Here is a 143,825-nt window from a genome sequence, read left to right as displayed (position 1 = left end):
TGGGGCTCCTGATTCTGCTTTAAATCCTGTTCAGTCCATTCTCAGCCCAGCACCCATAGTGATTCAGTTAAAACAAAAGATGATGTTATTCCTCTGTTCAAAATCCTCCAATGGCTCCCATCTACTCCAAGCTAATCAAAAGTTCTTCCAACAGCCTATGAGGCCCTGTCAGCCCTTCTCCTCACTATCTCTCTTTCTTTCCCACTATTTCCCTTATCTTGCTCCCTCTGTTTCATCATCTTTGCACCTGCTGTTCCTTCTGCCTGTAATGCTATTCTCCCAAATAACCCACACAACTCATTCCCTCATTCCCTGTAGGTCTTTACTAAATGATCATCTTCTACCTCGGCACAAGATTGTGATCGCTAAATACTGTTTTCCACTAAAATGAACCAAAGCTCTTTGCAAAAAAATTGCTGATTCCAAGTCTGAAGCAGGAAGTCTATGGGACTGGAATATTTTGTCATACCAGAAGGACAGACTATCTAAAACTACTGGGGTTGCATCTGCTGGACTCAGGAGCCGACTTCAAGTGGCTCCTACTAGCCAAAGTAGTAAAAATTTGAACAGCAATAAGGAATAATAATTGCAATGGATGTTGAGATGTGTGTGTTATTAAAGAAATCATTGTTCATCTCTGGAACCAATTCGTTATTTGGAAAGCAAATAAAAGGGGTAAATATCAACAGCATGCCTTTGCTACACAGATTGTACCACAGGACGACCAAATATTTGATGAGGGAAGGTTTCTTCATGAAGTATTCCAGATAATGAAGGCATAACATTGATAGCACTAGAGTATCACTGTTGTACAAACACCAAATAAAGTGCTGAGGGCTGAGGCTGAGTAATAATTCTCAATAGCTGCGGATGTCACAAAAGGAGCTACAAGCATTCCCTGAAGGCCTCTGATGGAAACACATGCACACGTGCACACACACACACACACACACACACACCCCTTCTCAGGTAGTCTTGCTAAAAAACGGAACCTTCTAAATCTAACTACCAATTTACAGAAAATACAGGACACAGAAAACCCTGTTGGAAGACACTTCAGGAATACAATCAGTAAAATTTAGTCTAGAGGAAATAACTACAAAACAATTCAAGTCCTTTAACAAATGTCAGGGAAGACAAAAGGATGGGGTACCTCTAGGAAAAGGAGCTTTAAATGTTATATTAACCAAAGGTACTATTTGGACCTTGAAATTCTGATTCAAACCAATTTAAAAGAAACTCCACGACCACTGAAGAAATTTGAACACAATTTGGATAGTATTTGATAATACTAAAGAACTATTCAATTTTTAAAAGTGTTTAACAGCATTAGGTTTGTAATTTTTCAGAAACCCATGTCTTTTGAAGATACTGAAATATGTTCAAAAGAAATCTGGCGGGGGGGGGGGGGGGGGCCTGGGGGGCTCAGTGGGGTTAAAGCCTCTGCCTTCAGCTCAGGTCATGATCCCAGGGTCCTGGGATCGAGCCCTGCGTCGGGCTTCCTGCTCAGTGGGGAGCCTGCTTCCTCCTCTCTCTCTGCCTGCCTACTTGTGATCTCTCTCTCTGTCAAATAAATAAATAAATAAAATCTTAAAAAAAAGAAAAGAAAAGAAAGAAAGAAATCTGGGATGAGCACCAAAAAGAAGAGAAGGCTGTAAGGCACAGCTAAAACCGGAGTGGGGATAAGGCGATCATTGCTAAAACTGGATGATGGGTACCTGGGGATTGGATTTACCATTTTCTCTACTTTGTATGGTTGAAATTTTCTGATAAAAAAGAGTCCCAAGCAAAGAATGGGAGATTATCTGGTAATATGCAATAGTTAGATGAGGAAATTGCTCCAAGGATTTCAAGAACCCAGATGAAGGTTCACTGAGTCAGTAAACCATATGTAAAACTGGCTTGGGGCTGAAAGATGACAAGGTTCAGTGACAAAAATTGCTACAATCTGGCAAGATGATGATCACAAAATAGGCTGAGCATTTCATTTAAGGGGCAAATAGAAGAAAGAAATCATCTGTAAGACAAGTAAAAGTAATTGAACAACGCACTGGTCAAAACTAAAAGCCATTACACCAGTACAAGCCAGAAAAATATATTCACTTCCTGGTTTGTAGTGCAATAATCAGGCACTCTCTCTAAAGTGCAGTATCCACGGTGTGTTTTGACAACTTGAGGGACTCTGTATATGCCCAACAATGACCAAGCAAGCAGGAATCACGTGACTTGGACAGAGCAGGGATCATAACATCTGCATCTCTGGTGGGTCGTGATCGGGAAAGTAGCTGGTAGGATGGGGTGGAGGATGGGCATTCTGGTCTCTACACTGTTTCTAATTCTTCATTAAAGCAGAACTCTGTTGATAAAACTCATGAAAGGAGGCACTATGGTTTTATGTATCTTAAATGCCATGGATAACTTTAAAAAGTGACATTTTTTCCAACTCCAAGAATGTCTGTATTTATCCATTTAGCCTTTATTATATTTGAATATACTAAAGTGTTCTTCATAATGTTTAACATGTCATTTTGAGGTAATGTCCTTTCGGAATTTTTTTTAACAGTCCTTGCTTGTGGTTGCTTTCAAAGCTAAAAGGAGACTGTGAAAGAATGGGCTTTTATAATTGATAGGGATGCCAGAGGCATGGTAAATCATAATACTTAAAGAATCATGGAGTAGGGGATCTGGGTGGCCCAGTGGGTTGGGCCTCTGTCTGCAGCTCGGGTCATGGTCTTGGAGTCCTGGGATTGTGCCCCGCATCAGGCTCTCTGCTTGGCAGGGAGCCTGCTTCTCCCTTTCTCTCTGCTTACTTGTGATCTCTCTCTCTGTCAAATAAATAAATGAAATCTTTAAAAAATAAAAAAAGAATCATGGAGTAAAATATTACATCTTATAGGGCAATTGACAGATCTAATCTCAGGAACTCATACATTTTTTTTTCCACCAGCAATAGACCCAAGCTCCATCTTCTTTCACTCCATATAAAGCAAGATATTAAGTCAGTACTATTTGGTGTTGGTGTATGAATATTCAGCAAACAAAATTTGCCAGCACATTTTGAAAATCACATGAAATTTTCTTGACACTATTTGACATCGTGCTGTGACAGTCTATCAGCACTATACATACATGGCTTATCAAAAGAGAAATACATGGGACTCCTCAGTGGCTCAGTCGGTTAAGCGTCTGCCTTCAGCTCAGGTCATGACCCCAGGGTTGTGGGATCGAGTCCCACATCAGGCTCCTTGCATGGTGAAGAGCCTGCTTCTCCCTCTGCCTGCCATGTAGGCCCCCTGCTTGCTCTCTCACAAATAGATAAAATCTTTTAAAACAAAAAAATAGAAGAGAAACACAGATTAATTTACTGGATTGAATTGCTACTTCTCTTCCATCAATAATAACCTCTGCCCAGACTCCATCTGCTTGCTTACAGTTATTCAGATCAGAAACCCTGTGAAGAGTAGGAAATGGAGAACAAGGCTGGATCTGAAAGTACTCTGAGAGTAGTAAAATGCACTTCGGTTCAGAAAACACCTCTTTCCTTCTTTTAGGAGAAAGTAGGAGAGATACCATCTGTCAAAGCAGAGCCAGGATTCTCAACCTTGGCTTACATGTTATAATCTCTTGGGGCACTTAAGAATTATTAATGCCCATCCTTACCCTACCCTCTGAAATTGGGATTTAATTTGGTTTGGGATAGGACTCAGGCAAGGTTTATTATTTGCTTGTCTTGTTTTTTAAGGTCCTAAATGATATTTTTTTTTTTAAGTAGGCTCCACACCCAATTTGGAGCTTAATCAAGTGAACCAGAACTCAATGGTCATATGCTCTACTGACTAAGACAACTAGGCCCCTCAAGGGCCTAGATGATTTTAATGGGCCACTAGTGCTTCAGAGTGAAGGAGATCTAGATTCAAATTCTTAATGTGTGATCTGAGACAAGTTAATGAGCCTCTCTGAACCTCAGTTTCTTTATCTGTCAAATAAAAATTTTATTTTTAATCTATGTCACAGAGTCACTGTAAGGGGGAAATGGGGGAAAATACATGAGGACTCCCAAAAGAGACTCTAGTACATGGCTGGTACTCAGCCAGTTCCTTTCTTATTCACTTATATGCTAGATCTGTGTTCGGTTTAAACAAAACTTTATCTTCTCTTCTGTGTCTCTTACCTTTTCCCCTCCAACATCTTCTATTTGTTTTTCAGAAGTATAAACCCAGAACCCCTGAGGAGAATGAGAGCAGAAGACCTTCCATCCTATAGCACAAAGGATCTCCCCATTCTCCCCTTCCCCAAATTTAAAGCAATCCTGTATATTCAACAGCAACTGTGGGTCTGGTGCCATGTCGAGAGAAGGGCATGGGTAGCGAAGTATGACCTGAGATCACCCAGGTCTTTCCAGGGTAAGCCTTATTAGTAATCAGGAAGGAACCCCCCCCCCAACCCTGAGTTAGAGAAAACCCTTGCATTATGCAGAATGTCCATCTCTTCCAAAAGGGAACTATATGCCCAAACAGTAGCACCAGAAGAAGGGAAGCCTCCAGCACACATCACAGCAACTGCAAGAAGAGTAGACGTGCAAGAAGGAGTTTGCAGAATTGAAAGGAAGATTCTAAACATCAGGTCAATGTGGAACCTGACCCCAGTGCTCCATGGAGACTAAGTGGTGAAGGGATTATCATAGTGTACATCAAGTATCTCACAACTGACTCATAAGCACTCTTATCTGAGCTACAAGAACTGCCCCTCTCTTCCCCTGCATGAATTAAAATTTCTTACATTTCCTGTTGAAATATCCTCTTTACCTCCTTCATCCTATTCCCCCAATCCCCAGTGCCCTGATTGCTCTAAACATCTCAGAGGTCTACGGAAACAATGAGTGAACTGTCACTTTATTACAATGATAAGATTTTATGGCTACTTTAAGAGGCAGCCCCCCAAATCAGGTATGATAACTAAATCAGGTATGATAACGTCTTTTAGGTCAAAGATGTTCATTCCAAAAAAGTACTCCTTATCTATGAAAGTCTAATAGTTTATAAAGGTTCCAACTTAAAATTCTTTTAATATAAATATTTTTTAAACATTACATCTAAATAGAGATGGTAAATAGACTAGTGGTTGCCAAAGATTCACTGGGGGTGGGGAGAGGGTTGAATACGTGAAGTGGGATTTTTAGGGTGGTGAAACTACTCGGGATGATATGTAGTGGTAGATACATGACAATATGCATTTGTCAGAACTGATAAAACTTTAGAGGACAAAGAATGAAGCTTCATGTATACAAATTAGGAAAACAAATCATTCAGAAAGTTAAGAATCCCAGAATGGAATGTAGATTGTGACAAAGTTTCTGTTCTAAAACCATTCTCCCCGTGCGCCTGGGTGGCTCAGTTGTCAAGGGTCTGCCTTCGGCTCAGATCATGATCCCAGTATCCTGGGTTCGAGTTGTGCATCGGGCTCCCTGCTCAGCGGGAAGCTTGCTTCTTCCTCTCCCACTCCTCCTGCTGTGTTCCCTCTCTTGCTATATCTCTCTCTGTCAAATAAATAAAATCTTTAAAAAGACAAAAAATAAAGTAAATCATTCTCCAGTAAAAGGAACCAGAACTCCCTGGAGAAATGGCTGATTCTAGGACTGGGACAGGACATATACAATACAAGCCTGGAGTATCTCCGAGTGCCAGAAGGTAAGAGAGTGATCAAAAGCCGACACAGTGATGGAGCTCAAACTGACGCAGGAGCCAATAGCCAAAACCGGAAGATTGTGAGCAGCAAAATAAAATGGCATTCAACTGGAACCCAAGGTATAAAATAAATACCCATGAGTTTATACTGATATAAATTATTGAATAAATAAATGAAGGAGAATAGACAGACCCCCCTGACAAGAAGAAATCCAAATAATTTATCTGCCTTCTAGGAGGTAGAGGCTAACACTCCGTAAGCAGAGGCTACACATAGTTACTACCTTCCAAAGTAAGGACTGTGGGAAGGGAAGAAAAAAGAGTGACTTCACAGTGGAGAAACCTGACAAACACTACCTCGGCCAGGTGACCAAGAGAACATCAACAGCAATAAGTCATGCTGATGATAATTTATGTCCTTGGTGTGATGTGTTCGAAATGGCACTTCGCCTCTGTGGTAAAACAGTATTAGGCCGGTATAATTACGAGAAAGGCATCAGGAAAATCCCTATTGAGGAACATTCTACAAAATATCTGACCACTATTTTCAATACTGTCAAGGTCATCAAAAACAAGGAAAGTCTGAGAAAATACCACAACAAAGAGGAGCCTAAGAAGACATGAGGATTGAATGATATATGAGATCCCAGAACAGAAAAGGACCTTGTATAAAAACTAAGGAAAGTATGAACTTTAGTAATAATGTATCAATACTGGTTCTTTGATTTTAACAAATGTACCACACTAATTGAAGATGTTAATAACATGGAACTGGGTATAAAGTATATGGCAACTTTCTATATTATCTTCACAACTTCACTGTAAATCAAAAAATACCCTAAAATAAAAAGTTCTTTTTTTAAAATGTTAAGTTAAACAGGGTAAGGGTGTTTAAAAACCCAGCTGTTGTACAAAAACGCTTTGCTGAGGCACATATGTATTAAAGTAACTCCTGAACAGACATGGTTTTGCAAAAGCATTTGTCACACGTGATCTCTTGTTCAAACAAAATTACTTGTATCTACATCCAGCAAAGCAAAGTTAACTCAGGCTGCGTGCCAAGACATGGAAATAGCCTTGTTATATAGACTCAGTGTGATAATTGTAGCACTCAAATCTTTCTATCCATGACACCCAATATTCCCATTGGCCTAAAAGTAAAAAAGCCTCTAAGTTGATTCTTCACTGGCTCAGAAAGTTTCCAAATAAGTGTCTCAAGGGAGAAGTCAGAAACTCTGGGACCAGGGGAGGGCAGGAAGGAGTAGCGACGGCGGAGTCCAGATTTGAAAAAAATAATAATAATAAAAGGAAGGAAAGTGCCTACGTTTCTCCAGAGGGCCACCCTTAAATGGGAACACTGCCAGAAAACTTAAAGTAGCTCTGAGAAGGAGAAAAGTTGGAGCTAAGAAAAATTTACCATACTTTCCAACTCTAAGTGCCCCTGATTGTACTTGCTAGGCAATCAAGATTCCAAAGGGTGTAAGTCTCTGTCTTTGAATTCTAAACGTTACTGGTCCTAGAGGGCAGGGGAAATTTTTAAAGAACGCAACGCCTCTAGAATTTAATGCTCAAGACCTTCACAGCATGGCTCACACACCCAGTTTTTGAAGACAATAATAGCCCACAATACCAGGCCAGTCCATAGCAGGAAGCTCACATGTTGCCTCCGCCTTTGCAGAGATCAGCCAGCGGTGACAAACATGGGAACAGGCCCAGCCCAAAGTCAGGCATCCTGCTCTCCTTTACTTTAGATCCCTCATCCACTGGGGGCCAGCAGAACCCGAATAAATAGGAGAGCAGGAAAAAATAATGGAGATTTTCAGACTGACTTAGCCTACTTAGCCTAGCTGGTTCTCCCAGCTCATCTTCACGGTCTAGTTCAAATCTTAAACCTTTAGTCTTCCAGCTGAGCCTCCCTCCTCCAAATTCTGAGAGCATAATTCCCTTCTCTCAAATGCCAAGTTACTTGGCATTTGCTTAATGCCTTGCATTGCTGGCTTCTTTTCTTGTGTAATACATCTTGTCTATATAGCCTAGAATTAACTTCAAATTCTTGAGTCTGATGGCAAATTCTTTTTCTTTCCTCCCCATCCATGTCCTTTCATATCCCGTAGCACCTAGTACAGTGTTTTGCATATATGTTTAATAAATAGCTGATTCTGAGTGGCTATTCTGATCTCTCTCAACTTGCCTTTGAAAACATTAAATAGAAATCAGACCCTTTTTACATCTTATTCTTTTGGCTAGCCATTCAAAATAGCCAAGAGGTTGTTTTGATTAAGTCCAGCCTATTTATGGTGAGAATCCGAGGTGAGAAGAAGTAAGTCTTCCTGCAGTCACCAGTATGTTATGCATTCCTAGCCCAAACCGGTCTTTCACAACTCCGGTCACACGATACTTCTTGGTTCCCAAACAACTGACTGACGCATCCGTTTTGGTGCAGGAAAATGACATTATCTTAGCCTCCAGGCAGTGACCCCTGGTCTGATCCAGCAAAATGAACCCAACCCTGGAAGCTCAGTCCCAGTACTCACCTGTGCCAGGACCCTGGGTTTGCCTACTCTCCCCTAGCTCATTCATAACAGATACCACCCCCATCTTGAGAAAGGTTGGGTTGTAGTCTCACCTGAGCCGCTGGCATTTGGAAACCCAGGCAGGCACAGAAATTTCCAGAAAAAATTCTAATCATGAGATCATCATGCTCACATACAGAATCCAGGGCCTGATGCAAAATAGCAGCTTTCTTTTCCCTGTGAGGCTGCTGATCAGTTCATGCACATTTTACTTCCAATGAGCATCACCTGTGTATTCATTTACTGACTCTTCTTTGCACATTTATATATTACATCCACTAAATATTAAGCATTTTCATAAAAGCTTTAGGGAAAAGGTTAGCTAGAACACGTTAGCAGATGTATCATTCCCAGTATAACTCAGCTCATGAACTGGGCACACAAATCTCTCCCAACTCTAAAAGTTTCCTGAACCAGTCCAAAGTATGTGACAATCCCCCTTTTCAAATTCATGGTTGGATATATAACGGGCAATCTTCCACATTTAAAAAAGAAAATGAGTTTAGGTTTGCTGAATTACCATCTTTAAAAGCCAACTGGGAATCTAGAATTAAAGGGAAATTCACCTGAAATTGATGGTGAAATTGGACAGCTACATGCAAAAGAATGATATTCAACCATTCTCTTCCAACATAGACAACACTTAACTCAAAATGGGTGAAAGACTTGAATGTAAGACCTGAAACCATAGGAATCCTAGAAGAAAACATAGGCAGTAAGTTCCGTGACATGGGCCTTGGTGATGATTTTTTTAATGTGCCACCAAAAACAAAGGCAACAAAACCAAAAAGAAACAAGTGGGACAACAGCAACAAAAAACCTTCTGCATAGCAAAGGAAACCATCAACAAAATGAAAAGGCAACCTATCAAATGAGAGAAAATATTTGCAAATCATATATCTGATAGGGGGCTGATATCCAAAATACACAAAGAACTCATACAACTCAACAGCAAAAAACAATGTGGTTTTAAAATGGTAAAAGATCTGAATAGACCTTTTCCCCCAAGAAGATATACAAATGGACAACAGGTACATGAAAAGAGCATCTTTTAATCACCAAGGAAATGCAAATCAAAAACCACAGTGAGACATCACCTCATGCCTGTTTGAATGGCTCTTATCAAACACGTTAAGAAATGGCAAGTTTTGGGATGCCTGGGTGGCTCAGTGAGTTAAAGCCTCTGCCTTTGGCTCAGGTCATGATCCCAGGATCCTGGGATCAAGTCCTGCATCGGGCTCTCTGCTCAGTGGGGAGCCTGCTTTCTCCTCTCTCTCTGCCTATCTGCCTCCTTGTGATTTCTGTCTGTCAAATAAATAAATAAATCTTAAAAAAAAAAAAAAAGAAAGAAATGGCAAGTTTTGGAAAAGGTATGGAGAAAAGGGAACCCTTGTTGGTGGGAATGTAAACTGATATCGCCACCATGGAAAACAGGGAGATTACTCAAAAAATAAAAAAATAGAACTACCATATGATCCAGCAATTTAGGCATTTATTTGAAGATATCCTCAAAAGGATATCTGCAACCCTATGTTCATTGCACCACTCTTTAAAATAGCCAAGATATGAAAGCAACTTAAGTATCCATCAATGGACAAATGAATAAAGAAGATAATGGAATATTATTCAGCTATAAAGAAAAGGAATGAGATATTGCCACTTGTAACAACATGGACAGAACTTGAGGGCATTATGCTAAATGAAATGTTAGAGAAAAACAAATACTGTATGATCTCTCTTGCAGTGGAATCTAAAATAAAACAAAAACCCAAACCCATAAATACAGAGAAGAGATTGGTGGTTGCCAGAGGCTAAGGGTGGGCGGAGGGAGATGAGTGAAAAGATAAAATGAAAAAAAAAAAAAGTGAATAACTGTGGTAAAGAGTAAAAATTATTTAATCAGGTAAAATAAAATGTAAAAACAAAATTCAGCTGCATTAAGTACCATTATCAATAACTCATCTGAGTTGGCAATCAGACGAAAAGATAGCTTCCACACAACACGAAGAAGCATGCTCGTGCACAACGACAAACACCTAACTCACAGTTTTGCCAGGAAACAGATTGCTTTTGACATTGATTGCAAGACACATTCTGAATTTCAAAACCTAAAAATCTGTTTTTATCAAGTGTTTTACAATCAAGGATATACAGACTATATATAGATATAGAAAATATCTCTAAGCCTACCCACTCGACTGTTCGCCATAATTTCTTGAGGAAAAACAGAAATTGCATAGAGGTCTCTGCTCTGAAGCCTCTGGAACGACAAAGAGAAAGCTGCCAGTTAAGAAAGGTGTCTGTGGGAGGAAGGGATGGGGAGCGAAAGCATCCGTACTCCGAGTGCCATAATGCCTCACGAACTAATTTCTTCTGCTTCTATAAACCAGAGGATGAATAACAGGGATTTTACAGAATAGGCTCAAAGGATACATATGATTAGGGGAAAGAAGAAGAACTTACCAGAAAATACTTCATTAATACTTGACTAATACATACATTTTTACCACACGTACCATTATTGATTATTGTGCTTTGTGTTATGAAACGGGAACAAGCTAGAACAGAAACAGGGAGGAAAATAATTAGTTCCCCCGCCTCTATTTAACTGCCCTAGCCTGGAAAGAAAAAAAAACTGAAAAAGAGACAGCCGTGCTCCCAAACAGCTAGTAATATGCCGTGATTTATTCTAGCTGTGTTACATTGCTTAGGCTCCTGCAGAAACCTTGTCATATTCTTCTTTTGTCTCATTTATGCATGAAAGAGATTCAATCTTGGGCCATGACCCTTAAGAAAAATATTTGGACACCTACCTTTATTTTCTTTGTATCAGTTTAAGGCCAATATTAGCTCCCTCTGAACTGGCAGGAAAGTCCATCACAATCATAATTGTGGTTTACACCAGAATTTGGGAGAAGCGCCTGTATCAGAAAATCGGGGCAGGACTTCTAATCTCCCACCTGCCTTAATCACTCATGATATTCTCACTGCCCAAACTGAAATGTGACAGGCTTTCTGTTCCAATGCTAAGCCTAAATGGGATAGGGCTAAAAGGGGGCTTTGCCTCCACTAGAATCTCTGGTACTAGAGGGGAGCCTCCCCAAGGCACCACACAACCACCCTTCTGAGGTCTCACCCACCAGGACACAGAACAAGCAGGGGTCCCTCCTATCCATGCCCCCCCACCCCTCCATCCCCTTCCCAGTGCTCCAGAATTTCTGCTCTTTTCTGGCCCTCAAAGATACCCCTTTATTTCTTCCTCATTACCCTATGCTTCAGAGCACCTTGGGGAATTTCTGCAAGCTAAGGCAAGATTGGGAACCTGCTATAATTAACATCTTTTTTGTGGGGGAGGGGGACCTGCTATAATTAACATCTTAACAAAGTATCCCGCCACTTACACTGATGAACATTGCTTCCTACCCCAAATTTCCCTTCAGTCTTCAGCCCACCTTCCATTACTATTAGAGTTCTGGAGGGAAGGGACTGTTTATTACTCATTTCATTCCTCTAAAATACCAAACATGGGGATTTTCACTCACTATGCTCAAGAAGTCAAGCCCTCACATTTTTCTGACATGTAAAGAAATTTATTTTTGCCACAGCTGAGTATAAATACTGTCACAGCAATGCCTGACATACAAAACTAAGCACATCGGACGGCTGGGGGTGGGAACAGCTTTGCTATAACTGGGAGTACTAGGTAAGCACATTATCAGGTCAGTAACACAGAGATATTGCAAGACTTTTGCCTCCAAGAGGAAGAGCACAGCCAAAGCAGAACCAGATCTTCTCAAACAGCAATCATCCTGAAGAGCAGACTATACGTAACCATGACGATTTATTGACATTATGGTGGCCATGGCATTGTAATCATTGCTGGCTTAATAAGTGTTGCTTTCCATCATTTCATTTTCTCACACAATAGGCCTCAAAAAGTGTTAGAATTTGAAGTGTGCCTCTGTGACAGGCCGCTGGATGTTCACTCCTCTTATTCTAATTTTCTTCTTCACCGAAAGAATACCTATTGTTTAGCTGCCTATCATAAAGACTATGGTGCCCAGCCTGGCTTGCAGCTGTGTGTACGAAGGATGGTGAATCACCTTGGGGCTAGTAACAATGGGTGTCCCTGACTAAGGCTGGCCTGAAGCGGCAAGGAGAGGAAGGAAGAGGTCCTTGAAACCCACAAAGTAAGCTGTGGTTGTAGGAGACAGCTGCCTGACAAGAACTGTGGCTTCTTTATTGGGTTGGGGTCACCCAGAAACCGGCCTTGAAGCTAAGATTCCACCACAAGGAGCTCATTTAGGAGGCAGTCCCAGAAGGAACTGGAAGGGGCTGGGTAAGTGAGACAGGACAGGGAAAGAGGCCAATACAGGTACACTGATCAGTAGATCATCACTGAGTACAGTTGGGGCTCAGTCTTGATAGGAACCCCTGGGAGGCAATAAAGAACACGGCTCAGAGTTGCCCCGACCTGGGGGAGAGGAAGCTGCAGGGTTTATCCACCAATTCCCGAACATCCTTGGTTAAGAGCTACTTCTTGGGGATCAACCATCTCACACCACTGACCTGCCTGCCCTGTGCATGGGCTGGACCTGCTCCCATGACACGAAAAGGCCTCAGGCAGAGAGTGGCACGTGTTTATATAGGAAAGAGCCACCATCATGTGTAAGGAGTGGTGAGGACTGAAGGTACACGGGTGGGGTGTCCACAGGGTCTGTTATACCCCGGGTTAAAGAGGATAGTTACTGCCAATCTGGCCCGGCAGGTAAAGAAGCCGAGGGATAAATACCCAGTCTTGCTCTCCCCACTCTCCCATCTCCCGCTGAACCTAACCAGAACCCAAGTGACACAGTCTGCTCTCAGGACACGGAGCAGGGAGGAGCAGAATGAGCAGATCTGCGGGGCCATACGTGTTCAGGACGTCTGCCTTCCATGGTTTCCAAATTTCTATACTTCAAAGCACTGTTTGACTATAAAAAAAAATTTACACTATTTGACTGTAAGAGCACTATAAAAATACAAAAATTAAAATACTGTGATACATTTGTATATTTGCTAAAACCAAAGAAAAGACAGCAGAAATGAGCTCCAGCACACCTAAATGAGAAAGAGATTTCAGTCTAAGAATTAGGAATGATGCCACTTTAAACAAGTCATTTAGTTCAGAGGGTTCCTTGTCAGATCATTGATCTAACGATCTAACGAAGCTATTATACAAATCTAAAGAATGTGAATGCTCTGTAATTACAAAGGTTATTGTGATTATGAATGTGAGGTGTTAGTATGCCCATACTACTGCTCCAGACCGATGACAAGTGCTGCCACTTCTAAACTCATTCAGGAAGGAAAGGCCACTATTTTCTCTCACTGTGTTTTTTCAGTTAGGAAGACATTTACACAACTATCTGCTACCACAATTTTTTTAGCATAAATAAGTAGTATGTATTTATAAATAAGTATTTTCTTACCACTAATCCCTCACCCAAAAAACTATATTCAATTAATTACATATCAGTTTCTAACAAAGAGTCATTTCTTTTCCTAGTTATTTCCTTTTACTTTTGACAGTGGGTTTTACTCTTTTAACCACTTCCTCTTTTATCCTTATATTGTTCAACATTTCTGATGATCCAGTAATTATGCCCAAGATCACGATACTTTGTCCTTTCTCTTTTCACTTCCCTTCTAATGTAGAGCATAAGCCCAATGACAGGATACCCCTAAGTTATAGTCAGGAACAGTTATAGTGAGGAACACTGGGCAGAACATCTTCTACATAAAATCACCAGATCCAAGGAATTAATAAAGTTATAGTTATTATTCCTAAATTGGGATTTCAGAGATTCTGCCTTGTTACAAATCAGGAATTAGGATATCCCTAACCCTGATTTAAGACAATATTTCCTTAAGGGTTATCACATTGTTACTGTCTTAAGATTCCAAAATATAGCAGTGTAGTCCCTCATTTGGCCAGCCTAAAGTTTTTAACAAAAGGAACTCTGGGGCAGAGGAGATGATTTGTTTTGAAATGTACACCACTGAGAAAATGCATTAGTCAATTCTTACCCAAGGGAGAAGGTAGAGGAAGATGGAGACAAGTGTTTCATTAAAGAAACAAAAGAAGATATTTTATAAGAATTAACATAGAGGTGTCATTCTTACTGTTGACTCTATTGTTTCAGGTCTTTGTGTGGGTGGGAGCCAGAAGATTTTAAAATATAGGGAAGGAAAAGGCTTTGCCCTTTTCCTTAAAGCAAAATCTACTCTTTTTAATGAACTTTCTCTTATCTCTTTGCTTCACACCAGGAACTTGGTAATACCCCATTATCACACCATCTTGAGGAAACAGATATTGCCCTACTGAACTCTGGTGAGAAGCCTAACAGCTCAAGGCTGACTGACTACTCACAGCAAAGTTTTGCATAGACTCTCCTCCCAGAGAAGCTAAAGGAAATGAATTCTTAAAACTCCCTCGGATATGACAAACCGTTTTCCACATAGGTAATTTTCATTGTCCGTATTTGTGTTTCTCTGAAATACAATTGGTAGAACTCCATTTAAAATATGTATTTAGAAAGAAAGAAAGGGGAGGGGGAGAGGAAGAGAGGAATACTGGAGAAGAACTGGGAATTCAAATAAAATTAAATATATTCAGTGATTAGATAGTCTTAGTAAACTACTATTTTTATATTCCTAAACCTGCCAAAGATTGCTCTGGTTTGTAATACCTAAACAACAATAAACTTACATTAGGATTAAAAAAAAGGGGGGAGGCGGGGGGTTGTGGAATGGATACTCAGACATTTAATTTACACATAATGTTTTTGTGAATTCGCTGATAAATTTACAACTGTCACCCCAATATGGAAATTTTAAATTTGTTTGGGTTGTGGCATCAGACTGCTAAGAGTAATCAAATAGATAGATAATGTTATTTTGGTGTTATTTTTAGGGTGCTGCTGTCAACACAAAATGAACAAACCTTTTAGAATGTCTAAAAGAAAAAAAGAGAATTTTATTCAAGTTAGGACAGATGCCCAGGGAACACATTCTTCATAGGAAAGAAAGTGCTCTGGAGAATGAATAGTTTTTGCAGACTTAGGTTTTTTATTACAACTTAGTTTTTGGTTTCGTTTTGTTTTTTGGGGTTTTTTTGAATTTGCAACTGGTTTTCTTTTCTTTTTTCTTTAATTAACATATAATGTATTATTTATTTCATGGGTACAGGTCTGTGATGCATCGGCCTAACCAACATACCCATCACTCATCACAACACATACCTGCCCCAATGTCCATCACCCAACTACCCCCTGCCCCCACCTCCCTCCCCTCCAGCAACCCTCAGTTTGTTTCCTATGATTAAGATCTCTTATGGTTTGTCTCCCTCTCTGGTTTCATTGTGTTTCATTTTTCCTCTCTTCCCCTATGATCCTCTGCCTTGTTTTCTTAAATTCCACCCATCAGTGAGATCATATGATAATTGTCTTTCTCTGATTGACTTATTTTGCTTAGCATAATAAATATCCTCTAGTTCCATCTATGTCATTGTAAATGACAAGATTTCAATTTCTGATGGCTAGATAATATTCCATTGTATAAAAATATACCACATTTTCTTTATCTTTATCTTTATGGACATCTAGGCTCTTTCCATAGTTTGGCTATTGTGGACATTGCTGCTATAAACATTCGGGTGCACATGCCCCCTCAGATCACTACATTTGTATATTTAGGCTAAATACTCAGTAGTGCAATTGCTGGGTCGTAGGGTAGCTCTATTTTCAACTTTTTGAGGAACCTCCATGCTGTTTTCCAGAGTGGCTGCACGAGCTTACATTCCCATCAACAGTGTAGGAGGGTTCCCCTTTCTCCGTATCCTCTCCAACATCTGTCATTTCCTGACTTGTTAATTTTAGCCATTCTGACTGGTGTGAGGTAGTGCCTCTTTGTGGTTTTGATTTGTATTTTCCTGATGCCAAGTGATGTTGAGCACTTTTTCATGTGTCTGTTGGCCATTTGGATGCCTTCTTTGGAGATATGTCTGTTTGCATCTTCTGCCCATTTCTTGATTGGGTTATTTGTTCTTTGGGTATTGAGTTTGATCATTTCTTTATAGATTTTGGATACTAGCCCTTTATCTGATATGTCATTGGCAAATATCTTCTCCCATTCTGTCGGTTGTCTTTTGGTTTGTTGACTGCTTCCTCTGTTGTGCAAAAGCTTTTTATCTTGACGAAGTCCCAATATTTTATTTTTGCCTTTGTTTCCCTTGTCTTTGGAGATGTGTCTAGCAAGAGGTTGCTGTGGCTGAAGTGAAAGAGGTTGCTGCCTGTGTTTTCCTCAAGGATTTTGATGGATTCCTGTCTCACATTTAGGTCTTTCATCCATTTTGAGTTTATTTTTGTGTGTAGTATAAGTAAATGGTCCAGTTTCATTCTCTGCTTGTGGCTGTCCAATATTCCCAAAACCATTTGTTGAAGACACTGTCTTCTTTCCATTGGATATTCTTTCTTGCTTTGTCAAATATTAGTTGACCATAGAGCTGAGGGTTCATTTCTGGGCTCTCTATTCTGTTCCATTGGTCTATGTGTCTGTTTTTTTCATCAGTACCATACTGTCTTAATGACCACAGCTTTGTAATTGAGCTTGAAGTCCAGAATTGTGCAGCCAGCTTTGGTTTTCTTTTTCAAGAAATAGCCTGTGGCTATTTGGGGTCCTTTCTGGTTCCATACAAATTTTAGGATGATTTGTCCCAGTTTTTGAAAAAGATGATGGTATTTTGATAGGGATTACATTGAATGTGTAGATTGCTCTAGGTAGCATTGACACTTTAACAATATTTTTTCTTGCAGTCCATGAGCACAGAACGTTCTTCCATTTCTTTGTGTCTTCCTTGATTTCTTTTCATGAGTACTTTGTAGTTTTCTGAGTATAGATTCTTTGCCTCTTTGGTTAGGTTTATTCCTAGGTATCTTATGGTTTTGGGTGCAATTGTAAATGGGATAGACTCCTTAATTTCTCTTCTGTGTTGTTTTTCATATATAGAAATGCAACTGATTTCTGTGCATTGATTTTATATCCTATCACTTTACTGAATTCTTGTATGAACAACTTGTAAAAGCTCAAAAGATTACAGGTTAACATACACGTAGAAATCATGAGTTTTAAAAAGGAATGCAGAGGGTAGGAGTGTTGATCAATATCTTAAGGACAAGACAGTTTTCCTTTAGGCTATTCATTTACAAAGCAGGTATACAATGTATGCTTGGTGGGCCATTAAGTCAGGCTTTTGATTTAAACAAAATTTATGTGCATTCATATTGACTTAGAAAGAAATCTAAAATGGTTTCCCAGATATATCAAGCCTTGGAGAGTTTTGCTGTCATCAGTGCTAGGAGAGATTCAATCAAAATAAAAATATGTCTACCAGGTGCCAGCTAATATCTTTTATTTCCTTAACTATGAGTGGGGGCAAGTTATTGTATTCCACAATTAGTTGTAAATAGCCATGAGAAAAGTAACAATAGATTCTAGATTTAAAATAGAAGGAAATCCCTGCATTTAAATGAATTATAAATATTGATATTGAGGGGCACCTGGGTGACTCAATCAGTCAAGTGTCTGACTCTTGATTTCAGCTCTGTGTTGTGAGATCAACCCCGCATCAGGCTCCATGCTGGAACGGACCTCCAACCTCTGCCCCTCCACCCCTCTAAAAAACAAACAAATAAATAAAGATTGATATTGAATATAAGTATCGATTAGACCAATATACAGTGAAAGAGGAGGTAAAGAGATTTCATTCTCCCCACAACACATTTTGAGTCCTTATGGCTGATTGACTAGTGAAAGTATCTTTCCACAAAGAAATGGGTATTAATTAAAATAATTATGATTATGAAGTACAAATTGCATACAGTGAATCAGAGGATATTTCTAAACAATTTCCAATAGGAGGTAGGTATCTTGAATCATCTCTAGACTGAATTCTGACTACAATTCTCAGATATGGAGAGGAAACTTCTAGAAAGTAAATGTAAATGGAGACCTCATCTTTTGGAGGTTGTCTAAGCTCATTGATACGAGGGTTCCTCTTGGTTAAACAAGCCTCCTTTCCCCCCTTAAATAACTAAGAAAATTCGATGAACCAAAACTATCACTCAAATCTAAAGGTCAGGAAACATTGTGAGTACAAGTATGATCACATTTCCAGATGCTGGAGCTCCTCCATGTTTTACCCAGACAAATCCCACCATTGGACTGCATTTGTTGGACTAAGCACTACAGGGAAAAAATTGACAGCCCCTCAACTTCTGAACCTGAACTGGGCCATAATTTACTGTGGAAAGGAATTGAAGGAATTTCATGTTCTTGGAAGCTTCCTGGATTATAAACTCTGAACTAGAGCTAACAGTGAAAGTGACCAAACAGACAAAATTTAAAAGGTCATGCTCCAGAGAGGTGGCCCCACCTTCTAACCCAGATAAGGGGTTATTATTCCTTATTCCTACATCTTACAGGGACCCATAAACCAGAAACCCAAAATGATGAATTTAGTGAAAATCACACAGACACTCTGTCCCTGATGAGACAAGTGCTCAGGGATGGCACTGGACAACTCACAATGTTCCCCATCTGCTGCTGTGATTCACACAGTTCAGGCCCCAGAAGAAAAGCTCTGCTGTATCTCTTACGCTGTGTCCCTGAAGAAGAGAAGACCGTGTCCAAATGAAGACTTGAAGACTGAGGCACTGCTGATATCAGAGATGGGTCTTGTTTCAGAATGGGGGAGAATTTGAGTTGGAGAAATAAGTAGGAAAAAAAATTAAATCATCATATCTTTCTTCTCAAATAAAATGACTGCAATAGAGGTTTCGAATGGTGAAGTATTTTCTAATAGAGCAAAGTGTTCATTTTCTTGAACTCCTTATATCCACTACTCAAAATTTCACACAGTTTTTACAACAGTTACACGTGGCAACTGAGGAACAATTTGTGATATTAAACAATTACATCCTAAGTTTGTACGCATGGCAGTCTGGATGTAACATATATGACACACAGCTCCTATTCTTCTCGTTGGCAGCTACAATTATAGAGTTTCATGTTTATAACAATATTTAACAAGACCTAACTGAGTTTTTTAAACTTGAGTTAAGATTTTCAACTTCATTTAAATAAATATAAATTTTGAGATTCAGTATTATTTATGCTTTGCCTTGCCTTTAAATTTGGCAGGTAATTTTTACTATATTAGAAAAAAATAATTTCTTGAAGACATTGAATTTCAAAGATTTTTACATTAACTTAAATTTTGTATAAAATATTTTTTGTGGCAGTGGTAAAAGTTAGCCTCAAATTTTTTTTATGTATTTCCCCTAGAGAGATAGGGGATCCATATACTCTCTGGGTGGACTTATAACTGCTTCAGCCAACAGAATACAGTGCACTGTATGGCTTTTTCTTTCTATTTTTTTTTTAAGAAAAAAAATTTTTTTTTGACAGCGAGATCACAAGTAGGCAGAGAGGCAGAGAGGAGGAAGCAGGCTCCCTGCTTAGCAGAGAGCCCAATGTGGGGCTCCATCCCAGGACCCCGGGGCCATGACCCCAGCTGAAGGCAGAGGTTTTAACCCACTGAGCCACCCAGGCACACCTTTTTCTTTTTCTTTTTTTTAAGATTTACTTATTTATTTTAGAAAGAGTGCAGTGGGGAGGGGCAGAGGGTAAGAGAGAATCCTGAAGCAGATTCCCTGCTGAGTGCAAAGCCTTGCACGGGGCCCAATCCCAGGACCCCAAGATCTCGACATGAGCCTAAATCAAGAGTCGGCCGCTTAACCAACTGAGCCACCCAGATGCCCCTTTTCCAACTATATTTAAAGTAATCATGTGGGGGAGCCTGGGTGGCTCAGATGGTTAAACCTCTGCCTTCAACTCAGGTCATGATCTCTGAGTCCTGGGATGGAACCCTGGGTCATGGGATGAACCCCACATGAGGCTTCCTGCGAAGTGGGGAGTCTGCCACTCCCCCTGCTTGTGCTCTATCTCTCTCTCTCTCTCCAATGAATAAATAAAATCTTTAAAATTAAATAAATAAATAAATAAATAAAGTAATCATGGTCTTTAAGAGTTCTAATTAGGGGGCACCTGGGTGGCTCAGTCGGTTAAGGCTCTGCCTTTGGCTCAGGTCATGATCTCAGGGTCTTGGGAAGGAGCCCAGCATAGGGCTCTCTGCTCAGCAGGGAGCCTGCTTTCCCCTCCCTTTCTCCCAGCCTCTCTGCCTACTTGTGATCTCTCTGTTTCAAATAAATAAATAAAACCTTTAGAAAAAAAGAGTTCTAATTAGTATGTAAGTTTAAGTAAATCACTAAAATATGTTGTGATTTTTTTTTAAGATTTTATTTATTTATTTGACAGACAGAGATCACAGGTAGGCAGAGAGGCAGGCAGAGAGAGGAGGGCGAAGCAGGCTCTCTGATGAGGAGAGAGCCCAATGCTGGGCTCCATCCCAGGACCCTGAGATCATGATCTGAGCCAAAGCCAGAGGTTTAACCCATTGAGCTACCCAGGCACCCCTAAAATATGTTGTGATTTAAATAGCTGGTGTCTTTTTTATTTTTATTTTCTTTGGAAGGCCGTGCTAATTTTATTAACCAATATAGTGCATAAAGTGTAAGTCTAGAATTTAAAAATCACAAACTTTTCTAGAAACCAGTAAGAAAATACAAATAACCTATATTAACCAGAACAGGAACACAATTCAATTATCTTAAACAATAAAGGGGCTTTATTGGATCCCAAAACTTCGGTGTCTAGAAGCAGGTTGGGCTTAAGGTACAGCTGGATCTAGAGCCCCCAAAACGACAGCAGAACTGAGTTCTCATTGCTTTCTGCCAGCCTCTGAGTTTCTCCTTAGACACAGCACATGGTACAAATTCAGGCTTACACAGTCCTTAGTTCGTGAGATCTCTGCAGAAGCTTCTCTCCAATAGTCCCCACAGAAGTTCTATTGAAAGCTCTGTTTAGCCTGCCTTGAATTACATGCCTGTTCTTTCACCACTGTGGCTAAGGAGCTGCAGGACTCAGGAAGGCCAGGCCTGGTCATACACTCATCACGAAGCCACGGGGAATGGATGCCTCACAATAAATAAGAATTCTCTTACCAGGGGCTAGGGAAAGAGATGCTGAACAAAAAACCAACATATATCCACACATAACCCAATAGAAAAGTTCTTGTAGGTAAAGGACACGAACAAGCAATCCTGATAAAACTATAGATGGCCAATAAACATAAAAATAGCTTCAACCTCACCATTAGTCAGGGAAATACAAAGTGATTCTTTTTTATTTTTCTTTTTTGGGGAAATGAGCACTTTCCATACACTTGGGGAAAGTAGAAAGTTATGCAGACCTTTGGGAAAGCTAAGATGGGTCTATCAGAAAGCACATCCTTTGACCCAACAACCTACCTTATACAACTCCGTCCAAAGAAATTCACACACATGCCCACAAATACATTAAAAAGATATTTGCTTCAGGAATGTAATAGCAAGAGAAAAGATAAGGGGATAGTTAAATATTGGGTTTTTCGTAGTACTGAATCCTATTTAAAAATAAAGCAAGTGGGGCGCCTGGGTGGCTCAGTGGGTTAAGCCGCTGCATGATCTCAGGGTCCTGGGATCGAGTTCCGCATCGGGCTCTCTGCCTGCTTCCCTCTGTCTCTCCCTGCCTGCCTCTCCATCTACTTGTGATTTCTCTCTGTCAAATAAATAAATAAATAAAATCTTTAAAAAAAAAAAATAAAGCAAGCTGTGGAACAGTACATATATATGATCCTATTTATATAAAAACAGCATTTGTATGTGTATGTATGGAAATGTATGAAAAAAGACTAGGTAGATGTACATAAAACTGTGGGCGGCGGAATGTGACTAGAAACATTGGAGAAAAGTGTCTCTCTTTGCTCTTACAGTTGTGTGTCATTTAAGTTTTGTACAATGAGATGGTAGTCCTTTATAATTTCATAATTTAAAAAAGAAAAATAGGCAAACACAATTCACAATGGGAAGTGCAAATGACCAATAAACATGAAATGGGGTTCCTCTTTACCAGCAATCAAAGAAAGATAAAATACGTCTATCTGAGTGACACAATTATTGAACGATGCAGGGTTGGTGGGAGGGTAACAGGCTCTTTACTGATGGGGCTGTAATTTAGTATCATCTGTCTGGTGGTATTTCTTAAAATGTTAAATGTGTCACTGAATAAATCTATTTCTAGCTATTTATACTATAGAAATACCCACATAGGCAGCAAAATATGTCTATAAGGATGTTAACTCTAGTTTATGTAGAACAAAAAATTGGGAAGAACTTAATTAGCCATCCATAAAGGGTTGGTTAAATAAGCTCCAGTATATTCATGCAATGGAAGGGTGCCGTGGCCATAACCAGCAATGTCTATTTGCATCCAAGTAGAATGGGGAGGGAAGGCAAGTTTCCGCGTGGTGAAAATAGCTGGTGTCTTTAATAAAAATTATTTCTCCTACATATGAAGGAAGTTCAGAGGTAGAAGTTCTAGGCAGGGTTGAAGTTGCCATGGCTGTCAGAAATCCAAGATTCTTCCATTTTGCTGCTTACCTCTGTTTAACATGTCTTCTCAGTGTTCTAAGAGGACATCTCAAGCTTCAGCCATCTCACTCAGAATTTAAGCAGCTGGATGGAGAAAGGAGGGAGAAAGAGGAATAGCCTTCATTTCTCAAAAGATTTTCCCCAAAGTCCCATCTGTTCTTTAATGTATATCTCATTGGTCAGAACTATAGGCATAGCCCCACCTAGCTACAAAGGAGGCTGAGAAACACCATCTGTTGGTTACATGATGCTCAGAAAAAAACGGACTCTCTGTGCCTAAGAGAGAAGGAAGAATGGATAGTGGTCAGCAAGTAGCAGCCTCTGCCTAGCGTAAAAGGCACAGAGTCAGACTGGAGAAAAGATGGGACGGTAGACAGTCTGCAGAGGATGAAATGAGGTCGAAAAGGAAAAAGAAAAGAGAAGAAAAGAAGTAGATACCCCTCTTATATTAAAAGCATCCTTTCAGGGCACCTGGGTGGCTCAGGGGGTTAAGCCTCTGCCTTCAGCTCAGGTTGTGATCCCAGGGTTCTGGAATCGAGCCCCGCATCCGGCTCTCTGCTCGGCGGGGAGCCTGCTTCCTCCTCTCTCTCTGCCTGCCTCTCTGCCTACTTGTGATCTCTGTCAAATAAATAAAATCTTTTAAAAAATCCTTTCTTCTGTCCAGTTTAATAAATATTTGCCTGCCCCGAGATCAAAAGAATATTCTCTCATGTTATCTTGTAGCAGCTTCATTGTTTTACCCACCTACAGTCCATGCGAAAGTAATGTTTGGGTATGTCTAGCTAGGAAGCAAGATACACTGTTGTCTGTATGAATATCCAGTTGGCCCAGCACAACTTCCTGACAGATCATCCTTCCCTCCCTGCATGGTAGTATCACATTTTTGTCATAGATCGAGTGACCACATATGTGTAGGTCTGTTTCTGGACTCCATTCTTTTCCACTGGTCTATCCTACAGTCAAAGCTGTTTCATTTTCTTCCAGTAATTATTTTATCTTAATAATAAGAGGTGATATATAGTAGGAACAGGCCCTCCAACTTTGTTCTTCTCCAAGATTCTCTTGGGTACTCCTGGTCTTTTGCAATTTCACATGACATTTGAAATCAGCTTGTCAATTTTTACCAAAAAATGCCAAGATTCTTATTAGGACTATAATGAATCTATACATCAGTTTGGAAAGAACTGACGTGTTGTCATTCATAAATCTACCTAGCCATTAATTGCATGTAGCTCTCCATTAATTTAGGCTTTACTTAATTCTTCTCAGAAATCATATACAGTTTGATATGCAGAGATCTTAGGTATGTAATATTTTGTTATTATAAACTTTACCATCTAAAATTTTAGATGATATTTATAATACAGTTGAGTTTATGTATTGACCTTGTGTTTATCTTTCTCATTGCTCATATTCTTACATTTCTTAGCTTCCATGTGGGATCATTTTTCCCTTAACCTGCATAACTCCCTTTAGCAATTCTTGGTGTGGATTTGATGATGGTGATCTTCTTTCTCAATGTTTGCTTTCTAAACACATTTTTATCTTATCCTCATATCTGAAGAATATTTTGCTAGGTATAGAATTACAATGTGGCTTTTTCTAAGTCATTGTTCAACTTTTTATGACTTTCCTCATTACTGTTAAAAAGTCAGGTTTCAATGGGGGGCCTGGGTGCCTCAGTTGGTTAAGTGACTGACTTCAGCTCAGGTCATGATCTTGAGGTAACTGGAATCAAGCCCGGCATCGAGCTACTGCTCAGTGGAGAGTCTTCTCCCTCTTGCTTCCTCCCTCTACCCCTCCCCCAGCTCATGCTCTCTCTCTCAAATAAATAAGTCTTTTATTTTAATATTTTAAGTAAAATCTTAAAAAGAAAAAAACAGCCTCGTTCAGGTCTTACTATTCTCTGTTGAAGGTAATAATGTCTTTACAACCTATATTTTTTGTAGATGTTCTCTTTTTCATTCTGCCTTGAGGGTGTTGAAGGAGGAATGCTGCATGTGCAGCTTCCCAAGGTGAGCTCGTATCAGTCTTCAAGATGTGAAGTCTCTCTCTTCCTCCCACACATAAAAGCCATTGCAGCTTTTCAGCAAAAGTACTGACATGGACTGCCCCTCCCCACTTTAGGAGCAAGTTCTTTTGCTACCCACTGCATGTGCAAGTGGGAGTAAGGTGGAGAGGCTGACTGTCTCTTCCTAGAACCGTTCTAATCAATAACTCACACATTGTCCAAGGGCCCTACTGATGCCAATAGTTGTTTTTTTTTTCCTGTGTACCTAGAGCATCCCCAAGAACCACCTTGCATTTCTGCAGTAAGCCTCTGTTATGCAACTTTTGTCTGTCTACCTTCAATCCTATCCCATCTGCTTCCTGTTTTTCAAGGATTCTCATAAAGCCTGGTCCATTGAGAACACCCCTTCATGTTTTTCAGTATTAACGTATGCACATGAGTTTGTGTACCCATGTAAGGTTTTTGTAGTTTTTAGATTTGGGAAAGAGAGGAGGAGTTGGGAGAGGCTAGTGGCTAGAACTCGCTCTCAGTTAGCCATCCTGATTCAATCTCAGTTGATCTCTAAGTACATACTGAACTCTTTAATACCAAACACAGCTGCTAGTATCATATGACCTAATTTAGAAATACCTGCTTCTGAAATGATGTCATATTAAGCTATTTCAATTTAAGACTTGTTTCTATGTTAAAACTAATATTTGCAGGACATGTGTGAATAAATTCCATTCTCCCTCAACAAAATTATCTTTTAGATTTTAATATTAGATCCCAAGATAATTGAGAGTTCTGTATCACAGATTCCTACAAACATACAACAGCAACAACAGAAAGAGTATTTTTGCTCAACTATAACAAAAATGAGGGGGAAAGGAACTGTTCTTAAAAATTCATTAAGTGCAAAATCTATAAAGAACTTAGCACTTAACAAATTTTTAAAAATAGTTACTTGCCCCCTCATTTTTGTTATAGTTGAGCAAAAATACTCTTTCTGTTGTTGCTGTTGTATGTTTGTAGGAATAATCCATCAAGAAATGGGCAGATATTTCTGCAAAGAAGACATCCAGATGGCCAACAGACACATGAAAAAGTGCTCAACATCACTCAGCATCAAGGAAATACAAATCAAAACCACAATGAGATACTACCTCACACCAGTCAGAATGGCTAAAATTAACAAGTCAGGAAATGACAGATGTTGGAGAGGATGCAGAGAAAGGGGAACCCTCCTATACTGTTGGTGGGGATGCAAGCTGGTGCAGCAACTGAAAAACAGCATGGAGGTTCCTCAAAAAGTTGAAAATAGAGCTACCCTACACCCCAGTATTGGCTAGGTTTTAGGTAAGTAAACCAGATCTCAATTTATATCTGTGAACAAGCAACTAAAATAATCCAGATGTCAGACCTGTGCAGACGGAGGAAAACACGGGGTCTAGCGGGAGCAAAATTTTGGTCATCCAGAGTTGTAGTACCCCATATGGTAGCTTGTAGTCACATGTAGTTATTTAACTTGGGAATCAACTAAAATTTTTAAATTCAGCTCGTTAGTCACATGAGCCACATTTCCAGGGCGCGAATAGCCCCCTATAGCCATGGCAGCCAAACTGAAAAGGGAAGACAGAGAACATTTCCAACACGGCAGAAGTTCTGTTGGACAGTGCTGCGCTAGAGAATCAGAAGAAAACGCCGCCTCTCCAGGGAAAGACCCAAACTTCCCGAAAAGAGTTACGGCAAGTGGCCATTTTAATGGCAAAAATATAAGTTGTCTTCTCTATCCCTTGACGATTTCCATTCCCGCGTCTTATTTTCCCTTCAGCTCCTACAAAACCTCTCCTTTCCTACTCTTTCTCTTCGTAGCTTCTCACATTTTCCCCCACTCCACTTCTCACCCCCTACTGTATTTTCTCTAATAACATCCATGAAGTCTACAGTTGACTGCAGCTTTTTTGAGATTTACATTTTTTTAATATTTCTCATCAAAATTTAAGAAGCCTAATCTTTCTGTTTCCCCCAAAAAATACAATATTTAGAGGGAACTTTTTTTTTATGTGTATATGAATTTTTGTGTCTTTTCCACCCAGAGATCATTATCCTTCCTTAGAGTTTCTCCTGTTTAGAATCTGTGGTGGGAAAGATTCTGGTTCCAGCCTCTGGGGTTTCCCTCTGTGGATGAAGAGCTCGGTCCTGCGGGCCTTGACGCCGGCGCTGCACCCCGCCGGACCTGTCATTCCGCTGACCTTCTACTGCCACCTAGCGGAAAGAAGAGGCAAGGGCTCCTCCGCGAGTTTGGCCGTTACCAAGCGACGGAGGCGGTGCGAGGCCTGGCCTAAGGAGGAGGGCGCGCACTAAAAGCCGCTGGAAAGAACTGTAACAACGCCGATTTCTATTGGTTGAGGAGCTCTCGGCCATCGCCTTGAGCCAATAAGCAGATGCATGCGGATGACGTCAGACGAGATGCGACTCCTCCCTCCCACCCTCTAGCGACGCGCCAGGCGACCGCTGAAGCCCACTTTGAACTCTTGGGAAGCGGGAGGGGTCTTAACTTCCCCGTGTGCGTCTCGCCCCATGTGCACGTCGCAGCTCGCACTACTGCAGGTGTTGTTCCTGCTGGTCCCCGAGGGCGTCTGGTCTCAGCCCTCATCCTCCCCGTCTGGGGCTGTGCCCACCCCTTCGGACGTGGGGCCGGGGTCGCCGGGCGGGACCCTTCAGACCTCCTCGGAGGGCTCTGAAACTCCCTGGCCTGTGCCTGGGATCTCTACGGTGGGCCCTACGGTAGTGACCCCCTCTGCACCTGGGAATGGGACCGTAGACCTCTTCCCAGGTGAGAGGAGGAGATGTGGGAATGGAAACCACTGACTTGGATCTGAAATTCTGGGAACAAAGTGAAATGCCGCAAAGTGGGGAGTGGGGCTATTGGAAGAGGGGAATTTGCGCTTGGAAGTTGGGGAGTCCTCATCCCGTTCGCTCCGCTTTATCTTCATAGTCTTACCGATCTGTGTCTGTGACCTGACTCCTGGTACCTGCGACATAAATTGCTGCTGCGACAAGGACTGCTATCTACTCCATCCCAGGACAGTTTTCTCCTTCTGCCTTCCAGGCAGCGTGAGGTGAGGTCAGCTGCCGTGTGCCGGGTGAATCCTGGGAAAACTGGGACCCTAAAATAGGTCGTATTTGGAAGTAGGAAGAGTTCTCTTTCCCGCCTTTAGCCCCCACTTGCATTTCTTTTCTTTTCTTTTTTTTTTAATTTTTAATTATTTTTTTTTTAATCCCACTTGCATTTCTGTAAGTGGAATCATATTGTTTTTTTACCCCAGGAGTGAAGTTCCTCCTCGAATTCTCCAGCGTAGGGCAGTCCATAGAATACGACCTTTGTGTTGTCCTGGGTTGCCCAAGGAGACCTCTCTTAGGCATTGGCTGGCATCCATGCAGCACCTTTTCGGACCTAACCCTCCGCTTCTAAATGTATCTGTTCTTCATCCTGTTTCCGCTCAGGTCTTCAAGTTGGGTGTGTGTGGACAACTCCCTAATCTTCAGGAGTAATTCCCCATTTCCTTCAAGAGTTTTCATCGATTCGAGTGGAATTAGGCAGTTTTGTGTCCATGTGAATGATTGTGAGTAGAACTGTGTTGACTATGCTTGTTACCTAGCATTTGTTGAGAATTGGCTTTGTGTCTGGACCTTTGTTTTTAAACTTTTCTTTTGTCTTTTGAATTTCTATCATCTGCCCTCTTCTGCCTCTCCACCTGCCCCTTCTCTCTTATTAGTGAACATTTGCAATTTCTTATGCCCTGTTGGCTGTGGATCAGAAAACCCATATAGAACTTTAATTCCAATCATCCCTGTTAGCCCTAAGGAGATGGCTGCAGGAACTTGAATAGATTTCTATATTGTTATAATATAAAGTATAGACTTATACCTCTTTGGAGTGTCTGAAATTCTAAATGTAGAAATTATGGAGTGAAAGGGGAGAATCAACAAATTCATATACTGGAGAGATGGAAGCATTCTTATTGAGACTGGTCAGTTGGAGTTTGAAGAAACAGGAGAGGACAAACTGAGTGTTATGTTCAACTTTGCCATGTTCTGACAGAAATAATACTATTTTGTTGTACTAGAGACTTATCTGGTATGGGGCAAATGTGAGCATTATTGAACCTCCTGTTTTCATCACAAATTGCTAATAACATTCCTGGTATCAGGGACTTGGAACTGCCTGGCATTTGTCAACCATATTCTTACCTTAGATCTTAATAATAAAGCAGTAGTTCTTTTAACAGAATATAAATGCAGTAGAAGTTGATAAGAATCAGAACTGTTATCTTTGAAAGTGGAATATTATTGATTGTGAGTCTTGTGGGGAAATTTCTATAACAATCTGGGTAGTAGGAATAGGAGTGTAGCAATTTGTAGAAATTCTTTTGTACACTTAAGAATAGTGCATTTACAGACTTTGCTATGTATTATGCTCCAATAAGAATACATTTTAGGGGCATCTGGGTGGCTCAGTGGGTTAAGCCTCTGCCTTCAGCTCAGGTCATGATCTCAGGGTCCCGGGATTGAGCACCACATTGGGCTCTCTGCTCTGCGGGGAGCCTGCTTCCCCCCAGCCCCCGCCCGACTCTGTCTACTTGTGATCTCTTTCTCTCTGTCAAAAAATAAATAAAATCTTTAAAAAAGAATACTTTTTAAAGGCAGTTACTTGGTGTGCCAGGTATTTCTAAATAAATATTTTTCTTTTATCTAAACCCCTTTTCTTTTAAAAAACATTTTAGCAAAATTAAACTATTTCCAGAAGCTTCAAAAGGTCAATGCAACCCGCTTTGAGGCCCTGGCTTCAGAGTTTGGAGGTGGATCCTTCACTTCAACATTCCAAACCCAGTCACCACCACCTCATTACAGGGTGAGCCTGGGGATAGGGACGGGATTGTTTGGTGTGGTTTTTCCCTCATGGCTGAGTAGACCAGGTATCCTTGAGGTACCCCCCTGCAACGGTGTCAACTCTTTTAGAAGACAGTATCATCCACTTTCATAAGCCCTTGAGTTAATTTTTATCTCTACTTTTTTTTTTCTGGTGGAGTTCAGTCCAATCTTACTGTGAATGAATTTCTACTGTACTTTGTTCAGGCTGGGGACCCCATTTTGACTTACTTCCCCACGTGGTCTGTAATCAGCTTGCTGAGGCAGCCTGCGGGAGTTGGAGCTTGGGGGCTCTGTGCTGAGAACAATCCTGCAGGTGAGTCCAAAACAGAAGTGCCAACCTTTTTATTCCACTTAAAATAGGCTTTCTCAGAAATTGCTTTAAAAAAAAAATTTTTTTTCTAAAAATTGCTTTTCATAAAAATAAAATAGGCTTTCTCTTTTATCACTCCCTTAATTCTTTGCATTCTAAGGTTTCCTGGAGAGTAAAAGTACAACCTGTGCTCGTTTCTTCAAGAATTTGACAAGTAGCTGCACCTTGGATCCAGCCCTCAATGCTGCCTCTTATTATAACTTCACAGTCTTAAAGGTGGTATTCCTTCCCTGTCACTCTTGTGGATAAAGTCAGCATGCTTCCTGCTGTTGGGTTGTGGATAAAGCACTGAACTGAAAGTCAGAATGCCTAAGAACTACATAAAAAAACAGAGGGCCCAGAAACCCTGCCCTCTGAGGAAAGATGAAAGAGTTGGGGAATATATGTCCAGAATAAGAGATTCTTCCCTTCTGGATAATTGGATTGGCTTGGGAGGGTGGCAGGGGATGACATTTCACTATTTTACCAAAACCTCTTGCTTTTCTGTTCACTAGAGCTCTGCTCAGAGTAGGTATGTTGTAGCCCAACCCCCCCCCCCCCAGCTTTACTCACAGAATTTTGGTATAAAGAGTCAGGTAGAAGAGAAGAACCATTCTAATGTGTTGATTTTTCCTCCCCGCACGTGAAACCACAAGCTCCTGGATATTTTCTGTGAGGTGTATACATACTCACAGTTCTTGCTACTCTCTTATTCTAGGTTCCAAAAGGTATGACTGATCCGCAGAATTTGAAGGTATGATGCTGTTTATCACTGGAAAGGAAGGAGACTGTTTGATCCCTTTGCATCTGAGTCCATTTCAGTCTAAAGTAATTGTGAAAGGAAATCTGTGTGTGATATATCAAACTCTAAAGTGTGAATCTAAAACGTTTTTTCCCATGTATGTTCTATATGATTAATAAGCATTACATGAAATACAAGCTCATAAAATGTTAGATAAGTTTGGGAAACATCGGATTAAGTAAAGTTAAATACTTTATTTAGAGTGGACTTCTTGGAGTCTTTAATGTGCTAAAGGACTTGGTACTCTCTAAGAGGGGAATACTGAATATAATATTTCTAAAATTTATTTGGGGGCACCTTGCTGGTTCAATAGAGTTTGCAACTCTTGATTTTGGGGTTGTGAGTTCAAGCCTACTTAAGGGAAATAAAAACTTTTTTAAAAACTCACAAAAATTTGTAAAATTTATTTGACTATGGAACCTTTATTTTATATCTAGTGGAATTAATGTTCTGAGAAATATGCTTTGAGAAGAGTTGACTTAAAATCATTTTTGATCTTAACTTGTAGGCTGGCAATGGAAGGAGAGGGGAAGGCGGTCAAAAATGAAAAATACTCATTTCAGCATGAGATATAGCCAAAAGAGAAAATACTGCTTTGATTTCGGTTGATTTGCTTCTTTCCCTTGCTAGTTCCAGGTTCCTGTAACCCTTGTCTCAGAAGCTGATCCTCCTTTCTTGTCTGGAAACACTTGTCAGAATGTGGTTTCCCAGGTGAGGACACTGACGTCAGATTCTGGATTGGTGTTTGTTGATCAGCATTACCAGAGGTGCCTCATCTTCCATTAAGTACCAGACCAACCCCACATGAATGTTTGTGCATGGAACTTAACATGTCAAGAATTGAGCCCATCACCTTCCCCTTCCCGCCATATTTCAGTTTCCATTGCTACCATCCTCCAGAATTTCATATACAAAAGATTATGATTACTTCTGACTCCTCTTTCTTTACCCATTTGCAGTTTATTATAGTTCTTACCACATTTTCTTCTGTTGACAAAATCAGTATCATCTGAAAATTCTGAAATAGAAGAGTCAACTTCTTTTCCTCCTGACTCCCTTTTGATCATCCTACAGAAGGAAGAATTATCTTAAGCGTCATTATAAAGACTACTCAGAAATCGAAGGTTGCCTTCAATTGCTTATGACTTCCATCTCTAGCTGTTATCTTCATTCATCCTCAGACATTGGGAGAGCCAAGTAAACTGGGTGTCCATTCCATGCTCCCTCTCTACTCATCTTCTCTGCACACAGTCAAAACTCATTCATTTTTTCCCCCTTTCAATCCTTACCATAAACTTCTCCCATGAACCCTTTCAAAGAGCTCTATCCAGTCTGTTTTTGCATGTGTAGATATATGAAGTCTTTCTCTTCATGGCATTTGTATTTGGTATTTTTAAGATTACTTATTTAGTCTCCCTCATTCAGTTATTTCTCTTATTGAGATATAATTGACATATCATTAGTTTTAGGTGTAAAACATGATGATTTCATATATATATATACATATACACACACATATATACACAGAGTGAAATGATTACCACGGTAAGTTTAGTTGATATTCATTACTACACAGTTTATACGTTTTTCCTTGCAATGAGAACTTTTAAGACCAACTCTCTTAATGACTTTCAAATATACAATAAACTATTATTAACTATAGTCACTATGTTGTACCCTCATGCAGGTATAATAAAACTCTTAGAGACAGAAAATCTTCTGTATAATTGGCACACTAAACAATTTATATTAATTGATTTCTACTTTTGTATTTCAGGTCATCTATGAGATAGAGACGAATGGGACTTTTGGAATCCAGAAAGTCTCTGTCAGTTTTGGACAAACCAACCTGACTGTCAAGCCAGGCACTTCCTTAGAGCAACACTTTATCATTCGTTTTAGGGTTAGAACCCTTCTTCTATAGGGAACTAAGGGGAGCAGAAATACTGAATTAGAAATTAGAAATTCAATATTTCTATGCTTCTGTGATGCATGCAGAATAGATTAAGAATATGAAGGCCTAGGGTTCCACACCCAGCATAAAAAAAAAAAAAAAAAGGGCCTACAATCTGTCAGTTGAGGCTTCAGCATTTAGTATTTCATAATTTAACTACAAACGATATTTAACATTTATTCAGTAACATTTTCTCAGATTATCTGGCTCCCCAATGAAGCAATACTTTAGTCTCAAATCCAGACAACATTTTTAGAAAAAAATAGTCACTTTGAATCATAAACTCAGCCAACCTCCCACAGAAATTCTTTAACTACCTTTTCTCATGTTTTTGCACGTTCAGCAGGTTTTTGTTTCACACTTTTACTCTTTATATTTCTGCATTATTTAAGTTTATATATTTACAACAAATTTTTGCTTGTGTATATTTATGAACATGACATAATGTGACAGCAGTCAGCATTTTATTCATTTCCCACTTAATCTAACTTTCCAATCCTGATCACTGTCTTTTTTTTTAATTTATTTTTTATTTATTTTCAGCATAACAGTATTCATTATTTTTGCACCACACCCAGTGCTCCATGCAATCCTTGCCCTCTATAATACCCACCACCTGGTACCCCGACCTCTTGACTGGTACCCCGTCTTTTGACTTTCTTCTGCTTCTTCTTTTTGAACCTAGCAGACTCTTGTTTCTTCTTCACTCTGCCCTCAAGTGATCAACCAAGTCCTATGTCTCTTAGTTTATCTCTGGAACACCTGTAGTTAATTAAAAGATACTTCTAAATTATGTTTAAATTCTTCTCATTTTAGCCAGGCTTAACATAGCCCTCAATTGACAGTAATTTTTGAGAAACAGGGTTGGTCGATCCTTGGTTGTAATCCTTGGAAGAATTTTAAGATCACTCAGGACCTATTTTAGTGAATAAAAAGTAAAACACGGAAGTTTTACAAGGAACTTCTGCAAAACGCTCCACTGTGGGAGGGAGTCAGATTGTTCAGTGCAGCAACTTTACTGCTTTGTGATAAAGAAGGGTATGAAGCTAGGCAGTGGAAGGTGTGAGAGCTTGCTTTCCTCTGTAAGTGACTTTCCCTCTTTCCCCAGGCTTTTCAACAGAACATAGCTACTTCTTTTACTCATCCTAGAAGTGGAAATCCTGGCTATCTTGTTGGGAAGCCACTTTTGGCCATAACTGGTGATTTAAGTCACCCTGTATCCTTTTTTGGAGCTGGGTAGCCTGTTGCAGCCTGATGAGAAAAACTGTGGCTGCTCATCTTCTGGGTATCCCAATTCTGAGGTCCCCTGACTTTTTAGGTATTCAGGACTTTCTTTACTGAACCAGTAATACATTATGTTCTCAAAGTTGTTGCTACCAAAGGCTTTAAAATGTGTTAAACTAGCTGAAGGTAAGGATCATGACTCACTTCCTGTTTGTTTTAATGAAATAGTTTTATATTGTTATGTGATTAGCCATTTTGGGGGAAATCGTTCTTGTCTCTGTGTGTTTTTCAGTTACTAGATTAAAAAACAAATTTGTGACTTGAACAATGTCCTGACATTGGTAAAATACAGTGTTAAGGACACAATAAGAGTGTGAATTTTCCAATCTGCCTTCTTTTTATTCTGTTATACTATCCTTGACCATCGCTTTCTGCCTCAGATGACCCTCTTACAGAGTCGGGGTGATGGAATTTGCTCTGTTAAGAGACATGAAGTACAATTTGGAGTGAATGCAGTATCTGGATGCAAGCTCAGGTAACTTTTTGCTTCTGCATCACTTTCCACAATTTTGTCTCTGTAGAGAATATGTTGATAGGACAACTTTTTTTTTTTTTTAAAGATTTTATTTATTTATTTGAGAGAGAGACAGTGAGAGAGAACATGAGCGAGGAGAAGGTCAAAGAGAGAAGCAGACTCCCCCAGAGCTGGGAGCCCGATGCGGGACTCGATCCGAGGACTCCGGGATCATGACCCGAGCCAAAGGCAGTCGTCCAACCAACTGAGCCACCCAGGCATCCCGATAGGACAACTTTTATATTTTGGATGACAATGCTGGTTAGGAGAGTTTATAATCTAAATAATGTTAATATTGCTAAAAGTTTTCTGACAGTCTTCTATATCTAATAATAAGGATTATTTACTCTCATTTACTTTATAGTATCATTTTTAATGTTTGGATTAATATGTTAACATTGAACTGCAGCCTCCCTGGTGTTTCATTTCAGGCTGAAAAAGGTGGCCTGCAGCCACTTACAGCAGGAGACTTATAAGGCTCTCCATGGAAAGACCAGCCCAGAACTAGTTGCCATCTTTGGTAATGCTGACCCGGCCCGGAAGAGTGAGTGGACGAGGATTCTCAGCAGCAACTGCAGTGTTCCGGTGAGGAGACAAATAACACGTTCTCACAAAAATTTATTTTCCTGTTTTGTGTGTAAATTATGGATATTAAAATTAAAACCAGTCCTGTTTCTGTAGATGATGGGACTTTTCTAGAAGGAAATGTCTTCCTTAACCTTTCACTGCTTCTGTGTCCAAATCCTTGGCTTCATTCAAGTGGTGTGCTCAAGGCCAGTGCCTCCGTCATGCCTGGCACATAGATGACTCTCAGCCACTATTATTCAGTTTTTAATCAATGAATGTCCCTCCATGACATCATATGCTGTTCTACTTGCACACCTTTTTATATGCCATCTCTGCCTGAATTTCCTTTACCATCACCACTACTTCCAGTCACATACTACTCATCCCTGTCCCATGAAGCCATCCTTAACCAGAAGTGGCAGTTTGTCTTGGCGTTCCACAGCACTGACTATGCACCACTCATAGAACACTTCTCATAACCAGTGTACATGAGCTCACCTTTTATTAATCTCTATGTTAGTCATTCCCATTTTAGAATGTTAATTTTTTAAGATCTAATAGTATGATCTGTTGTGAACTTTTGTGTTCTTTCTCTAAGACATATTACCTTCTCTGTTATATATAATGTTTTAAAAACAGTAGCTACTTAATGCATGGTAACTGACTATAGGCAGCTATTCAAGCAGATGCTTCTTTACCCTTCTACAGGCTATGCATTGTACTTCCTGCTGTGTCATACCAGTTTCCCTGGAGATCCAGGTATTGTGGGCATTTATAGGCCTCCAGTCCAACCCACAAGCTCATGTGTCAGGAGCCCGGTTCCTATACCGGTGCCAATCCATAAAGGTAAGTCATGGCTCATAAAGGACCACTAAGCCTTGCAATGCCTAGATTGTCCTACAAGCTATATGATAAGCCGATCACTTTTTTTTTTTAAGATTTTATTTATCCATTTGACAGAGAGAGATCACAAGTAGGCAGAGAGGCAGGCAGAGAGAGAGGAGGAAGCAGGCTCCCTGCCAAGCAGAGAGCCCAATGCAGGATTTGATCCCAGGACCCTGGGATCATGACCTGAGCTGAAGGCAGAGGCTTAACCCACTGAGCCACCTCGGCTCCCTAAGCAGATCACTTTTTGACAGTGAAAGCCGATTCATGCTGCCAGCCAACATTTGGTTTGAGTGAGCTGACACAACTTCTAAGTCAGTCCCTCTGGCCAGTTATTGAAAGTAGCATGTTGTCATGATAAAAACAATCTATATCCTTTTCCCCAGTTTCTTTTCTCTTTTAATTTCCTGAACCCAGACTATAATACAGGTTAATGTCTTTTCAATTATCATACCAGTGTTACTATACCAGTTGATTTAACTACAGAAAACATTCCCCATAACTGTGCATTCAATATGACAGTCACATGCTTATCAGAATCTCTGAGCCTGTTCATTGCTTAAAGCTTTTGCTGGGGCTAGTTGGTAGTCATCAGTGCTTGATTGGTTGCACTCCATTAAGACAGATAATTTTACTACATAGTAAACATATACCTGCTGTTTATGATGTGTGTTAAGACACCTTTAACACATCTGTCTTGATTTTAGTATCTAATCCTTAGCTTTAGAATTTCAAAAATGATTAAGTCCCAGTGAACTGATTCACATATAAATTGCATGCCAGTTTATTAACTTCTAATGAAAACTAAAACTAATTGAAATTATTACCTATATGTCATTGCATTTATATCCCAGAAAAGAAATAAACTAGAGACTACATGTAGGCCAAAAATAAAATATCTTTATCTCCTCCTTGTAACAGGGTTGAGTACTTCAGTGCTCTTTGCCTACAGATAGGGTTGAAACTCAAGTTACCCAAAATTATTAGTGAGAGCACTCCATTTTTTTCTCTGTATTGGTTTACTGAATAAAGTAGCAGTATTTCTATAAGACTCTTTGAGTCTGTTACAAATCCTACACTGAATAAATTGTTTTGTTTTTCTAAACTGTATCTTTATTTGCAAGTACCTGTGTAGTTTGGGAAGATACCCACAGGAATATTCTTCTTTCTCTGAATCTCTGGTTCTCTTAGGCATGGAAGCGACCCAGTGCCTCTCTCTTATGTAGATATTTTAGTCATTATTTTATTCTAGTACTTAGGAGAGGTTAGCTTTTTGGGTTAGTTTTCCCCCTCTACAAAATCACACTTTATAGTCGTTCACATCTAACTGGCCTAAGTGGTTGACAGTTGAGAATTTCAGCTGTGTTTCATTCATGCATAACTGAAGACAGAATCCATTCCAATCATGGACCAAAAATTACTGTGTTGAACGTACGGAGAAGTGGTGTGGGTGGTGTACAAAATCATATGCCTTTACTTATGGCAATTTAAAGGATGTGCAAAGGTCATGTTGACTCTACAAAAATTGTCACTTTAAGGGCTGACTTGAGAAACTCACCCTCATAAAAGTTGCCATGCCCCTATAAACATAAAAGGAGTTGTGAAACAATAGTGTCATATCAGAAAAGTTAAGTAAATACAAATATTTCTTTTTTTTATTTTTTTATTTTCAGCATAACAGTATTCATTGTTTTTCTGCCACACCCAGCATTCCATGCAATCCATGCCCTCTATAATACCCACCACCTGGTACCCCGACCTCCCACCCCCCGCCCCTTCAAAACCCTCAGATTGTTTTTCAGAGTCCATAGTCTCTCATGGTTCACCTCCCCTTCCAATTTCCCCCAACTCCCTTCTCCTCTCTAACTCCCCTTGTCCTCTATGCTATTTGTTATGCTCCTCAAATAAGTGAAACCGTATGATAATTGACTCTCTCTGCTTGATTTATTTCACTCAGCATAATCTCCTCCAGTCCTGTCCATGTTGCTACAAAAGTTGGGTATTCGTCCTTTCTGATGGAGGCATAATACTCCATAGTGTATGTGGACCACATCTTCCTTATCCCTTCATCCGTTGAAGGGCATCTTGGTTCTTTCCACAGTTTGGCGACCGTGGCCATTGCTGCTATAAACATTGGGGTACAGATGGCCCTTCTTTTCACTACATCTGTATCTTTGGGGTAAATACCCAGGAGTGCAATGGCAGGGTCATAGGGAAGTTCTATTTTTAATTTCTTGAGGAATCTCCACACTGTTCTCCAAAGTGGTTGCGCCAACTTGCATTCCCACCAACAGTGGAAGAGGGTTCCCCTTTCTCCGCATCTCCTCCAACACATGTTGTTTCCTGTCTTGCTAATTTTGGCCACTCTAACTGGTGTAAGGTGATATCTCAATGTGGTTTTAATTTGAATCTCTCTGAGGGCTAGTGATGATGAACATTTTTCATGTGTCTGATAGCCATTTTTATGTCTTCATTGGAGAAGTGTCTGTTCATATCTTTTGCCCATACAAATATTTATTTCTATAAAAAGAGATAATTTTATCATCTGTATTAAAAGACTTTCTTACTTCTTCAGTCATGAGTGGATATTTTCTCCTGAAGTCCTATAAACATACTCACTTTCTCTTAACGCGTTTATATTTTGATTATTTGTCCTCTACTTCAAATCCGTATCCACGCAGGCTTGTCTCTCAGGATTTCCCTATGAAATTTTTTTCGTAGAATAGCAAGAGACTATTCAGAGAAAGCTAGTGTACATGTTCCCAAAGCTTCTAAAGTAAAAAGAAGAGTTAAACTTTCAGAAGATCTATGTCCTGTGATTTTCTCCCTACCCACTGGCCATATGGTTGGTAGCAGTCTCATGTAGGCTGTGTCAGTCAGCTCCTGTATCTGAGTGAAGGCATGAAAGTAAAGCTGGGGGCACCTGGGTGGCTCAGTGGGTTAAGGCCTCTGCCTTTGGCTCAGGTCATGATCCCAGGGTCCTGGGATCGAGCCCCACATCAGGCTCTCTGCACAGCGGGGAGCCTGCTTCTTCCTCTCTCTCTGCCTGTCTCTTTGCCTACTTGTGATCTCTGTCTGTCAAATAAATAAATAAAATCTTTAAAAAAAAAAAAAGGTAAAGCTGGTGGCACGCTGTAGGCTGTGGGCTAGAGTTAGACTATATACTTGTTTCGTTTTACCCACAGTGTTTTGTTTTGTTTAAATTTGTGCCACGTTGAAAAATCAGGAAATTTCATGTTGACATCCAGATTTCTGACTTCTCTTGAAAATCTAGCAATAGCGATCCTACACTCCTGCCTGGCATAAAATCTGTTGTCACTGAATAGTTGTTTCCACTTTTAAATAGACGGCCCCTTGCACATAACCTATGCCTACCCACCTTAGCCATCCCACTCTCTCATTCAGGTTCTCTGCTTAGAACAGTAAGCATTTGTGTTTATGACCCTTGGAATGAAGCTGCTAGATGGTTAGTTAAGTTTTGAATCAAACTGTCTGAATGACTTCATTGTACAGATGTTGCTTTAGAAACACTTTAAATTCCTCTCACTATAAAAAGTGAAGTAGCAAAATTTTTGGAAGTCCCTGTGGAAAAAACAAACTACTAAGCAAGGAAGAATTTAAGCAAAACACTTCCCTGTCTTCTTGTATGATAATAATATCTAAACATTTATTGTCATTTACTTTGTGATAATTACTGGTACTGTTTTTTACAAATTTCTTTTAATAAATCTTGCATCCTCATAACAAATCCATGAATTAAATAGGGTTTACCTACTTGGTACTTTTCTGCTTATAATTTTGTACTAATTGAGCATTTAAAGGGACCTTTAAGTTTGGGAATTAATAAAATACAATATGTATGCTATCTGAATAGAAACTTTTTTAAATTTAAAAATAAAATTATCTCTAGAAAGAAACAATTACTTTTGCAGAATATTCTGGATCAGTCAAAACCAAAACAATAGAGGCGCCTTGTGGCTTATCTGTTAAGCATCTGCCTTCGACTCAGGTCATGATCCCAGGGTCCTGGGATTGAGCCCCGCATCAGGCTCCCTGCTTGGCAGGAAGCCTGCTTCTCTGTCTCCCGCTATCCCTGCTTGTGTTCTCTCTCTCACTGTGTCTCTCTCTGTCAAAAAAATAAATAAAATCTTTAAAACACACACACACACACACAAAAACAATAAGTGAGTGACAAGAACAATAGAGCATCACAGGATCAAGGCTCTGAACCTTTATAGAATTATAATATTCACTTCATCTTTTCTTTGTTAAGATTTTATTTATTTATTTGACAAAGAGAGAGAGATCACAAGTAGGCAGAGAGCCCGATGTGGGGCTGGATCCCAAGACTCTGAGATCATATCCTGAGCGGAAGGCAGAGGCTTAACCCACTGAGCCACCCAGGCGCCCCTATTCACTTCATCTTTATCTTTAAATGGATTATCAAGCTTTTTAGATTATCTTGGAGACCTATTTTTTACAGTTTAGGGAGCATGGGTGTTGAGTCAGTCAGACCTAGGTCTAAATCAAGTTATTTTATTTCTCTAAATCTAAGTTTTCTCATCTATAAAATGGAGATTAATAATAATACTTCATTGAATTGTAAATATTAATTGAGAGCATAAAAGTAAAATAGTACATTTCCTGGCACATAGTGAATACTCAATAAATATTGCTTATAATAACATTGTTATTATTTTTATCATCATAACTTTTTTGTTCCAAATTTCCATAGAAGTAGCATATTAAGAAGGTTTAAAGCAAAAAAACAAAGAGATAAGCAGGCATTAAAGCAGTATTTTTCAATTTTTGTTGGCTGTCACCCATGGTAAGAAATGTATTTTACAACATAGCCCACATTAGAGCACACACACATATATAAAACTCAAAAATTTTAGGAAACAATATTTTATGCAATACACTGTGTGATATTGTCTGTTCTGATGTTGATTCTGTTTTTTGTTTAATGCTAGACACTAATGGGTCACAATTTGCAATTTGAAAAACACTTTTAGAAAGTACATCTCTGACTACATTTTATTTTATTTTATTTTTTTAAAGATTTTATTTATTTATTTGACAGACAGAGAAGCAGGCAGAGAGGGGGGCGGGAAGCAGGCTCCCCGCTGAGCAGGGAGCCTGATGCGGGGCTTGATCCCAGGACCCTGAGATCACGACCTGAGCCTAAGGCAAAAGCTTTAACCCCCTGAGCCACCCAGGCGCCCCTCTGACTACATTGTAAAGCTAATGTGAATTCTCTAATTTTTGCTTATACATAACTTAAAATGCAATAGAAAAACTTGAGTCTTCAGAATTTATGAATAACACACTGAACTTAGAAACCTTGTTCTTCATGTGGTACTAAAACACAAATTCTAAAATGGGCCAGTAACATTCAGTATTATCCAGTGACCTGGCAAGGCATTCAAGTTCCTTTTAATTATGGACTGTCTGCTAGACTGTATTGGTTCCAAACCTCCACACAGTTATGGAGGTATTATTTTAATATATGGAAAAAAAAGGCATTTCATTTGAAATATTAATTTATAAATAAATATATGAAGGAAGGAAGCACAACCTTTAGGGATCCTAATTACAGTGTTGAGAGAATAAGGGGGTCAAACTGATCTGTAACTGCTGGCTATTAAATAGCTATGTTATGCTTTCTTCCTTGTGTTTTATTATCTCTTGCTACTTTGTATTGGTGCCCTATCTCCAAAAATACCTCTACTCCTTTGTCAAAAAAAAAAAAATTATTGAGTGCCTATTTTGTGCCAAGAGCTATGGTGGATGCTGTAGATATGATGCATAGAAAACAAGATAGACATCATCCCTGTCCTCATGGAAAGCAAAATGCTTTATTTCTGAAATTAATAATTACCTCATATTTCTTTAGTTTTTCTTGAGCTAAAAGCTAAGACATCTCACACTCCAACATCTCTAAAATCTCTCTCAATGCAGTTTTCTAAACAGTTGAACTTGGCATGAGATATTAACAGTTCTCCTTTTTCCTATGTATTTTCTTCATAGCAAGCTCCATTACCCAATGTAGTATAAATTACTTCCTGACCACCAGTTGTTACGGAACTTTCCCATCATCCTAGGAATTCCTCTTGTTTCTTGTGTTAGAGTCACTGTTTGCCAGACACTGCTTTCTCCTTCTTGGTTGGCTCTCTTGTTTTGATGGAGCTCAAAATCTAATAACCTCTTTGAAAAGAAAGCACACATAAAGTACATTTTTACTTTCATTCACCTAAGAATAACTTTATTCAAGCATCTATCATCTTTATTATCATTTAAATTATGATTGATCATAATTATCCGGGCATTCTAGATTAAATTCTAGATTGGAAATGTTTTCTGCTCACAATTTGAAGGCTTTCTTCCATTGTCTTCTAGTTCTCAGTGCTGTTCAGAAGCTATTTTAAGATCTTGTGCTCCTAGTAGTCTGAAGCTTCTACAATATTATGCCTTGGGTAGGTTTTTTGGTTTTTTGGGTTTTTTTTTCATTATGCCAAACAATTTTGGATATTTTTTATTCTGAAAACTGAGAATTTTCAGTTATCATTTGTTTAATAATCATATACACAATTTTCTCTGTTCTTTTTGTAACTCCTGTTAATCTGTTACAGGGTCACCAGATTGGTTCTCTAATTTTTTTTCTTTTCTTTTATATTGTCTATCTCTTTCTTTAGCTCTTTGTTCTTTCTAGAAAAGTTCCTCACCTGTCTTTAACCTTTTTATTGATTTTTTTTTCTTACTATCCATTTTTAAAATCTAAGAGCTCTTATTTTCTCTTTCATTTCATAATATCCTTTTCTATATATATTTAAATATCTGGGGTACCTGGCTGGCTCAGTCAGAAGAGCTCATGACTCTTGATCTCAGAGTCATGAGTTCAAGTCCCACCTTGAAGTGTAGAGATTACTTAAATAAATAAAACTTTAAAAATATATATAAAGATCTTAAGTTTTTATCTTTATCTTTCCTTGTCTATTCTGATATTTTTCTGTTTTATTTATTTATTCTGTTCACTTGATTCAGTTTTTCCTCTTTAATATGAGAGGCTTCCCTACACATCTGGCAGTCCCTAGCTGTCTGTCCAACCTAAGAGTAAGCAGTTAAAGCTAACTGAAAACTCTGTGCTCATGAAAGAGACTTGCTGACTGGTGGCCTTCACAGTAGGACAGTTAGGTACAGTTGCTTTTGGGGTTATGGTACTGTCAAATGTCAGTCTTTTTTTCTTGTTGCTGAAACTGATCATTTTCTCCAGAAAAGACCCTCCTGATTCCTGATTGACAGGTAGGGATATAAGACCATCTGTCAGCATTTTGGAGCTAAATGAGGGAAAGGATTTCATTATACAGAAAATTTTTCCTATTTTTAGTTGCATACGTCACTCTGTCTTCCTTTATGCCCAATGTCCCTAAATCCAGAATTTCTCTTATTTAAATTATCCAATCTCTTATTGAGGTGGGGAAGGGGTGGTTGCCGATCACACTGAGGAGGTATAATTCAGTAACCACTTTCTGTCCCTACCTCATGCCTGCCATCATTTTATATTCTTTCCCCCCATTTTCTTTCGTTAGTCTCAGCCAGTCTTCCCTTCCTGGCTGGAGTCAGGGTTGCCTTTTCAGCTTTAGCCTAAGCTGGCTGTCCTGGAGTGCATGTGGTTCTTTCAGTGCCCCAAAAGTTACATTACTTCTGTGCCAAGTCCCTCAGGAACTACACTGTTTTAAAAAAAGATTTCGAAGAGTTAATATGACATGTAAGATCATCACAGCACTGGCCCCATACCCATTTTTTTCAGTACCTAGAAGGGTTATTCCAGACAAAGCTGTGTTCCCAGAGCCTAGTTTTATTGTTGCCAAAGGCCACAGCAGATAGTATGTAGCATCAGGGTAGACAAAGATGAGTGGAAGAAATAATCATTTCTGGTTCAACAAGATAGTTATTTACTGTCACATTATAATCAGAAGTCTGATTGGTAAACACAGAGAACAAAAGGAATTCATTTTACATAAACTTGTTTCAGTCATCAGGCTACAACTGTATCCACCAAAAGCTATGTGTAGTATTAGATCAGATACTTGAGGGGTGCCTGGGTGGCTCAGTTGTTACTAGTCTGCCTTCGATTCAGGTCTTGATTCTGGGTCCTGGGATCAAGCCCCGCATTGGGCTCCCGGCTTGGCGGGAAGCCTGCTTCTCTCTCTCCCTCTCCTGCTCCCCCTGCTTGTGTTCCCTCCCTCGCTGTGTCTCTCTCTGCCAATAAATAAATAAAGTCTTGGAGGAAAGAAAAAAGATACTTGAGTCAGCTTGATGAGGTCCCTTCTTCCTGGAGCATCTGTTTCATTTGACTTGAATTGGGTGGTTGAGAGGATCCTTTCTAACCCTAAGGTTCTGTCAGTCTGATGGGCTTTTTATCGACATTATGAGTTCTTTGTTTTTCCCATGAAGTTTCACATTTTCTGCAATTGAAGTGGACTTGAAATGCCACTAGTATCTGCACATGTGTACTGCTTCAGAGCCTGGAGCCTTCTGGGACTTTAGATAAAGTAAAACTGCTAAGCACATAACAGCAGCAGTTTTCCCATCTGGCTTCTTTGATATCAGCCAGCTCCCCATTTGAGGGAAGCTGGAGTCAGTTTTTCAGTCTTTAGGTAGGTGTAACTGTTCACAGTTCTAGTTTTGTGGACTGCTGCTGCAAAATTCATTTCCTGTGTATCATAGAATGAGAAGTATGTAGGACCAATGTGAGAAAAAGGCATATCCTGCTTAGAGCAATTTGGTTTGGGTCTTTCTTCAGGGAAAGTAATAGTAACAATCAAGTTAGAGAGCTATATGAATGGGTTCCAAGCACTGACCTGTCATGGATTTTCTTCCTGCAGGATTACCAGCAAATAATAGATGTACCTTTGACAACTGTTGTGACCTTTGTGGACATTACCCAGAAGCCAGAGCCTCCAAGGGGCCAACCTAGAATAGACTGGAAACTGCCATTCGACTTCTTTTTTCCCTTCAAAGTGGCATTCAGCAGAGGAGTAGACTCTCAGAAAGGCTCAGCCTCTCCCATCCTTATCCTGTGTCTCTTAGTCCTTGGAGTTCTCAAGCTAGAAACCAGGTGAAACAAGAACCAGCTATTAATTTTCCCTATGGGAAGTTCAGAGACAGCCTACTTATCTTGGCTAAATAGGTCCATACCTGCTCGTGACCTGACCAGCGGAGAGTGTATGAGATAACAGAGGACCTAACTGAAGGAATGTTTGTATGTGAAAGAAGGGATTTTCGAAAAGCAATAAAAATACCTTATTTGTCATGGTTCTCTGCTTAGGACTGTGCAGACCACCAAGTACACATTAGGTTCTCTACTTCTCAAGCTAGAAAGAACACAAAGAGCCCTGCCTCCAGCCCTTCAGCTTGTGTTTGCCTCACTAAAGTTTTGCAAAATCTTCATGCATCTGCTCACAGGCACACTGAGGCCCAGCATTGAAAGGAACATGCTCCTGCTGTCCCCTGGATGAACTTGGGAATAGATGCCCTCTGGACTTAAGAGGAGCTGAAAACTGCTGGCTAAGGATTTCATCTCGCCTCTCCCCATTCCCTTGGGCCACACTCTGTCCGGGCATGAGTGAGGAGAGCAACTCCTAGTCAGTTTCCAAAATGACTGTGGAATCCCAGACCCCCATTTTTTACTAGCAAATGATCCTACTGCTCATTTCTGTATTTTTCTTCCATTGTGGTGAGGAGAAACAAAACTGAGAGCTTTGTTGTACTAATTCCAGCAGCACACAGAAGCTGACATGTGATCACCTCGTGATTATCTATGTGCAGGAGGTTTTAAAAAGTGGGGGAAAACTTTCATACATCACACAGTGGCATTCAAATGAAGTACTTGGGCTCTTTTCCTGGGGTTAGAGCTAAACATAGCATGATAAGTAAGATAGGTTGGGAGCTTGGAAGGGTGAAGGTGATGCCAGGAGCCAGAGGGTTGGGAGCCTAAAGTGACTGTAGTAGAAACACTGAATGGGCAAAAGATACACTAAGATATGGGGTAAGTAACATGAGAGCTCATTATATGGGGACTTGAAATCCAGGCAGAGAGAACTGGGAGATAGTCTTTTTTTCCCCCAAAACATATTAATCTGAATCTAGAATTGCCTTTTAATAAAACATATACTTAGTTATAATAAATCCTATTTCATGAGCAGAAAATGCTAATTGTAGAAGGCATCTCTGATGGGTTTATTATTTTGCCTACTCCAAAGTACCCCGGAAGTAACCCACCTCCCTGGAGGAAATTGGCAAGGTTCTCATAGCAGTTATTACCAAACCAGGAGGAAGTGCTTCTGTACAAGGGACATTCTGCACAGGGGAGGTCGGGACCTGGGAAGCTGACAGTATGGTTCCCAGTAGAGTCCGTTAGGAAGATGTTAATGTGAATTCAGCAGCCCTACCTCCAAAGAGGCCTGTACCAAAACAGACCACAAGCTACTGGAGTATTCAGGGTCTTCAGTTTGGGCTTCTTAAAGGGGAATAAGCTTATGTGACAACCCTATATTATGGGGTAGGAGACCTCAAATTTACTCCCAACAGCCTACAAGTCCTTCTTAGACTCTGATCCCTCTATTTCTTTATTCACATACTTATTCCCATGCCCAGGTGCTATGAAACCATCCTATCTCTCTACCAAAAATATTTTAATATAACTCACTTACTGTGTAAGTCACAAATACAAATCAGTGATTTTTAGTATATTCAGATTTATGTAACTGTCACCGCTAATTCCAGAATATTTTCATCACCCTAAAAACAAAGTCCACACTGATTAACAGTCATTTCTCATTTCCCCTTTCCCCTTGGTTCCTAGCAGTCATGAATCTGTTTTCTCTATATGTAGATTTGCCTGTTCTGGACATCTCATATAAATGGAATCATACAATATGTGACCTTTAGTGTCTGTGGCATATTTTCAGAGTACCTATGTTGTAGCATAGATTGTACCACATTTTATTTATTCATCAGTTGATGGACATTTGCGTTGTTCCTTCTTTTTGAAGTTATGATTAATGTGACTTTGAACATTCATGTACAAGTTTTTGTGTGGACTTAAGATTTTATTTATTTTGAGTATATACCTTGGAGTGGAATTTATGAGTAATATGGTAACTCTGTGTTTCCCTTTTTGAAAAACTGCCAAAGTATTTTCCAAAGTGGAAATCCCACCAGCAATGTGTAAGTATTCCAATTTCGCCACATCTTTGCCAACACTTGTTATTGTCTGTTTTATTTTAGCCATCCTTGGGGGTGTGTAGTGGCATTTCATGTGCTCTACCATGCTCTTTTAAACTGTAATACATAGAGATCTTACATCAGAAATCAGCACATCTGTTCTTCCAAGATAGGAATACCTCAAGTGTTCTCTTCCTCTCTGCTAATTTAATTAGCTTGTAAACATAGTTTCCAGTTACAAGACTACTTAATATACCTTAGATAAGATTTTATGGTTCTCTCTAGTCACTCTCCTTGTAGTAGACCTTCAAGACTTTTTTAAAACCATCTATAGCACAATGCAGTCTTCTTAGTTCCCTTCCTTTATCTCTACAAGTTATCAGCTATTTGACTTACTGCACAAAAGGTCTGTATTGTAACCACGTATTCAATTTAAGGAATAAGTTTTATTTTAAAGGGATATGTACAGTTTGGATAGAATGAAATTGAAATCCCAGGCAAACATTGCTGGGATGGAGAAACAAGTACTCTCAAAAACTTTCTGGGGAATTATAAACTGGTAGAAACTTGGAGAGAAGGGCAGATAACTATTTGATAATATGTATCAAAAGCCTTAAAGTTGTTGGTAAACTTTGACCCAACAATTCCACTTAATTGGACATTTTTTAAGGAGGGAAAAATAGGGTGCCTGGGTGGCTCAGTGGGTTGAGCCGCTGCCTTCAGCTCGGGTCGTGATCTCAGGGTCCTGGGATCGAGTCCCGCATCGGGCTCTCTGCTCAGCGGGGAGCCTGCTTCCTCCTCTCTCTCTCTCTGCCTGCCTCTCTGCCTACTTGTGATCTCTCTCTGTCAAATAAATAAAATCTTTAAAAAAAAAAAAAAAGGAGGGAAAAATATCCAACAGTGGAGAATTACATATAATAATATCCATAGATTGCAGTGTTGTACAACCACTGAAAATTGAGTAGACTTACCTTCATTATAATACAATCTATTTTTAAATGAACAAAACAGACTAAAAAATGGAGCATATACTCTGTTACTTCATTTTTTTAACAAAAATTTCATATTTTTAACAAAATACATGTGTATTTAGGCAAACAAGTCTGGAAAGCTAGTATGTCAAAATGGGGATTTTTAATAGTTTTTTAAAGATTTTTATTTATTTGAGGGAGAGAGAGCAGGAGTGCAAGCCCACAATCAGGGATAGCAGCAAGCAGAGGGAGAAGCAGGATCCTTACTGAGTAGGGAACATGATGTGGGACTCCATCCCAGAACCATGATCTGAACCAAAGGCAGATGCTTAACATATGAGCCACCCAGGCCCCCCAAAATGAGGATTTTTTAATAAGCATTTCTGATTTCTATAATCCTAAAATGAAACTATATTTTGAAGAAAACATATACTCTCCAAAAAAAAAAAAAAAACTTCCCCGTTTAGTATATATAAAAATGTTCTGTATTTATGAGTAACTTCCCTTTTCTATTGATGTATTTATTTGGCATTTGGGGCCTTTTTGGAATCAGGGGTTCTGAAATGCCACTCACATCATAATCTCCTGGGGTACTTTATGAAAATAATGATTCCTGGGCCCTATTCCTCAAGATTCTGATTCACTGGAGGGAAAAGGAGGTTCTAAGAATCTGTATGTTTAAAAGGCTTTCCCGGTACTTCTGATGTGCAACCTGGTTTGCAGAACTACATGTGTAGTGTGGCTGAAACGTATTTCATTTAAGTGTCTGTCCTGTCATTGCCAACTCATGTGATATGTCTGCCAGCCTAGCCTACTACCTTTTCTCTTAGAATTCCCATCACTCAGAGTTCTGCCAAGGGTGGGCCCAGCCTCCATGCTCATATTACCTGCATAATTCTGCCTCTCCACAGCTGACTAGTTCAAAGTGGAGTCCTGGACCAAGTTAGGCTAGTAAGATTTTCTCTCCTAAGACTTTGGAACTGGACTAAGATGGGAAGTCAGGAGCCGGCCCTAACTAAGGATATTTGAGGGCTGAGGAAGCTGTTTTCCACCAAGTGTTAACTGATGAAGAGCCTACCTTAAAAGGGAAAAGAGAAACAGGTGTGCAGAGAGAAGTGTAAATAAGAGATCCAGAGAGGAAGGGTAGTTTTAGTCCCCAGCTTCCAGTGCCTGTACCCACCCCTCATGAGATTCAGTTTTACCTCTTGTTCTTGGAGACTGTTACTCCTTCTACTAAACTGGATGTTTCTATTATCAACAATTAAAGACCCCAAGGCTAAGATAACTTAAACTAATGCTCCATAACATGTAAAGGAATAGTCCTCAATCCTGCATTCCTATAGTCCAGTTCTAAATAGTCCACTTCCTTTGTGACTTTCTAGTCATGGCCAGTTCTGTTTCCATTTGCTGAGACAAAGGATCCCTCCAATCTAAAGAAAAAAATATATATATCACGGCGCCGGGTGGCTCAGTGGGTTAAGCCTCTGCCTTCAGCTCAGCTCATGATCTCAGGGTCCTGGGATCAAGCCCTGCATTGGGCTCTCTGCTCAGTGGGGAGTCTGCTTCCCTTTATCTCTCTCTTCCTACTTGTGACCTCTGTCTGTCAAATAAATAAAATCTTTTAAAAAAGGTATTTTAAAAATCATATGCAGGAAGGATACCATGGCTAAGTTATTTCCTTTATTTCTGCAGAGGAGCAAACTAGCTTATATATCTAGATTTGGTCTCCCAATCCATAGTCACATATCCCATTCCTTTCTCCTCACTGGGTAGAATATTAATACTAAAATAGTCATAAAAATAACTAATAGAAATGCACAGTGTTAAAGGATTTCTGTATCTTCTCCTCTTAACAACCCTATGGAATAGACAATGACAGAATTATTAGTCCATTTCTTATTTGAGAAAACTAAACCCAAAGGAATTAAATTCATTTATTTATCAAGTATTTATTGAGTGTCTATTATGTGGCTTTATGCTCAAGATCTTATATTCTAGCAGGGAAGGCAGACAAGCAATTACCTAAGGCAACGTGCGACTTAAGAACTAGGAAAGGATTTCTCAAGTGGAGAAGGGCTGTCTCCAATGACCTTAGCTATCCCTATGGTTACCTAATTTGAAGTTCGTGGTAAGAATCTTAAAAGCTGAAGTACCAGATGAAACTTACTGGAAAGCACTTTTACTACTTTTGTGTCCTCCAGCCTACTTCAAAGCTAAAGAGCTGACAACTCATGTTCACTGTTATCTTTCACCTCTAAGAACTACCCCCCTGTTTCCTAACATACTATGATGCAACATCATCAGATTTGCAAGAATCCCTCCTCCTCTCTCACCACCACCCCCAACTTTAAAGTAGTAAGTGATGTCAGCTCTCCCCACTTTATGCTCCCATGCTCACTGCTGGAGCCTCCTTTCCGGTGACCATTTCTTATTTGGGTCTTTGCACTAGTGTAAGCAGCCTCCCAGCTTCTACCCTTACTGATTTCAGACACACAATGATTTCTTATCATTGTGCCAGTCCGGTACTTTGAAAGTCATGGTTCTCTATCTTTGAGGATGATAAAATTCAGGCTCTTTAGTGGAGCACAGAAATCCTCTTGCAAGATGCCCCCCCAAAACACATCTCTTTTTTCACATCCTCTGTGCAGCGTCTTCTCATAGGACATCTCATGCCTTTACTTAATGCATACCCTCTTCCTCATATGATCCCACTTCCCATTTCTAGGTGAACGACTTATTTTTTTTGTCCTTCAAAGCACAATTCAAATGTCTACTCTCTTTTAAAAGCCTTACCTGACTACCTGGGCACCCCCTCCTCTAGCATTAATCGCATTGTGTTGTAATCATCTGCTCTCTTATCTGTCTCTCGCATAAGGCTATGAATTCATCTAGGAAGGGACGATGTCTTCCTCCACACCTAGGGAACCCTGGCATTTCAAGTAGGCAATTGATGAATGAGGAAATGAATAAGTAGGTCCAGCAATGTTCTCAAGAAGAGGAAGACGCTTTTCCCTGTCACTGACCTCCAGTCAAGGGCTGTGCAGCTCCCCATACCCACACTTGGCCAGCCCTGCCGGTGCCCATACAAAACACGCCCTCTGAGGAAAACACGAGTAGGGAAGAAGGAGACTCCATTCTAATTTAAAGGGTGGATCTGCATTCACCTTTGCAATGGTTCCCGTTGTCAGGGATTAAATAGAACTTTTTTTTTTTTTTTAATAAAACTATTTTTAAATGTAATACTCTCACCAATGCAAGAGTTGGGCTGGAACCCTTGGGGAAACCTCCAGACACCTAGGCGGCAAATCATTTTATTGCAGTGACAAAATTTTCGAACTTCAACAGCAGAAGTTTGCCGAAAGTGTGGATTCTGTATATTCTCCACCGTATTTCTGAGGCGCGCCGGGGATGTAATGTTCAACACTGACAGACACACCTATGGGGATCAACCAACAGCTACGGGAGCCAGGCATATTTCCCGCCTCCCTGCGAAGCCCGGTGGGGCCCCCGTCCCCCAGCAGAACGTGGACTTGCACCCCGAGACGTCTCGAGCCCCGCCTCCGGAGGCGTCTGCCCGAGTCTGGGCAGGCGGGGCCCCGCCACGTGGAGCGCAGACCCGATTCTCCAAGGGTCTACGCTGTTGGCGCAGCGTAGCTCCGGCTCGGCCCTTCGCCCCACGTCAGCAGCGGAGGCTCCGCGGCCTGCGTTACTCCAACGCAGCTGACGTAACGTCATCTTGCGGGACGTGGACGGAAGAAAAAGGGGAGTTATTCGGCGCCAGAATCTGCCCGGCGTGGACTGCGCACCAGGCGGCGGGGCCTGCGGACCAGGCGGCGGGGCGGGACAGCTGGGTCGGGCGGCGGCGTGAAGCAGGTACGCGGCGGGGATGGCGGCAGGAATGGCGCGGCGCCAGCGCCTCCGCGGGGGCTGATGGGGCGCGCGGGCCGCCGCGGGGAAAGGGTGAACGCCGGCCCGCGGGCGACCCAGGGGGCTGTGGGGGCGCGGGCGGGCGGGGAGGCCGGGCCCGAGACTGGGTGTGGGCTCGCGGCCACTGACGGCGGCCGTCTGGGCGGCCCAGGGAGCGCCGGCCGCCTTGTGGTGGTCCCATATGGGCTCCGAGGGGCTTGGGGCACGGACCTCCGCGGCCGCGCTTGGTTCCTCCCACGTGGAGGAACCGCTCCGGGTGGAGGCCTGAGGGCTCAGCGGACCCCTCTCGGGGAGTCCGGGCTCCGCTTCCAGTGCACCTGCCCCGCGGCCGGTGATGGACCCTGGTTGGTAACCGGCCACGCGCCGACTCTCCGCGGCCTGTGTGTGGGTCCCCTGCCGCACCCCACGCCCGGGCTCTCGTGACCCTCTCTTTCAAAACCAGGCCCCCGGCAGCGGGGGCGTTCGCTCACGACTGCCCTTTGCAGTGTGGCACACGGTCTGTGAGGAGTACCTCCGTGGCACTCCAGGACGCACCCAGACTCCCCGCCCCCCATCATTATCCCCTGCTCTCTGAGGGACCTAGGTTTATCACACGGTCTTTGTCTTTGAGTGCTGAACCATATACCAAGTCTGTGTTTCTGCGTGAAGTTTGCTGGGACTAAAGTTACGTTCTTTGTCCAAATCAGTAAGATAAAGGCCTTCTGTTTAGAACGAGTGGGGGCGTTGGGGTGGCTCTGTCGGTTAATGATCCCAGCGTCCTGGGTTCGAGCCCCACATCTCCGCTCCACATCGAGCCTCCCTCTCCCTCTGCCTCCCGCTCCCCCTGCTTGTGCTTTCTCTCCCCCTCTTTCTCTCTGTTGAATAAATTTTTTAAAAATCTTAAAAAACAACAACAAAAATAAAAACACAAATGAAAGAGGTACTTCAGAAATGACCAGAGTCAAAACATGGGAACTTTTTTTAGCTGATAAGACATTGAGTCTAGACACACACATACCCTTTGCTCCCTGGAATCAGCTGTCTGCTTTAGAGAGCCTAATGAGCTCTGACAGGAGAACCATTCATTGCAGCCAGTCAGAGGTTGTGTGGTACAGGGGAGAGGCCAGGGAGACTTGGTTTCTAGGTCAATTTTGAACTTAACAAGTTAGTGACCTTGAACATTGAGAGCTTTCAGTTATTAGATAAGAGAGAGGTAAGCAGGGGCTCCTGGGTGGCTCAGTGGGTTAAAACCTCTGCCTTCAGCTCAGGTCATGATCCCAGGGTCCTGGGATGGAGCTCCGCATCTGGCTCTCTCTGCTCCGCAGGGAGCCTGCTTCCTCCTCTCTCTCTGTCAAATAAATAAATAAAATCTTTTTAAAAAGAGAGAGAGAGAGAGGTAAGCAGTAAGCTTAATTTGTGATTATGTCCATCAGAGAATATTCATTGAATTCTTATGCCTATGACACATCCTGCAGGAAATAAAGAGAAAGTTGTAGGACATCATTAGTGCTTAGAAGAGGGACCACAGCTGACATTTGTTGAGCATCTGTTGTACTCAAGATTCCCTGCATTGTCTCATTTAATTCTCACAATAATCCCAAGAAGTCCTTACTGTTATTGTCCCTGATTTACAATAGAGGAAACTGAGGCTTAGAAAGATTCAGTAACCTTCCAGAAAGCACATAACAAGTGCAGAGCTGAAACCCAAATCTGTCCATAATCCGTGTTCCTTGTCCAATTATCCCTGCTTTCGGTGGGAAGTTGATAATCCAGGTGGGAAAAGCAACAGTAACGATAAACCAGTTAAAAGATAACCTGTAGGGTTATATCCAATTTTGAATGCTACAGCTGCTGAGAAAGTTTTCAAGAGACAGAACTAGAATTTTAGTGTCACAATTTATTTATTTTACCCTCTTGAAGTTCCTTTTGGAGAATTCATATGTAAATAATTGCTTAGCAACTGTTACTGAAGGAGGGATGCCTGGGTGGCTCAGTCAGTTAAACATCTGCCTTCAGTTCAAGTCATGACCCCAGGGTCCTGGGATTAGTTGCCATAGCTGTCCTAGGGCTTCTTGCTCATCGCGGAGTCTGCTTCTCCCTCTGCCTGCCACTCACCCTGCTTGTGCTCTCTCTGTCTCTCTCTCTCTCTCTCTGACAAATAAATAAATAAATAAATAAAATCTTAAAAAAAAACAAAATTACTAAAGGAATTTATATAAGCAGCACACAAAGACCATGGGGCTTATGTCCTCCTTAATATTACGCAGATAATTTTCCCTTGGGATCTTCCAGACTCTCACAAACTGAAGTCAACAAGGACAGCACTTAACACATTCTGTTGCCTATTTACAGCAGCTGTGAGATATATCCTGCCAATCTCTTCTCTCCCCTTTCTGTTCCTTTGAGCTATATAAATTGAAGAGCAATACATACTACTTCTTGTTTCTCTTCACTGTGGGGTTAACTGCTAGTCTTTTGAGACACGTGTAAGAGGGTTGCAATATATTCACCAATCCATAGAGCAAAAGTTAAAAAGAAGCTTGCAAGCAAAGAGGGTGCAGTGTTTTTCTTATCTTGTGAAAACAGCAATGTCCCTGTCACACGAGAGGTGCAATAATGAATGGCTTATTCTCATGTGCATATATAGGAGGGAGCCCCCTACTTTTTTGTGAAATAAACTATTCTTTATCTGAAATCTTTGGTTTGACCCCGGGCAGGAAAATGCCCATAACCACCATATTCGCAGCTCAGGTTTCTAGCCAGGTACTCACCCTCTATGGGATATGCCCATAGTCATTTAAAATAACGACCATTTTTTTAAAAGATTTTATTTATTTGACACACAGAGAGAGCACAAGTAGGCAGAGAGACAGGCAGAGAGAGAGGAGGGAAGCAGGATCCCTGCTGAGCAGAGAGCCCGATGTGGGGCTCAATCCCAGGACCCTGAGACCATGACCCAAGCCAAAGGCAGAGGCTTAACCCACTGAGCCACCCAGGCACCCCTAAAATACCGACCATTTGCAGACATTGCACTCCGCCAGGCATGCAAGAGTGAGCTTTAGATTCCTGTGGGCAGGAGGAGGAAAGATGACAATAGCCTCTGGCCTTCCCATCCTCTTTTTGTGTCAGCAGGGATCAAGCAGACATTCAAATATGTGGTTTTCAGAGTTCTTTTGGGAGGTGATAGCAGGAAGGTGGAGATGGCTGCTTATTGGATGTTGGATCTGTTTTTTATTTGTTTGAGTCTCCCTAATGGTGTAGGAATTGTAGTGAAGATTTAGTATCAATACAGAAACCTTGTACTTTAACTTTTTTGTCACTCAGAATATTTATAAACCTGAATTGTGATTTGCTTCCATAAAAACTAAGGAGGTCCCAGGAAAGGAAGGATAGAGGTGGGACCTGGGAAGGAGCCATTTCTTGTCTCTTTCTTTTCTATATACAGAACAGGTAAGAGTGTGCCTAATACAGAGGAGTCTGGAGCAGAAGAGTCAAGTTTTTACTCTGAGAGTATGAGAAAGTGGAAGAAAATAAAGTTAATTGCCTATTATTTTCATTTTCATCTTTTAAAAATGTATTCTGCAGATACTTTGATCGGTGACCACGTCACAGCATGTTGAGACAAGTCTGTTGCTCTGGCTTCCAGCCCTTCCGCCAGCGTCTCCTTCCCTGGCTCCAATCCACAGCCCTCTCCAGATCCCGTACGTACCACAGGAAACTTAGAAGGATGTGGGAAGTTTGGAAGTGTGTTTCACACAAGGTTTTAAAGGAGAAAAAAGTATAATTTGGCAGAATTGGACAAAGGGTAAACCAGGAAACAATCTACTGGTGAAATGTTGCAAGTGTTTGTATTTATCAATAAAATGAAACTTCTGGAGGTGATAGCTTTATGGCATCATCTATGGTGTTGGTTTCACAGGTGTATACATATCTACAGAATCATCAAGTTGTACACATTAATTTTTTACAGCTTTTTGTATGCCTAATTAATTAATTTAAAATTTAAAAAAATTTTCAGGCGCCTGGGTGGCTCAGTGGGTTAAGCCTCTGCCTTCGGCTCAGGTCATGATCTCAGGGTCCTGGGATGGAGCCCCGCATCAGGTTCTGCTTAGCAGGGAGTCTGCTTCCCTCTCTCTCTCTCTCTTTGCCTGCCTCTCTGCCTACTTGTGATCTCTCTCTCTCTCTGTCAAATAAATAAATAAAATCTTTTAGAAAAATCCTTTTTTAAAAATTTTCAAATGAGGTGTTACCTCTATTTTCCCGAAGTTTTTTTACAGGCTATTTTTATTTCTTACCCTTTTTTGTAGCTATGCTTTAATTTTGAGACCCTGGAGATTAATGTGCTATCATAAGAGCTAATACAGAGAGATCCCTTATGCCCTTTTACATGTTCTTCCAGTATCTCAGTCCAGATACTGACATTGATCTAGTCAAGATAAGAACGTTTCCACCTTTACAAGATCCTTCACTTCTGTCTTTTATGTCTGTCCTCCTCCTCCCAATCCCTAACCCCTGGCAACCACTAATCTGTTCTCCATTTCTATAATTTTGTCATTTCAAAAAATGTTAAATAAATGAAGTCATACAGTATGTGATCTTTGGAGATGGGTTTTTTTTACCCTGCATAATTCCCTGGAGAAACATCCAAGTTGCTGTGTGTTATCAGTTGGTTCCTTTTTATTACTCAGTAGTATTTAATGTTATGGGTATACCACAGCTGGTGTAACCATTCACCCATTGAAGGGCATCTGGTTGTTTCTAATTTTTTATGCGTGTGACTGCTGTGAGCATTTGTGTGCAGGATTTCGTGTGGACAGAGTTTGCATTTCTCTAGGATAAATGCCTGAGAGTTCAGTTGCTGGATCATATAGCCGTTGTATGTTTAGTCGTGTAGAAACTACCGCACGGTTTTTGCAGAATGGCTGTACCATTTTCCGTTCCCCCCAGCAATGTATGAGCAGTCCGCCTTCTCTCCATCCTTATCAACATTTGATGCTGTCACCCTTTGATTTTAGCCATTGTGATAAGTGTGTAATCATAACTCTGTGTGGTTTTTTTTAAGATTTTATTTATTTACCTGACAGACAAAAATCACAAGTAGGCAGGAGGCAGGCAGAGAGAGGGGGAAGTCGGCTCCCTGCTGAGCAGAGAGCCCGATGTGGGACTCGATCCCAGGACCCCGGGATCATGACCTGAGCTGAAGGCAGGCTTAACCGACTGAGCCACCCAGGCGCCCCAGTGTTGAACATCTTTTCATGTGCTAGTTGGCCATCTTAAATCCTCTTTAGTGAAATGGTTCCTTCTCATCTTTAATTATATTGTTTTTTAGCTTTGAATTTTTCAAGTTCTTTCTCTTCTAGATACCAATCCTTTACAGATAAGTGGTTTGAAAGTATTTTGTCCTGATTTATAGCTTGTCATTTCATTCCTTTAGAGGATCTTTCACAGAGAAAAGTTTTTTTATTTTGATGATGTCCCATTTAACAATATTTTCTTTCATTGACTGTACATTTGGGTTCAAGTCTGTGGGCTTTGTATAGCCCTACATACTGAAGATTTCCTCCTCTGTTTTTGCTAAAAAGTTATAGCTTTCCATTTTGCATTTAAGTGTATGATCCATTTTGAGTTAGTTTTTGTAAGGTTTAGGTCAAGGCTTATGGTTTTGTCTGTGGACATCTAGTTATTCCAGCAGCACTTGTTGAGAGGCTGTTTATCATGTTTTGAGTGGCTGTCTCCTTGATATCAGTTAAATCTTGCCAGTAGTCTGTCTCCAGACTTTACTGTAAGAGAACTTGCTTATCAACTAATGAAGCTTATCATTATCTAGAAAAAAAAAATCTCTGTCTTCCCATTCACATAAGGAAGAAAACAAGGGAGAAAAGATCAAGGTTGAGCCAGGCGCCATGGGTTTTGAAACTAGCTGTGCTACTTACTAAGTATCTTCAGTGACTTAAAAGGACCATAGATTTAGATCACAATTCTGTGTTGGACCCAGCTTAATTGCATGGTAGTTCTTTGTGTCAGAGCTCTTTGGCTCAGGGCTGATTGTTGAGGGCTCAAGGACCTTGGCTGGGATGATGGATCCTCTTTGTTCTACATAGTCTCCTATCCTCCAGCAGACTAAACATGACTTCTTCATATGATGGTTTCAGGGTTCCCAAGAAGAGCATGCGTGGAAGCCACAAGGCCTCTTGAGGCCTAAGCTCAGAATTTATGCAGTGTTACTTTTGCTACATTTTATTAGTCAAAACAAGTCATAGAGCAGGTCCAGATGGGAGAACAGATTCTACCTGCTGATGGAAGAAGCTTCAAAGTATTGTGGCCATTTTTGCAATCTGATAATGTTAGCAAGTTACTCAGCTTCTCTGGGCCTCAGTTTCCTCTTCATAAAGCAAGTATAATAACACCAACTAACTCATGATAATACCTAACTCATGAGACTTAACTCATGAGAATTCAGTATGATGATAGCAATAGCAGACACTTTTTTTTTTATAATACTAGCTAATATTTATTGGGTTTTTTTGTGTCAGTTTTTGTTCATGCATCAATTCATTTTATCCCTTACAGCAACCTTATGAGATAGTTAAGGTAACAGCAAATAAGCAGAAGGATTTAGATTCCGATCCAGTCAATCTAGTTCCAGAATCTATACCAGTCCTTTTCTATGTCCTCTACCTCCATAAAAGCTCTTAGTATATAGCAAGTATTCAATATTTTTATTATTGTTACTATTGATTATTCTCTTTAGTCTAATTCATAGAAAGAAGTACTTTCTAATCTTTTCGCTAGGATTTTCAATTTTTGTATCCAGATTCCTCTGAATTCTGGAGCCCTATGTTCACTGACTATGATAAGCAGAAGAACAGAAAAGAAATAAGAAAGGCCAAGTGAGAAAGTGTATACATTTAAACACTAAAGGAAACAGAAGGCCGGGAAGGGAGATAGAAATCCTGTCAGGGTCCTCTCTTGTTCAGGTGTGGAACACAGGCTCATTGATTGCTGAGCATAAGGACTCTGATGCTGGAAAGGTAACAGACTTCTCCTCCCTTGGAGTATGGTGCATGGCATTTTTGAAAAATATGGACAACCCTCTTCTCACACCCACCCCCAACACAGTGCACACACCTACCTCTCAGTATCCCCTTGTACTAACGAGGAGGAGATGGCTTTTCTGTGAGACTTAGAGCCTAAAGGTTCACTAGAAGATGCGAAGAGATTGCCTTTCCAGAAGCCTTGGATTTCTCCTAACTAATCAAGGCCTTCTCAGTCCTCAATATAGACTCTAAAAAATACGCAGCACGGTGGAACATAAAAAATGCCCCCAAGAAAGGTAGGCTTAATCTGGGAGTAATGTAGGTCCTCAGCACTGTTGAACTGGAAGCCCAAAAAGCCCTGTACCCCTAGAACTCTCCCTGGTGCTAGAATCCTCTGGATGTAACTGAGCCTTTACTTGCTCGAAATCTTATTCATAGTTGTTTCTTCTTGAACCTTGTCCGCTCTATCTGCTGTGACCCAGTTGCCTATAGCCAGAATGACCCTTGACTGCCGGGCACCCAGGTGTGCTGGTATCTTTGCTGATAAAGACTAAGGATCAGGAGCCTCTTTCATGCTAACCCGGCCTGCTAGATTCTGATTGGTTTCTGCCGTTTGATCACCTGGACTGTCATGCTTGCCACTACTCATGTCCTTAAGTGCCCTCTTAACACTGCTCCACCCATGCTTAGCACTCTCCAGGACAGGACAAGGCCTGCAGGGACAGGAAAGAAAAATGGCTATCAGGCCTAGTCCTGACAGCTATCAAAGGGATACTGATACTTGGGTGTAGCTCTGAGCTTTGCAAATAGCCATTAAGGTCCCAGGTCCAAACCCCACTCCTCTCTCTGCCAGGTCAATGAAGACAGAATTACGTATACAACTTTTAAGCTTAGGCTTAGGTGTATTACTGCTTATGATAATAGCACTGAAGACTGAGCCACAGTACATGTATTGATGACGAACTTAATGAAAGGGAACTCTCCCCAGAACTTAGCCCCAACAACAGACAAGCCTGGTAGTCCCTGGGACTCCCCACAGCAGGAAGAGACAACCCATCTGTGGGTGAGCAAGGGTGCCAGGACCCAGTTCCATCCCAGGTGAAGGACTTACTGAGCAGCTTTGTGCCAGGAACTGGACTGCAAGCCTGCTGTGCAAAAAAGAACTTGTCAACTTCTTGTATCTCCACAAACCTAAAACATAAGCGCTTTTTAAGACAGAAGGAAGAAAGGACTCTTTACTGCTTCATTAAAAATACTCATTCTAAGATTTGCGTGTGAAGGAAGCAGGGAGGAGAGCACACACTGATCTTCTGGTCCATGAGAATAAGATTCTGCTCATTTTCTCTCGGTTGTTACAGCATAGAGAAAACAAGAGAAGCTACATTGTAGTTAGAAGAGTTAGTGGTTGGGGGTTAGAGGTAGAGGCTCTAGAGAAATCTGGGAAATCTATCTGTAAATATAAAGGGAGGTGATAATGGCTGATTGGAGTGATGGAAGTTACTCTGCAGTAGTACCATTGTAGAATAGTGGCTTGGAATGATTACTATAGTGATTCATGCAAATATTTATTAAGTGCCTGTAATGACACATAGAGACCTCTTACGGAGGAAGTACCTGAAGTTTAGTCCTGCTAAGGACCTGTAGTACTCATCTTGACTTGCTTCTCACAATCCAGGGAATCCCACCAAGAAAAAGTCTATTTGTGGTGAGTGAGACCATCCATCAGCAAGCCCTCGCCTGGTCCTCTGTCTGGACACTCATTCTTCTGTATCAATACAATTAGGTCAGGTGTGTATACTAGAGACTCCAAAATAATGGCTCAAACAAAATAGAAGTCTATTTCTCTCTCTTTTTTAAAAAAATGTTTTATTTATTCATTTGAGCGAGAGAGAGCATGAGAGAGAGCGTACAAATGGGGGAGGTACAGAGGCAGAGGAAGAGAAGCAAACTTCCCACCATCAGGAAGCCTGATGCGGGACTCGATCCTAGGACCCCAGGATTATGACCCTGAGCCAAAAGCAGATGTTTGACTGACTGAGCCACCCAGGCACCCTATTTCTCTCTCTCTCTTTTAAGATTTTAATTTTTTTTTAAGATTTTATTTATTTATTTATTTGACAGAGACACAGTGAGATAGTGAACATAAAGCAGGAGGAGTGAAAGAGGGAGAAGAAGCAGGCTTCCTGCTGAGCAGGGAGCTCAGTGCAGGGCTTGATCCCAGGACCTTGGGATCGTGACCTGAGCCGAAGGCAGTCACTTAACAACTGAGCCACCCAGGCGACCCTAAAGATGTTTATTTTTAAATAATCTCTACACCTAACTTGGGGCTCAAACCCATGACCCCGAGTTCAGGAGTTGCATGCTCTACCCATGCAGCTAGCCAGGCACCCCTCTCTCTTTTGAAAGGAACCTGGGGTTTTCTAAGAAGGGAGGCAGTCCAGGGCTTTCAGAATAGCTCTGTGAAATCATTGGGCATCCACATTCCTCCTTTCTTCTTACTCCAAAGTTAGAGTTCCTGCCTCATACTCATGTTCTAAGCAGTAGGATGGATGAAGGGAAGAAGGAGACACTTCTCTTTTGAACAAAATTCCTAGAAGTTCCACGTAACACTTTCACTGTATCTCACTAACCAGAATTTAAGTCACATGGCCATGTCTAGCTGCACAAAAAGTCTGGGAAATGTAGCCTTTGACTAGTGGCTGTGTGCCCTGCTCAAAGTAGAGAAGTCTCTTTATTTGTGAAAGGGCTAATGCGTAGTAAGCAGCCAGCAGGACGAGTTGGACCCGTAGGGTGGTGAAGGGATTCAGTGCCTGACATTGAGCTTCTACTGTTTTACTTTTGGCTTTATGTAGATAAATCTTCAGCTTTTTAATCAAGACAATATATACCTATATATGAGTGTGTGTGTGTGTGTGTGTGTGTGTGTGTGTATTTAATATTTGCTTCCTTAGAAATCCTGTATAGCATTGCAAGAAAAAAAAGTCACGAAAGGATTGCTTAAAGGCAGATGTCCAAAAGGATTGAAAGTATCCGACTCCAACATTCCTTGTCCTTCAGAAAGCTATCCAATTATTTTTAATCATTGTTACAGACATCTGGAATCATACTACCATGTCAGAAAATTTGTGGGTGGATCAGTTAATGCTTTTTACCACTCATACCAGTTACTTTGTCCTTTATTGTCTTTGCTAGTCAGGCTCACTCTCTATTTATAGTGGTATGGTTTCTTTAAAAGCACACTATTTTTTTTTTAAACAATGTATTTTTATTGCTTAAATTTGGGAGACATAGATAAGAATAAGGAAGAAAATTGAAATCACTTGTAATTCTATCAAAAATAAAAACATTAACATTGTGATTTATTTTCATCTTTTTTCTGTGCATTTAGACACAGGAAACTAACATCATGAGCATTTTCTTATGTTATTAAAAATTATGAAAAGGTTAATTAATTCTTCTTTTTTTGGATGTTTACTTTGCTTGTGATTTTTCCTATTAGAAATAACACTGGTGCAGCCTTCTGAGAAATCTTTTTGTTTCTATCTCTAATTAGTTTCTTAGAATAAATTTCTGAACATAGAATTACTGGATCAAAAGACATGAACATTTTTAAGACTTTTGGTGTATTTTGCCAACTTGTCTTCAGGGAAGATTATTTTGTTTAAACTCTTCACAGTGTTTGAGTGTATCTGGGACCTGTATACTGGGTGTGAACTCCAGGCAATACTAGAATAAGAATATGCTGGGTATACTGGCTTTTGATTTAGTTGGTTTGACTCAGTTAAGAATGATAAGGTTATTTTTTGACTAAACTGATTAATATTGCATGTGTATGTTTTTAATGAGAACTTTTTATTATATATTAATCTTTTTTCTTACATTTGACTTTGGGAGCTACAGATCGTGTCCAGTCTTCAGCCATCAGACATGTTCGTTCTTGGAGCAACATCCCCTTTATCACTGTACCCCTCAGTCGTACACATGGCAAGTCTTTTGCCCACCGCAGTGAGCTGAAGCACGCGAAGAGAATTGTGGTGAAGCTTGGAAGTGCTGTAGTAACCCGGGGGGATGAGTGCGGCCTTGCCTTGGGGCGCCTGGCATCTATTGTTGAGCAGGTAATTGCCAAGATGGAAGACTCTTGGTGAATAAAAATAATACAGAGGTTTTTAAAGCTGTCAGTTCGGCCCTAATTTTATCCCTAACCCATCCTAACCATCAGCTCAGGTTTATCACCTGAACCGAAGGCAGATGCTTAACCAGCTGAGCCACCCAGACATCCCTTTGTTGATGATTCTTAATCCTGGCTGCACATTAAAATTATCTAAGGGGCATAGAGATTCCTACGCTTCACACTCAGTCTCTGGAGTGGGGCTCAAGCACCTGGATTTTTAAAGTTCCCCAGGTGACTGATAAGTACTCAGGGTTGAGTACCCAGATGGATGTTTATGAATATTGAGCTTTTTTTTGTTCCTGTTTTGCTAAGCTTTTTCTTTTTAAATTAGTAAATAAGTATGAGCTATCATTACAAAGATTTTCTAAGTTTATATATTTGAAAGAATTTGGCAGAATCCACAGAGAATACCCATATAAGACTTTCATTTAAAGGCAAAGGATTTTTTAAAAAGCGGGGGCGGAATGCCTGGGTGGCTCAGTTGTTAGGCGACTGCCCTCGGTTCCGGTCATGGTCCCAGTGTCCTGGGATCAAGCCCCATATCGGGCTCCCTGCTTGGTGGGAGGCCTGCTTCTCCCTCTCCCACTCTCCCTGCTTGTGATCCCTCTTGCACTATGTCTATCAGATAATAAATCAAATCTTAAAAAAAATAATAAAAATAAAGGCAAAGGATATGAGGCAGCAAGAGAGGGTGCAGGCAGGCATTGGGGTCTGAGAGACATCTGTGCCCAAGTCCTCCAACATCTTTATTTGCACAGGGACCACAGTCTGTCTTCAGATTGAATTACTAAGAGATCCATGCAGGGAATCTTACCTTTGAAAGGGTGCAAAGCAGAAGTTTCCAGTAGGGATTTTATGCCCCACTGACTATGCAAGCAAGCCAGGCTAACTGTAGACTATCAGTAAAGAAGGGTTGACGTGGGAGTTTCAGACGTCATACTACATATCCTATTACCTATTTTTGCCAAAAGTACGTATCAATAAACTTTTTTTTACAAAAGACCAAATAGTAAATATTTTAGGCTTCGTATGCCAGATGATCTCTGTCTCAAATATTTGTCTCTACCATGTAGCACAAAATCAGCCATAGACAGTTCGTAAATGTTCTAGTAAATGTTCGTAAATGTTCATAGTTTTACTATATTCTAGTAAAACTTTATTTACAAAGCCAGGTGCAGGTGAAATTTGCTGATATTTATGAAAGGGCCATGTTGTGAGAAACTTCACTGACACGTAACTGCCTAATGGAATGACGGGCTTTATTTCCCATTCTCCCTGGTGAGACCACCACTCCTGCTTTCAAGCTTACTTCCTCCCTGGCCCACCGGCCTGTCATACTCGTTCCTGTCCTTGTCCCCCACCTGGAATCCACTCTTAGAGCCTCCTCTTCAGAAGGAACTTCTTGGTTATACAACTACAGGCGCACCATTCACACTGTGATCTTAGCAGCAGATGCAAATTCTTCCAGTCCTGGAGGCCCAGGCTGAGTCCCAGCTCTGTCCTAGGAGGCCTCAAGAAAAACTACACTCTGATTTGGCTTTCCCATCTTTGGACCTCTCAGTCACTGTCATTTGGCAAGCTGAAAAAATTGGAGCAGTGTTATAACTGATTGGATCTTTTATGTTAAGGAGTTACTGAAATGTCTTAGGTGACACTGGTTTTTAGATGTATGCATATATGTTCTGTCTTTTAGCAATTACTGCTGAAATGTTTATAGACAAAATGGTGTGTCCAGGGCCTAGGATTTGTATTAAAATAATTGTGGGGGTGGGGCGCCTAGGTGGCTCAGTGGGTTAAAGCCTCTGCTTTTGGCTTGGGTCATGGTCCCAGGGTCCTGGGATCGAGCCCTACATTGGGCTCTCTGCTCAGCAGGGAGCCTGCTTCCCTCTCTCTCTGCCTGCCTCTCTGCTGACTTGTGATCTCTGTCGGTCAAATGAATAAAATCTTTAAGAATAAAATAAAATAAAATAATAGTGGGGCTAGCTGTAAAGGCAATACCAGATACTGGGAAATTGGCATGAGAAATAGTTGTTGAAGCTGGGTGGTGGGTTCGTGGGGATTTATAAAACTGTTCGTACCGCTTGGTTAAGTATGAAATTTTCTTTTTTTTTTTTTTCCTTTTTTTTGTGTGTGGAGCATTTGTTCCATTTTTAAAGTTATTTATTTATTTCTTCATTTTAAGTAATCTTTGTACCTATTATGGGACTCAAACTCACAATCCCAAGATCAAGAGTCTCACATTGCTCTGACTGGGCCAGCCAGATGCCCCAAGTATGAAATTTTCTATGATAAAAATTTGTTTTTCAAAGTCGTGATTCATCACAGATGTTGGTGAGTTCCTGAGCTGCTAGTGCTTAAACATCAGGAGGAATGGACATATTAGGACTATGGACTGTACTTGTAGCTTGAGTCTTTGGTTCTTTCACATCTCTCCAAAGTAGGGAACAAAGTGACCACAGCTCACGCTGGGCAGACAGAGCAGAACAGGGTCAACATCTGTCCTTGGTCTAGCCTAAGGTGACCCATAGGGATCAACATACCTCAGAAAGCCTCAATCTTACACATCATGCCTTAGAACCTAAGATGCCATCTGCTAAGTTTACATTGTAGTTCTTAGCTCCAGACTTCTTTTTCTGGAACAACTAGGCCTTCTGCACTATAGATTCCCACAGGTACCATCAAGTGCTGTGCATGTCAGAGGTGCCTGCATACCAGAATCCCCTCATTCAAAATTTCTGATCTCTGTCTGCCATCCGCTTAGCAAATTTGAGATAGTATGTAGGAATCTGTATTTTTACCAAACAACTTGGGTGATTCTTCCAGAGCCAGCCCAGTGCTGGTCCATAAACCAGCATTTGGGATCCACTCAGTCATCTACCCTACCTGAGTCTCTTGTGAGAGAAGAGATGATACAGTAAAAACTCGTAACTTTTCCTCCCTCAATGTTAGGTGTCTGTGCTGCAGAATCAAGGCCGAGAGATGATGCTGGTGACCAGTGGAGCCGTAGCCTTTGGCAAGCAACGCTTGCGCCATGAGATCCTTCTGTCTCAGAGTGTCCGACAGGCTCTGCACTCGGGGCAGAACCAGCTGAAAGAGATGGTGAGTGCTACCTCCAGCCCCTGTAATGGGTTTATAGACCTCCTTGCCTTACTCCCAACCACACCGTATCTATTTGTGTGTTACAGGCAATTCCAGTCTTAGAAGCACGAGCCTGTGCGGCTGCCGGTCAGAGTGGACTGATGGCCTTGTATGAGGCCATGTTTACCCAGTACAGCATCTGTGCTGCTCAGGTGAGAGGCTCACCATTGCAGAGAGGCGTGGGGTCTTTGAGGGTGATTCCCGTAAAGCAAAGGGATGATGAGCAAGGCTCTAGAGCTAGACTGCTTTAACTTCACCCTTTCTAGTTGGGAAATGCAGAGAAACTGTTAGATGTAACCTTTTTGTGTCTTAGTCTCCTCATCTGAAAAAAAAAGATAACATCAGTGCCTACTTGAGAGAGTTTTTGAAAGAAGTCAATGAGAAAATATATGAAAGGCATTTAATGTAGCATCATTCCCAGTAATTATTAGCACTTGGTAATATGCTAGTAACTGTTAGAGCTACTACTTTATGTGTTTATATTTTTGATGACAATAAAATTAGGTATCTTTATTTCATTGGCTTCTTTGGCTTTGGGCAGCTTGCTTCTCTTTGTACTGGGTTATCTTTTTTTTTTTTTCCCCTAGAGATTTTATTTATTTATTTGACAGAGAGAGACACAGCGAGAGAGGGAACACAAGCAGGGGGAGTGGTAGAGGGAGAAGCAGGCTTCCTGCTGAATAGGGAGCCCAGATTGAGCAGGGCTCCATTCCAGGACCCTGGGATCACGACCTGAGCCTAAAGCAGACGCTTAATGATTGAGCCACCCAGGTACCCCTCTTTATACCTGGTTGCCTTGTATAATAAATTTCTATCAAGCATTGATAAGAAAGAAGAATGCATATGGTTGGTTTTCATTCATTAGCAAATATTTATTGAGCACTTATGGTATACCAAGAAGTGTGTTAGGCATTGGGGATACTGTGGTAAACAAATCAACCATGGTTCCCATCCTTATGAAACTTGTACATTTTTAGTGGTTGCCCTTGAAATGTTCTAGAACCTTCTTTCCACATTGTTTTTTAGCTAAATTTCCGGAATTATTTTTTCAGTTATATCTGTGATCATCAGTACCACTATACACTAGAAACATGTAAATATCACAAAACAAGTTAATAGTCATTTCACAAAAGAGTTGGAAAAAAATTGAACTCCCCAAGTTACTGTCTTCCAACTCCTTTGCTGTCCCTGATCCCACCATTTACATAGGTGTTATTTTACATATTTGATGTTGTTATGTATACATCCTTTCAGACTTTGGTCTTTCATTTCCTACTGCTGTTTCTGTTTCTTCATAATTCTCACAGTGTTATCCACAGTTACGTTGTTGTTCCAGAGTGTTCTTGAGTAAGTGAGCTAAAGCAGAAAGGCATGGACTTGTCCACCTGTTGTCTGTAGCTGGGCACCCCACTCTTTCAGATTTTTTTTTTCCTGTTAGCATAAATATAATAGAAATCTTAATTTCTGTCAGCTGCTATTATCAGCTCTCTTATTTTCCACAATCCAATCGCAATTTCATCTTTAATTTCTTTTAATTAATTTCTTTTCAGCATAACAGAATTCATTGTTTATGCACCACACACAGTGCTCCATGCCGTATGTGCTCTCCATAACACCCACCACCTGGCTCCCCCAACCTCCCACCCCCCGCCCCTTCAAAACCCTCAGATTGTTTTTCAGAGTCCGTAGTCTCTCATGGTTCATCTCCCCTTCCAATTTCCCTCAACTCCCTTCTCCGCTCCATCTCCCTATATCCTTCATGTTATTTGTTATGTTCCACAAATAAGTGAAACCATATGATAATTTACTTTCTCTGTTTGAGTTATTTCACTCAGCATAATCTCTCCCAGTCCCGTCCATGTTGATACAAAAGTTGGATATTCATCCTTTCTGATGGAGGCATAATACTCCATAGTGTATATGGACCACACCTTCCTTATCCATTCGTCTGTTGAAGGGCATCTTGGTTCTTTCCACAGTTTGGCGACCGTGGCCATTGCTGCTATAAACATTGGGGTGCAGGTGGCCCTTCTTTTCACTTTTATCCCTGTATCTTTGGGATAGTGCAATTGCAGGGTCACAGGGAAGCTCTATTTTTAATTTCTTAAGGAATCTCCATACTGTTCTCCAAAGTGGCTGCACCAACTTGCATTCCCACCAATAGTGTAAAAGGGTTCCCCTTTCTCCACATCCTCTCCAACACACGTTGTTTCCTGTTTTGCTAATTTTGGCCATTCTAACTGGTGTAAGGTGGTATCTCGATGTAATTTTAATTTGAATCTCCCTGATGGCTAGTGATGATGAACATTTTTTCATGTGTCTGATAGCCATTTGTATGTCTTCATTGGAGAAGTGTCTATTCATGTGTTCTGCCCATTTTTTGACATGATTATCTGTTTTGTGTGTGTTTAGTTTGAGTTCTTTATAGATCCTAGATATCAGCATTTTGTCTGTACTGTCATTTGCAAATATCTTCTCCCATTCCATGGGTTGCCTCTTTGTTTTTTTGACTGTTTACTTTGCTGTGCAGAAGCTTTTGATCTTGATGATGTCCCAAAAGTTCATTTTTGCTTTTGTTTCCTTTGCCTTTGGAGACATATCTTGAAAGAAGTTGCTGTGGCTGATATCGAAAAGGTTACTGCCTGTGTTCTCCTCTATGATTCTGATGGATTCCTGTCTCACATTGAGGTCTTTTATCCATTTTGATCCATTTCGACAAATTAAGCCAACTCCACACACAAGAAGGGAAATAATCCAGATTAGAGCAGAGATCAGTGAGATAGAAACTAGAGATACAGTAGAGCTTATCAATGAAACTAGAAGCTGGTTTTTGAAAGAATCAATAAGATCGATAAATCATTGGCCACACTAATCCAAAAGAAAAAAGAGAGAAGGCTCAAATTAATAAAATTATGAATGAGAAGGGAGAGTTCACAGCTAACACCAAGGAAATAGAAACAATCATCAGAAGTTATTATCAGCAGTTATATGCCAATAAGTTAAGCAACCTAGATGAAATGGATGCATTCCTGGAAAACTATAAACTCCCAAAATTGAACCAGGAAGAAATTGACAACCTGAATCAACCGATATCTAGTAATGAGTTTTTGAAGCAGTGATCAAAAACCTCCCAAAACACAAGAGCCCAGAACCTGACGGATTCCCTGGGGAATTCTACCAAACTTTCAAAGAAGAAATAATACCTACTCTCCTGAAGCTGTTTCAAAAAATTGAAACAGAAGGAAAACTTCCAGACTCTTTTTATGAAGCCAGCATTACCCTGATCCCCAAACCAGGCAAAGACCCCACCAAAAAGGAGAATTTCAGACCAATATCACTGATGAATATGAATACTAAGATTCTCAACAAGATTCTAGCAGATAGGATCCAATAGCACATTAAAAAGATTATCCACCATGACCAGGTGGGATTCATCCCTGGGTTACAAGGATGGTTCAACATTGGCAAATCAATCAATGTGATAGAACAAATCAATAAAAGAAGAGAGAAGAACCACATGGTCCTCTCAATTGATGCAGAAAAAGCATTTGACAAAATCCAGCATCCATTCCTGATTAAAATGCTTCAAAGTTTAGGGATAATGGGAACATTCCTGAACTTCATAAAATCTATCTATGAAAAACCCACAGCAAATATCATCCTCAATTGGAAAAAGCTCACAGCCTTCCTGTTGAGATCAGGAACACGACAAGGATGCCCTTTCTCACCACTCTTGTTCACCATAGTTTTAGAAGTCCTAGCAACAGCAATCAGACAACAAAGAGAAATAAAAGGTATCCAAATTGTCAATGAAGAAGTCAAACTCTCTTCGCAGATGACATGTTTCTTTATATGGAAAACCCAAAAGACTCCACCCCCAAACTACTAGAACTCATACAACAATTTAGTAACATGGCAGGATACAAAGTCAGTGTACAGAAATCAGTGGCTTTCTTATACACTAACGATGAAAATACAGAAAGGGAAATTAGAGAATCGATTCCATTTACTATAGCACCAAGGAACCGTAAGATACCTGGGAATAAACCTAACCAAAGAGGTAAAGGATCTGTACCTGAGGAACTATAGAACACTCATGAAAGAAATTGAAGAAGACACAAAAAGATGGAAGACCATTCCATGCTCTTGGATTGGTAGAATAAACATTGTTAAAATGTCTATACTGCCTAGAGCAATCTATACTTTTAATGCCATTCTGATCAAAATTCCACCGGTATTTTTCAAAGAGCTGGAGCAAATAATCCAAAAATTTGTATGGAATCAGAAGAGACCCCGAATTGCTAAGGAAATGTTGAAAAAGAAACAAAACTGGGGGCATCTCATTACCTGATTTCAGGCTGTGATCACCAAGACAGCTTGGTACTGGCATAAAAACAGACACATAGACCAGTGGAACAGAATAGAGAACCCAGATATGGACCCTCAACTCTATAGCCAAATAATCTTTGACAAAGCAGAAAGAAATATACAGTGGAAAAAGACAGTCTCTTCAATAAATGGTGCTGGGAAAATTGGACAGCTATATGTAGAAGAATGAAACTTGACCATTCTCTTATACTGTACACAAAGATAAACTCGTCTTTTTAATTTTTTTAAAAATGTCAATAAAATCTTTAAAAGGGGGGGGTGCCTGGGTGGCTCAGTGGGTTAAGCCTCTACCTTCAGCTTGTCATGATCCCAGGGTCCTGGGATCGAGCCCCGCATCGGGCCCTCTGCTCCGCAGAGAGCCTGCTTCCTCCTTTTTCTCTGCCTGCCTCTCTGCCTACTTGCCATCTGTCAAATAAATAAATAAAATCTTAAAAAAATAAAATAAAAATGTCTGGAGCCAGATGAGGAAACTTAGGTCTAGTAACTGCTTTTGTTTTGTTTTTTCCCTGGATATGATGCTTTTGGGGGTTTTTGTTTTGTTTTGTGTTTTGTTGTTGTTGTTGGTTGGTTTTAATGAAAGTAGCATTAAAAAAATCACTGCACATCAGCTGTGGCTTCCATTAATATTGATGTGAAAGAGCTCTGTCCCCTCTGGTTTCCAACAAACGTTCATCCTTGAGACCATCTCACATGTTTGCCTTCCCTAGGATCTTATCTGTAAGAAATCTCTGCCATTTGTACCTTCTATGGTTTCTTGTTGTCTTTAGTAGTCCTGTTTTAAAGACCATTATCAGGGTAGCTTTGTGTTCAGCCGGTTGAGCATCTGACCACTTTGGCTTAGGTCATGATCTTGGCGTTGTGGGATTGAGCCCTATGTTGGGTTACACACTCTGGTACCAGAGTCTACTTGGGATTATCTCCTTCTTTCTTCCCTCCCCCCTCTGCCCCCCGTTGCATGCCTGCACATGCTTTCTTTCTCGCTCTTCTCTAAAAATAAATTAATAAACCTTAAAATTAAAGACCATTATCAGTGGCTTTTGGAGAACTCCACCAAGTTGTTTGTCAGGTTAAAGACTTAAATAGAGCAGCTTGTTTTCTCTTCATAAAAATGAAATTAATTTGCATCCTAACAGACTGCCCAATTCCAAGCACATACTTTTCTCTCTTAGGGCTCTTGGCTCTTGTCTTCTACTCCTTCTGTGTAACACTGTTTGAGCAACAGGTTATTTTCACTGGACCTTTATACCTCCTGCTTGCCTATCCTACACATGTTTATTTTATCATTTGACCTTTCACCCCTATGGCTAGAATCTGTAGACTTGCCTTTGACCAAGTTCTGTTTCCTACAGGATTCTTTCCTAAAAAAGAGTTCATGATCTGTCCTTAAAAAAAATGTGCCCCATTCCACCTTCCCCAAACTATCAACAGTTTTATTCTCTATCTCAGCAGCTCATACAGAGCCTAACATTCCTGAAGTATTGAGTAAGTCTTTTACCAAATAAGTGAGTAGATTATTTCCCTTGTTTGTGTAACCATGTTGTCTTCCTTACCTACATTTTTTTATCATTAAGTCTGCTTTACCATCTTCTTAGTTACCATAACCAGACCCTCGGGGCTTCACTATGCCTACTTTTACTGTTTGGGTACCTTCTTTCTTGACCATCTGCCTGCTGCCTTTCCTGCTTCAGCCTGTCCACATTGCAAGAACCTTCTTCCTTAAACATTAGAGGGATTTCATTGAAACATTTATTTATGAGCTTCAGGGCTTATTACCATTAGTTTCTTGCTATCCTCAGTTACCTTCTCCTGCTAGCCATTGCCCAGTACTCTGCTGTAAACAAGGAAGTAGAGCTGTCTGCCCAACCCCACACCCAGCTCTTCACCAGACCTTTGAGTAGCTTATGCTCATCGCCTACCCTGAACTAAGTTAAGTCTAGGCCTTCTTTTCAGTTTCTGACTGAAGACTCGCTTTCATAAGCCTCTCAGGCCAGTCACAGGCTCAGACCCCGTCTTTGCTAACCTCAGCCATGGTTGGTGGCAGAGCAGGGAAGGCAGCACAGCCCTCTTCCGTTTTGTCTCCTACACTTCTCTGGACAGGGCAGACGGTTCTTGGCTCACTCACCTTATGTTTCAGTGCCTACTGTGGCCAGCCCCTGAATCTGATGCTAGGATAGAGATATTTTAGAAATTAATGGATGGCCATCACATCCTCCAAAGTGTATCTCTCTAAAGTTCATACATTAATTTTCCTAAGCTATAAATAGAAGAGATTTAGTAGCTCTTTGAGAATTAAAGTACTTCTAGAAGAAGTCTTGAGCATCCTTATATATTCCAAGTGATTGATTTTTTTTTTCCCATCTTTGGAAGAATTAGATCAGTATCCACAGATATGTGTTCCATTCCAATCTGTATGGGATCCAAAAAGCTAGAGTTTAACTCCCCTCCTCTTAGCATCTTTTGTATGTTGTTGCTAGGATGTTCATAATTTCCCTCCCTTCTGCATTTCCAATCCATTTAATAACTTTTAGATTTTGGTGACCAACTTGGATTTCCATGATGAACAGAAGCGGCGGAACCTTAATGGGACACTTCATGAGCTCCTCCGAATGAACATTGTCCCCATTGTCAACACGAATGATGCTGTCGTACCCCCAGCTGAGCCCAATAGTGATCTTCAGGGGGTAAATGTGGGTAAAGTATTCCTAAGGGCTGAGCATGCTGGAGTCTAATGCTGTGCTGTGCTGCATGTACTAACACCGGAAGTTTGGCCTAAACAAGGTGGGGCAATTGGGACAGAAGCTGGCCTCATGGAGCAGTGGCTGCATACGCTCTTCTGAAGTCGGGGAGGGTCTCATTCAACAGGGTGAGGTGCTATAGTCGTTTCAGATGGTGCTATGAGCATGGCTTGTGTGTGTCAATGGAGAGAAGGGTGCATGTTTAGAAATGGGGGGGGCAGTAGGCACAGTGTTTTGAGACAGAAGGGCCTATAAGAGCTGTCATCCACACACTCAGTCATTAATCTTGCCTGCCTGAACCTAGCAGAGTGCTTCTGTGAACATCTTGAGCTGCATAGTTCACTCACTTTTAACTTTTTACCTGCATTCCAGGTTATTAGTGTTAAAGATAATGATAGCCTGGCTGCGCGTCTGGCCGTGGAAATGAAAACTGACCTCCTGATCGTTCTTTCAGATGTAGAAGGTACAAAGCGATGCCCTTTCCTTTAATCCAGCCTTTGTTTTAAATACCAAATGGGGGAGCATGTGAATTCCTCTCTTTAAGTTCTTTGAATTTTTTTTTTCTTACCCTATGGAACATTTTTTTCTGAGGCATATGGTCTAACAAAGGGATTTTATGGCTCAAAAGAAGGTGAGGAGGGCGCCTGTGTGGCTCAGTGGGTTAAAGCCTCTGCCTTCGTCTCAGGTCATGATCCCAGGGTCCTGGGATTAAGCCCTGCATTGGGCTGTCTGCTCTGCGGAGAGCCTGCTTCCTCCTCTTTCTCTGCCTGCCTCTCTGCCTACTTGTGTTCTTTGTCTGTCAAATAAATAAATACAATCTTTTAAAAAAAAGAAGGTGAGGGAATCTGGGAGATGGAGTTTGAATGCTGAAATATTGTCATTTCCAGGCATTTCAGGTTTGCTTTTTAGAAGAGCTTTATACAGATGTGATTCATATACCATACAGCTCAGCTATTCAAGATTTACTATTCGGTTCATTGATTTTTGGTATATTCATACAGTTGCTCAACCCTGACAACAATTTTAGAACATTTTTATCACTCTGTACCTATTTGCCATCACTCTCCACCGCAGGCAACCTCTCATCTACATCTTCTGTCTCTATGGATTTTCCTGTTCTGGACATTCTGTAGAAGTGGAATCACACAATATGTGATCCTTCGTGACTGGTTTCTTTGATTTAGCATGATGTTTTCAGGGTTCATCGATGGGTGTCATGGCATCTGTCAGTAGTCCTTTTTTTTTTTTTGTTGCCAACTACTACTCCATTGTGCACACATACCCCATTGTGTTTACGTGTTCATCAGGGGATAGACTTATGCTGATCTGAACATCCATGTCCAGATTTTTGTGCCGACATGTTTGTTGTTTTACCTAGGTGTAGAATTGCAAGATCATTTGGTAATTTCGTGTATGTTTAGCCTTTTGAAGAAGTTGCAGACTGGTTTCCAAAGCAACTGCATCATTTTATAGCCCTATCAGCCCTGTATGAGGGTTTTAGTTTTTTCACATCCTTGCCAGCACTTACCTCTTATAATCTGCCTTTTCGCTGATAGGTATGAAGTGCTATTTCACTGTGGTTTGATCACTTTCAGTTTTTAATGTAAATCATGAGACAGGTGATATTAAATTGGAGCCACTGCAGAAGTCCTGCCTATGTGGCCACCATGGTCTTATATGTTAATCTCTTCTACCCTGCTTTCCCCTTCCTCAGAGGGGTCCCTCTTGGTTCCGGTTTGACTCTCCATTCACTCTTCTCACTCTCGTAGGCTATTCCCAGTTTACATTTTGACCCATAAGGAATATGGTAGCTGTGTCTAAAATCGGCCAAACCTAACAGGATCCCAAAGGGCCCTCATTACATTCCCAGGAGATCACAAAAACCTATTTGGTTCCCAGCCCAGACCCAAGGCAGGGTACTTTGGCAGGACTTGTTTTCCATTTACACTCCATGGGTGTAAGATTAAGAGCAGGGAGCTGCCTCATGGAGGCAGGGGCAGATATAGATGGATTGATCTGTCTTCTGCCCTTGTGGGAAGTCTGATATATCATACCTATATGTCCATTTCTTTACCTGTAAGAAGTCTTAGTGCCATTTTTTTTCTTTTTTTAAAGATTTTATTTATTTATTTGACAGAGAGAAATCACAAGTAGATGGAGAGGCAGGCAGAGAGAGAGAGAGGGAAGCAGGCTCCCTGCTGAGCAGAGGACTCGATCCCAGGACCCTGAGATCATGACCCGAGCCGATGGCAGTGGCTTAACCCACTGAGCCACCCAGGCACCCTCTTAGTGCCATTTTTATCCACCGTAAATTTGAAATCTCAGGACAGGAATAGCTAGGTTGGGATAAGAGTGAGCCACTCTAGAAAAGAAGGGTTTTCAGTTAATCTGAAGATTTTTATTAAATTTCTACTATGCACAAATACCGTGCTAGGTACTTTATAAATGTCAATTTTTTTGAATCCTTATAGCAGTCTTGCAAAGTAGATAGGTTAGCTCTGCTATTCAGGTGAAGAAATTAAAAATTAAGTTCACACCAGCTAAATGGTATATCCAAAGTCACACAGTGCTTAGTAGAGGCTGGTTTTAGAACTAGATCTGTTCAATTTAAAAATCTACACCCTTCCCTCTCCTGTACTACCTAGCAAGGTAAAGGACATGAACTTGAAAGTTAAGTATGTAACACCCAATTTGAACTAGATTCGAGGAAACATTTTTAAGGTGGCCTCAAACACTAAAATTGCTTATCAGTGTGATAGCATTTATCAGTACTTTTCTCATGATTGCCAAATAATACTCCACTCTGTAGATACACCACATTTTAGTTGCTTATTCATCAGTTGGTAGACATTTGAGCCTATTATAACTAACGCAACTATGAACATTCATGTATATAAAACAGGCTTGGGTTATTAACCCTGATTAGTTATCCACTGAAAGTTGATTTTTAGCATGATATTAGAATTTTAAATATGCTCTTGATGGGTTTGAGAAGCCACTATAAGGGAAAAAAGAGGAGTAAGCAGAATACCAGAATGCTAGGCCCTCCTCAGCATCTCTTGAGAAGGAATTGCTTGGAACTTTACAACCTTGCCCATGCTATTTTTGTATGAAACCAAAACAGCCTTGGGATGCATGCTTATGATCTTATAGCATAGTGCCTTCTGAAAAGACTCCAGCCCTAAATCCAGGAGCCATGCATGCTGGGCTGCAGTGGGCAGAGGTGGTGAGAGGTGGTTTTTCCTCCCCCTGTCATTGCTGCCCATGGTTCGCACCGCTTCGTTCTATACCAGACACCATTTCCATCACTCCTTTGATACCTTTCTCCTGGAGAGGATGTATATAGCAGGGTTGTGTTAGAGATTTGGAATAATGAAGCAGAGGGACCGTATTTTCCCACAGGAAAAGCAGTAACTTAAACCAAAAACATCACTGCCCAGATATCATTGACCAGTCCCCAGCCCAGGGCAGTTCCTCTCTGTATGTGTCCCACGCAGGCCTTAAAGTGATTCCATTTTCACAGGCCCATGATTTTTCTTTCCAAGCCTCCAACTTGCTCTTTTTGCAAGTGAAATTATTAAGATTTTTAATCATGGATTGTATGCATATGATGTTTCATGTAACTTGTATTTTATGTTATTCTGTTTGGTTATAAAAGGGACATGGGCTTTGTGATGATAAATCTAGAATGAATGCTGGGAGTCCTGTGCTCTTCTGCTGACGAAGCCTAACCTTCACATCAGCTTGCCCATAATATGCAGAGTATAGTCAGTGGCTGTTTCAAAGGGTGCTGTGAGAGTTAATGAAAACCTGTCTCCTGTTTCATCCCACTTGGAGACAGTCATGTTATAGTATACAGCTGCTGTGTCTTCTGCAGTGGCCACTCATCCTTCAGTTACTTCCTTAATTCAGCATCATAAGTAACAGTGGCAGAGGTGAGGACAGCTTCCCTGTAGACAATGGACAGGGCTGGTAAGTTTTGTGCCAAGGATGTGGTCATGCCATGATACTAACAAGCATTCATTCATTAAGGCAGGTTGTAAAAGTATGTAAAGAGAGTCCTTCTGTTGCTGATTTTCAGCGTGGGCAGACTATACACATCCCTTCTTCCCTTTTCTGGTTAGAGCTGTTAGAACACAGAATTCATTTGGCTCAGTCATGTACAGAGTGGTTGGCAGGTGCCCAGGGGTCTGTTTTAGGGGACAATCACTTCCGTTACAGCAGTATTACTGACTTTTGTCTGCTTTTTAGGTCTTTTTGACAGTCCCCCAGGGTCAGATGATGCAAAGCTCATCGATATATTTTATCCTGGAGATCAGCAGTCTGTGACCTTTGGAACCAAGTCAAGAGTAGGAATGGGTGGCATGGAAGCCAAGGTAAGGATTTGATGCTCTTACTGCCTGTAACAGATATAAAACCAGACAATATTTTATCCTTTTTACTTTGTGAGTGTTTGGGCATTAATGGTTATGATACTAAACACATATGTACTTAAATGTGCATATCTAAATTCAGACTTAATGCATATTATGTACCTATATTTAGTCGTGTCTGCGTATGTGTTCTCTTTACTAATATTATATGGTACATTCATATTATAAACTTGTCAAGGGTAGGGTCTGTATATTTTTCATAATTCATAAATCCTCTAATATTATCAGCTCAAATGTTTCTTTTCCTTTTTTTTTTTATTTAAGATTTTATTTGAGAGAGAGTGAGAGCTAGAGTGGGCATACACACACACAAAGGGAAAGGGAAAAGCAGGCTCCCTACTGAGCAAGGAGCCCAATGCAGGGCTCAATCCCAGGACTCTGGGATTATGATCTGAGATGAAGGCAGATGCTCAACTGACTAAGCCACCCAGGCACCCCTCTTTCTTTTTTTCTTTTAAGATTTTTTTTTTTTTTTTTTAAGTAATCTCTACACCCAGCACGGGGCTCAAACTCACAACCCAGAGATCAAGAGTCGCACACTCCATGGACTAAGGCCGCCAGATGCCCCAGCTCAAATATTCTTTATGAAATCTTTCAGAAGTTCTTCCCTCCCATTACTCTAGGAAGTAATACCCTTAAGATACAGCATCATATGTGGCAATGGCGGAGACATACTAAAAAGGTATGCAAAGGCTAAAAGAACTCAGGCTCAGATTCTGGTCAAACACCAGACTGAACACTGAACATTAAAGGGCAGATTGACTCAGCATTAGGCAGCACATGCTGAAGTTGGGCTGGAAAGAAGGCATGAGCTGTGTGTGTGTTCAGACCTTCCAAGCTGTTGGAAATATTCCTGCATATACTTCTATTGCTCAGTATCACATGGTATTGTCTATTTTTTTGCAAGTTTATAGTGTGGATGACTAGACCCTGCAAAGGTCTGAATCTCATGATGGGATCTAAACTTTCCTACTAGGTGAAAGCGGCCCTCTGGGCTTTGCAAGGTGGCACTTCTGTGGTTATTGCCAATGGAACCCACCCAAAGGTGTCTGGGCATGTCATCACAGATATCGTGGAGGGAAAGAAAGTTGGCACCTTCTTTTCTGAAGTAAAGCCTGCAGGTAAGTAGTTCTTTGTAGAGTCCCATGGTTTGTGGATGATAGGTAGCCACACCATGCCTAGATGAGACTGAAGACCAAGCTGTCTTCTAGGAACAGAGATCACAAAATCCATGTGTTGATATCATGAATTCTGGTATTGTCTCCAACACTCTTGTAAAATTGGCTTTGCTTTGCTTTTGTTAAATTTAGCTAACCTGCCCTGCTAGACTTCCTGTTTTTTTCTAAAACCAGTAAGTTAAAGAATATAAACATCCATTTTTTTTAAGAAACATTTGCTAGGCCCATGCTGGATGCCTAGAGATGCAAAGATGCGTAAGACATGATATTTACTCTGAATTGTTCACAAAAACAGAATTGCCAAATAATCTGCATTCAGAAGTGGAAACATATTAGAGAATATAAGCCAAGGTGGACTTGAAAGAACTCCGTAAGATATAAATTATGTTGTCCAGTTTAGAAATACAGACAAGTTTCTTGTATTTTGCTTGAGTTAATCTAGTCTATTCTTTTGCCATTTTCCCAGAGTGACCTCTGGGAAACAACACACCAAAACACTGAGCATTCGTTCTGTGCACGTGCTGGGGTAGCAGTCTGTGATCTGATGTTTGCAAATATTTTTACAGGTCCTACCGTTGAGCAGCAGGGAGAAATGGCTCGATCAGGAGGAAGGATGCTGGCCACTTTGGAACCTGAGCAGGTAGTAACTCTAACTAATAGTTTTGTTGGTTTTCAGAGTGAGTCATGCTGTAAGGTTTAGTGCACAGTCAAGCCTGTCTCCCCCTTCATTCCTCATGACCCCAGAGAGTTACTCTAGTTACAGGTATGATTCAGATTTGTTCTGCCTTTTTTCTTTCTCCAAATTTTTTTTTTTTAAAGATTTTATTTATTTATTTGAGAGAGAGACAGTGAGAGAGAGCATGAGCGAGGAGAAGGTCAGAGAGCGAAGCAGACTCCCCATGGAGCTGGGAGCCTGATATGGGACTCGATCCCAGGACTCCGGGATCATGACCTGAGCCAAAGGCAGTCGTCCAACCAACTGAGCCACCCAGGCGTCCCTCTTTCTCCAAATTTTATTTTCCCTTTTGTCTTTGTAGCCTGAGGCCTAAGGTAGCTTTTCATCAATCTGATGTTTTGATCAAAACATCATGAAAATGATGAGACCAAGGAAGCTCCCTAATCCTGCCATATTCCAAACAGGGAAATGGAGGAAAACTGCTTGTTCTAACCCATCTGAATCACCTAACTTACCTATAAAATGCAAGCTCAAGAGCCTGCTCTCTAGTAGGATCCTTCCCACAGGGAAGTAGCAGATGTGAAGAGTCTGGAAATGGAAGCAGGTGGAAGCTGGGGATTGGATTCCTGAGGCTTGTGTTGTTAAGGACAGATTTGAGAGTCATGCATTTAGGTTTCTTCAAGGAAGCACTGTGGCCTGAGGAATAGGAGAATTTAAAACAATACAAGCAGAGAGAGGAAAGCAAAGGAAGAGCTTAGCTTGTCTCTTAAGCCACTTCCCATTGCTCCTTCAGTAATCTCACTCATTTGCTACACTTCTTAATCTAGGTGGGTAAGGATTGGGGTCTCTTGGTTTTCTCCCTTTGGCTGAATTCATTAAATAATTATGTAAAAGAACCTGGGAGTTAAACTATATAGCCAGTGATACCGAGTATGCGGAGGTGGATGTACTCTGCTGATTCAAATGCTGGCCCCTTGGGGACAGATTGTGTCTGTCATTCATTAGGGAGATTAATAGTGAGAGAGGAAGGAAAAAGTGAGAGCTGAGATGGGATTGAAAGGAGGTAAGGCCATTTCAGTGAGTGGTGACCTTGGGTTTAGGAGCAAGACCTGGCTTATTCAGAGGAGTAGGTTTAAAAGTATGCTGTGCGTTCTTCTTGGATGAATGTATTTACTTATTTGTTCAATGTTTTTACCTTTCTTCCTAGAGAGCAGAGATTATCCATCATCTGGCTGATCTGTTGACAGACCAACGTGAGGAGATCCTGTTAGCCAACAAAAAAGACTTGGAGGAGGCAGAGGGTAAAGACCAAGTGACTGGGAGTCAGTGTTATGGAGGATTTCTTTTGGTTTTTGTTCTTTGTTTTACTAATAGTTCTTGTGTCATAGTCTGCCTAAAGACGAGATTGTTATAGAAGAAATAATGTATTATACATCTTTTTTATTAAGAGTTGCTTGCTAATATTCACTGGGCTTTTTCAAATTGTACATACCATTTTCAGCTCCTTTCCCAGATACCCTGGTACAGCCCTCCAGGGGGCTTTTTCTATACCCACAGGTCATGAGCCATGGATACTTTGGCAGTTTCAGTGCAGAAAAAAGATTGAGGACCCCGTCATTTTAGACATTCCACTAATAGCAGCTAAAACTTGAGGCCTTTCCATGTTGCAAGGCATTGTGCTAAAAGGCTTTATAGATAGGATATCATTTTATCTTTATAGCATGGTACCTTTGAGTTCGTTAATATTTATTATACCTATTTTATAGAGGAGGAAACTGAAGCACAAGAAAGTTGACATATGCCTAAAACCATATGGCCAGTAACAGATCCAGGATTCAAACCCATATGGACTATGCATGTAAAATAGTTGTGGAAGTAGTTTGTGAGGCCTGTGATGAGAGATAGCGTATCGTGTAGTTAATTAATTAGTGCGTAGTCCGCCCAGAGCTAGCAACAGATGCCATCCACAAATGCCCCTGAGGTGCAAATGGTAGAGTGGGTGATACAGCCGAACTCACACTGCAGACAGCTAAATATGTAGAGAGTCAAGTCAGCCTCAGTCTTTCTCTCCTTCCTAATTCTCTGTATCTCCACCCTAAAAAAATGGGGGGTGATTTTATGAGGCTTTGAATTTCCTTTTCTCTTGAATAAATGTGCCTTAAATTAAACATTCAGATTAGTGGTCTTCCCTTCAAAGAAACCTTGCAAGGCTGGCTCATCAACATTACTTTGATTTCTTAAAACATTTTGAGCTATTGCTTTGGAACTTCCTTTAGAATTTACATCTGGTCTTTTGAATTTTTGCAGTATTGGAAAGTCATAAAATAGATTTTCAGAAATGGAAGAAATCTTTGATGATAATCTTACCAGTTGTTTAAAAGTAAAAGAATTAAGATCCACTAAGGTTAAAACTTTTGCTTAAAGTCACACAACTAGTTGTTGGCAGACCTCTGACTTTTGATCGGTAATCTCACTCATTTATATCTCCCTGGAAATTCATAAGGACACACAGTGACTTAAAACAAAGTCCTGGGTGTACAGGAGCGTGGTGGTCCCCTTTAACTCAGTAAGCGCATGTCAGGAAATGTATCCTAAGAAATTATTTCAGGCAGAGAAAACCATTCTGTATGCAATGATTCTTGGAGCAGGGTTATTTATCACCCTGAAAACTGCAGACGACCTCAGTGTTTATTAATAACATAGATCTAGTTAAGTGCATTAAGCTACATTAACTCAGTGGAGTATTTAGCAGTAATTACAACAGTTTTGGCAACATGGAAAACACACATGCATTGTGAGGTGGAAAATTGGAATGTAACATTTAACACTGTATTTAAAACTTGTTAGCACATAGGGAGGGACAACAGTCGGGTAGGCATCTGCCTTTGGCTCGGGTTATGATCCCAGGGTCCTGGGATCAAGTACTTCATTGGGTTCCTTGCTCAGCAGAGAGAATGCTTCTCCCTCTCCCTGCCGCTCCCCCTACTTATGCTCGCTTATTCTCTCTCTTTGATAGATAAAATCTTTAGGGAAAAAAAAACACATAGAGAAAAGTGAAGAAAATGGATTGATATAATTGGTAAAATGATGATTTAACTTTTTTTTTAATATAATGTTGGTTCCTCCCCTCCTAAGTAGAAAGCTTTTTATTATTTTACCTTGGTGGATAGAACTATTAAAAAAAAGGAAAGAAAAAAAAGAAAGGGAAATTTTTCATCATCTCATCTCAACATTAACTATAGTAGTGATTTGTGTTATATGTTTCCAGGTGATTTTTCTGGTGTGTGTATATGTGTGTCAGGAGTGTGTGTGTAGACAGTCACACCATGCAAATGGTGTATTTAAATTGAAAGAAAATGCTGTATGTGAAATTATCATAATTCTCTTTAAGTTTTTATTTCAAAAGAAAATATCTTTAATGCTTCTGATTATAAAAATAAGCTTGTTACAAAAAAATTAAAATAATGCTGAGAGAGATCATCAGCAGACATCTCCATGTCCACATGCATATATGCAAAATTTGATAAATGGGATTTTATCATGCATGTTTTTTGGTAGTTTTGGATTTTTCACAAACTGTATCCTGGACAGCTTTCTATAGCAGTTTGTATAGAAACATTATTTGTACAACTGCACTGTAGTTCATTGTCTAAATTTTCAAGTTGAATTTGATTCTATTGTAAAAATGCTGTAACAAGTATCTCATTATATGCAAGTTTGCTCACGCAAATGATGGATTTCTGGAACTGAAATTGCCAGCACAGTGGGTATTGGCTTAGTGCCTTTACATGGTGAACTCTCCTGCCAAGAGCCCCCTAGAGAAGCTGTATAAGGGGCATGTCATTGTCTGCTCGAGACCCCTAAGCTCGTGTCTGTTCCTCACATGGTGCCGTGTGTTCAGTAGAGCAGCTGCGGCCCTCCCAGAGCTGCTCCTTTATCTTGTGTTCTTCACACCTCTTCAGGGAGACTAGCAGCTCCTCTGCTGAAACGCCTGAGCCTCTCCACATCTAAACTGAACAGCCTGGCCATCGGCCTTCGACAAATTGCAGCCTCCTCACAGGATAGCGTGGGGCGTGTTTTGCGCCGAACCCGAATTGCCAAAAATTTGGAACTAGAACAAGTGACTGTCCCAATTGGAGTCCTGCTGGTCATCTTTGAGTCCCGCCCTGACTGTCTGCCCCAGGTATGGGCCTGCCATTGGGTAGGGGAAGAATGTATTTTCAGCACATGAAATAAGTCTCCCAAGATAGTTTTCTTTTTTCTCTTTTTTTGGTGAGAAAGTCTTACCTTTTTTCCTCCCCCAGAGGTAATTTTTGGGACTTTTCAGGTCTTTATGTTACTGATTCTTCCAAGTGATTCCAAAGTAGGTATTCATATGTACATTTTATAGTTGAAGAAACTGAAGTTTATAGAAGTTCTTATTCCTGCCACTTGTAAAGGGTGGAGCTGGGACGTGAACCCAAATAAAACCTTCACAGTACAATGCAGGAGCACATTTCCACGTCTCAGCTCACTGGGGCACTTTATTCCCTGACCTCTTCTAGCTTCCTGCAAGGGCATTCATCTCGTAGCTGGTTTTGCCCATGTGAAAAAGATCCTTTATTGTTAGTGTCACAGATGGTCTCCTGGATGTAAATCTCTCAGGAAAACTTTTAGTAGTTCATGGAAACTAGAATGCAACCTCTTTAAGGAATTTGACTATCACAGGCTAATGTTGAGAAACCGTGTGTTAAAAGATTTTACTAAGCAGCCATGCCTTGATTTATAAGGTGGCATTAGAGGGTTGTCCCACTGGTTACGCACTCTCCCAGAAATCTGGGACCATTTCCCCACCATACTGACCAGTAGGATGATACTGCTTTCTTTGCAAAGCTTTCTTTGCACTAGCATCAAGTCTTAAGGAGCAGTTCTACTTAAAAACAACAGATGAAAAACCAGCACCTGTTTACTCTAGGATGCAGGATGAGAGCATGGGAGTCTTTCCTCCCTTAATCCATGAGGATTAAATGGATTAGGTCTTAAAAAGTGACTACACAGTGCTTGGCACAGGAGGAGTACTCAGTTGAGTGCTTACTGTTGCAATGGTTGCTTTTTCCCTTTGGCTCACTGCTCCCCTCTTTGATCTGCAGGTGGCAGCCTTGGCTATTGCGAGTGGTAACGGCTTGTTACTCAAAGGAGGGAAGGAGGCCACACACAGCAATCGGATTCTTCACCTTTTGGCCCAAGAGGCCCTCTCAATCCACGGAGTGAAAGAGGCCATACAGCTGGTAGGTCCTTGGGAATGAGCCCCATCAGGCACAGAACCCCAGGTCAGGTGTTTGGGTGTTTGAAGCAAAGCTTAGGTTACCTAAGGTCAAGCCACTTGTACAGGCAAGCTTGACTGGAAAAGTGGCAGGTTCTGTGCACCTGCTGACCCTGGATGATGCCAGAGGCTTCCTTAGCCCAAGAAGTCATCAGTGGCTTGGGAAGGCCACTGTCATACAGCTGTGCCCTGGCACTGTGATTTACAAGAATGCCTGGTAGCCCTTCATTCTTGGGGCACACTTACGTAGAGTATCAGGTCAGGGTTCTGCCCACTGGCAGAGTGATTTAGGGCAAGTCAGATGAAACAGTTTATGAACCCATTGTGCAGCATGTGAGTTTGAGGTCATGCTATTATCACTGTTGTCATTGTGCTCATTATTTTAACCATCGTCTTACTCTCCTCAATCAGCAAGTGGAATCATTGAACTGGACTGTAATAGCTGGAGTTTACTGAGCACCTGCTGTAGGCAAGGCAGCTTCCATCCGTACCTCATTCAGCCCTCACAACAACCGTAGCAGGAAAATGCCATCAGTATTAGGGAAAAAACAGGCTCAGTGCTAGAAGTAACTCACAGAAAATCAGGGAGAGTGTAGATTTGAACCTCAGCTGACTCCAGATCCTTCTCTTTCTCTATGGAGGCCCACTTACTCCAACGTGCTGGGATTCTGCTTGCTGTTGGGACAATGTGTGTAAACCCACTGCCTTACATACTCACTGACAAGAATTAGATTTTTTCTATAACAACATAGGGGGTGGAAAGGGCACAGACTTGATGGATTCAAATCCCAGCTCTGCTACATCCTAGCTTAATTAGACAGGTTTCCTTCCAGCCTTCTTCCTACTGCTGTATCATATCCATACAGTAAATTGTGCAGATCTTATATGAACAACTCTAGGACCTTTTCCATGGATCATGTACACACATACATAACTGGCAGCCTATCCAGCTGTAGAACATTTGCAGCACCCCAGAAGGTTCCTGTGTCCCTCCTAATCAGTATGGCCGTCTTCCCCTTGTAATGGCCCCCTCTTTGCTTTTTTCACATTGAATCTGTTTTGGTTATACATATTTTTTTTTTTTTAAAGATTTTATTTATTTACTTGACAGAGATCACAAGTAGGTAGAGAGGCAGGCTCCCTGCTGAGCAGAGAGCCTGATTTGGGGCTCAATCCCAGGACCCTGAGATCATGACCTGAGCCGAAGGCAGAGGCTTTAACCCACTGAGCCACCCAGGTGCCCCTGTTTTGGTTACTTTTGAACTTCATTATAAATGGCATCATACAAAATACACTCTTTTGTATTGTTGGGGTTTTTAAAATTATTTATTTGAGAGAGAGGGAGAGTAGGGGGGATGGGCAGAGGAAGAGGGAGAAGCAGGCTCCCTGTTCTGGTGCCAGGGCTCAGTCCCTGGGATCATGATCTGAGCCAAAGGCAGAAGGTTAACCAACTGAGCCACCCAGGCATTCCTTTGTGTTCTTTTTCTTTTGTTCACCATTATGTCTGTGAAGGTCATCCACAATGTTACCTCAAGCTGTTGTTTTCTCTTGTCTGTCGCCATGTGGTGTTCCATTTACATGTATATACTACAGTTTGTCCTTTCTTCCTTTGGCCAACTTTAGGGTTGTTTCCAATTTGGGGCTACACAGAATAAAGTTGCTATGAACATTCTCGTACATACGTATTTGTATTTCTGTTGTAAGTCACATGACATATGGGTGAAATTAAAAGAGGAGGGGAAAAGGCTATCACCCCAGTGTCTTGACAGGCACTTCATCACAGGATAGAGGTGGTCAGCAGCACTCTGGGTGCTGCTACTTTATATTTCGTTAGATCAGATGTCATTTTTGTTTTTATTCTGTACCTCTTCAGGTGAATACCAGAGAAGAAGTGGAAGATCTTTGTCGCTTAGACAAAATGATAGATCTGATCATTCCACGAGGCTCTTCCCAGCTGGTCAGAGATATCCAGAAAGCTGCTAAGGGAATCCCAGTGATGGGGCACAGTGAGGGAATCTGCCACATGTATGTGGATTCAGAGGCCAGCGTTGATAAAGTCACCAGACTGGGTGAGCTGGATGGGGCCCCTGCTGCTTACAAGGCAAGATATTTATCAGATCCTGTGTGGCTTGGGAGCACGTTACTAGAAACAGTTCTTTGTCTTCCTTTTTTCAGTCCGAGACTCTAAATGTGAATATCCAGCCGCCTGTAATGCTTTGGAGACTCTCTTAATCCACCGAGATCTGCTGAGAACACCATTATTTGACCAGATCATTGACATGCTGAGAGTGGAACAGGTATGACAAGTCCCAGGACTCATACATCACTTCCTGTCTTCCATTTTGAGATTTTGAAGCCTGTGGGATTAGACCAGGAGCAGCTGCCATACCATTTATGGCAATTTAAGAAGCAGTATTTTTTAGCATTTACTGTGGACATAGTTCTGTGCTCAGACATAGTTCTGTGCTCAGTACACAGCGAGTAAGACACATCCCTGCTTTGTCAAAATCTAGTCAATGGAAGAAACCCATATTCCAATAGCTTTATTACAGAGTGGAATGTGGTAAGTGCTAAGAGAGGGCAAAGATAAGACAGATCACGTGGCAGTTCTGTTTCTGGGAGCCTTTTATTGAGGCAGCCTTGTTTAAAGTTTATTTCTGAACACACATTTCTGCTTGGATTTGATTTGGAAACATTGTGCAGAAATGTTTTCAAACAGAGATTTATATGTGTCCACCCCTCCACCAGTGTCTTCAATTACCAGTATTGATGTCCTTAATACGATGATATTTGGGAGTCAACAGTTTGTATAATGTTCTCCCTAGATTGTTTTATTACCATTTCATTGAGGTTGTAAAAACCAGTGCCGATAAGTTTCAGACAAATATATGTTCCATCTTAAGTTTCTAATTGCAAGAAAATAGATGCTCTCCAGGCAGAAGTGGGCAATCTCAGGTTTTCTGGCAGAACACATTGTAAACTTTAATATCTGATGCCATGGCACCCTTTCATAATTACATAAACAAGCGCAGCATTTAGAGAAAGTGGCTGCTGGCCTTGGTTGCTTTGACCCTGAGTATGTCTTTTTCCTTTCATCTTTTACCTGGAAAGGAAGGCCCGAGTCATCTTATAAATGCATGGGCATGGTCCCAATGAGAGCCTGAAAGGATTGTTTTGAAAATGAAAATGCACCCCACAAATTAAAATGGAATTAGATTACATGATCACTCATGTTTGGGACCTTCCTTGATACTATTGGGCCACCTGTGTATGCCATACACTGCACTGAACTGGACTAGACAGGAGGAAAATGTCCTTTAGCCAGGAATAAACCTCCTGTTCCTGATTCAGACAAACCCATGATATCCTTAGTCATTCTCAAGATTGCCTTGCAATATTCTTTGAATCAAAATTAGTCAATATGTGTACCTCATATAATATCTTTGTATTTCCTGAAGTAAACCAGCAGGATGACTTGCCCAGAGCTAGGGCTCAGGGATGGGTTTCCTCTCCCTGAGGAGAACATGGTTGGTCCCCAGGCCTGGAGGAAGAGGGGTTCCAGGAAAAAGGGCCTTGGGAACAATAAGAATAGGACAAACACCGCTTGTTGTAACTTGAGTGAAAGCAAGAGCTTGGTCCCCAAGAATCAAGACTTGAGCACTGCCCTGTGGAGGTCTCAGAGAATGAAGCCTAAGTGCGATCAGACTTGTGAGGGGGGACCCTCAGTGTCCAGCCCCCAGTTCTTAAATTCCTCCAGCCAGGAGCACAATTAACCCCCAAGTCTGTCACTGAGCTGAGCCTAGAGGTGGGGCCTGACAAAAGTTGGAAGTCTGACAAGTAACCACAGTTTGACCTGGCTACCAACTAACTACTCTTTTCCTCTAAAGCACACCTATGACTTTCTGGAGGGAAGGAGTAGAAATGTATACGAGCCATCTCCCCCTTTCCATGTGATTCCATATCTGAGTCCCATATGCAGGGGATGGGATTTTTGTAGTCAAGTGTTCATTTCAGTAAAATGCCAGCGGTTGAGGGCTTATGTTGATAGCCTGTTAAATGCCTTGCACATTCTTAACATTCAGAGGCTTCCTGCTTAAATCCCTGTTCCAGTTTTAACTGAGGGCCCCTTGCTGGCAAGTGGCCAGTCAGCATTTTCCCAAGCAGAGCATCCTGGAGGGTGGAGTGCTGCTTCTAAAGGAAGTCAGGGCTGGTTTAATCATCTGTGCTGCAGCACCCACAAGCTCCCCGCTTCAGGCTCGTCTGGCTATTTGGACCTAGAGAAGAAGTGTGAGCTGGCTTCCTGCTGCTGTGTTTATATTGTCACCCCTCAACTTCCTCTGCTCCAGGTGAAAATTCACGCAGGCCCCAAGTTCGCTTCCTATCTGACCTTCAGCCCCTCTGAAGTGAAGTCCCTCCGAACGGAGTATGGGGACCTGGAGTTGTGCATTGAAGTGGTGGACAGCGTCCAGGAGGCCATTGACCACATCCACAAGTACGGCAGCTCGCACACAGATGTCATCGTCACGGAGAATGGTCAGTGCACATGTGCACACGTGCCTCAGGCATATGGCGCTTGGTTTTTCCACCTTGGTCTCCATGGGGTCCTGCTCCTCTCAGCCCCTCTGGCTACAGGAAAACATAGTCTGAATAGACTAATGATAATGCCTGGCATTGGTTGTATTTATCCATCTGCTGCCTCACTGTATTGTCGCAGTGGCCCCAGGGGAGGAGGCAGGGAAGAGATGGTTAGCTACTCTGGAGATGACTCATTCTCTGTCACAGGGATTACCATTTAATCCAGACAATAGTCTCTCCAGGCTTTTGGAATAAACCCACTTACAGCTGAGGAAACCCAGGCTCAGGGGGCTGAGGGCAGAAGCAGCTCTTCACACACATTCATTCATTGCACAGATGTGTACTGAGAGACCTCCAAGTTGTCAGGCACTGGAGGCCCAGCGGGAAAGGCAGCCAGCATGGCCCCTTAAGGGATCTGTGGTTGGTTTATTGGGGAATCACAACACTGCCAATAATAATAGCTAATGTTTACTAGCACTTACATGTGCTAGGCTCTGGGGTGAGTGCTCTGTGGATGTCAAGTCCTTTTATCCTCCACACAACTCTGTGAGCTAGGTGATACTATTAGTCTCCATTTTGCTCAGGCACAGAGAGGTTCAGAAACCTGCTCAAGGTCACCCAGCTAGTGGGCATGGCACGGAATTAGAATTCAGACTTAGGGATTCTGGTTCCGGAGCCTTATAAAGAGATAGTATGTTAAGCTGTTGCAGCATGAAGGGTTTGTCTACAGGAGGAGATTGTATTCCAACCCAGTCTTTTCCAGGCAACTACTCTTCCCATAACAGACACTGATGAAGCTGGGTTAGCCTTCTTCCTTTTCAGATTTTTCACAAGTCTGCATGTTTAATGCGTGGGGAAGCTCTTCAGGGCCCTGGGCCCAGCCCTGGTCAGTCACCAATGTGTGACTATAAGGAAGGATATTTTCCATGGGTCACCCTAACTCAGTGTTCTCTCTTTATGCTGCAGAGAAAACAGCAGAGTTCTTTCTCCAGCATGTAGATAGTGCCTGTGTGTTCTGGAACGCCAGCACTCGCTTCTCTGATGGCTACCGGTTCGGACTGGGTAAGAAAGATTCTGATCACGAGAAAAAGAGGCCCCTTTGTGAATCACCGTGTCCAAGGAGCTGGTGAGGGTGGAGGAGACACCTGTTCTTTGAAGTCACACATGCTTGATTAAGATAAAAGAGAAGAATTGTGGGAGGGCGGTTGATGAGAGAGAATCCTCAGAGCAGCCATGGGCTGGGAGAAGTCCTGTGCTCTAAACATTTTGTGTATTAAGAAGGTAGGTACTTGTTTTTCTTTTTCATAGACCTTTGAAATTCAGAGAAGTGAAGTAACTTGCCCAAAGCCCCCGAGCTGTCTCCCAGACCCACACTTGGACAAGTCCAGAGTCTGGGTTGTTCCCGTTACAGTACGGGCAGACATGACAGTCATGACAGGCGTGCATGCCGAGGTCCCTCAGGAGCTGTTGCAGACTCACTCCTTCAGTGAGACAAAGCCAGGTTACCTGAGAGGGATTCCCCGTGAGGACAAGACAATAGAATGTTTTAATACGTATGCTGGGCTTAAATAGGCAGTATCAAAAACAAGTAAGTCCAGAGGTGCAAGGTTTATTTCTAAAGCATGCCTTTGAAACAAAAAGCTTCAGAAAAGTAACTTTAGAAAAAAAAGAAAGGAAGAAACCCCCCCCCCTTCTCCCCATCCCTCATTAGAAATAAAGTCAGGGGCACCTGGCTGGCTCAGGTAGACTATACAGCTCTTGATCTCAGGGTTGTAAGTTCGAGCCCCATGAAGAAAGAACAAAAGAAAATCTCCATTCCCCAGTATAGAGATTTTCAGACGGACTCTGGTTTTCAGGGGTACCATTGTAAAGAGCACCAATAGGCATTTGTGACACATCTGAGAATTATTTTAATTCTTCTGAACTTTTGAATAGATCTGCCTAGAGAACAGTTCTCACTGAATTACTAAAGGTTGTTAAAGAGAATTTTATCCAGTTATTCTTAGTCATTAGGCGCTTTACTGTTAGTTACCTATTTCTGTTATGTTGGGGTTTTGATTTAACTGTCACATCCCTTCCTTTCACTGATTTTCATTTTCCGTGTTGTTGATGAGGAAATAGCAGCATACTTTTAGGGGCTGAGGTACCTAGCTTTCAAGCAAAAGTCCAGGATGGGGAAAGAGCAAATGACCACTCCATCGTCTGTCCATCACGTGCTCAGAGCAAATGCTCAAACTCTGGTTGAGTTAAATTCCTATGAAGTGCATTAATAACAGTGACAGATGGTGTTTATTGAGCATTTACATATTCTCAGCGCTGTGCTAAGTTTATCACATGCATTGTCTCACTTAGTTTTACGTGATGGGTTCTATTCTGTTCCTCGTTTTCCAAATGAATGGAAGCAGAAAAGATGGTTCCACCATGTGCCCGAAGTCTTGTGGTCCCTATGCTATTAAACCAGAATTCAAATCTGGTGGTCACACTGTCCTTGCCAACCACTACTCCCTGGCACGTCCTCACTCAGGCTTCTGCACTGCTGGTCTCTGCCTGCGGCGCCTCTCCACCTGCCCCTCCACTGGCTGGATCCTTGTCATTGTTCAGGGTTCAGAGGAAAGTCCCTTTTCAGGGAGACTCTCCCTAAGCACTCTACTCGTGTGGCCCCCCGTCTCACACAGTCTGTCCCAGCACCCTTTCGTGCACTCCTAGCAGCACAAGGAATTATTTGCTAAACTATTCTTTGACTGCCTTGCCCACAGAAGTATGGGCTCTAAGATAACATGACCTTGCCTCCCTAGGGCCCAACATGGTACCTCTTGCATAGTACATGCTCAGGAAAATTGTGATGGACGAGAGAACCCTGCTTCCACTGTATCCCTTGCAGGACACCCAGCCAGACCATGGAAAACCCCTAACGCCATGAGTCTAAGCTTAGAGCAAGAGGGAAGGAAAACGAATAGTCGCCTTCTGTGTAGTCAGTATTCGTGTAATTCAGACAGTTATTAGACGGTAACTGTCTAGTGAGTGCCTATGTACTAAGAATTCTGGGGGATACTGAGAACAGGTCCCATCCCTTCCATTCTGGGACTTAGAGAATAGTTGAGGAGATGAAACCTTGATACTGGACATTGTTGTATGCTTCAAAAAAATGCCTGAATGTCAAATTATGATACACAGTCTAGACACCAAGCAGATATCAGCCAGCATTCCTAGTATTGTCAAAATGCATTTGGGATAAAAGTGTGGAGGAGAGCCCACACATTGTGTTTTGTCAGAAGTAGAGGGCTTATGATTCATAATGACCAGAGGACACGTTGAAGGGGACCGTGGAGCTCAAGCTGATCTGGGAAGGATGGAGCAGGAGTGGGCGGGGTGAGAGGGTGGCACATGAAGAGAGGAAGAGCTGTGGGTCTGCTGGGCGGATAGGAAGCAGGGACTGGGAAAAGCCGCATCCTCATCCATGCTTTTCCTCAGGAGCCGAAGTGGGCATCAGCACATCGAGGATCCACGCACGGGGACCAGTGGGACTTGAGGGACTGCTCACCACTAAGTGGCTGCTGCGAGGGCAGGACCACGTGGTCTCAGATTTCTCAGAGCATGGAAGTTTAAAATACCTTCACGAGAACCTCCCTGTGCCTCAGAGAAACACCAACTGAAAGCATTCCAAGAAGAGCCAGGAAAGATTCAAGAGGTCTTCACAGTTAAACCTATCTTAAGAATGTCAGGGGATGAGCCATTTCTCATCTCCGACTTCGTGGAAGGGTCTGCCTGTTGGAAAGTGCACCCAGATGCTTCTGGGCTCCATTTGGCTATGCCAGGGATGGCTAATGTGCATATTCCAATTCACCCATCTCTTTTTTAGTTAGAAAATAATCGCTATGAATGGGGGCTTCGCTTAATTGCTGCAGTTAGGGACGTCGCTTCATATGGGCCAGTTCCCTTCGTGATAGGAACAAAAAGGTGCAGCTTCCCCACAAAAAAGTCAACGGGAAAATCACGCTGCTTTTACCTTTGTATTGCCTCAATGAGGTAACATCTCCCCTGACGTTTGGTTGGCACTAGAGCCCATCACACCTAATATGTTTTTCCACATTTCATCTCCTTACGCTCACACTCATCTTCAAAAAGGAAAGGCTTGGAATTTAGAAGAGGGACAGCCCTTCATTTCAGCATTCTCATCAGAAACAGTCGCAAAAATTGACTGAATCATTTCCACGGGGAGGATTGACCTTTTATATTTATTGTGGATTAAGATAAAGCAGCATTCCAGACGCTTGTGCCTCTCCGAGCCCAGAAGATTCAGCACGACTGGGGATGCTGTTGGAACCTGGAGCTGCGAGTCCCGGGATGAAGTATCTATAGCAATTATGCTTGAAATTTTTATATAAATTATTTTGTCATCCTACCCTTTTCCTCCAAAACAAAAATTAGAAGGTTATTTTAATACTTTGGATTCTTCCCCCTTTTTGAGAAATAAAGTTCTTATGAAAAGCCTGTATGTGTGGTTAAAGTCCGCACCCTCGCTTGCCCTGGCCCTCTTCCTCTGCCTTCCCTGGGCCCCATGCCTGCTTTGACACGCTGGCTCTTCTCAGGAAGCTGGTCGGGGAGACTGTCTGTCTGACTCGTGTCCATGGAGGCAGATCCCAAGGGATGAACCCAGCCTGACAGAGGAGAGGAAAACAGGAGATTGGGCCCCAGAGCATCAGGACTGAGAGAATGGTGACAGAATGAGGTTGGCGGGTATGGATAGCACAAGTGTGCTGCCACGGTGCCAGGACCACACACCCTTCACTCGGGCAGCTGTGGTCCCAGACCCGACATCCTATTTACTTCGGAAGACCCTCCCTCCATCCAGCTCCTGTTTTAGGGTCCCTGGTGCTCAAAAGTTTGCAGTTGAAAGCTCTCTTGTCTCATGGGGGCCCTTCCAAAGAGAAAAGCTCTCACTGACATGCTGCTGCTTAGCCTTCAAGGATGTTTTATGAGCAAAAGAATCACAGTGTCCTGTGGAGCGTGTTCTCAGGCCGGCTCCCAACTCTCCCTCTCATCCAGACCCTTACATGGTCCGGCAGGCCACCCCGCCCACCCTGCCCTCGGATTGGGGAATTCTGGCATAGCTTGCCTGAAAAGGCAATAGACAAAAAAGTTCTGCCAGAAACTGTATGGCAGATACCACAATCAGCTCCCAACAGACAGCAAACACCCCTGGAGTCGAAAATAGAAAGTGACCCAAGAAGGCCGGGGCCCTTGGGGAAGACGCCACTGAGGAGGCAGGCCTGGATCCGGGCCCTGAGCAAGATGAGTCACAGGAGTAGGGCGAGGGCCGAGCACTGGGACAGGGGACTGGTCCAAGCAGAAGGCCAGAGGTGGAGCTGAAACAAAGGTCTGTGGAGCAGGGAACACACCAGTGCAGGGCAGAAGTTCTAAGTGAAGGCATTCCATCCCAGAGAGCTGACCGCAGAAGAATCCCAGGATGGCCACCCTTGGGGCAGGGGACGGAAGTGGGGTTTGGGCTGGAAAACACACCTAAAGCTCACTCATCCAACAGGGCCATTCCCCTATAGCCACTTCAGGCTTAATCCTCTTCTACAGAGGCCATGGGCCATAGATATTTATTTTTCCACTAAAAGTAAAGAGATTTCCCCAAAGGAGGGTCAAAAGGCAGCCATTCCCTCGTAAGTATTCTCCACACTGAAGTAAGTGTCTTCAGTACTTATGGTTTGTCCTGTAGGAAGGGGGCTTTTTGTTCTAAAATCCTTCCTGTGGTCCTGCTCTTTCTTAGCTACCAACCCCGGACAGCAGGCTGTTGAACCTGCCAACCCTGGCGCTCCCCCCTACCCCACCAAGCGGGGAGAAAACGCCCTCTGGGATATGTAAGATAACAAGCATTTGTCAAGCCATTTACTTGAGTTTAGGTTTTCTGCTACAGCCAAAAGTATGTGAGTGATACAGTATATACATTATGATTATGGGGCTATTGAGAAAAGTATTCATATGGTGTATCCTGGGTGGCTCAGTGGGTTCAATGTCTGCCTTTAGCAGAGGTCGTGTAATTGAGCCCCACGTCTGGCTTCCTGCTCAGTGGGGAGCCTCCTCCGTCTCCCTCTGCCTCTCCCTCTGCTTGTGCGCATGTGTGCGCTTGCAGCGCACTCTCAAATAAATTCTTAAAGTATTCTTATAGAAAGAAAAGTGGACAGTCTGGAACTAGATTTTTTTTTTTTTTAAGATTTTATTTATTTATTTATTTGACAGAGAGAGAGAGATCACAGGTAGGCAGAGAGGCAGGCAGAGAGAGAGGAAAAAGCAGGCTCCTTGCCAAGCAGAGAGCCCAATGTGGGACTCGATCCCAGGACCCTGAGATCATGACCTGAGCCGAAGGCCGAGGCTTAACCCACTGAACCACCCAGGCGCCCCTAGGGACTAGATTATAATCAGTGTTATTTGCTCTGGATCCCTTATGTTGTGGAACCATCTCTCCTGTGTTTTGCAGTTAACACAGGAGACAGGACAGCGCAGAATACACGCGGTGAAGCTCCATCAGCATTAGCCACAATTAGCAGTAGGGCCCTTCCTGGTATGTCTGTCTTAATGTTCCCCAGTGGTTCAGCTAGCAGCAGTGCCTACAGGTGTTCACTGACCTCTTGGTGAAACAGACCGCTTCGGCAGAGTTGTGGATGCAGCAGGAGGTGGGAAGGGAGGTGCCTTCTCTGAGACCCTTGGACCATTAGGGACTTGGTGTGAGGGTGGTAGCCAAAAATGATCACACATCTTTACTGACTGCAGCTCATTTATGAACAACCAAGGAGTGTCTTCATTCTTACCTGGTCATGAACATGAACATTTCCTTGGAATCTATTAGGATGGATGGTGGGCTACATGTTGCAGTGTCTTTTCTGCTAGTGTTTCTGGCAAAAACCAATAATTCCATAACTTCTCCTACTGGCAGAACTCTCATAAGGAGAAAGAGTTTTAAAACTTAGCTCAGTACTCAATGAGCACCTAGTATGTGCTGTGTGCTAAGAATAGGAGACACTCCTACCCAATGGTTTGAAGCTTAACCTGTCTGAGAATTGCTGTTCTGTCCCAAGATAGTCCCTCTCCTTAACTCCCAGTCTTTACCACCTTTTTGACCCCCATTCCTAGGAGAACCCTTTGGCCAATAGGAAGGCACTGGACAAACTGCACTCCAGGATGGAAGGGAGGAGGATTCACTGCCACCTCAAAGAAAAAGCCACTCGCTCTTTATTCCATGTGGCCCCGACAGTCCTCCTACACTAGAGGGCAGTCTGGCCGCATGGACCTAAGTTGGTCTGCCATCTGCTCTACCCACCCCACCCCCATCCCACCCCCACCCCCACCCCAGCCACCCTCAGGTTGTCCACCTGCAGATGAGTGCTGGCACAGTAAAATGACTTTCAGAAACCAACTTGCCTAGAGGGTAAGAACACAGGTTGTGGTTTTTTTTAGACGAGGGACAGAACAGGTTTGGACCTTGATTCCACCATCTTCTAGCTGTTTGCTAGGGGTAAGTGTCTTAACTTCTCAGAACTTTGATAATGGGTTTTGTGAGATTATATGTAAAGCACTCAGCACAATGTCCAGCCTATAGTAAACCTTCAAAAACTGTTAGCTGTTACATTTATTTTGTTCTAAGGAATATCTTTCTCTTCTTTCTGGGCATTGCTCTTTTATTTAAAGCACAGAGATCTCTTCTTAGGAAATGTGTTTGGGGACACTATGAGGAGATATCTATTATGTATCAGGCACTATAGTAGGAGCCTCGCATGTGATGTCACAGCAGTCTCAATGAGTGACTTGTTATTCCTAGTTTATAGGTAGAGAAACTGAGGATAAGAGAGGTTGAGTAAATTGCCCAAGGTCACACAGTTAGGAAGTAGTAGAACCTTGACACCTGGGCTTCAGAGCTCTTCCCCACCATGGCAGACTGTAGCAGTAGTATTTCCTTAGAAGCTTCTTATACCTTAACCCAAGATAAGTTGTAAAGCTGAAGAAGGAGGTTGCCATAGCTACTAACTGGACCCCTTTTCAAGTAATCAGATCCTAGGTCGGCTCCAGCTTTGCAAGAGGAGATGCTTGTCTGGAAACTCTCCTCAGCACCTGCCCCTGGAGGGAGCCAGCTGCACCTGAATTATTTAGAGAGTCTCTAGACACTTGATACAACGAGCAGGTGTGGATGCTTCTCTGACTTTCCCTGACATGCCTTTACTTACCCCTTTTCCCTCTCCTTAGTTGCCTGCGAGGAAAAGGAGGCATCAGCCTACTCCACAGTGTGTACGTGTATATCTCCTCCCCATGATTATTTGTAAGTGGACCGTTTTCCTTGCAAATTTCAAAATCATGTTGATTTGAGTGGAAATTGGTGTGACTAAGACCCTAACTAGTAAATGGATAAATTATCTTCTATTGATACACAGTCCCTTTTCCTCTATCCTAAGTTTATACAAATTAAACTTAAAGACTGAGTTTGTATAAATGAAAAAAAAAAAAACTCAGCAGGTAACAAAAATATTCTTACTATAGATTTCACCAATGTAAAAAAAAAAAGTCATTATGTTTAGAAAAAAAGACTGGAAGGAAATACAAATATACAGGACTACAGATTTTAGGCCATAAGAGCATTGGGAATAGCATAATAGCAATTATTAATATTTCCAGTGACTAGAGTCATAGGTTTTCTAGGATCTGCTTACTACTCACTCACCCTCACCTGGGTGCTCCCATCCACCCTGATCCTGACCATCCACCCACCATATTCTCTCTCTCACTTCCTGCCCATGGCCACTGTGCAGCTGAATTTGTCCTGGTGGGGAACAATCATTTGCACATCTGCTCTTGATCCTCTCTGTCCAGACTGTGACTCCATATTGTGATCGGCATCCTCTGCGGTCCCACAGTTAGATTTCAGTGTGAAATCAAACTGAATCCATTGAATCCTAGTTAATAATATTTTAATCCTGGATCTCTTTACAGCAAACTGTTTGAAAACAATCAGCCATTGAAAATCTTGTTTTTAAGTAGGCTCCATGCCAGGCGGGGAGCCCAACATGGGGCTGAAACTCATAACCCTGAAATCAAGTCCTGCACTAGGATCAAGCATCAGAGGCTTAACCGACTGAGCCACCCAGGTGTCCCTAACAATCTTGCTGTTTTTTGTTTTTTTTAAAAGATTGTATTTATTTGAGAGGCGGAGCTAGAGAGCATAAAGCAGGGAAGAAGGAGAGCAGTCTCCCCATCGAGCAGAGAGCCTGATGTGGGGCTCTATCCCAAGACCCTGGGACCATGACCTGAGCTGAAAGTAGACGCTTAACCAATTTAGCCACCCAGTTGGTTAAAAATTGTTTTTAAAGAATATTTATTGACATGGACGAAAAGCTTATGACAAAATGTTGAATAGAAAAAAGCTAGGCTATAAAAGAGTGTAATTTTTAATAATATAATTAATGTTTCCCAATTTTATTATAGATGTTTGGTTAAAAAAAAAAAAGTACTGGAAGAAAATACATCAAAATAATCAAAATACAAGGAGCGATTCTTACCAAACAGTGAGACTACTAGTGACTTTTGTCACTATACTTTTCCAAACTTTCCAAAGTGTCTCTGTTACTGCCTGAAGTATTTTTAGAATATTTTTCTTTTTTTTCACAGCTACTAATAGTTATTCCTATCGGAAATTATTGCTATGATGGTGAAGATAAAGTTTGTCCTAACAGTCTTTTAAATCTGAAGAGAGGCTTATTTTTCTGTCCCATTCCCTTTCGCAGTCTGTCTTTTGCAGTCAAGAAATCAAGGCTCAGAGTGATTAAGTCCAGACTGGCACCCAGGGATTGTGGACTTGGAGGAGAGATGGGACTGGTTAGGTTGGGGGTGGCTCCAGCCTATGGCTCTGTCTGCTGATGGTTTGCTTCCCCCGGCCCTGTGGTCACAGCCCTCGCAAAGCAAGAGAACTTCAGAAAGCCACAAAGCTTTCCTGCTCCAGGGACTTCTGAACTCCAGCTTTCCTTCTCTAACTCACAAATAAGGCTACATCTCTGACTCCATGTTTCCAGATTCTGTTTCAATGCAGACAATTAGATGGTAAATAATTCAAGAGAACGGAAACTGGCAAAGTGGTGTGTGATGTCCAAATAGCTATCTTGTTTACCCTCTGGTGTAAACTTCAGGCTCATCTGCAAGTCAGGAGCCCGAGGAGCAGGTAGAATGTGCAAACACAGGAATCTTCCTGTTTCCATTCCCTCCCATCTTAATATTGTTGAGGATAGGAAGCAGTTTCCCAGTTTGGTTAACATAAAACAACATGGTTTTGGTAGGCAGATTTGGATAACTTCTTAGGCAAGTCTGAAATTCCTCCCACGGTGGGCTCAGTGTCCAGAATCCAAAACCATCCATCTCTCCTTGGGGTAAGGATTCATGACCCAAAGCTGAGGTCTCAGCGCTAGTTACCATCCATCCCCCATCTCTTTCTCTGTGCAGTGAGGGAGATAGCTTTCACTAGGCCCTTCTATGCCTGCCCATCATTAAAGAAGCAGTCTTAGTTAAGACTCTTTGAATTACACGTAACATAAACCACCTTTACCTTGCTTAAGAAGAAGAGGATAACGTATTATATGGACCTAGGATGTCTCATAAAGTCAAGTGCAAAAAACAGAGCTGACCCAGCCTCTCAAGAGACTGGAACTAGCTCTGGCATAAAAGAAATTTGTGGCTTGAGTAAGCGAACCACAGTGAACGTGAGTGACTAGAATCAGGGACCCCCAACATTGTCTGGATGCTCCTATGCTTCTCCTTTTTGTGACGGCTTCATTTCCTCCTGTTGGAGACTGGCTTCTTCCTTGAGCCTAGGACCAAGTCAATGGAAACTTCTAGTGAATAAGTGAATAAGTGAAACTTATTCTCATGGCTTTGTCCCACTTCCCAACCACTGCAAAAATAAAAAGGCTCTGGCTCCCCATTCCAGTGCAGAACTTTGGTTGGTCTACTTGGGCCAGCTGTCCTCTCTGTAGTGGAGATACAGAGGAGATCTGTATCATCCTCTGAGGCATGATCTGGGTTGATTCAGCCACATATGCCCCTGTGACCAACATGTCTAAATCTTGAAATAATTTCATAGGACTTCCTTTCTGGATAGGATGTAGCAGAGGTAGCAACAATCCAATGTTTCTGCTGAAACAACCAGAAAAAATGGTCAAGTGACAGAAATTATTTATTTATTTATTTATTTTAAAATATTTTATTCATTTATTTGACAGAGAGAGATACAGCAAGAGAGGGAACACAAGCAGGGGGAGTGGAAGAGGGAGAAGCAAGCTTCCTACAGAGCAGGGAGTCCAATGCGGGGCTCGATCCCAGGACTCTGGGATCATGACCTGAGCCAAAGGAAGACAATCTGCAACTGAGCCTCCCAGGTGCCTCCCAAAAGAGCATTTTCTGAATGAGCTGATAATCTGTAACCATTTTCTTCTCTAGGGGAAATATTTTGCCAAATATTTGCCAAAAAATTGCCAAAACTGGGTGCAGGCCAAGGATAGAGGCTGACCCAGGGGTAAGGTGTGCACTGGGACAACATGAGACCGGCAGAACTTTTTTTGGTCATTGTGATCTGGAGCCGCCCAACACTGGAATTGAGAATAGCTCTAAGTATGTGGCCAGTTTCCCCATGGGGGACACTGGCTGAATTCCAAGATGGAGCAGGAGATGCTGGGCTAGAAGTATCGACTGACTAGCAGAGGGAAATTTCCCAAACTTGCAGTATGTAGGAAGCAAAGTCCTCTTAGAAGGAAGAGGGCTGCATCCAACATACAGTGGGTGTCTCCCTCAAGATATTTGCTAAATTTTGAAACTGTGTGGGGCAAGAGACCAAAGAGCGTGAGCTCCTAAGAACAGAAGTGAATCTTCCACAGGCTTTGAGGGTTAGAAAGATAGAGACGTGCCAGGCTGTCAGTCAAAAGCTTGCGTGGATAGCAGCAATGTCCACAATAACCAAACTATGGAAAGAACCTAGATGTCCATCAACAGATGAATGGATCAAGAAGATGTGGTATATATACACAATGGAATACTATGCAGCCATCAAAAGAAATGAAATCTTGCCATTTGCAACAACATGGATGGAACTAGAGCGTATCATGCTTAGCGAAATAAGTCAAGCAGAGAAAGACAACTATCATATGATCTCCCTGATATGAGGAAGTGGTGATGCAACATGGGGGCTTAAGTGGGTAGAAGAAGAATCAATGAAACAAGATGGAATTGGGAGGGAGACAAACCATAAGTGACTCTTAATCTCACAAAACAAACTGAGGGTTGCTGGGGGGAGGGGGTTGGGAGAAGGGGGTGGGATTATGGACATTGGGGAGGGTAAGTGCTTTGGTGAGTGCTGTGAAGTGTGTAAACCAGGTGATTCACAGACCTGTACCCCTGGGGATAAAAATATATGTTTATTAAAAAAAAATTAAAAAAAAAAAAAAAAAGCTTGTGTGGACTCCTTCCAAGGAACAAGATGACCCAGAGCTGGGATGGACTCCTAAAGCTGTAGTCAAGCCCCTAGGCAGCTGAATCCCTGACTCGATTGGGATGAGCTCTCTCTCACCCCACGCTTAACAGAAGCAAAAGAGAATCACCACTGGAGGAAAATAATATCATCTACAGCATTTATGGTTCTTTTACATAATCATGAGGCATGTGAAGAGCAGAGAAATATGACTAATAATGAAGAGAAAAATCGGACTATGAAAACAGCCCTACAAACAGTTCTGATACTGTGTTAGTGGACAAGGACTTTATAAGTATTATAAACATGTTAAGAAAAGGACACAATATATGTAAAAATAAAGAATTTCAACAGAGAATTAGAATCTATATATAAAAAGGAATCACATAGACTTCCTAGAACTGATAAATGCAACATCTGAAATTGAGAACCCATTAAATGAAATATTGCCTTACCTGTTAATTAATACCTACTTGCCCCAGTCTCTTTGAGTTTCCTCTCCTCCCCATCCATGGCCATGTGGCTCTTCCTGGGACAACTGGCATTTCCTCATGATCCAGCAACTGAGTCCACTGCTGACCCAGCTGGGAGCCTCCAGGACCTGCTTTACCATTGTTGCAAATGTCTCTTCTGATTCGTTGCGGCCATCCTTTCCATCGTCAGTGATTTCGATGTCATTTCTCAGCACTGTCATTGAAAATCCCTGCAAGAACCATTGATTAAAGTTTGGGAGAAGGAATTCCCTGAAAGGAGGCAATACCAGCATAAGAGGAAAAATGGAAGGACGTGGAAAGGAATGTTTGGGGGCACCTGGGTGGCTCAGTGGGTTAAGGCCTCTTCCTTTGACTCCGGTCATGATCTTGGGGACCTGGGATCGAGCCCCGCATTGGGCTTTCCGCTCAGCGGGGAGCCTGCTTCCCTGTCTCTCTCTCTGCCTGCTTCTCTGCCTCCTTGTGATCTCTGTCTGTTAAATAAATAAAATCTCTTAAAAAAATAATAAAAAAAAAAGAAAAGGGATGTTTGTTCATTTATGATACTCACTCAGAAAGCCAGAAATCTGGGACTGAAGCCTGCTGTGTTTCTGTTTCCTCTCCACCACAGCTGAAGAGGATTGAATAAGCCCTGGGAGAAGGGATTGAATGAGGTGTTGAACTAGCTGGAAAAGGTAGCTCTGTTGCTTGGTCCCTTAAAGCTGACTGACTGGTAGTTCCCACACCAGTTCTTCTCACTTAACAGCCAAGATAGCCTTAGTGACTTGAGTTCCTCAAAGGCAAAAGAATCTAGTGATGACTAAAAAACCAAACCAAAACAAAAAACCGAAAAGCCCAGAGCTTAGTGAAGACTAACTGCCTCCCAGAGCATAGGTTCAGAGAACAGGTTTTAGAGACAGTTCTAGGTACAAATCCCACATCTGCCACTAACTGGTTGTTTGACCTTGGGCAAGCCACTTTACCTTTCCTGCACATCTCACAAAGTTTGTAGCAGACACTCTTGGTCAACTAGCAGTTTCCTCCCTTCTTTGCTGCAAAAGTCTCATTCTTTTTTTCCAGAGTGTTTCACCTCTTCCCCTCTCAACTTGGGGTGAATTACATTTGGTCTAGGCCCATTGCAGTAACCTTACTCCTGGTCAGTGGTTGGATTAGGCATGTGTGTATGGCCCAGTTCTGGCCATTCACGTTGGGGGTGATCCAGGGGAAACTTCTTGGAAAGCTTTTCTTGTTCACCAGAAAGAGCTACAAGGAAGAGACCATCCCTTTGCTAAACTTTGTCATGTTCCATGTGACTTCTGGAAATTCGGCGGCTACTTTGCAGTCACAAGGAGTGCTAGCCTGGAGACCAGAGCCAACTGAGCAAAGAGATGGAAAGAACCTGGGTCCCTGAAAATCTCACTGGGCCTCTAAGTTAAGCAAGCCAGAAGTTGCCCTTGCAGCTTGGGGTTTCTCTTATACAGCGTCAAAGGCATCTTAATGAACCCAATATTGTTTTTGAGGATTAGATTCATAAAATAATTTATGTAAAGCACTTAACATAGTTCCTGATATAAAAAGTGCTAAAAAAGGTATTGCTATCATCATTATTTTTAATCATTATTATTTCTATTTCACTTGATTTCTTTAGCTCTGGTTATAAGAGAAGATAATAAGTCTGGCTTTTAAAGATGTGATGAGGGTTGCCTAGGTGGCTCAGTTGTTAGGTGTCTGCTTTCAGCTCGGGTCAGGATCCCAGGGTCCTGGGATCAAACCCCACATTGGGCTCTCTGCCGGATGGGGAGCCTGTTTCTTCCTCTCCCTCTGCCTGCTGTTCCTCCTGCTTATGCTCGCATGCACGCTCTCTCTATCAGATAAATAAATAAAATCTTAAAAAAAAAAAAGAAACAAAGAAAAACGATGTGATGATAGGGATGGGGGTGTCAGAGGTAAAGGAAAGAGCTTGGGTGCTTTGGCTCCTCACCCAGTGCTCCTCCTAACAATGGTTTTAGTTAAGGGATTTGTGTGTTTCTAATACATGCAGGTATTAGAAACTGGCTTAAGTTAGCTCCTACTAATTAAAAAAATAATCTTTTCAAAGGCTGTCAAGTGTGTCACCTATTTGAAGGAAGAGATTAACAAAGAAAATCTAGGTGAGGAAGGAGTTAGGACAACTCCAGACAGCACAGTAGCCAGCAGCCATGGACCTCATGCCGAGGACCAATGCTGCCCTATCATTTGCAAAAAGGCAGATATGTCTAAATATTTAAAAGCTATAAATCAAGCTATGCCCACTTTCATCCTCTGCTCCAACTAGCTTTTCTCTCCCTCTACAGCCCACTCCACTTCTTTGAGATGCAGAAACTAAAGGAACAAGGTTCTCCCTGGGTTGTTCCTGCCATCTGGACACCTGAGTCATAGTTACATGGACATGCTAGGGCAGGGCAGGGCAGGACAGAAGCTGGCCCCAGGACCCTGGGGCGGGGAGGCAGGGGGGTTGGCTGGGTGCATCCAATCCCAGGATACAAACTGACTGAAGGCCCTAAAGTTAGAACAGGCAGATTACCTCCCTTATTTTTCCAGTTCAAGAGTACCAGGCAATTCTAAGTGCCTCTCAAATCTGTGGCAACCCAGCCAAAGGGCAAGGAGTGGGGCAGGGGGAATGTGCAGGAGGGTAGTTAGAGAGGAATAAGTTCTATCTAGATACCCATTTGTGTTGACTTGAGGGGCCAACTTTAAACTGACATAAGCAGTCTTTTTTTTTTTTTTTTAAGATTTTATTTATTTGAGGGGCATCTGGGTGGCTCAATGGGTTAAGCCTCTGCCTTCGGCTCAGGTCATGATCTCAGGGTCCTGGGATCAAGCCCTGCATAGGGCTCTCTGCTCAGCAGGGAGCCTGCTTCCCCCTCTCTTTCTGCCTGCCTCTCTGCCTACTTGTGATCTCTCTCTCTTTGTCAAATAAATAAATAAATCTTTTTTTAAAAGATTTTATTTATTTGAGAGAGAGAGAGAAAAGTGGGAAGCAGAGGGAGAGGCAGGGTCCCAACTGATCAGGGAGCCTGATGTGGGACTCGATCCCAGGACCCTGAGATCGTACCTGAGCCTAAGGCAGATGCCTAACCAACTGAGCCACCCAGATGCCCAGGCAGTTTCTCCTTGATGTCCAAGGGCAGAAGCTGAGATTTTTGTCTCCCATCCCTCCCCTTTGCCCACTCCCCAACCCATTGTCATGTTAGCCTCAGCTCTCATCCTTGGCCCCAGGGGACCAGTTGGGTCCACACATGACCCCTCCCTTCCCTGACTCAATCAGTCACCCAACTTTCAGAAAACTTTCCTATGAAATCTGAAAAGAGGAAAAAAATTACTTTGTGTCTCAGTATATGTGATATGTGTGGCCAAGGGCAGGGGCTCCTATTTCCCTGGTGCCAGGGCAATACTAAGGAGGACCTTAGAGGTTATCTCCAAAGTTGAGTCTACAGAAACTAAGAACTGCCAAACACCACCGGAGCTGGGCCACAGGACTCTGGAGCAGATTAGAGGCTCCCACAATGCCACTGGCCAATGATGGGATAATCAATAAGGATTATAACTGCATTGAACTCAAACTTCTCAAATATATTTAAACCCATGAGTTCATAGTAGTGCTTTAAAAAAAGCCCTCTCATTTGTCATCTTTTGAAGGGTGCTAGGGAATCAGCCTATTATTTTGAAACTAGTAAATAAAGGGAAAGACATAGCATTTATTCTGCTATTTTTTTTCCAGCTGTGTGCCAGGATAACAGAATAGTTGATTAGGAGGTTTTCTGTATAGAAATATGCCAGATACAAAGTTTTTCTTTATATAAGTAAATGAAGAAGTGAAGCTAAGACATGAAGGTAACATACCAACATTTTACAACTCTTCATGAAATAATGGATCTATGCCATGATCTTCAACGCCTGCTAATGTCTGAAAAAGAAAGATAACAGGGCATGGTGGAAATACAAAAAGCTGCCTATGAAGCATTCTTGACAAAGAAGAAGGAGAAGGAGGAGAGGAAGAAGAAGAACCTGAACTAGATTAAGTCTATTTTAAAAAAACATTTTATTTATGTTATTTGAGAGAGAGAGCACAAGCCAGAGGGAGAGGCAAAGGGAGAGGGAGAAGCAGGCTCCCTGCTGAGCAGAGAGCCTGATGTGGAGCTCCACCACAGGACCCTGGGATCATGACCTGAGCGACAGACAGATGCTAAACTTACTGAGCCAGCCAGGAGCCCCTAGATTAAGTCTTTGGGTCTAACTACCAGTGTATAGGAAGTACAAGGTAAATGTACTTTAAATAAATGACAGTTGGAGGGACGCCTGGGTGGCTCAGTTGGTTAAGCAGCTGCCTTCGGCTCAGGTCATGATCCCAGCGTCCTGGGATCGAGTCCCACATCGGGCTCCTTGCTTCGCAGGGAGCCTGCTTCTCCCTCTGCCTCTGCCTGCCATTCTGTCTGCCTGTGCTTGCTCTCTCTCTCTCTCTCTCTGATAAATAAATAAAATCTTTAAAAAATAAATAAATAAATAAATAAATGACAGTTGGAGAGGCAACCAACAGGATCCAGACTTAGGGAAAGTCTGGGACAAGAGACCTTAGTCCCTTCAACAAGTAAGTCACAAGAAATGTGTGTGTGGGAGGGTGCATGTGGGGTGACTGTGGCTTAAACAAAACTTAATATACATTTCACCCAATTGCAATCTTTAGAGCTTAAAGAAACCTTAAAAAATATTTAGGACACAATCAGAGAAATTTGAACACTGAATTGACATTAGATGATATTTATTTTAAGTGTGATGAAACTGTATTTACAAATACTGACTTTTCAGAGTGATACATTGAAATGTTTGTGGGTGAAATTATATGATATCTGGAACTTGCACCAAAATAATCTGTGAGGAGGTTTAGAAGTCACTTGAGTAGGAGCACAGAAAAACAAGACTGGCTGTGAGGGATCATTCCTGTAGCAGAGTGATGGGTACAAGGGAGTTTATTGGGGGTCTCTCTGCATTTGCATTTGATGGAAGCTTAATGAGCACTTAAGGAGGCACTGTGCTGGCAGCTAAGGTCTCTAAGCCAAAGCTGGCAAAGTCTCTTGTCCACAGTGTCTTACAGACTGGTTCCCAAACTCTTACCACAAGCACCTATCTTATTACTCTTATTCCTGGTGAGCTTCATTGTGAAGAGTTCTGATCACTAAATAAATGCATTTATTATGTAATAAAGTAAAAGTCCTATATCCTTGGAGTGGTATGAAATGTTCAAACATTTTTCTTTTAGATTGCCTTAAAGGAAGGCTTGGCTGGGAACCCCAAGTTTTTCAATTTGACAGAGGTGGAAACAGTCAGACAAGCCAAAGTCCCCCTTTGGCCGAATTGCCACTGGAGCCTCCTTCCTCTAAGCTAAAGCCATTGCTTTTTCCAGGGCACCACTGTCTGCTGAGCACAGAAGGTGTTTTTGGAGTGTTGATGATCTAGTTCACTGTACTAGAAACAGGCACTATATGAGCCTGTCACCTTTTCTTTGTAAGGCTGAGGTATGTCACTTCCTTCAACTTTTCCTCATAGATTTTATTTACTTGCCACCTTCTGAGACTATTCCAAACTGTCTGACACATTACCAGTTGGTTTAAATTTTCCCTTTGTGACAGGCTGTTTAGCACTTACTTTCCCCACTCCTCATCAGTTAAGAGTGGAACTAATTAAAGAAGTCAAGCATAATCATCTCCTGGTGATCCTGGAGCAGACTGGCAAATTTTCCGCCAATCATGGTAGAAACAACACAAAAAACCGCAAAGCCGCCACATTATCAGTAGAATAACTATCAATCGATGCCACATGGCATAATTTTGCTTAGAATGTCCCTTCCTTTCACCAATTCTAGAGTATGTGCGGGTTGGTTTCTTGAGAAATACGAGCTATCAGTGTTTAGTAGTTTATTCTGGATGTTTGTCACAAACGCTTTTACCACAGTTCCCCAGTGTTAAAGTGGACCTCAGCAATGTTTCGATTGCAAACTCTTCTCCATCAAAAAAGATCTTCCTGTCAGAATGGCAGAACCACATCTCCGTCAAGCTGACAATGGAGATTGAGCCACCAGCCTGGGTTGCCAACATTCTCACATGCAAGATTGAAATCTTTAAAAGCCCTTGTGGATGGTACTGTGGTCAACTCTTGTCTCTGTTGGGAATTATTTGGTTTCCTTCCTGAATTTCCATCAGGGAGAAAAAGAGGCTTGATTTGCCCACAGCAAGAACAAGAAGTGGCTTTCACAGCAACTGATTGGAATGGAAAAACAGGATCAGATCCACCTCCAAAAAGCTTTCACGTGAAAAGGAATGAAGTTTCAGTTATCTGCTCCAATTCAAGAAAGTCCAAAGGCTTCTTGAAAATCCAGAATTGCTTATTTAAATTAATAAAAGAAGAAATGAGAACTATAACAAGAGCCAAGTTTTGTCATTGCTACCCTCAAGGGTCCAGTAGAGTCTTTGAATCGCAGTATCACACTTAGTCTGAGAGCAGAATATGAAGAGCACTATCGGTGCCATGACAGTCCCTCAGGACAGGATTAGGCATCGTCCCCCAGCCTACCGGCTTGGCCTCAATTCTTCCTTCTGATATTCCTGGGCTACCTCCCAAGCCAACCTACTTACCTCCCTGCTTCCCTGGTTTTCAGTGCTCTACTTCCAACCTAGAAACTCAAGTCTAGTAACCACAATGACATATCACGTAAGCTTAGCAAACTAGATGTAGAAGAGAGCTCCCCCATTGGATAAAAGCTATTTAGCACAAAGCAAAGGAAGGAAAGTCATAATTAATGACAAACTATTAGAGGCATTTCCATTAAAGTCAAGAACAAGACAAACAGCTATCACCATAGTGTACTAATGCAGTGGGCAAGGAAAAGAATGAGAACCATATGCACAGGGGAGGGGGAAGAGAATGTCCTGTTTCTCCTCTGCCCTCACTGCTGCTGGCTCCTCATTTGACCTTGGGTTTTACCATTCAGTCTGTGGCAAGGAAGCCATTGAAGCCTGTCGCTTCAGATGACTATGCGGTGAGAGAGGTACCATGTACTGATCTTACTGTCACCGGGTCGATCATTTCCTCTTGGTTCTCTGGAGCCCAGGTAGGAGGCAGAATAGAAAATGGAGGCCAGGGGGAGGAGAGAGAGAGAAAAAAAACATTCTGGTTAGAGTTTCCATGGCATAAAGAAAGATGGGGGGAGGACCAGAAATCGGAGAGGATTAAGTGAGCAAGAAGGACTAGTAAGGAGGAAAGGGGGGATGGATATGCAGGAGCACAGAGAGGAGACAAACAATAACCAGGAAACCATCTGGATGCAGCTCCTGGAAACCTCATCATGACTGAATGGGTGCAGAGGTATCTGAACGGAGCTGGGTCCGGACGAGGATTTGACTGGGAAAAAGGAGAGCTATTGGATCAGAGGTGAGATCTGGGGAAGCTCTCAGGCCCTGAAAGATGGGCACGGTGTTCTGCTAAGTGGTTCACATCTGTTGTCTTATTTAATTTAACCCTCACACCCACCCTGTTCTGGAGGTGCTCTTATTCTTCCCATTGTACAGATGAAGCAACTGGGGTTTAGAGAAACAAAGTACTTTGCCCAAGAACAATCATTTAAGAATAAGTGGATCTGGGATTCAAACCTGCGTCTGCTGACTCTGGAGCCCTGACTAGGTAATCTACAGTTTCACTCAGATTCTCATCTGGCTTGACCCAGTTTGCCTTCCAAGGTTGGGTGTATTCAGCATGCTATGGGACAGATGGCTCTGCGTTGTCTAGCTAGATAACAAGAATTTTCTCAGACTAGTGAAATGATGGAGGCCACTGCTCTAAGACCCATGTCATCCAAGGAACTTCTGGAGGATCTGGGTTGACTAGTCTGGAGGTGAGGAAGGTGGGACATTGGTCATTTGAGGGACCGGCATGGAAGAGACAATGGTTTCCTGAGCTGTTCCAGAGAGGAGACCAGTTGGTGTGACAAGAAAGCAGTCTAGGAAGGAAGTTCAGTCGTGAGATAGGCTTTCCATTAAGGTTTCCTGGCAGTGGGATGAGCTGTTTCATGATGTAGGAGATCACCATTCCTGAAGGTGTCCAAACCAAGTTCCCATCATTCATTCGTCCATTTATAAAAATTTTTGTGGAGGATCCACAATGTGCTATCTCTATCCTAGGTACTGGAGTATAAAAGGGAACAAGACAAATGTACTCACTATATCTAGAGATGTCACTGTCCTGAGGAAAACAGATAAACAAGTAGAGAGAGACAAATAATTATATAAACTACTTATAAAGCGTGACATGTGCTATGAAGGACATGAACAAGGGCCTGAGACAGGAAATAGGGAGGGAACTGGAGTGGATCCAGTCGGTGCTCTGTTGAGGGTCCCTGTCACACTTTCTTTGTGCCTGTCTCCCAGCTTCTGCACACTTTTGCTAAAATGATCAGTTCTTGAAGATTAATTCCAAAACCAGCACTTGGGTCCTGAGAGCTCTTGGCCTATGTGCACAGAGAGCTCCTTCTAACCTTCTTGGCCCAGGACTCTGTTAATAGAGCAGGAGTATGAAAGCCTAGCCTTTATCTTCAGCAGGAACAAAGTTCTGGATGCAGTGCAGGCTCCAAGGCAACTCCTTTGCTTGGTTTCTTGTGCTGCCCTGTCCAGCTTCCCCCACTCCCTCACTGGCTCCTCCTGGAGCATTTTTTAATGAAAACAATTGCTGCTGAGTCCTTATTTCAGGGAGTGCTTCTGGGGAACTCCATCTAAGATGGAGAGAGAGTCACAGTCAGATTTACACGTTTAAAAGGTACCCCGGTTTTGGGGGGAGAAGAGACTGGGGATTTGGAAGTATGGACAGAAAAAGGCCAGGTGGGGCTGATCATCTCTAGGTAAGGGCTGCAGGAGGCTTGCTCAAGAAGCATGGCAATGGCAATAGCGGGAAGAGGAGAGAGCCAAGGTCAGTTTTGAAGATGTAATTGACAAGGTTTGCTTGGAAATGACTGAGAAAAGGGGGTGGGAATCCAGATTGTCTCCTAGGGACATGTAGGGATGTTGTGGCTAGAAGTACCCTCACTGAGAGGGAAGTAGAATCAGGTGACTCCAAAGGCCATGCATCCATTTGAAAATATATCTGCAAAGGATGGATTTAGCATCTTTTGATGCTAAACCACATCTGAGAGAAAACATAAAAACACAGGGAATGGGGGCGCCTGGGTGGCTCAGTGGGTTAAAGCCTCTGCCTTACGCTCAGGTCATGATCTTGGGGTCCTGGGATCAAGCCCTGCATCAGGCTCTCTGCTCAGCAGGGAGCCTGCTTCCTCCTCTCCTTCTGCTTGCCTCTCTCCTACTTGTGATCTCTATCTGTCAAATAAATAAATAAATAAAATCTTAAAAAAGAAAAGAAAATTAATAAAAACAAAAAACACAGGGAACGCACACACACCGGCAGGTAGCTTGCAAAAATCATCAGAGCCTCCCAGATTCCTTTTGAGTCAACTAATGAGGATTTCCATTTCCTGCTCCTATGGTCCCCACACACTTAAATCCAGACCATACCTGGCCCTTATGAAGTGTGCTGGGCCTTTGTATAGGAGGAAAGTGTTTGCTGGCCTTCTGGCTTGGCTCTTTCAAAAAACCTTGCTTTTTAAAGAACAGATGCTAAGCTGTTGTCATTCCTCTGATTTGCTGAGCAGCAGGCACTTTGCTTAGTCCTTTGCATGTATCACCTCATCTCACGGCTCCTCCCAGCCAGGCTCTTGTAGCCCCTTTGGGGGCTGAAGCCATCATGACTTAGCCACCCATCCAGAACCAAATAGTCTGAAAGTGGCCAAGTTGGGATTGTGACCAGAAGTCCCAAAGCAGATCCCAAGGTCTCAACTGGTATGACTGAACCTAGGGAAGAAAAGTTGGAGCTGAGCACTTCCTGGGCCTACACAACATATAGACACTCCCCACTGTGGAGCCCCAGGGCAGTGGGGGTGGTTCTCACCCCCACCTGCCAGAGCCTCCCAGCAGACAGACACACCCACTGGCCTCTGTTCTCACCCAAGCCCAGCGACCCAATTCCTCTGGGCACCGGTCTAGCTCTGCTCCACAAAACTGGACTCCCTGATCCCATTCTTAGGTTCCTAGTGAATAATGCAAGCTCTTGAAGAAGGTTGCCCCCTCTGTGGAAATTCTCTAGGAATTTCCTTAGAGGTGACCCCCAAATCACTTGGATTAGAGGCACTTCAGATCCATTCCACCCATGTTCACCAAGTACTTGCCATGTGCTGGACTGTGTTTGCAACAAGAGGAGACAGTTTGGCAAACCTTGTCTTTGACTGCAGAAAACTCACAGTTGATGTCAAGCACATTGCCAGGTGACAGACACATACCTAGAAGGCTGACTATTCCTAATTCTCTGGAGAGACTTCAAAGGCCTTTTCTAGTTTGAGGGGCTCTCCAAGGCCAGAAATGCTTCCTGCCACAGATGAAAACAGTAAAGAATTGGTTAACTCACTGATAGAATATTCCATACCCAGAAACATTCCTGAAGGCTTTAAAAAGAATTCTGAATCGCATGGATTCCATAATATATTGTTTAGATACTATGATGCCATTTTCGTGAAAAAAAAAATACACTGTGTTCCTGGCTGAGAGTGATTACCTCAAAATAGTAAATTCCTGGTGGTTTTTGTTTTCTTCGTTACAGTTGGCTTTAAATGTTTGATTTAAAAATAATTCGTTCAGGACCCTCTCTGCAAAGGCTATACACACTGTATGATTCCAACCCTATGGCATTCTGGAGAAGGCAGAACAATGGGGAAAAGACCAGCAGTTGCCAGGGCTTTGGGTGGAGGGAGGGAGGAGTGAGGAACGACTAGGTGGGTGGAGCAGAAGATTTTTAGGGCAGTGAAACTGTACTGCAAGAGATAGTAATGATAGACACATGTCATTATACATTTGTTGAAACCTGGGGCGCCTGGGTGGCTCAGAGTGTTAAGCCTCTGCCTTCGGCTCGGGTCATGGTCTCAGGGTCCTGGAATTGAGCCCTGCATCGGGCTCTCTGCTCAGCAGGGAGCCTGCTTCCTCCTCTCTCTTGGCCTGCCTCTCTGCCTACTTGTGATCTCTGTCTGTCAAGTAAATAAATAATATCTTTAAAAAAAAAAAACCTATAAAATACACAACACAAAGAATGACCGCTTATGTAAACTATGGACTTTAGTTAATAGCAACGTACCAATATCAGTTCAGCTGTAACAAAGGCACCACAGTCGGACAAGATGTTTCTAATAGAGGGGCCTGTGTGCATGTTGGGAGAGGGGTGAGAATGGGTAGAAGTACCCGTCCATACTTTTCTGCTCGACTTTTCTATAAACTAAAACTGCTCTAGCAAATACATTCTGTTAATTTGAAAGTAATAAGCTATTCTATACAGTCAGAAGAATACAGACTATAATGAGCACACATTTATTCATCACCTGGATTTAATGTCTTAAGATTTTGACGTATTTGTTTTAGATCATTTTTCAAAGAAATAACAAATTATAGAAACAATGAAAGCCTCTTCAAATCCGTCCCTGACTTCAACCTCCAACCTCCCTCCCCAGAGAAAATTCCTTCCATTTATTTTTCTATACCTTTTACATGTTTGTCAATATTAACAATATAAAACAACATATAGCATCAACAATATACAATATTATTTTTGAAAATTATTTAATATGTATAATTACATTTTATACAACTATATATATTATTTTTTTAAAAAGATTTTATTTTTATTTATTTGTCAGAGAGCGAGCGAACGAGAGCGAGCACAGGCAGACAGAGTGGCAGGCAGAGTCAGAGGGAGAAGCAAGCTCCCTGTGGAGCAAGGAGCCCGATGTGGGACTCGATTTCAGGACGCTGGGATCATGACCTGAGCCGAAGGCAGCTGCCTAACCAACTGAGCCACCCAGGCATCCCACAACTATATATATTATTTTTAAAAATTACCTTTTTGTTCACCTTCTATTAAGAATTATTTGTTTATATATGAAGCTCTAGGTTATCCATTTTACAGCTGAATACCATTCTATCATATGAACATATCACAATAAGAAGTTTTATTTTTTATTTTTTTTTTAAGATTTCATTTATTTATTTGACAGACAGAGATCACAAGTAGGCAGAGAGGCAGGCAGAGAGAGAGGAGGAAGCAGGCTCCCTGCTGAGCAGAGAGCCCGATGCGGGACTCCATCCCAGGACCCTGAGATCATGACCTGAGCCGAAGGCAGCAGCTTAACCCACTGAGCCACCCAGGCGCCCCACAATAAGAAGTTTTAAAATAATGCTTGGAAATATACCTTAATGATATATGAAAGTACTCATGGTATTAAATGAGAAACACAATATATAAAGCATTATTTGTAGTCTAACACAAAACACATGCTACAAAATAAAATGCGTCAATGATAAATATATTGTGAAATTCTGGGTGATTTTTCATTTTCCTAAACCTTATATAATATATATATATATATATATATATATATATATATATATATGACCTTTAATAAAATAAAGCTAAGAACTTGCAGTTTTACTGAAACAGGAATGTGAGCTGTGTGTCCCGCGGAATCATCATGTCCCTACCACCTCTCCCGGCTGAGCACCTGGTCAGTTGTATACCTGCCCTGTTTTCATCCATTCATCTCACAGGGTAGCAGCTGGCCCAGCGGCCCCCCCACCCCAAAAACCATCTTCCTGGTCTCTGCAGTACATTTGGTGGGGTTTGGGTGCCTGATATCTGCAATGCAATTAGAGGATTGGCTATAATTACGCCTGCAGTGATATTATAGGATTGGATATAAATATACTTGCTACATGTGAGGAGAGTTTATTTCTGTTCACAGTTTACCATCTGGCTGCGGCACACCCTTTCCTAGCCGGGACGGGGGGAGCACTATTCAAGCCAGAGGTGACACAGGAGTCTGATTGGAGGCTTGACATAAGCAACTTCTGAAAGCTCATCTCCATGTGTGCGGTGGGGCTGGAATGTCAGGAATGACAGGAGGGAGGCAGCAGGTTGGTACCCAGGCTACCTTGTGCTTTCTCTGCTCAGAGCCTGGAATGGAGGTCAGACCTTCCAAGGTCACGGTGCTCCCTATGGGTTTGCAGGCTCTTTCCTCACAGAGGTAGCCGTGTGTCCGTCTTCTGTCTTCCCTCCACTCTCCTACTCGAGTCCCACATTTCCACCTGTCTGCTGGATAGTTCTATCTTCCTGTCCTACTGTATCATCAAACTAAATTCAAGATTTACTTCCTCGATGCCCAAGCTAGGTTTTTCTTCTGCTTTTTCCATTTCTCTTCATGGCCACACGATGATTCTCATCATATAGGGGATCATGTTTGGTTGCTTTCTGCCTAGCAGACAGTCACTTGTTTCCCAGCACACAGCGAGCCTTGCCCCATCTCCCTTTAGGAGTCTGGTGCCTAGATCTAGCACGGTTTCTGGCTCTCGGTGATGAAGAAATATCCATCGAATGAATGAATGACTCAATGAAGGAAGCATCTCTTCCTTTCCACTCCCATGGTCACCTCCTTCGTTCTCATTCTTCTTCTGAGCTTGACTGTTACAGTCACTTCTCAACTGCTTGTTCTGCCCCTGGCCTTTCTTGGCGCTAATTCATCCCGCCAGAAGGGATGTTCCTACATCTCACCTCTGTCCTACCCCTCCCTTGTTGAAAAACTTTTGGCAACTCCTCACCGGCTACCAGATACAATTGGAAATCCCGAGCTTGGCTTTCGAGGCCGCTGCGCTCCAGCCCTCATGCCTGTAACCGCCCACTTTCCTAGACCCTCTGTTCTCCTCTCCCACATCTTGCACCTCGCAATCTCTGGGATGATCCTCAGGCCACTCCCTCGGCCTGGACAGACAATCCCATTTTCACCTGTTCTCCAGCGGAAGTAATATCTGAGCTAAGACCAGAAGCATGATTAGGAAGAAGTAGAGCCATCATTCCCTTATTTAACAAATACTGAATTTCCACCCTGCTGGGCTCCGGGGCTGCCATATATCGCTCTAGCCCTTTCTGTTAAGGAGAGAGTCTGCTACTCAGATCACCCACAGGCTCTTCGGGACCCTGAAACGGCCTCACCCTGAGACTCCTTGGTCAGACTGATTTTGGGGTGTTAGCCTGTGCCCTCAGTTTTCTGGTCCCTTTGGGTTTAACCTGCTGACCCTGCAGGCGGAATGGGCCATGATTCATCCCTAATGGTTGCTTTGGAGCGAGCTCCCTGGTGAGGCCCATTGGACTCAGCTTCTTGTCTGGACCCCCGTTCCTGCAGGACACCCCTGGTCTGGGATAAGACGTCACGTTACCTATTTCCTTCCCCACGTCCCTGACTCCAACCATTCCAGTCAGACTCCCAAGTGGGGCTTCCAAACAAACAGGAAAGCAGCGGGGGTCCGGCCCTCCCAAGCAACACCAAGACACTGTGGAGAAGGCCTTTATAGAATAAGCAATTCCAATATATTACAAAGTTTTTTTTAAAGGAGGTTCTAGAACAGGTATGTGTTACATGGTTAATTCTGTGTGGAGAGAAATTTGGCAAGATATACATACAATTTAACAGAGATGATTTGAATTGTTTATTTTTGCTCATCAATGGTTTCTAAATTTTTCACAATGATCCTATCTCACCAGCAGAATATTTAAGGGAAAATAAACTTGGTGGCACCAAAAAAAAAAAAAAAAAAAGATAGGATCTTAAAAACATCACTCTATATTTTGTGTTATATAATCGCGAATTATTGACACAATACTTCTGTGATTTGCTCTCTTGGAAAGTTCATAGTTATGTTCCTTGCTAATTATATCACCTGTTAGAGACACAGAGGTCAGTTTTTGCTCACAAAACTGAAAGTCCTCGCTTCTCACACGTTGGCCACCCTCTCTGTCACAGCCACCAGGTCTTGGCATCAATCAGCCCCCTGGACACATGAAACCCTGGATGAGGGAGTTCTCCCGGCCTGGCCTACAGAAGCTTAGGCAAGAATTGCTACAGAAGCCTCCAAACAATAGAATGTGATGTCGTGGGCATCCCAGGGGGAAATAACACTAAGTTGAAATGCATTTTTGCATGATTGATTTTCCCTGCTGATTGAGCCTTGTTTATCTCAGTTGGCACATCAATCCCAAAGTGCACGAACTATTTGCGCCTCATTGGTTCCCAATAGATTGATTTTGCTAGGATTGCGAATTGGCCATCTTGAATCGCAGGCTGCAGGAGCCAGCCCTGGCTCAGCCTCGGGGCAGGGTTGCCCAGAACAGCAGCAGCAGCTGTGGGCTCCGCCACCAGAGAGAGAGACTGGAGAGCCAGTCTGAGGCCACCAAGGCAGCGGTGCCTTAAATTTTCCTCTCCAACCAGGCAGGATAAAATATGGAGCTATGAGAAAGCAAACAAGGGTCCTGTCTGCTTTCTCCTTTCTTGCTTGTGTATCCTTCATGGCATTTCTCTCCCCAAATGCCTCTCTCTCTCTCTCTTTCTCTCTCTCTTTCTCTCTCTCAGTCTCCTCAGCAAACCCCTCAAAGGTAAGAAGAATAAAGCCAACACTCTAAAAAGAAAAACATAAAATAAATTTGAAGACAAGTCTATAAAACAATGAATGCTGAACTAGTTATGATATGATGATCAAAGAGAAAAGCAGAATATAAAACACAAAATATAAAATATACTAAAACTGACATTGCTTCATAAAAGGCATACAAAGAAAAAGGAGATTAAAAGGAAAAAAGCCATGCAGGTATAGTGGTAGCTTCGGGTGGTAGGGATATGGATGATTTTCATTTTTTTCCTTTAAGTTTTTCTATATTTTCAACATTGTCTGAAATGACTAGTATATACGCATCCTTGGAAAAATCTTATAGAAATACGTAAAGTAGTAATACACACATGAAGAAATAAAGTGACCCATGCCTTTCATTCAGCAAGGTGTATTGACCTCTGCCAGTTAAAATAGCAGAAACCTAACTCAAATTAGTCCAACAGTTACCAGAAAGTTAAACATGTAGTTACCATATGGCACAGCAATTCCACTTCTAGGTATCTACCCAAGAGAACTGAAAACATATGCCCATGCAAAAAATGCTCATAATGGCATTATTCACAATCAACAAAAAGTGGAAACAATCCAAATGTCTATCAACGGATGAAGGGATAAACAAATTGTGGTACACGGACAGTGGAATGTTATTCAGTCGTAAAAAGCAGCAAAGTACTGATACACGCTAGAGCCAGGATGAAGCTTTACCACATGATGTAAAGTGAAAAGAAGCCAGATGCAAAAGGCCATGTATTCTGTGATTCCCTTTACAGGAGATGTCCACCACAGGCAAATCTAGAGAGACAGAAAGTAGATTCGTGGTTGCCAGGGACTGAGGGGAGAGGAGAAATGAGGGACAGGGATTGGGGGGGTGACTGCTAATAGGTATAGGGTTTCTTACTGTGGTGATGAAAATGTCCTGGAATCTGATTGTGGTGGTGGTTGTACTGCCTTATGAATGTGCTAAAAACCACTGGATTGTATACTTCAAAAGGATAAATGTTCTGGTATATGGATTACATCTCAATTTAAAAAAATGTTTGTCTAGAACACTGTCTTGTAATTGCCTGTGTATTTATTGATCTCTCCCAATAGTTTATGAGTGTCTTGAGGTTAAGGTCCTGTCCTTGTTCCCTGGCTTCCCACCACTGAGTAGAGAGGCTGGACACAGTAGGACCGATGTTGGTTAACTGAATGACTCAAGAGTCCTCTTCCCACAATCCACCTGGTGGCTCATCTCCCCACCCTCAATGAATCATCTGGGGGTTAGAAGCTCTCATCCAAGTATAGAATACTCTGGAAGCAAAGAGTGAAGCAGCTTACACCAGCAGTCAACACCAACTGTTGGGGTCACATTGCTTAACTCCATTGAGCCTTGTCCCGGGGTCACATTGAGTTCAATAGAGGGGCTGCCACTAACCCCTCGGGTGTCCTTACTATTCTTCTATTGGAGGATTCACCAGGCATAATCCTTCCCGCTTTGAAGGTGGCAGCTTGGGCTGCAACAGATTCTGGGAACCTCATTTTAGCATGCTTTATGGTTCTGCTCTTCTTCTAATCAGGGCCAGATGAAGAAGTCCTTGGTTTTTTGGCCTAAGGGAGGAGATAGTTATCTCTGTCCACTTCTTTCTTGTGTAAGTCCAGTTGCCTTCAATTCCTGGTGGTAGAACTAGATTCTTTCAGATTATCTCCTTCTTACAGGGCCAGATAATAAACCATGGAAGCACCGCTCAGACTACCAGTTTGAAGAGGGCTCCAGACATCCCTGGGAATAGATGACTTTCTGAGACCTCCTGTCACAGAGAACTGTGTATGCCTGGACGAATCGGTTGGTTCAACCTGACAGAGAAGCAGAGGTAAGTTCCCTAAGGGAATGGCACAATGACTAGAGATGGTCCCTAAGGTGTTGTTCATGAAAGTCGAGGTCACTCAGGTTTAGGAATCAGGGTGAGCAAGTTTGGGGACAGAACAGACTTGCTGAGGTCGCGGAGATGGGGCTGATACTTGCTAGGCAGGCCCACCATCTTCCCTTCTGCCCTTTCCCCACACGGCACTTGGCATCTGCCCTTGACAAAATGCTGACAAAGAGTTATTAGTTTTCCCAGGGCACCTGTGTGACTCCATTTGGCCCAGTGTAATGAGTTCCTTCAGTGAACTCTTCCAATCACCTCTGACAAGCTTCCAACAGCTTCCAGAATGTCAGTTATTCCCTTAACACCATTGTTGTTGATTTTTTAACCTTGTTAAGGTTACCGTAGTTTAGTGAGGCTAGTTGCCCTGTTTCTGACATTGTGGTTTTTGTTTTTTGGGTTTTTTTTGCCTCAGGAGATTCAGTGATCTCTCTTCCTCTCCCCTGATGTCTCTCTCACTTTCTCTTGCTCTCCCAAAGCCACCCTCTTTTTCCTCCTCCTTTGTTCCTCCTTGCTGGCTTTCTCCCCTTCTCTCTCCAGCCTTAGTCAGAATGCCTGTCTCAGAGCTGGCAGCTGGGTCCACCAGCCCTAGAAATGCTTCCCTCAAGTACTTCATTAAATAAATTACTTCAGAGTAGTAAGACTTCTCAGGTAAAGCCAGTGTATTCTAGTGGATGAATCTCCTGCCCAGTCAGATGGCCCCCTCCTCTTGTCCTTCTCCAAAACTCCTGACCTAGACAGACTCTCCCATTAATTCAGTGACAGTGGTTGGAAGTGTGTTTCTATACTACTGATTTCTCTCAAAAGTCCACCCAGGTCAACATTTTAAGTGTCTTATTTTGACTAATAGCATAAAGCAATCTCAAAACCAAACCTTATGCCCTTGGTCAAATACAATTGTGTAAGGTTGGTACTCTATTACATACATGTGTTTTTATATAAGTAACAAAACAAGATATGCTGGAGTAAGTGTTTTTATTTTGTATATATTTTTAAAGATTTATTTATTTATGGGGGGAAGGGGCAAAGGGAGGGAATCTTCCAGCAAACTCCCTGCTTATTATGGAGACAGCTGTGGGGCTAGATCTCAAAAACCATGAGATAGTGACTTGAGCTGAAACCAAGAGTTGGATGCCCAACCCACTGATCCACCCAGGCACCCCAGAGCAAGTGTTTGTTGATTGATAAATGGAAGCCTGTCACTAGACTCTTGAAGTTACTGGTTCATACTCATCTTGGCACAGCTTCCCAAGCATGGTGATCCCCATGGCTCCTCTTATTTCTCCATGGTCCCATAAACTTCTTCTTCTTCTTTTTTTTTTTTTTTAGATTTTATTTATTTATTTGACAGAGAGAGATCACAAGTAGGCAGAGAGGCAGGCAGAGAGAGAGGAGGAAGCAGGCTCCCTGCTGAGCAGAGAGCCCAATGTGGGGCTCAATCCCAGAACCCTGGGATCATGACCTGAGCCGAAGGCAGAGGCTTTAACCCACTGAGCCACTCAGGCGCCCCTAGTCCCATAGACTTCTGACCAATGTCCTTCCATCTCACCAAACTTCTCTAACACAGTAACACAGTTATCTGTCAGTCCTGACCTCCTTACTGACCTCCAAAGAATGTGGAATTCTTGGGTCTGGCATTGATCTTCATTGATCTGGCATTGATCTGGCACTGATCTTCATGTCAGTTCTGTGCCCTCAGACATGAGAGTGTCGATTCACTTTTTCTCAGTAATTAATCAGTAAGAAACAAGAAAATCTGTTCTTTAAGGAAGTTTGGCTCTTTCCATTACTTGGTTCACTTTCTTCAAGATGTTACAAAGGAAATCAGCTACAAATGCTCACCAGAGCTTTAGAGATGTAACTGCTAAACTCTTTGGTACATAATTCTCTTTCCCTTATCCTATTTTCTTCTCTCCCATTCTGGCGTTCTCCAGCTAATATGGCTGAAAATAGTTATGGTCCTTCTTTTGGGTAACTGAGGAAACATGTTAACAAAACCCACACATTTTAGGAGAGCATCTTTCATGACTTGGCCTCCCAGTAATATTAGTAATAATATCCATTTACTGAGTGCTTATGGGTCAGGCAGTGTGTAAGCACTTTCCATGCATGCTTTCACCTATGGCTCGCAAGTAAACCTCAGAGGGTTGTGTGTTCCTTGCGTCGCAGAAGAGGGACCTGAGAGCTTACACAAGAGTTCCATGTTAAGTGTTGGAGACAGGATTCTGTCCACAGGCTTCACCACCATGCTCACTGCTGTCTCTAAGTCGTCTTGTTTGTTTCCCTCTAATACAGTCCGTGCGACTGGAAAGATGCTGATCACTCTGGACTGTCCTCTGCAGAATCCTTCTCCCTCTTCCCCTACTTCCCCACAGTTACGACCTGCTTGGGGGCTGCTTCCCACAGCATGTTTATGATCTTAGTTTGTGTGCTCAACTCTCCTGCCCAATACTGTTACTTCTCTCCAGCAGTGGAAGGACTGCTGGAAATAATCTGATGCCCATGAAGAGAAAACGAGGAGTTACTAATAAGGCTAAGTTTAAGGGCCTTTTTTTACAGTATGTAAGGCACAGTGCTAAGCGCTGTCAGAGATGAGCAGACACAAGCAAGGACCTCACGGAGTTTACAGCCTGGTGGGTAGAGAGAATGAGGAATAGGACTATACACGTATGTATGCGAGTTCATGCCAAATATGGCCAATACCGCGAGAAAGGAAGAAGTGAAGTGCTATGGGACTAGAAGGCGGGGGTGCTCACTTTCCTTGGGAACCCAGGAATGAGCCTGTGCTATGAGATGGGATGAGAATGAAAAGCACTGTGCTTTACTCCAGGCTTGATTACCGATACACTGAGAGGGGCTTGGCGTTTCTCCTTCCCAGGACAGGCCCCAGAATTTACAAGAATTTGTAGGCTCCACTACAAAATGAAAATGTGAGGCCCCTCAATTGAAATGAAAAATTTAAAGATGCTACTAAACCGTGAGTGGGACCCTTTCTAGTGCAGAATGTGCACCCATGGAGCTGGCCTTCTCTGGGTCTCTGCTTTCTTAGGGGTTATCTTTGGGAGGTCAGGAGTCAGGTCTCACCAGCCCAGTACAGGGCCTTGAATCAATGAACCAGTGAATGACTGAAGACAAAAATGAGTTGAACACAATTACACCTGCTGATTTCTTGGGTGGCTTTCAGCGTTAATGTTATTAGACCATGACTCTGAACTCTTCTTCGAAGAGACATTTGAGATGAGTCTTGAAGGATAGTAGGATTTTTTCTTTCTCTCTGTTTTCCTGTTCTCTCTTCCCTGTTGTCCTTCCATTTATCTCATAAACACAATAGCCTGGAACCAGCAGAATTCGATATCTGATGGATGGCTCAAAGGTGTAGATCTCACTTAAGATTCCTCAAAGCACTTGCCCACTTACAAGGATGGACTTGTCTATATATAAAATTTCCAGAGATAGAGTCTGGTTTTTCACTTTAAAATTATTTTGTTTTATTTTAATTAAATAATTTGATAGATGTTTTTGAAGAAAAAAAAATATACATGAGCAAAAAAATAATTACTTGCAATCCCATAAAGATTGTTCTAATGGGATTACAGTATTAACCTAGTTTTCAATCTATGATTTATTTATTTATTTATTTATTTATTTTTTAAAAAGATTTTATTTATTTGACAGAGACACAGTGAGAGAGGGAACACAAGCAGGGGGACTGGGAGAGGGAGAAGCAAGCCTCTCGAGGAGCAGGGAGCCCGAGGCTGGTCTTGATCCCAGGACCCTGGGAACATGACCTGAGCCAAAGGCAGAGCCAAAGGCCTAACAAATGAGCCACCCAGGTGCCCCTCAATCTACTTTTCTATTCAATAATGTATTATGTACATCTTCGTGTGTCAGTATCACTGTACTTTTTCATTTTTTGTGGCTGTATGGTATTCTGTCATATGGTTTTAGTAGAAAGGTTTCTTATCCAATTAAAATTGAACATTGAATTGCTCTATTTTTTTTTTTTTTTTAATTCTGAATGGTATTGCTCTAAGTCTGCGAGGGAGGCAACTTCTCTGGTTTCTCTCCCTGTTATTTTCCTCCTCTGTGGACAACGTCAGGATAAGTATAGGACTCCCTCCTGGGGTGATTGTGTGGTGTGAGTTAACGCTTGTTAAGCCCTCAATGCAGGTACAGAACAGTGCCTAGCAGACTAGCTGTGCTTGAGTGAAAGTCATTTTATTACTTTCCAGGCCCAGAAGGAACTGTCTTGCCTAGATCAGAGAGTAAGCTAATAGCAGAGCCTGGGGAGCCTGATTCCTAATCTAGTCTTCTTTGCAAAGCCGAAGGATAAGGTGAAAGTGGAAGGAGACATGGGCTGGGAGCTCCCCAGGGTGAGTGGTTTCCTGGTGGCATCTTGTCTCCATCTTGTTGTGCAATGAGTTCCCAGGCGGCCATGAGTGTTCTAAATTTTTTTCTTTACATGGAAGAGGACAGCCGATACTCAGCAAAAACTCGTCACTGTTCCTTCCTTGACATCTAAGAACCTTAGCAGATGTGTTTCCCATCAGCCTGTGCAGTCATTAAGGCCTGTCTTTACCTCCCCACACACAGCTTGTTAACTGGGAACGTGCTCTGGCTGAAGATTCTTGTCAATGGTAGCTCACAAAAGTCAGTTTTGTTCAGCCCAGGGGATGACTGCTCTACCTTCAGGGATGTTGGGAGCTAGGTGTTCCTGCTTACTGGCCCTGAGACCTTGGGTAAGCAGCTTCTCCTCTCTGATTCCTCTCCTGTAACACTGAGGGGGTACTGGAGGAGGTCAGTGGCAGTTAGCTCTGAACTCAAAAAATTACCCTTCTCTTCACTTGTATATTGCCCTATTTTATTCTCTTTACTCTGTTTCACTTTGCAGATGATTTTTTCACTTGCCTGTCTCCCTCACTAAAATGGAAGCCTAATGAAGGGAAGCGTCCCTGTTTTTCGTTGTAACCCCAGGGACAAGCATTTGCCTCCCTGAATGTGTGTTGCATGCATGAATGAAATCTCAGAGCCCGAGTTCAAATCCTGGTTGCATTGTTTTCTGTGTGACCTTGAGCAAGCCACTTAAACCTCGACAGTTTTCCCACTTGAAAAATAGGGATTAGTAACAGTGCCTTCTTTATAAGGCTCTGAGGATAAAATGAGAAAATATCCAGGAAGCATTAAGCACATTGGTTGGTACAGAGTACAATTATGATAGTAGCAAACATTTATGTAGCAAAAAGGCCAGGCACTGATCTAAATGCTTTACATAGGTTAACTATGTTAATCTTCACTACATCCTACTATTTTTTAAAAAAGATTTTATTTATTTGAGAGAGAGAGAGTGAGAGAACACAAGCACAGGGAGAGGGAGAGGGAGAAGCAGACTCCCCAGGGAGGTGGAGCGGAACTGGATCGCAGAACTCTGGGATCATGACCTGAGCCGAAGGCAGCCGCTTAACCGCCTAAACCACCCAGATGCCCACTACAACCTACTATTGTACCATTTTACAGATGAGCAAACTGGGCACAGGGGTAAGTAATATATGCACTCCAGACACGTTAGCTGTTATTTTTGTGCCCTAGGTTCCTTCCCAGCTCCCCACGGGGGAGCCTTCTCAAGGACCAGAGGGCGCGCGGGGCCAGCCTAGGGCCCAGCCAGTGGCCTGCCAGGACAGAAAGGGTTACTGAAACCGCGCGCGCCTCGTCGCGGATCGTCCGCGGGCCCGCGCTCTCCGCTCACAATGCCGCGGGGCGGGGCGGCAGGGCGGTTCTTCGCCTCCCATTGGCGCACACGCCCCTTCCTGTCACGGCCAGACCGAGCACCGCCCCCTGGCACCGCCCACCGCCCGGGCGCTGCCGGAGTGGACGGTTCCAGACGCATGCTAATGAGGGGGCGGCCGCCGCAGCCCATTGGCCGGCAGCGGAGTGTCGGTGAAGTCAGCGCCGAGTCCCAGAAAAACAGAGCGGGGCCAACTGCAGCGTGTAGTGCGAGTGGGGCAGGACGCGCGCCGCCCGCCCGGAGACCCGCAAGGTAAGCCCGCGCCAGCCTCCCCCTCGCTCGCCCGCGCTCTCCAGACCCGCGGCCGCGGCGCCGGGGGCGTGTGGCGGCCCGGCCCCCGCGGGCGGCGCCTTTGTTCCGCGCTCGGAGGAGGCGCGTTTAAAGGGCCAGCTGTTGGAGGGACTTGGGGGACGCCCTCCCCCAGAGCATCCCCGTGGTCACGGAGAAAGCCGTGGTCCCCCTCGGCCGGACCTTCCTTCCTGCTGGGTGGATCCCCGGTCTCTCCAGGAAAGTTCCCCAGGGTGCGGGGGGGTCCCCGGGATTCAGGTTTTATTTTATTTTTTGTGGGTGGGGGTACGTGCGATCATGGCCACTGCTAGGAGAGAATGTCCGCCTGCTTCAGGCTGGCTGCAATATGGATGGGTGGAGGAGACATCAAAGCCCGGGTGGGTTGGTGCTGTAAAGTGAAACTACCGCGGAGGGGCTCCTCTGCAGCAGCCAGAGAAGAAGGAGGGAGCGAGCGGCAGGATGGAGGCATCGCAGGTGTGTTCATTCATCAGCATCCCCCGGGAGGAGAGGGCGGCGGGAGGGGCGCTAGGACGATCGGTCTGGCCTAGGACCCGCCTGAATGAGCGGGTACGTGTGTGGGTCCGGGAACACCGTGCGAGCCCATCCGCCCATGCTGCTTCATCCCCCCGGAGTGACTGGCATCATCTTGCTGGGCAGCTCATCACCGACTTGGACGGAAAGCAACTCCTTTCTCCGAATTCCCCGGGCATCCCTAGCTCCCACCTGGTTGCTTTCCAATGTGGCTTCCTTAATAAGCGGTAGCGCCGTTCAAGGTAGAGGGGGAGAGAGGCCTGAAATCATTATGTACCTTTCATGGGGGGATGTGCTGTCGAATTCTGCATCCCCCCTGCATCCGCTGTCGTAAGATGGCTTTGAAATTCACCAGTGCATGCTTTCTTCGGGCAGGCAGAATTTATTACGCTGCTACATTGCTACATAAAAGCAGAAGGGATCCCACTGAGCCTGGCTCCTTTTATCCAGACCCTGTGTTTTCCCAGCATGTTCTGGCTGAACCTTTGGATTTTTATTTTAAACTGAGCGCTGGGATGCTCCTGTTGTCACAGGGCCGACCTGCTGAAATTGCCAGAATTGATTTCACTGTCAATGGGAGGGAGGTTCATTTAGAGACATCATGGAACCTATCTGGCAGTCAGGCCTCTGACATCACCCCCCCCCCCCCACACACACGCCCCTTTTCCTTTCATAAGTGAAGGCCAGGGATGGCTTGTCTGTCTCCACTCTTCTTGGTTTTTGAGCTCCTCTATTTAGATTCAGTTTTAGTTTTTGATGGAAGGGAAGCTTGGTGGTGGTTGAAGAGAAGGGGGTGGATTGAAAGTGGGGTGGGGAGCAGATGGGGGCAGCACCCTCAATGACAGGAAGCACATGCTGGACATTTGGAGACTTCAGATCTACAGCCGTTAGAGACGCAGGTGAGATAGATGGCTGTCTACCCACTGGGCGGGTGTGTGTGTGTGTGTGTGTTGGCTTGAGGGAGGGGTGGAGGAAGAGGATGCTGCCAGCAATTTTTCTGCCCCACCCTCTTGATGCTGCCTTAAATAGCTCCTTGCCAGCCAAGCTCTGCTGTCTCAGGCTCTTGGCCTGAGGGGATGGCAGAGAAGGGTGGGTCTATTGGCACCTTTGCCCTGCGCACTTTACAGCGGACGGTTAGCAAAGGGGTAGCTCTCCTGGGGTTGCGGAGAGCTCCTTTCTCAGCTGGAGGGCCCTGAGTTTAGCTGTTTTTGGTGACTTCCCTGCAGGGAATTAGCAACTGAAAAGAAATGCTTTCTAGCCTGCGGGGCCAAGAGGTGGGAAGGGTATTGTCATCTTCCCTTCGAGCTCATCCCCTGTTGGCCCGATCCTCCTCTTACCTGCTCTCTTTCCTGCTAGTTGGACAGTTTCTGTGAACTTTTCTGAAGGGATTGGGAATAATGGGGGGTGAGATTGGAGTCCTGGGAGGGGACGAGCAGATGCTTCTTACTCGCAGAACAAAGAACTGTTCAGCGTTTTCCCTATTTTCCCTTCCCTAAAAGAGAGTTCCATATAGATAGCAGACTCTGGGGTTTTCTTCATCGAGTATGAATGGGCAGGGTTCAGGAAAGAAGGCTTTTGATCAGGCAGCATTGGTAATCATCTGGTCATTCAAATTTAGGTCTGGACCCTTCCCTGGACGTGAAAATAGATTTACTGTAGAGGGCACTCAGTGGTCATTTAGGATTTAATCCATCTCTGTAAAAGGAGATGGATGGTCCCAAAAAAACTTTGGTGAAGGAGCTTGGGACCAGAGGCGGGACAGCTGGCTTTGATCCTGGCCACCGACCTGCTTTGGGCTTTGGGTTTGTGGCTTCCACGCTCTGGGCCTGTGTCCTTGTTGGAATAAAGAGCGGAAGGCTTTGGAGCAGACTATTTTCCCGGGTTCCTGACAGCATCACTGTTCTTAGATTCACAAGTCCAGTTTGTGAGGGCATTTTAGCATTTCTTTTTGTTTGCTAAACGATGTTAAAGTCATATTCTTGCTCAATGGCATGAAAGAAGTATTCCAGGACTCAGGCCTCTGATGGCTTCAGATTCAACCTTTCCTCGATTAGTGTGATTGATGAGGAATTACTGTATGTAATAGTTCAGAGCTAGAATGGCCTGGAATGAGGGGCACAGACTCTCTGGAGGTTGAGTGGGTGACTTGAATTGGCAGAAAGCTCAGGAAAAGGAGTTTTTAGAATTCATTCCTCCTTCCTGTGTATGTTTAACTCTCTGCTTTGTTTGCAGTTATACAGGTGAATATTCAGGTGTTTAGAGCAGGAGCGTTGGAAGAAAACTGACTGCCAGGTTTCGCCCCCCTCACCGAAGAATTTGAGGGATTGGGAAGGTTTGGTGATTTGTCCAAAGTCACACAGGTAGCAAGATGCAAAGCTGGGACAGGAACCCAGGTTTGGTGATTCGAGGTCCCATGTTCTATATGTAGCTCTTACTCCCTCCTTCTCTGAGATTCTAAAATGGGATGGAGAAAGTGAGGAGGAAACACGTTGAAGAAGAGAGAGGTTGGAGGCAGGTCAGGTGGGGAAGGGGAAAACACTGGCCTCCAAGCTTGGAGGAGGGAGGGAGCTACCAGCTGGGAGAGAGCAGATTTCTGCAGCCCTGGAGTGAGGGAAACAAGAAGAGGCTTGGTTTAGACAGGGGTGGGAGTGGGTGGACCTGCCTGGGCTTGGGGTGGCCGTGGAGTATCCTTGGGATCTCTCCTGTTGACCCTCAGCCTGCAGAGTGTGGTAGAGGCTGCTTTGCTGTAGGGTCAGCTGAGGCCTTTGGAGCCACTGGGCCACATGGAACTTGAACATGTGGGAAGTCAGGTGTGCTGGCTGTGAGGCCAGAGAATGCTGAGGTGGGACCCAGTTCTGCTGAAGTCCCAGGTTTTTTTTTACAATTCAAAACGAAAGAAAGTTCTCCAAAGAATCTCTTTTCAACTCAAGCAGCGTTGTCTCCTCAAACTTTCACCGGGGTTTTGTATGTTTTATGAGATGGTGTTTCACATATTCCCTTTTCAGAGGGCACTCCTGGAGCTGGCTGATTGACTGAACTGCAGCCCATGTGCAGGGAGCTTCTGGCCTGGGACCTGAGCTAAGCCTCCGAATGTTTCAATGAGCAATTAAAGAGCTGTGAATAGTGGTTAACCGGATCAGTAGTCGTTCAAAGGCAAGGATGAAAGGTGATAATACTTTGAAGTCTATAGCCCAAGCCAACAGCTGGCCTGTGTGGTGTAGTGTACTTTGGCTCCCTGGTCAGGCCTCGGAAGTGTCTCTAGATTCCTTGAGTTGTTCCCTCTTTTTGTGCAGGGATAGGCCCGCGTGTCTGTGTGTCTCACTGTCCTCTCTTGCTTTCCCACGTTTCCCTCTATACATTTTTTTCTCTCTCCTCCTGCTGAATCTTTCTCTTTCTTCTTCCCCTCTTCCCCATTCTTTCTTGACTGTCAATAATACAGCTTTGTAGTATATTTTAATACATTTACTGCTATTAAAATTTAATCTTCTCTGTTCTTAATTTACAGTCAGTTGAGTTCACTCTCTTTCCATGTGTGGGTATGTGTTTTATACACAAACAAACAAACCAAACCCAATTAAATTGCTTTTTACTTCTTTCTGTGTGGCCTTCCATTGATTTCCACCTCCCCTCCCGTTCCCCCCCTTTTCTTCTGTGGTCAATAGTGGCTCTTTATAGAAAAAAAATTTCCGGGCTCACTGTCATGTGGATAGTATTGTTTTTATAACAAAAACAGTTACAACAATAGAAAAAGTTTCCACCCCTGTATTGTGGACACAAGGGACACCCTCTCCCAAGAGATGTGCCCTATTTCTTGACTTCCTTCCATGGAAAGAGTGCAGTGTGTTCTCTGACAGAGGCCTATACTGTAAAGGCTGTGGGTGTTGATGTTGAAGCTGGGGCTCTTGTCTGTGATTCTCTTAATGCTTAGAGTCGGGGATGTAGGGGGACTTATGGCCAAGAGTATAAGAATTCAGTGTGATGGTTTTTCTTTGTTTCCCTAAGCTGGGTTAACCCAACAGTCAGTGGCAAGACCCAGGCCCCTTTGGAAAAGAATGAGATGTTGCTCAGCTTTCTGATTCATGTCGATTAGGACCCAAAGGAAGCTAGGCACAAATAGGGTAGGCACCCACTGACAGGTTGCAGGTATGAAGTTCCTGGTGCTTTGATGGATGCTTGGTGTAGTGCTTTAAAATTTTCTTCTGACTCAGACCAATTACAAAGAAGATTGAGTCTTGGTTCTCAGTGGTCAGCAGATAGTTTAGTGTCTAAAGCTGGCCTTGCAAGCAAGCAGTTGCCTTGAAATCTCTAGTTAATATGTTAAAAATTTCACATAACTTTTGTACTCTACTCTATGTGCTGGTTTTAGTATAAAGGTATTTAAAATGCTTTACTGTGGGACGCCTGGGTGGCTCAGTTGGTTAAGCAGCTGCCTTCGGCTCAGGTCATGATCCCAGCGTCCTGGGATCGAGTCCCACATCGGGCTCCTTGCTCCGCAGGGAGCCTGCTTCTCCCTCTGACTCTGCCTTCCACTCTGTCTGCCTGTGCTCGCTCTCACTCTCTCTCTCTTACAAATAAATAAATAAAATCTTTAAAAAAAAAAAATAAATAAAATAAAATAAAATGCTTTACTGTTGGGGTGCCTGGGTGGCTCAGTCAGTTAGGCATCCGACTTCAGCTCACGTTGTGATCTTGGGGTTCTGGGATTGAGCCCCACGTCCAGCTACCCACTTGGTGGGGAGACTGCTTCTCCTCTCCTCTACCCCTTCCTCTGCTCCTTGTTCTCTCTCTCTTTCTTTTTATTTCTCTCTCAAATGAATAAATAAAGTCTTTAAAAAAATATATGCTCTGCTATTGAGTACAACTGATGGTCCAGGAAAATACTGTGTGTATACGGTCCTTCACTTACCCATGTCCACTTGAATCATGCACAGCAGGTCCTGTGCCCAGCTGGAGAAGCCAGCAGTGCGGCAGCACCAAGCCTGGTTGTGTGGAGAGCTGCCCCATGCCCCCGGCCCTTCCTGCTGGCTCTGCCAGACCCACTGGATGTCCCAGTCACAAACACTTCTACATGTCCCCAGAAACCAGGTTTTCCCTCCCTCCAGAGCTTGTCCCTCAAGGAGGGCCTTTTCTCTTCGGCCTGGCTAACTCCTCCTCCTCCTTTTAGGCTCTCCTCACATCTGAAAGGTGCTTTTCTTCCTGTGTTCAGCAGTAGCTGATTCCCCGTCTGTCTTTTCTACCAGATTGTGAGATCTGGCAAGACTGAATCTATGTTTCATCCCTTTTTAAATGCAATTTTAATTTACATCAAAGTCCTATTTTATTTATGTATATATGTGTATATGTGTGTGTATGTAATATACACACATGCTTTTTAAAAGTGTGTTTGTGGGTGTGTATACTTTTTAAAGTCAAGTAGCACTGCAAGGCTTATAAAGAAACGCTGTGTCACCCCTTCTCATTCCAGCAATTACTCCCCGGAGTCCGTCACTGAATGTGATTTTCTATTGCTGCAGTAACAAATTACCACCAACATAGTGGCTTGAAGCAACATAAATTCATTTTATGGTTATGTAGGTTAGAAGTCTGAAAAGGTTCTCACTGGGCTAAAATAAAGGTGGTAGCAGGGCTGTATTCCCTTTTGGGAAGAATCTGTGTCCTTAGTTGCAGTCTTCTCGCTTCTGAAGGCTGCCTGCCTTCCCTGGCCCCTGGCCCCCTTCCTGCGCTGGAGCCGGCTGGCTGAGGCCCCTCCCACTGCATCCCTCTAACTTCTCACAGAGTCCCATCTTCCTCTGACTCCCTACACTGGGGGTACTTTGGGCTCGCCTGCGTCATCTAGCAATCTTATTTTAAGTGCCCTTGATCAGCAACCTTTATTCTGTTTGCAACCGTAATTCCCCTATGCCAGATAACATGTTTATAGGCTCGGGGATTAGGATATGGACACCATCTTTGAGGGGCCATTATTCTGCCTACTACAGTCACTTCCAACTCTATTAGCTATTTTTCCTGATAGTACTGTTATATTTGTGAGTTGCCTGCTAACAGTTCTGTTTCCTGATTATTCAGTTTGGATATTATTCCTTGATGTTCTACCATGGATTAGAGAAGCCCTTAGTCCCTCTCCTCTCCACATACCTCTCTTCACACTGTCTTCCCCATATGGTTATATCACAGTTTTGGGTTATATTAATATTCAATGCTTACATTATCTTGGCTGTGTAAATAGTGTTCATGGCTGAACTTTATACTTGTGCTATATTTCCTCTCTTGTACATCATTTTTTTTTAGTTGATCATTGCCTTCTTTTTTCCATTTTGTTTTCTATGTACTTATTACTAACTCTCCAAGTCTCTGAAAGAATTTTATAACACATGTTCCTCTTTATTTTATTACCATTTTTCCCTTGGAGACCTCCCTCCCAGAGGCCTCCAACCCTTTCCGCTTTCCTGGGTTGATTGACCTATAGGCCTGTGACTTGACTCATCCTGGGAATTCCTTTACCTTGTCCTGAGCTGGATCCTTTGTTTCCTCTTTCTTGGTTTATTTTCCTAGGAGGTTCTAAGAGAGGGTCTGTGGAGGTTCATTTCAAACTTGCACATCTGAAATCTCCTTATTCAACATTTATACTTAATTGGTGGGTTTTTTTTTTCTTCAGGATTTTATTTATTTATTTGACAGAGAGAGATAGAGAGCACAAGTAGGCAGAGCAGCAGGCAGAGGGAGAGGGAGAAGCAGGCTCTCCGTGGAGCAGGGAGCTTGATGGTGGGATTCGATCCCAAGACCCTGGGATCATGACCTGAGGCGAAGGCAACCGCTTAACCAACTGAGCCACCCTGGTGCCCCTGATTAGTGGTTTAATTTGTCTAGAATTTTAGGTTGAAAGCCATGGTCCCTTGGAATTTCGAAAGCATTGCTCCACTGTCTTCTAGGTTCCAATAATAATGGCAAAAATTCAGATGCCATTTGGATTCTTGATCACCTATGGGTAACCTGCTTTTTTCTCACTGCAAGTTTTAGGATCATCTCTCTTTCTCTGTAGTGGAAATTTTCTTGCTTTTAAAATTATTGTGCGAGGTCTTTTAGTGTACTGTTTTGATCTGAAGACTCAAGTTCTTCAGTTTTGGGAAATTTTCTTATATTTTTCCTTGGTAAGTTCCTTTTTTTCTTTTGTCTTTGGAACTCCTCTATTAGTTGGATGTTGGACTTCCTGGGTTGAGTTTATAATTTTTATTTTTATTTTATGTTTTATTATTATTATTATTATTTTTTAAAGATTTTATTTATTTATCAGAAGGGGGGGAGAGAGCGAGCACAGGCAGACAGAATGGCAGGCAGAGATAGAGGGAGAAGCAGGCACCCTGCTGAGCAAGGAGCCCGATGTGGGACTCGATACCAGGACGCTGGGATCATGACCTGAGCCAAAGGCAGCTGCTTAACCAACTGAGCCACCCAGGCATCCCAAACATTTTATTATTTTTTTAAAGTAGTCTCTGCGCCCAGTGTGGGGCTTGAACTTAAAACCTTGAGATCAAGAGTCACATCCTGTACCAACTGAGCCAACCAGACACCCCGAGTTTATAATTTTAAAATTTTTTCTTTCTTGTTTTTCATTTTATTTTTGTTTTATTTGTGAGAGACCTCTTCAGGTTTATTCTTAACCCTTTTGAATTTTCAAATTTACGTTTTCATGGTTTTGCATGAAACATGCTTGCATACTTACTTTCTGGAATACCTCATTCTCTGATGCTCACATTTTTTTTTTTAAATAGTATTTTGTTCTTGTTTCATGGGTGCAATAAATTCACTTAGGTTATGTTTTTGTTTCTGTTTTTGGTGTTTTTCTGCTCTTTTCTGCTTTGTCTTTGTTTCCTCCAAGCCCCCTTTCCTGCTTGTTTCAGTTACTGGATTTCCCATTGGAACTGTTCTTCCACTGATCCTTGACTGTCCATTTATATTTTAAGATTGCTGATTGGGCATTTGTGTGACAAGGAAGGGGCCTCAACGTCATCGTGGGCTCCAGAAGAGAGCCTGCTTTCGATGTCTGTGCCTATAGATCTTTTCTCAGGGGGATGTTGGGTTTTCCTGGAGAGAAATGTTGCCTGGGGTGAAATAGCCTGGATGTCTTGCATTGTGGGAACCCTGATGGGAAAGGAGGCTGCATACCCAGTTTGGTGTGCAGATTTTCCCTTACTCTGTTCTTTTTTGAAGGTTGCCCCCTTCTTTCCTTTCTTCTCTCAGCTGTGTACCTCCCTCAGCTGTGTCTGCATCCCGAGTCTCTGGCGTAGTTTGCCTAAACAGTCAGTGTCTGCCTTCTTCTGCCTGAGAGACCAGACCGAGTAGATGGGAGGAGAGAAATCCTGGGCTGGAAGTGCTCCTTTAACAAACTTTTAGCACACTCTCTTTTTTAGCCCCTTTCCCCTCCCCTTTTAATCCTTGGTGCCTCCAATTCCAGAGGATTCTTCTGTTTCTGTGGCGGAAGTCCCCACTTGCTTAGTGTTTCCCTTCCCTGCTTGCAGGCAGAAACCCGAGCCCGCTACTGCATGGCGGTCAGCTCTCTGTCTTCCAGAATTCTGTTGCTATATCTTGTCTGTCATCGTCTTCTTTCCATCAAAAATCAGAATTTTCTACTGTCCTTTTAGTGGGGTTCTAGGAGAGAGTAGGGAAGAATATGGGTGTTTCACCCTCCAGTTTAACCAGAAGTTTCATCTCTTTGTCCAAGCCCTTAAACTGGTACCTGCTAAAGGTAGCGTATATTCTCAAGAAATGATTGAATGCACTTTTTTTTTTTTTTTAAAGATTTTATTTATTTGACAGAGATCACAAGTAGGCAGAGAGGCAGGCAGAGAGAGAGAGGAAGGGAAGCAGGCTCCCCGCTGAGCAGAGAGCCCAATGCGGGGCTTGATCCCAGGACCCTGAGATCATGACCTGAGCCGAAGGCAGAGGCTTTAACTCACTGAGCCACCCAGGCGCCCCTGAATGCACGTTTCTAAGGTGGTGTGCATACAGTTAGTCATGAGATTTCAAGAGTGTCCAAAGCATGCTGTCTTACAAAAATAAATCCTTTGTTTATTCTGAGATAGACCTAGTAACAGGCAGCAGATCTGGCTTTCTCCCAGTGCCAGGTAGCTGAAGAAGCACAGTGAGCGGGCATTGTGGGCTGGTGGGCTGGAGAGTGACAAGGTTCAGGTGTTATGTCCAGTCCCATCACTAACGACCTGGGGCACCTTGAAAAGTCACTTAGCTTGTCCGGGTCTTGGTTTCCCCCAAATTAAAATGAGCTGTTCATCAAGATTTGATGGAGTTCATGGCCGTAAATTCCTGCTGTGTCAAGGCACAGTGCTAGCATCCTTCCGGTTATCTCTTCCAAGGCAGCCCAGTCAATATTTTGTAGATATGTCTGTGAGGACCTTGGTCACACTGAGTGACTGTGGCATGTATGTCTTACTCCTGATTGAAGTTTCATGCTTGAAACAGTCGGTGCACTGCAGGTTTGACCTACCTCTCGACGGCGGGCTCCTCGTGGGGGCTGCATCACAGTCATCTTTGTGTCTGACGTAGCCCTGGGTGCGTGGCCCTTGGTGCATGGTAGGCTTTTCCACTTAGAGTACATCAAGGAAATAGGAAAACAGGAGCTTATCTGCCAGAATGCCCAGACCCTGCTCAGAGAACAAGGCCTTATTCCTTGTAAGTCTAGCTGCACACTTCTTGGCACAGTTATGGAGCTTGGGGCCCAAATCTCAAATGCACTGATGGGAAAGTCAGCAGCGATAGCTGTTCTGTACCGTAGCCCTGACACTGGGGGACCGTTTCCCCCAAACACCGTCATGTATTTGTTTAATGGGCCTCACACTGTTACAAGGTAAGATCAGATTCATCTTAACTAAGAAAGTGAATTATAGCTATAATCCTGAGTTTATAGTGTTTACAGATGTTTAAGTGCTTTTTCATAATTTAGTTTGGTTTTCCTAAACCTATGAGTTAATGTGCCAGGACTAGTAAGTAGGAATTTCAGGGAGATAAATTTGGCTTCACAGAGGCACTTTTTATCCTGAGAGCTAGTCCCTGCTGTATTGCATTTGGGAGGCCCTGAGCTCCTTGCCAAGCCAAGGTTAGATGTCCATTAGCCAGAAAGCCTGGAAATCAATGCTGGGGTGGGAGAGGAGGCCTTATTAGAGCACCTGAAAAGTCCTTTGCTTTTGATTTGTTCAACAAATAATTACCGCACATCAGGGTCTGGGCTGGGCTCTGGGAATGTAGCGGTGACCAAAGAGAAGTGGCCTCTGCCCTGTTAGAATTCGAGACTAGAGCTGAGCTTTCCAGTGGACACCAGCCATATTCATTTTAAGTTAATTAAAATAAAATACAGTTTGCCATTTAGTCCCTTGTTCCCACCAGTGCTCCTAGACACAAGTTCCTGTCATCTCAGGAAGTTCTCTCGGGCAGCCTGCACAGGGCTACAGAGAGAGCTCAGCTTCTGTTTCTAGAGCAGGCATCTGTGATCAGCCTTGTTTCACAGCAGAGGCAGCCGATGCAGAGAGAAGCCATTTGTTCTAGGCCATGTCACTGGATGGGCCCGAGCTGGGAACAGATCTCTTCTCCTGGAGCTTGGCTCTTCTTGCTTGGAAGTGAGGGGCAAGCAGATGACGAACGAAGAGCGTGGTCTCTGTGCTGGTGCTGCCCAAGCCTGCTGCCTCCTGGAGCGAGTGGCTCCTCTCTGCCTCAGGCTTTCCCCTGTCCAATGGAGAAAATAAAGGTGCCTCCCTCCCAGGGTTATGGCTGACTCAATGATGCAAGTCTAGCCGCTACCTGATGCATGGTAGTGGTGGCTGCTATGTTGAGGAGAAGGAGACAAGTTATTGGTGGAGTCAAGGAGGCATTTTCAAACAGACCGCAGAGCAGAGAAAGAATGCTGGCAGGCGAGGCTGTGTTTGCAGAGCCGACTGACCGCCTGGAGAAAGACCCAGAACTGAATGTGTCTAAGCTGGGGGCTGCTTTGGGCGTGAGACCTGATGTAAAAATGCCAGCCGTGAAGCTCGTCACTGACACTTGAACAAGGAACCCTTTTGGTGTCCCTTTCCTTCTGGTCTGCTTCTACCCATGGCCCTTTGTCTTGTCCCCAGACACTTCTCTCCCCATACTGTATTTCTGCCTTGGTGAGGGGTGGTTCTCAGACATTGGCCGTCAGCCCCATGGAGCAGAGGGATGTGCCAGAGGTGTGTGGAGGAGAGATCCTGGGTGATCTGGCAGCTGGAGCCCAAGCTTCTCTTTGGGATTTTCGTCGCTTGGTGATTTACTCAGTCTTGCAAGCAGGTCCACCTGGTGTGGCCTGGTGTGCTCAGGGTGCCCTGTGTTGGGGAAAAAGGGAGCTCTGATGTTCCAGGGCTGGGAGGGCGCCCCATTTGCTGGGCGAATCCCTGCTTGCACGCGGAACTTCAGTCAGAGAAGTGCTTTCATAGCCACAGGCTCATCTCGTCCCTCGAACAGGCGTCGGCGAACGTGTAGAACAGGTGTCCATGAACATGTAGAACAGGTGTCCATGAACAAGAGCATGGGGCTCTTGGCTTCCCTGTAGGCGTCCAGCAGTTTATTTCAGGTTTTGAGGCGGGAAGGTTTGGGTAGGACAGGGTGTGTGGGGCCGGGGGTGGTGATGGCACCTGGGACACCCCTGACCTATCCGGCATCTCGCCTCAACCAGGTGAGGCATGCAGGGCAGGGGGCAGAACACGGCCAGGGACAGACCGTCAGACAGACAGACAGCCTCGGCCAGGTGAGGCACGCAGAGCAGGAGGCAGAACATGGCCAGGGATGGACGGTCAGACAGACAGACAGACAGTCAGGTGTCTGGTGATTGTGGACTCAGGACTGACCTGGGGGGAGACTGCTCCTGGCTACCTGGCTTCTCACGGGGCCACGCACGTGCTGCCTGGGGACCTGTGGTCAGGATTGTTGAGTACTTGTGACCTCTACCTCGCTTTGCCAAGCTTGTTCTTCATGGATGACGTTCTAGCCCGGGGCAGCTGTGACAGGAATGGGTGCTTAGAAGATCCCGGAACTACCCACGTGTCAATGCGCAAACTCATTATTCATTTATAGAATGCCTGGTGCATCGATTATGAGCATCAACCCATAGGCCGGCCTTTGAATTTGGTTTCCCAGTACAAAAGGTCACCGGGACATAACTGTTGAAATCCAAACAGTTTCTCTTGTTGCCGGAATTTGTGGGGGACCTGGCAGCGGTGCGTTTTCCTAGTGTGAGCGGTTTCCTAGGGTGACCCGTAAGGAGCTTGCTCACGTGCAGATCGCTCGTCTCCAGGTAGAGTTTGTCTGGCATCTGTTGGGGCAGCACCAGGGTTGAGTGACTGTTTTTCTGTAAGCCCAGAATGATGGTCAGGGGGCGTAGCTGTTGATGCTGCGTCGAGGGGGGACAACGGAAACATTTTCATGTTGTGTTGCTGTGTGGGCGTCTGTCCCCCGCTGCTGCAACACACACACCGCTGACTCTTGTATATGCCTCTCCTCCTAGACCACATGCGCAGCAGGCCGGCGAGAGGAGAGGATCCCTCGGCCCGTGGGGCGAGGTGAGAAGGGCCGGAGCTGCCGTTAGGAGATCTGTCACTGCCCCAGTGGCCTGGGCCGTGGGCTTGAGAGCAGGCCAGGGATCTGGATGGAAAAGCCAAGGCAACAGGAGGAACTGGGCTGCTTTAAGCAGGACAAAATGAATAGAGTCTCCAGAGAAAGAAAAACCCCAACAGGGATGGAAGATAGAGTAGCTAGAGAAAGCTGGACTCCGGAGGCCCGAGGGCCTTAAGCAGGGGCGGGTGCCGGCTGCTGACAGATGGGTTGCCAGGCCCGTGAGCCTGGCCCAAGACAGTCGCAGGCCTTGGAGGACGGTTTTTGTGCTTGCTTTGTGGGGCCTTTCTTTGGGCATGGTGCGTTAGCGAACCAGGCCTGGCAGGTGTGAGGGGGCGAGGCCCCCCAGGAGCTGGGAAATGTTAGTCATGCCTGAGCGCGGAGAGAAGCAAGGCTGCTCTTCAGAACAGCTGCTGCGGGAGGAGGCCCCCAGCCTGCCAGCCTACGGTACCGTCCACGGTCTCCGTCTGATCTTGAATGATGAAGGTCATGGACTGTTTCACTCACCTGAAGTGGGCTGTTTTCACTCACCTGAAGCATCGTGGTGAATAATTTTCTTTCCTGGGGTCACAGGGGCTCCAGTAGAGAAGGGGTTTTTGTGGCCGCAGTTCTGGATTCCCAGGTTGCTCTCGCGAGGATCGTCCCCCTGGGCAAACAGGGAATCCAGAGGTCACCCTCCATGGCAGGGCGCACACCTCCTTGGGCTGCCTTGCTGGGTATTTGCACCGGGGGTTCCTTTCCATTGTAGCAGGGAAGAAACCATGCTGTTAGAAGATGTAAAATATTTAATACTCTCTTTAAAAAATTAAACTGCCTAGGAGCCTTGGGTTGGTGGTGCCCATAGCAACAGGCATGGTTTCCAGGAGTGTCTTCCTAGGAGTGTCTTCCTAAGCTTTTGAACTTCTCAGGAGGGGTGCAGGACTCCACTCCCGGCTGGGAGACCTGGAGGAAACCCACCTGCCTGCTTGGCCCAGAGACCGGACGGTATTGGGACTGAGTGACCCCTTCAGAGGTTGGAAGCTGGGTCTGTTTTGATAAATAGGGGAGAGTAAAGGGGAGGGGAACTCACTATTCTTTTGGGGCTTGTTCATTCATTTTGTTTTATTGGCCTGTTAGTCCCTGGCACTTACGCTTCTCCGTTCCAGCCTCTGGATTTTGCCTGTTTAGTTTCCTTAGCTGGGAGTGTTCTTTCTTCCCTTTACCTAGCCAACTCTGCTCGTCCTTCACATGGCACCTGCAGCAGCGTGTTCCTGGGGAAGCCTTCTCTGATCCCCTGGAGCGGTTTAAAACATCTTGTTTGAGACTCTCATGATTCAGTGGTTCTGGACAGAACATTCATCACAGCATCTGTCTCAGCTGCTTTGTTACATTTGTTGGGGAAATCATTGTTTGTCTGCCCACCCCAGCCATCTGTAGCTGGATCCATGATGGCCGTGGCCAGAGCTGGTTCTTAGCCATATTCTGTCCCCAGGGCCCAGCGTGTGCCTGGCTCACAGAAGGGGCTCACTAGCCATGAGCAAATTAATTCATTTACTAAATTTTGGGTTCTGTCGCAAATTCTGGGAATATAAAGAGAACAAAACACCCCAGCTGTCCTCACGCTGTTCCTAATCTAGAGCAGTGGGTGAGCTCTCAAGAGATCGATTGAGTGGCAGGAAGAAAACATCAGTGAAAGTTCTATTTATTCTTTAACTCAAACATAAGAAAAATGTAACTTTCCTATTTATAGTAGTACAGATTTTATAATTAACTTATAAGTAAATATGCCCAAAGCTATTTTACTAGCAGGAAGGTGTGATCAGAAAGTTGGGTGACCTGGTCTGAAGGGAGAAGTAGGCACATGAAAAGGTTTTTGTGCCCAGGTGTTATAAACACTAAGGTAGGGCAAGTACCAGCTGGAGTGGGGGCTGCCATGGGGCTAGAAAAGGACCAGAGGAGGGTATTCTTGATAAAAGTTGGGGGCACCAGCATGAACAAAGGTAGCGTGGCATGAGAAGGCTTAGTGGATTGGGAGAGGTCAATACTTTTTTTTTTTTAAGATTTTATTTATTTATTTGACAGACAGAGATCACAAGTAGGCAGAGAGGCAGGCCAAGAGAGAGGAGGAAGCAGGCTCCCTGCTGAGCAGAGAGCCCGATGCGGGGCTCGATCCCAGGACCCTGAGACCATGACCTGAGCCAAAGGCAGAGGCTTTAACCCACTGAGCCACCCAGGCGCCCCGGGAGGTCAATACTTTAATAAGGCCGGGAGTATAAGGATGGGGAAGGGCCTGCTAGATGCCCCTACTGGACTGGGGGAGGATGGAGAATTGGGAATACCAAGATGGCTGAAATAGGGCCCCTGCCTGCAGGGTGAACATAGTCTGATTGGGGAGAGAATGGTGCATGCGTGCCCTAAGGGGAGAAGAGTGCAGTGAGTGCCTGGATTCAGAACAAAGTGGGTATTTGGGTTAGAGGGGGATCAGGCTGGTCATGTTTTCAGAATATACCATGCCCAATCTCACAGCTCCCTCTTCATTGCAGGAGGGGAAGAGGGAGGGCTGGTTACTGACTTCAAACTTCTTTGGAAACCCATCTCAGGGTTAGGCTCTCCCAGAAGTTCTCCTTCATCAATCCTACCCAGTAAGACTTTTTAACCTTAATGTGATTTAGACACCTCCATGGATTATATTTTCTGGGTTACAAAATGGTTTATGAAGAGAAAAGTGGCATCCGGCCTGTAGAAATATGCATATTTGATGTGTTTACTTACCTGTGTAATCATACACACTCCTTTCTTTCTTTCTTTTTTTCCCTTAAGTCCCAAGGCTTGAAGTAATTATGTAATTAGAATCCACATAGAATGTGGTTAGATAAGGTGTAATTAAAGAGGAAAGCCTAATTTTGGAAGAATGATAAGAGGTCATTTGATTCAGTCTGGGCCCAAATCCAATCTTGGAAGAACAGTAAGAGGTCACTTGGATGTACGGGGAGCTTGGGGCCACCCAGGAGCCCAGGCTGGCCTGAGAACTGGGCAGATTCTGTTTCTTTCAGTTCACTGTGAAGCCTATTCATTGAACATCTTCTTGGTAAAGGGTATTGTAGGAGGCTCAGCTGTGGGTGAGGAGGAGAAGGTCTGCGTCTAGGGAGGACATGGTGGTGGTGGGGAGATTGACTGGAGAACAACCGGGAGGTCCTAAGGTGGAGAGATGAAGACTCCTTTGTGGGGGGGTGTGGGAGTTGGGGAACAGGGAGGAGGTTCACAGAGCATGTGGCATTTAAGATTGCTTGAAGGGTAAGAAGGGTTTCAAGAGCAAGGGCAGGGACTCTCTGGCCTATATTTGTGGAATGAATGCCAGGCTGAGGTTGGAGGTGGGAAGAACATGGTCAAGTTGGTGGTTGGCCATTTGCAGTTTGGTGATGAGGTAATGTTCATACAGCTCAGGCAATAGAGGGACAACATGTGGCCAGGAGAACACCAGGCTTAGGCCCTTCACTGCTAGTGGTGACTACGTGCAGAGGAGTTGAAGACTACTGTGGGCTGTGGAGGTCAGGGGAGGTCCTCATGGGGGGACCAACAGGATAGGAGGAAAGGGAGGACGGGAGACCTGCCAAGGAGGGGAGTGATGTGGCCAGAGGTCTGAGAGGGAGCCAGGAGGTCATCCAGGAGAGAGAGGAGGGGGCACATAGGGGAGCAGGGCAAACCCAGGTGGGCTGGAGTAGGTAAGTGAGCTTTCTGGGTGTGTTGGGCAGGAGAGCTTTGATCCCGTGGGACAGACGAGCCATGGCAGGTTGTTGGACAGCAGAGTGGCATGGCAAAGGTATGTTGAGGGAAGAAGAATCTGGCCCTGTTGTGTAGAATGGGCTTCTGGAGAGTTCAGCCTCCAGAACTCCTTGGACTCCATGGGCTCCTTGTCATGAGGTGATTGGAACGAGGCAATGGGTTTGGGAGGGTGGGACTGGTGGTCTGCAGGCCGGTGTCACAGAGGTCTACTGGTCTTGGTGACAAAAGGACGAGAGAAACAGGGCAGGGGAAGAAGCCGCGGTGATTGCAAGCTGCGGAGCCTGGGAGAAGCCAATGGTACCAGAGACAGGAAGGGGGTGCAGCTGGTGAGAAAGAGGGAGTGGGGAGAGGCATGGCGAGTCTAGAGCCCCGAGACCCACGTTCTAACTCAGCCTTGGAACTGGCTGAGACCTTGGGCCTATTCCTTCCTCTCCT

At 43.0% G+C, this 143,825-nt stretch overlaps 3 protein-coding genes across 41 annotated transcripts in view; all 3 read left to right on the top strand.

Moving 5' to 3' along the window:
• The first annotated feature begins 27,357 nt into the window (after window positions 1-27,357).
• On the top strand, window positions 27,358-47,302 carry TCTN3 (tectonic family member 3). The gene is made up of 14 exons (XM_059398219.1): window positions 27,358-27,716; window positions 27,879-28,002; window positions 28,388-28,506; window positions 29,668-29,795; window positions 30,020-30,128; window positions 30,286-30,401; window positions 30,883-30,918; window positions 31,597-31,677; window positions 32,744-32,869; window positions 34,029-34,136; window positions 34,585-34,679; window positions 35,150-35,303; window positions 35,994-36,131; window positions 45,059-47,302. The coding sequence occupies exons 1-14, from the start codon at window positions 27,461-27,463 to the stop codon at window positions 45,293-45,295; spliced, it is 1,827 nt and encodes a 608-aa protein (XP_059254202.1). The 5' UTR covers window positions 27,358-27,460; the 3' UTR covers window positions 45,296-47,302.
• A 4,707-nt stretch (window positions 47,303-52,009) lies between these two features.
• Window positions 52,010-94,401, top strand: ALDH18A1 (aldehyde dehydrogenase 18 family member A1). 4 transcript variants are annotated; one of them, XM_059398215.1, is made up of 18 exons: window positions 52,010-52,243; window positions 55,862-55,977; window positions 63,214-63,428; window positions 66,434-66,583; window positions 66,670-66,774; window positions 73,540-73,692; window positions 74,119-74,209; window positions 77,998-78,122; window positions 79,156-79,300; window positions 79,924-79,997; window positions 81,241-81,355; window positions 83,996-84,216; window positions 85,163-85,300; window positions 87,209-87,404; window positions 87,511-87,632; window positions 89,682-89,868; window positions 90,877-90,972; window positions 93,382-94,401. In XM_059398215.1, the coding sequence occupies exons 2-18, from the start codon at window positions 55,890-55,892 to the stop codon at window positions 93,561-93,563; spliced, it is 2,403 nt and encodes an 800-aa protein (XP_059254198.1). In that variant the 5' UTR covers window positions 52,010-52,243; window positions 55,862-55,889; the 3' UTR covers window positions 93,564-94,401. The 4 variants fall into 4 exon arrangements, with proteins under 4 accessions (XP_059254198.1, XP_059254197.1, XP_059254201.1 ...); XM_059398214.1 differs by having other exon boundaries at window positions 73,540-73,698; XM_059398218.1 differs by having other exon boundaries at window positions 52,013-52,243; window positions 81,241-81,334.
• Window positions 94,402-126,283: 31,882 nt separating this feature from the next.
• SORBS1 (sorbin and SH3 domain containing 1) overlaps window positions 126,284-143,825 on the top strand; it is a 226,497-nt gene continuing 208,955 nt past the window's right edge. For 5 of the 36 annotated variants that reach the window (XM_059398177.1, XM_059398176.1, XM_059398180.1 and 2 more), the window contains exon 1: window positions 126,288-126,431. The gene's annotated coding sequence lies outside the window, so the exon portion shown is untranslated. Of the gene's footprint in view, window positions 126,432-143,825 lie in introns of all 36 variants that reach the window. The other 31 variants (XM_059398188.1, XM_059398186.1, XM_059398187.1 and 28 more) reach the window with 17 other exon arrangements.

This window comes from Mustela nigripes, chromosome 4, assembly GCF_022355385.1.
Source record: "Mustela nigripes isolate SB6536 chromosome 4, MUSNIG.SB6536, whole genome shotgun sequence".
NCBI classification, from domain to species: domain Eukaryota; kingdom Metazoa; phylum Chordata; class Mammalia; order Carnivora; family Mustelidae; genus Mustela; species Mustela nigripes.
Note: the sequence above shows the minus strand (reverse complement) of the source record. Positions and strands in the feature narration are given on the sequence as shown.

What these genes read in the sequence shown, in the direction of transcription:
- TCTN3 (XM_059398219.1), top strand. Translation starts at nt 27,461, where the DNA reads ATGTGCACGTCGCAGCTCGCACTACTGCAGGTGTTGTTCCTGCTGGTC. An exon ending in CTGATCCGCAGAATTTGAAG is followed by an intron (nt 30,919 to 31,596) that starts GTATGATGCTGT and finishes TTCCCTTGCTAG; the next exon opens with TTCCAGGTTCCTGTAACCCT. An exon ending in CTGGTGATTTAAGTCACCCT is followed by an intron (nt 34,137 to 34,584) that starts GTATCCTTTTTT and finishes TTTCTGCCTCAG; the next exon opens with ATGACCCTCTTACAGAGTCG.
- ALDH18A1 (XM_059398214.1), top strand. Translation starts at nt 55,890, where the DNA reads ATGTTGAGACAAGTCTGTTGCTCTGGCTTCCAGCCCTTCCGCCAGCGT. An exon ending in GTGATCTTCAGGGGGTAAAT is followed by an intron (nt 73,699 to 74,118) that starts GTGGGTAAAGTA and finishes CCTGCATTCCAG; the next exon opens with GTTATTAGTGTTAAAGATAA. An exon ending in CCACTTTGGAACCTGAGCAG is followed by an intron (nt 79,998 to 81,240) that starts GTAGTAACTCTA and finishes CTTTCTTCCTAG; the next exon opens with AGAGCAGAGATTATCCATCA.